The sequence below is a fragment of the Staurois parvus genome, unplaced genomic scaffold (genome assembly GCF_062004578.1).
Source record: "Staurois parvus isolate SC_StPar_1 unplaced genomic scaffold, SC_StPar_1.0 ptg000548l, whole genome shotgun sequence".
NCBI lineage: Eukaryota > Metazoa > Chordata > Amphibia > Anura > Ranidae > Staurois > Staurois parvus.
In genome coordinates this window covers 5753268-5889279 of record NW_028318344.1, presented here as the reverse complement: position 1 = coordinate 5889279, position 136012 = coordinate 5753268, and the positions used below count along the sequence as shown (strand labels likewise).

At 42.4% G+C, this 136012-nt stretch overlaps 1 protein-coding gene across 1 annotated transcript; it reads right to left on the bottom strand.

The window, feature by feature from the left end:
• Positions 1–45482: 45482 nt before the first annotated feature.
• On the bottom strand, positions 45483–122829 carry LOC149451141 (beta-2-glycoprotein 1-like). Its single transcript, XM_089690978.1, has 8 exons — positions 122712–122829; positions 88930–89070; positions 81077–81265; positions 75115–75217; positions 74408–74484; positions 58988–59167; positions 56983–57180; positions 45483–48941 (listed from the first exon to the last, which is right to left on the bottom strand). Exons 1-8 carry the CDS (start codon positions 122800–122802, stop codon positions 48868–48870), a joined length of 1053 nt encoding a protein of 350 aa, XP_089547104.1. The 5' UTR covers positions 122803–122829; the 3' UTR covers positions 45483–48867.
• Positions 122830–136012: the final 13183 nt, after the last annotated feature.

Here is a 136012-nt window from a genome sequence, read left to right as displayed (position 1 = left end):
AAAGAACTGTTTTACCTATCTGTTTCTGTCCATCCATTTCTGTGATTTACCCAGCTCTGTCATACAACACAGCCCTGTGTGGCAGAGCAGGAGACCTGATTTTTCTCTGCTGCAGTTAAGGGACACTTAACAGTGTTGTCCCTCCTTCAGCTTGTGACGGGACAGTAAAATGAACTGTTCTGTCACTCTGTTCTCTTCTACCAACACATTGCTTATTAGCACAAGAGCACAACTGGTTGGCTCATTCTGCTGTTTTCTTCCCTACCAGTCTGAGCTCTGCTATACAAAAGCTGCAAGAAGCTCATACCAAGTCAAATTCAGGTACGTGCAGGGCTTTCATTTAAAATACATTCAATGATGTATTAATATTGCATTAATGTGTGCCTTTTATAACTGCCTGGAGTGTTGCTATAAAGTACCTTTCACCTTACTAACATTTAATAATAATGTTGTTCATGTATTTTGTGCACCACCTAAATCAACCAGTAGATGGCGGTGTGTATGAGTTTGTAGCTGCATCTGTGTTTGTACTCTTTTTCTCTACAATAAAGTTCTTGTTTCCTGTTAGCAGTGAAGCCGCATATAAACACTCCTGTGAACTGTGCACTGTCTGTTCTGTAGGGCTATATTATTATTATACAGGATTTATATAGCGCCAACAGTTTGCTCAGCGCTTTACAATATATACAGAATCTCTAACAAATAACTACATTAAGTACATCATTGTGATAGGTAATATAGAGCTATGGGACGATAATGGACCCAAATTATATAACCAGGGCTTATGTGTAAGGGACAGGAAGGATGGGAATCCAGCTAAAAGTCAATAAAAAGGCATCAGAGATGGTTGTTACTCCTCAGATTTAGGTCTTGAGTAACTTAATACACATGCAAAAATTATACAGGAGAGGGCTCTACCATCTAATTCACATGTGTCAAACACACAGGCCGAATCTGGCCTGCCACGCCATTTCATGTGGCCCTCTCACCTGTCCTACAGTTGCACTCCCCCCCCCCCTATTCTCTTTGTCCCCACCTTTTCTCAGCAGTCAGCAGCAGAGAGGACAGAACTCCACCAGACCTGCATTTCACCATACATCCGCTGAGAGGCTCCTTCCAACCCCTCCCCCAGTCTCAGCAGTCAGTAGCAGAGAAAAGGATAGAACTCCTACCAGGGGCGGACTGACCATTCGAGCACTCGGGCACTGCCCGGGGGCCCGGGTCAGTAGGGGGCCCCATGAAATGCCCCTGGTACCTTTTTTATAGGCTTTTTTGAGTGTGGGCAAGGACACAGGGGCCTCATGTTCCCCTATTGCCCGGGGGCCCCATGAGTTGTCAGCCCGCCCCTGACTCCTACAGATCCTACACTTTCAGCTTCCCAGCTTCTTCTGGTTCTTCTGTCAGCAGCACTAGGTAACAGGGGGTGCACTGTGATGTAAGGGAGAGTGGGGACTCTTGACTTCTGATGGGGGGGTTGCTCTGGACATATAGTCTTACTGATACAACTAGCACTTTGAGGGCAACCATGATGCTGATGTAGCCCACAATGAAATTGGGTTTGACACCTCTGATCTAAGTGGAGACAATTTATTCAAATTGATTAAAAGCAATAATGCACTCAGTGCATAAAGGAAAGAGTCAGTATATCCCCAACTTTATAGTAGGACCCTCAATGGAGCAACCACTGTATGCGGAGATCAGCAGGGAGGCAGCTGGAACATGAAGAAGCTGCTGGTATGTGTCTGATGATGTATAGCTAGGCTGAAATGCAAGCACCCTCTGAACGCTTCCAGGAATGGCTTTGGCCAGCTTGGCTGGGCTCAGCTCCACTTGGTGATTAGCTGTGATGTCACTACGTCAATGACGGACGTGGCTATGTATTTTGGGGCTAGAAATGCCCCTTTCACAAGCCAGAAGGATGGGATGAGCAGCAGATAAGCCGTATTTAAGGGGAAGTGGGGTGGATACTTTTCGGAACGACTTGTAATGATATCGGCTTGTGTTTATTTTAATCATTGTGATAGAACATATAAAATGTATAGGGGCTGGAAGAAATGGGCAACCTCAGACACTCAACAAGGAACTGTTAGCACTTTGCCCAATCAGAGTGGTTCAGCATTTGGGTAGGGAAGGAGCACTGAAAGCTGCTGCTGATATGGGGTGTTTGATTGACATACCTGTTTGCAGTCTATTCTTCTTGTTAAAGTGTAACTCCACTTTCATTGGGAAAAAATAGGAAAAAAAAAATATAGCATATACAATTGCTACACTAGCCATATTGTAATTGAATGGTGGTAAAATTTACCTTTCCTTTTCAATCTGTAGCACTGTAATTTTCAGAAAGTCATTGCAATATGGCAACCTGGAGGTGTTCTGTACACCACTGGTGTAGGAAACTGTCCAGAAATGTCAGTTCCTGCTTGTGTGATTGGCTCACTGATTTTCCTAGAAGTCTGCACTAAGATGCAAGTCGGATTTTAGGCATCCTCTGCAACACAATGTTATTGTTGGTGAGACACTTCTAAAGGGTTATGCGTGTCTAAAAGGATGCAGACCCTGCAATTTTCCTCATTAGAACAATGCAAGCGCATCAGCTGAATAATGAAAAAGTGACTCACATTTGGATTCACCTTGCACATTGTCCTAGACAGACAGCTTTTTCTTCAGAACAGAAACAGGTAGGACTCTTCAACAAAGTTGGTTAAAATGCTCCCAGTGAGAATTTTTTATTTCAAGAAAAGTGGAGTTACTGTTTAAAGTGAGTCACTTTAAGTACAGCTCCACACCTAATGTACCAAAATTTACCTATGACTTGTTTTCAGTGAACTTCTTTAACCATTTGAGTAACAGCCTGTAATACTCCTTCATTGCCAGGCCAGTTTTCAGTCAGTTTGGATTGACAAACAATTACTCAGTCATGCAACACCGTACTTGAATTGACTTTTATCCAAGGCTTTTTTTTTCAAAGAATAGGTGCAGGTACTCTCCCCTTCCGAGTCACTCCCTGGTCGGCACTCCTTACCCACCATCCCTTGTTTCCACCCCCTCCCAGTACTGCCCATTTTAGAGAATACAGAAGCGGGTATAATTTTTTTGATGCTAAGTAACTTGTATGGAATTTGTTGATAACAAGAAAAGCAGTAAAATAGATCCCCCGCAGCCAGTAACAATAGACCCCTCCCCAACAACAATAGATCCACCAGCAATAATAGCCCCCCCCACAATAAAATATAAATTCCAGGAATAATAGAGCCCCTCACAACAAAATAACCATTGCTGTAACAATAGATCCACCCCAGCAACAACAGACCCCTCAAGCAATAATAGATCTCCTAGCAGCCAGTTGAACCCTTCCAGCAACAACTTACTCCCCACCCCCAGAAATAACATATCCCCCACAAGCAACAATAGACCACCCCAGCAACAATAAATCCCCCCTAGTGATGATGGATCCCTCAGCGACAAAAGACCCTTCCAGAACACTCCAGCCCTTGCTATTACTTACATCCAGTGTTGGAGGTGCTGGAGTTTCTCCGCGTTCCTGTTGAGCCCTGTTGTTATATAATTTTTAACGGACAAAAAGAAAAATAATTACACTAATGCAGGCTGTACATGGGTTGAATTCTGAACAAATTTTCTTTAGAAAATCATAAATTTTGTGCGTTTTGTAATCCGATGGTGCTGCCATTGATTTCACAATTCAACCAACCAAGCCTTCAATTTCACCCCGTGTTGCTACCGAAAAGAATTTTTATGGCCAGGAATTTTCTTTTCTTTCCAGGTCACAGCTCACGCTCATTTCTTTTTTGCTTATATTTTTGGCACGATTCTCCCATCATTGATTTGAAATTTGAATTTTAAAAAAAATTCCCACATGCCTGATCACTCAAATTCAGTGGCCACCCGAAAATTGGCCATTTCTGTGACCCACTAATGGTGTGAAATTCAAACGAAAATTCTTAGAAAAGATTTTCGAAAGAAAATTCTTTTGGAATTCAAGTCAAAACAGAAGTTTTAAGTATGTGAAATAGTCTAGTAAAAACGATTATATGTAAAGCTCACTCTAGTGTGACCTGTAAGTGGTAATAGTCAGCAAAGGCAGAGAGCACAAGAAGTTAGCTCACAACTGCTCTGGCATGTTGTTTTTGTTTTTTTTTTGTTTTTTTTTAATTTAGCAGATACCTTCCCACCTGGCAACAGTGTTTAGGCAGAAGGAAATGCTTGTTAAGCATTTAGTCGCATCAAACGCTTGGGCATTTAATTGTCAAGAATAATTATTTTGGTCTTTGAAATGAATTAACACTATTATTTCTATCACTCTGCTGGTTGTGGTGATACCCCACATGTGTGGTGCAATTTATGTCTACATACACATGTGCGCCCTATGCTACGCGTTTTACATTAGGGTTTGTATAGGGATGATTTTCATTTTTTTTTATTTTCATTTAGTTTTTTTTATATACTTTTTAATTTTTGTTTAACTTTATTACTATCACAAGGGGGCTAACAAATCAGGTGGCAGATCCATTTCATAAAGACCTAAAGACTCCCAGTGTCTCCTGTGTCATCCATAATACATGCTACACCTTTCCTCACTCCTGCTCTTTCCTTTTTCAGTGGATGTGTATCAAATGTTAGGCAGTGGGGTGGTTTTTTGCGGTTGTTCCTCTATCTCCCAAGCAACAGGGGTATTCCCAGTGATCTCTATTTTCCGTTGAACAGCTGGCAGTATAGCTGGTCAGGTTAAAGCCTCATGCACCACGGGCATTTCTACAGCTGCTGTTTTGGGCATCAGGCGTTTTTTTTTCTACAGCTAGTAAACGCCCCAGCATGTTATCCTATGTGTCCATGCACACAGAGAGTTTTATCAGCGTTTTTTGGCAGGGGCATTTTCAGGCTGGAAAAAATCCCAGAACTACTGCATTTGAAAAAGAGTTTTTCAGCCTGTCCAGCTATAGTTCACTTGCTGTCTGATTATCTATGCTGCTCTGTTTCCACCTACTCAGGCTGCTGAAGGCTCATCCTCTCCCCCGAAGGGAGGCAAAAAATTGGCTCCCACAGGTACTTTCACAGGTGCCTCTGTAACTTGAGAGGTTGGGTGGTTTAGCCCTCTTCCATAGACAGGATCTCTCTCTGTATATGCACTAAAGCATGCTTGTTATATTGACTGTGGAGCCTAAGGGGTTAATCCTCTGCATTCTGTAAAAAAGCTGTTTGATTCTGTCTTCCCTTTTTTACTGTCCTCAATCCATCTGCTGGTAGCACAGAGCTCTAGCAATCTCTCTGCACATGCTCATTTTGGTGTGTATTGTTAGAGAGATTTTTTTGGGAGGGTGCATGTGATCCTCACAGGACCAATCAGCACTGTGAGGGATCATGCAGCCCCATAGGACAGTCAGAGCAGAATGCAAACTTCTCCTACAAGCTTTAACCAGTGCTTAGCTGGACACTGATAAAAGTCAGAAAACTGCTATATACTGCTGATGAGAAAAAGTATTTAGTGTTTTATATTTATTAAAATAATTGCATTTCCATGTTCTGTGTACTGTGAGAGACAAGATAAAGTGAATGCGGAGTCCTGGGTTAGTAACACTTTAAAGCCATGAACACCTGGAAGTTTATAAAGGTACCTTGGTAGACAAGGGGGGAGAATTACTAAACCTGGAGCGTGCGAAATCTGGTTGCACAGAAACCAATCAGCTTCCAGGTTTTATTGCCAAAGCTTAATTGAACAAGCTGAAGTTAGAAGCTGAATGAATATCATGCACAGCTGCACCAGATTCTGAGTGCACCGGTTTCAGTTAATCCCCCCTAGGAGTTAATTTTTGCCTGTTCACATATGCTGAAAAAGTCAACAATTTCCTTGAGGTGTACTTATTTTTCACATAAATGTAAGTTCTCAGCAATCATTTGATGTGGAATATAATTTCTTAGGCAAAGAAAGAAAAATTCAATTAGAGAACTGACAGAGGAAACTGGTCAATATGATTAGATATTGCAGAAGCATGGTTTGTGACAGAGAGCAGAAGCATCTAATGTCCTAGCAGATGGACTTCTAATACTCCAACCGCCATAAATATATTGTGATGGCTGAACATTTATTCATAAGTAGACATGCAGTTCGTTTAGTTCCGAATCGAAATTCAGACGCCTTTTCCATTATTCGGAGATTCAGATGTATCCGACTTCTGGATTATAATACTAACGAATTTAAAGGATTCTGAAATAACGAAAAGAAATTTGGCTGAAATTAGAATTAAAAAATACATTCCAAAACAAAATCAAATTTGAAAACCAGGGGGCGTGGCTTGGCGCCGAGCGGAATGGCCGCATAATACAGGAGCTCCCGCCGGCCGGATCGGATTGCCAGACAGCGCGGTCGGGAGGGGTAAGATAATCCCCTCTCATCATGGGGGAACACGACCGGACGCTCTCCGGCACCCGATCGCGATCCCCAAGGGGCCACAAGCCAGCTGGGAGACACATTAAGGAGCTCTTTAGCTCCCAGGCTCAGAGAGCAGGGCCGCAGCCACCTCCCTCTCTCTCTCAATTCCCCTCTCCCCCTCCCTCTGCAGCCTCAGCCTCAGCCTCTGACACAGGCTGCTCTTCCTGCATGGCTATGCAGGCTGGAAGTGACACAGTGCCACAGCATGATCTCTCTCCTGCCACACAGTCCTTGTTCCTAAAAGATTTACATGCTGTGGCCACTGATATAAAGGCCTCTCTGGCTACTACCCTGACCACTGCCTTACATGATTTAAGGGAAGACATCCGCGCAATGGGCTCAAGACTGGCTCAGGTAGAAACGGTCTCCAGTAGCAACAAGAATGCTATACTCCACTTACAGAGACAGTCAGGGGTCCACACTGCGACTATCAGAGAGTTCTACAGGCAGATTGAAGACTTGGATAACCGTGGCCGTAGACATAACATTAGACTCCGCGGTGTACCAGAATCCGTGGAAAACCCTGATATACCTAAGGCGGTGACAACCATCTTTAACGACCTTCTGGGTCGCCCGCCGGCTACCCCTATTGAGATCGAGCGTGCACACAGAGCAAGTCGGCCCAGGGGGAGCGATGTGGATCCACCCAGAGATATCATTTGCTGCATTGTTAACTTCCCGCTCAAGGAAGATATACTTCGATGCGCTAGGATCAGAAGGCATCTGTCATACGAAGGAGCGGATATACAACTGTACCAGGATTTATCCAGCATGACCCTACAACAAAGGCGAGCGTTGAGGCCACTACTGGAGTCGCTCCGTTCCCATAATATTCTATACAGATGGAGATTTCCGTTTTGCCTTTCAGCTCGGGTTGGTGACCACACATATGACTTGCGAATTCCTGAAGATCTACCATCTTTTTGCTCGTCACTGAATATCCCATTGATCGACCTGCCTGATTGGCAGGGGTCTCTGAGAGGGCTTCCGACCCTGACCCCAGATTCAGCAGATGGTGCAATGGACTGGCAGGGCCACTCCCTTCGTAGAAGACGGACTGTCCCTTCGACTCCTCCAAGACCTCCCATTGGAGGCGCGGTGGCCGCTTCTAGCCCATCGGCCTCCCCCGCGCACAGAAAGCAACGGCACGAGCCTTAAACGGCTCCCGCTCCCCTTCCATCGGGCCACTTCTGTGTAATTCTTTTCAGCTGCCTGTGGTTCATTATATTTCTTCTGTTGTTCCCATGGCCTTCCCTAAGGAACTCCGAATGCCTCCTCTCTCACAACTTGTTTTGCGCTGGACTCCCTTCCCAGTTGACACGTCATTTGTTAGCTCTTTGGGGAATCTACGCCTCTGGACTCTGACCAGCACCCACTAAGGGAAAGACGCCCTGCGGGTGTCTCCACTGTACCCCTGCCTCATTGGTTCTAGAACCTGCTGCGAGTGATAATCGGTTGCTCCGGTGTGGATTTCTTGATCCTCGGCTCGCCCGCTACTGCTGAGATTTGGCTCCCCGGATCCCCCAGCTGAACTTCTGTCCCCTCCTCACCTGGAACCCGCCCAGTGAACTGTTCGCTCAAGTATCCGCCTTAGTGGTCAGCTTCCGGATTGTCCGCCCACCTTTTGCCGCATCCTCTTCGTACCCAAGGGTCCTCATCCTGCCTCAACGTCTGACGCTCTGTTATCTTTGAAGAAGCTCCCAGCTGAACTCAGCCTCTCCCTGGCGTTCTGTGATCGGCTATGCCCAGTTGATTTCTTCGGTGCTGGCGCAAGAGGGCTGAGTATTTTATGCACTGTATTTGGGTCTGTGGAGGTGGGCGGGTGGCGGGATGGGGGGTGGGTTTGTGGTTGGGTGTGGTGGGGGGAGTTTGTGGGGTGGTTCCTGGGGTTAATGCTTCTTCCCTGTGGTTGGATGACTGAGCATCCCCTTCCCTGCTTCCTATAGGGTTGTCCCGCCTGGCCTTGCCTTCTTCTCATTGGGTTATTCCTGTTTCCTGCTCTTGCTGTCAAGCGCCTTCTAGGGATAATAGCTTGGGCGGGGTCCCCTTGTGGTTCATTTCCCCTTTGCTCTAAGGATCTTAGTGGCCGTGCAGTTGTGGGGGAGGTGATGCTCGTCCCTTTTGTGATGATGGGGGCATTGATTATATTACTTATAAACATTTGCAGTATAGGGTCAGTGTTTTGTTTAGTATCGGCTTCACTGGTGCTGACCCTGGGATGTTTAGTCTGTATTTGCTAACCACTTGGGGTTCCATTGTGTTTCTCATTGTTAATGCCTGATTTTCGTTTGTTTTGCCTCTGCTAACTGTTGATAACTTTGTTTTTTGTTAAGGAGATGCTTGCAATACTCGTCTTGGCCCTCCACTCTTCTACATTTGTCTTCCCTCGTTTCGGGCCTTGAGACCGTCTCCACATTCTCCAACCCTTCCCTTATATATGGGTTCTGGAGTTAACCAGACACTCGGGTTTGGACAGCGTGGAGACGGTTTTTTGACCTGATTTATGCCTCTCCGAATTTATTCCTGTGCCAGCCTGCGCTTTAGTGCCCCACACATGACTTACACTTTGCCACTTCATGGAGTTGGTATGCGACCCTTCCTACGCGCGTTTTTTCTAGAACCTCCTAAACCTTCTGTCACTACCGACCTCCTCCCGCCTCTTCACATATTTTCTCACCTGATTCCATATTTTGGCGTGACCACCGGCCGGCGGTGGCGTTTCTTCTCGTTTCGGCGTCCTCCTCGTTCCCCACACAGTGGGCTCTGTGAGCTCCTACTGATCGTCTATACGGCGCGTTTCACTATATAGTTTGTTTCCATTTCTTGCTTCTCTTTCTTCTCTTTCTCTTCCCACCTCCTTCTTACTTTCTTTCCTAGTTATCTTCCCCCCCCCCTTTTTTTTTTGTCTTCTCATAGGGAACAGCGGGTCTCTTCCCCAAGCCATTTATTTTTTCCACTTTTTCTTCTTATTCTCCCCCCCCCCCCTTTTTTGGTTTTGTTTTGTTTTTTTTGTTTTTTTTTTCCCTTCCCTTTCCCCTCATCCCTAGTGCATTTTACTGACGGGTTACCATGTCGGCCTCCACCTCAGTCTCAGGATCATTGTCCTTGAAATGCCTTTCACTCAATGCCAAGGGCCTGAACGTGCCCGAGAAGCGTTCCATGTTGCTCTCCTACGTGCGTAAAAAAAAAGCGGATGTGGTCTTTCTCCAAGAGACGCACTTTCGCCAGGATTCTATACCCAAACTTTTCAATTTCCATTTCCCTACAGTTATCCATGCTGCTAACCCTCTAGCCAAATCAAAGGGTGTTGCCATCTTACTCGCTAGACATTGTCCTTTCTCGGTGTCGGACTCCCTTGTTGATCCAGAAGGCAGATACCTGTTTGTAAAGGGTTTTTGTGCTAAGCGACCTGTTACACTGGCCAATGTATATGCTCCTAACACCAAGCAGGTTTCTTTCATGCGCTCAATTACCACCGCCCTGGCTGGGTTCCAATCCGGAATGTTGATTTTAGGGGGCGACTTGAATGTCCCACTTAGCCCGCTGTTAGACTCCTCTTCAGGTAGCTCCTTTCTGCCGTTCAAGGCCCTTAAGCAAATACGCACACAACTACAACATCTACAATTGCATGACTCCTGGAGAACCCTTCACCCGTCGGTGAAAGACTACACATTTTACTCTGCTCCCCATAATAAATATTCCAGGATAGATTATTTCTTCCTGTCGCAATCGGATCTCCCACTCCTCCATGCTGCTTCGATAGAACCTATGGTTCTTTCAGACCATCACCCCATCACCATGATCTTGCGGTTCCCTGATGTGTTCATTCGCTCGAAATTTTGGCGCCTGGATGCTTCCCTTCTTGCAGATCCCGCTATTTTACAGGAGATACGCTCCAATCTGACGGAATATTTTTCCCTAAATTCCTCTCCTGATATCTCCCCCCTTACGCTGTGGGAAGCCCACAAGTGTGTTATCCGTGGCTTCCTCATTGCAGCGGCGACAAAGCGCAAAAGAGATAGACAAGAACATTTGAAATTCCTCACGGGCAGGATACACTCCTTGGAGAGGGCGCATAAACGGTCTCTGGCCGCGTCGACCTTATCTGAACTAACGAGTCTACGCTCACAACTTCTTACTGAACTGGGTAGGGTGGTTAAGAAACGATTCATTCTTTCACAAAAGCTGTATTATGAATTTGCTAATAAGAGTGGGAAGTTTCTCGCCAGAGCTCTCCGTGAACAAAGATCCAGCATGACGGTGCACAGAATTAGGGGTTCTGATGGCACTATGGCCACATCTAACCCTGACATTGCTACCCACTTCGAACAATTTTACACTTCCTTATATAATCTCCCTCCGGAACATCCCCCTCTGGCCACTGACAATTCCAGGGCCTCCCTGATTTCCGAGTTTCTCCGCCGTCACGGCCCGGCGGCCCTCTCGGAGGACTTGGCTGCATCGTTGGAAACAGACCTGACACTGAATGAGGTGCAGTGTGCTTTGCAACGGATGAAACCGGGTAAGAGTCCGGGCCCGGACGGCTTTTCGGCGGCCTATTACAAATCTTTCCTTGACATCCTGGGTACCCCTTTCCTATCGGCATTCAACACTTTCTCTCAAGACCCTCCACCTAAAAATTGCCTTCTGGAAGCCCATATCACAGTTATTCCTAAAGGTGACAAAGATGCCACACAGGTTTCTAATTATAGACCCATCTCCCTGCTGAATGTGGACATTAAAATCTTTGCGAAAATCCTTGCCAATCGACTTATTCCTCTGCTCCCCTCCTTGATCCATTTGGACCAAGTTGGATTTATCCCGGGTAGGGAGGCCAGGGATAATACCATTAAGGCCCTCAACCTCCAACATTGGCTCTGTAAATCTAACTTTCCCGGTTTCTTCCTTTCCCTGGATGCGGAGAAGGCCTTTGATAGGATCGCCTGGGACTATTTGCAGGAGTCTTTGGTGCAATTGGGTCTGGGTGAGAAGATGCTCAATTTTATAATGACCCTGTATTCAGGCCCTACTGCGCGTGTCCGGGTCAATGGCCATTTGTCAAACTCTTTTCCTTTGGGCAACGGTACGCGTCAGGGTTGCCCCATTTCTCCACTCTTGTTCGTCATTTCCTTGGAGCCCCTTCTACGGAAGTTGCGCTCTAACCCCGACATCAAAGGAATTGCAGTCTCGGATAAGGAATATAAGCTTGCGGCTTACGCGGACGATATTCTTCTCTTCCTTGCCGAACCGCATATTACTCTGCCAAATTTACTAAAGGACTTTGCATTTTTTCGTTATTTGTCGAACTTTAAGATTAACTTTTCCAAGTCTTTCGCTCTCAACATCACCTTGCCATCGGAAGTAGTTTCTGATTGTGAGTCGCGTTTCCCGTTTCATTGGGAAAGGGACTCACTTTCTTATTTAGGTGTGCAGCTTACCCGCAACCCTGATGATTTATATGCTAAGAACTTTTTACCCACTCTTCGTTCTCTCCAAGGGGATCTGAACAAATGGCACCGTCCTTGCTTTTCGTGGTTCGGAAGAGCTGCGATAATTAAAATGAACATCCTTCCTCGCCTTCTCTACCTCTTTCAAACTCTGCCCATCCACATACCGCTTGCCTTCTTCACATCCTGTAGGAGGCTCTGTTCTCTATTTCTATGGAACCATAAACGCCCGCGCATTGCTTATTCCCAGCTGATTCTCCCTAAACTTAGTGGTGGTATTAGCCTTCCTGACCTTCACCGTTACTATTTGGCGTGCCAGCTCTGCCGTGTAGTGGATTGGCATGTCCACTCTGCTTCTAAAGACTGGGTGCAACTAGAACACGCCTTCTCGTCCGCACCCCTGATTTCAATCCCTTGGTTGCCGCTGAAGCATACGCCTCAGGTCCTTCTTAGTCACCCTTTGGTAGGCCCTACCCTGAAAGCCTTCCGCTATACCTGCAAATCAGCATCTATTTCTGCGTCTCCGAATTGTCTCACTTCCATCCGACTCAACCCTGACTTCCCCCCTGGAATGCACAAGAACTTTCTATCTGAACATTGGCCGCATGATCAAATTTCGGCCAAACACTTTCTCCACGAAGGCAAGATGAAATCACTCCACGAACTGCGTGACAGCTTGGGTACCCGCGATTTTCCTCTCTGGGTTTATTTGCAAATACGGCATTATCTGCTCTCGCATAAACCTTTCCGTGATTGGACCCGCCCTCTTACCCCTTTTGAGGATATTTGCTCGAAAGGAGAACCGCGTAAGCATTTGATTTCAGAAATTTACCCTCTCTTAATTGAGAATAGGGCCTATAACTCCCTGCCCTCCTGTCAGGCCTGGAATAGAGATTTGGATGATAATTTGGCGGATTCCGACTGGGCACGTGTTTTCAAATATTCTCATAAATGCTCCCTTAATGTCTCGACGCAGGAAAACGGTTACAAATTGGTATCGAGGTGGTATCGCACCCCTTCACGAATTTCTCATTTCAATCCTTCTTATCCCAATACCTGTTGGAGGTGTGGGGCTGCGGACGGATCATTTTTACACATCTGGTGGTCCTGTTCGAGCATTCAACCGTTTTGGAAAGAGGTCCATAGGATTGTAGTATCGGTGACGACCGTGCCTCTGGATCTGTCTCCGGCCCAGTTTCTCCTCCATCATTCCTCCCTTCCGGAGAGACAATATCATAGATCTTTGGCCATGCACATGGTCAATGCGGCCAGACTCTGCCTTCCCGTCCTTTGGGGCTCTACTCGCCCTCCCTCTGTTCGTGATTGGCTTGTCCGTGTGGGTAAAATGGCAGACATGGAGGAACTAATTGCGTCGGCCCTTGACACTCCCACTAAATTTTCCCACATTTGGGCCTGCTGGATCTACTTCACAACTACTCCTACGTACAGGTCTCTTATGGACCATCAGGTCTGACTTGGTCCGGCTTTCCTGCTGATGTTACTTCTTTACAGTAGTTTTTGTGATAGGCACTGAGACTCTTTTCGACAATGTATCCCTTCCCACGCGACTCTGGCGTTAGCTTAACTCCTATCCCCATGCATGAGTAACCCCAGATATTGCTGTCATTACTCACCCCATATGTTTCCCCCCCCCCCCCACTATTAATTTATTTTGCAAATTTTTTTTTTTTTTTTTTTTTTTTTTTTTTTCTTCACCTTCCACCCCCATCCCCCTCTTTCTGTTTCTATCACTTTTCTCTCTATTTTCCTTTCTCTCTTTTCTCCTTTCTCTTTTCTTCTCGCCTCTCGCTTTGCTATGCTACATGGAACACTAGACATGCCATCCTATCACTCTCCCCACTTCCATCAACGGCTCCTACCGCAATATATGCCGATTTTGTAACTCTCCACCTTGCCATAAGTTTTTTGTCCAATTCCTACGTTCAGATGCCATGACCACTCTTCCTATCGCTACAGCCCTGCTTGGCGAAGCACGAGCGCAGGGGATATTATAAGATGCAATTACACCCCATACTATACTATATTGGCTCCGGTTTGTTGCAAGCATAACCTTATTGTAGTCGGGTTTTGTATTATTGCATTATCATTATCTGTATTCTCTTGTTTGAGTTACTGCTGTATCGTTGTAGGTTGTGCCTGCTGTTTCGCTTAGGCACCCTGTACATGTCTTTTGTACCATTATGTTCTTTCTTAATAAAGGCTTTCTTTTTGGAAAAAAAAAAAAATTTGAAAACCAAACACGATAACCAATTCAAATTTGAAAATAAGATAAGAATAAAATAGAACAGAACATAAAGACAGAAAAGATATAGAAATAGAATAAAAAATAAAAGAATGTAATAGAAATGAATAGAGGAAAAAAGAACAGAATAAAAGTTAAAGAATAGAACAGAATATAGTAGAAAAAAACTTGGTAAAATAGAATAGAAAATAAAGGAATAGAAAAGTATAGAATTCATTGGAATAGAATAGAAAATATTAAAATAGAACATCAAAGAATAGAATGCAAAATAATAGAGTAAAACAGAGCAAAATAGAACAGAAAATAAAGGAATAGAATAGAATCAATTAGAGTAGAACAGAATAGAGAATCAAAGAATAGAATAGTACAAAAAAATAGAATAAAAGAAAAAAGAATATAACTGCCTTCCGAAATTTAAATTTTGAATAGAATAAATTTGAATTCAAACAATACATTAGAATATAATAAAAATAATAGAAAAGAATAGAATAGATTTGGAAAGACTAAAATACTTTACAAAAAATTGTGAGCTGCGCTATGATGAAATGAGTAGTGATCAACAAAAGCCATGAAAAATTTTTGCTGAAATAGAAATTTCCAGTATGGTCACGCAACTCTTCATATAGCCCACATACCATCAAAAACACATATGGATTGTAACGTTAGAACTATTATTGAATCCGTTTTGTTAAATTTGTTTCTAAATCCATTAGAATTATTTTCGCATCTGTACGATATTTAGAATTCGGTCAAATTCAAATAAACAAAACTAATTCCGAAAAACGAATTAAACTAATTTAACTAATCAAACAAATAACGATTAGTTAAATAACGAATCGAAATGAAACAACAATTTTTTTCATTTTGCACATGTTAAGTAAACATTACCTGTGAAATGGTCTTTTCATGAGAATTTCAATTATCCAATTTACATAAGTAGCCTTCCGTTGTTTCCGCAAAGTAACAAGTGTTTTTTTTGGATGCACATGCAAGTTTTTATGGAAACATGCTGTAATAGGTGTATAAAATGGATCATGTCGTCAATTTCATGCTCCATTTTACAAGTATGCTATACTGTACAAGACATCATTAGGCAGAACAGACACGTTATTATCATCATGGTTATTCTGCCACCTTGTGGATATTTGGTGGTAGTTTAAAAAATAACTCATAAAAGCTGAAGTTTGATCTGTTTATAGTTTGCCTTCCCTGGTCTTTCCTTTCTTCCCTCATCAACATGCTAATACCCTTTTTAAATAAAATTTAGCTTGCTTGCATAATTTATTTTAAGTATCTATGCTTACTTCTGTAATACAGGCTGATCACCGCTGGTGGGAGGATGCTGTACCTAGCTTCTTGAACACATCACAGCACCCTGCCTTAGTATTCCTCTCAATTGCCTGCAGCCGTGATGCAAGCAGTGGGCTGGATCTTGAAAACAATTATGCAAATATTAATATGTAAAGTGGCACATTGAATTACATGGAATAAAAGAAAAAAAAAAGGAAGGACAAAAGAAAAGCAAACATTGCAATTCATCTTAACACATTTCAGCATGCATTCATATCACATTTTGTGGTGTCAATGAGCCCATAACTACCTCAATACCACCATATTAAAAATAGTGGAGTGGTGGTCATATATTTCCAGAGTGCTGTTTAAAATTACAAATTTGTATGCTATGTTTGCAACTACTGTTTGGTACAGGCACAATGCTTGTGATTGCCTTGTCACAGCCAATCAGAGTGGCTCTGTGCCGTGTGATTTTAATGATGGGCAATTTTAGCAATTACAAATGTAAACATAAAAGTATACCAACTCTCCCCTTCCTCTTTTACTCTGATCAGCAATGAAGTATACTATTGGCAAGTTAACCATAAAGGGGGCACAATGGCCACCACTGAGCAGTAAGGGGTGCACAGGGGGCATATTGTCCATAAGGGGCACAGTTACCACCAATGTTACAATGTTATTAGGGGAAACCGCCACTGACCACCAACAACTATAGGACATGCACCACTCATCACCAACATTTAAGATGGCACACATCAATAACCCCCAATATTTGAAAGGACACTCACCACCATAAGAGAGCACTACAAGTCCCTTTTATCATAGAAGAAGACTTGACCAATACACACTACCAAAATAAAGTTCCTTCAGGCTCAAACAAATGATCTAAAATTCATCTGGGTACGATGTCGCATGACTGAGTAATTGTCACCTGGCCCATAAAGCTGGTAGCAGTGGAATGTAAAGAAGTGGACGGGGATTTGAGTCTGGTATGGATTTTAGCGGTGGGGGGGGGGCTAAACAAAGTAAAAAAAATGTGGAGCCCACCAAAGTCTACACCAGACACTGAATGCATCCTGGCTGGGTTGGGAGAAGAGTGTGCTCTCTCCCTTCCCTGACCATAGCCCACCCCAAACAATGCCCTCAACATGGGGGGGAGGGGTACCTGGAGGGAACCCCCTGGCAAAGCACCTTGTCCTCACATTGATGAAGACAAGGGTTTCTTACGCCTCAACCCTGGTCTGGTGGTTATGGAGGTCTGCAGGTAGAGGCTTCCTGAATTACCTGAATGCTTTGCAGCTTCTCCTTTATTGTTTACATATCCCATGGTACCTTGCTACCTGTAAGCGGTGATTCCTGTTCTGACTCCATCTCCGGAAACTCTTCCTCTCAGCACCTCCATAGTTCAAAAGGCAGGTTCTGGAAAAATATGTGACACAACAGTGCCTTCCCACAGGGCATAGTGATTACATATCACAGAATTCAAGGAAGTAAGTGTGTGGGTATCTTCACAAAATAAATTTACAAATTTCAAGATCCTTCAAACTAAAAGGAGTAGGCTAGAAATAATAAAAATCCAACATGGAAATAAAAATATGATTTTACAGTTTAACCCAAGATAAGCTTTAAGTTTACAGAAATGATGAAGAGTGCAATGTGTTATATGGCTATTGTTATTATTCTTTGTTTGACTTTGCTCTCATTTTTGCAATAATTCTCCTGTTAGGTCCCAGTATGGTAACAATTTTCTTATTTAGGTCCTTGGATGAATAAGTTTAAGAATCCCTTTCCTAAAGTAAGTATCTTTGCAAAGTGACAACTCTCTACTCCCGTAGCAAAATAAACCCTTTTGAGTTGTCTTGAAAATAAAATTATACATTTTCTTTAACACTTAACCTAACCTCAGAAACAATCTCTTAGCTCTTAAATTCACACCAAATTAACCCCTTTTGTACCAAATACTCACTTTGTATTGTGTCAGGAGCGGTGTTGTCAAACCATCACTGTTCTGAGCTCAAACTCAAGCCAACTGAACTAGGTGCAGTGGAAGGAAAGCAATACCTGAAGTGCCCCACTGGCAGTGCTGCGACAAGGTCAACACTAGGGCAAAATTGTCAAACTTTACCCCCCCCCCCGCAGTTTATCACAAATTAATGAGTAAAATAAAAAAAAAATTCAAATATAAATGAACATAGGCTTCATTAATTCAAAGCGGAACTCATGCATTTGAACCCCAATGCATTGGTGCCAGTTCCCGCAATAATAGCCCCCTGTATTGGAGCCAGTTTCCACAATAACAATAACCTGCATCGTTGGTACCATTTTCTGCAATAATGACCCCCAGCGTTGGTGACATTTTCTACAATAATAACCTTCAGTATTGGTGCCAGTTTATACAATAATAACCCCCATCACTGATGCCATTTTCTGCAATAATAACCCCCAGCATTGGTGCCAGTTTATACAATTCTAACCTCCAGCACTGGTGCCAGTCTATGCAATAAAATCCACCAGCATTGGTGCATTTTTCTTAGATAATAAACCTCAACACTGGTGCAAGTTTCCTTAATAATACAATATTAATAATACTTAATAAAAATCTACCTGGATGTCCTCATCCCGCTATGACGTCACTTCATTGGCTGCTCCTGGTTAGTGGGAATCGCTGCTTATGACCAATAGTCTTATTAAAATGGATGGCTTTTTTACAGCTATGTGCTAGGACTGGCACTGGGAGGAGAGAGATGTACTGTAGATTCAGTACAAATGAGCTAGGTAATGCATTGTGTTTAATTCATACTTTACTGGGGTTAAAAACTTTTTGTAGTACCCTTTCTATCCCTTCTTTTTAACTATGCACAGTCCAGCATTTACGCAATTATAATTCCCTTATGGATTTTACAGGCTGAAATCACTTACCATCAAAAAATGACAGTAGGCTTGACAGCCCCCTTTGATCTGCATGGCTTATGTTCCCCCTAGTGATTTATCTTATTTATGACACTTCAATAAGTACATCAGACTTGAAATAGACTTGGTGAATTGATTCTCTTTTTCATGTGTGTGTATGACAGACGTTCAATATTTGTAACACTTTTTTAAAGCCATATTCATATTTTGTGTCTCTTCTGCAGCCCAGCTTGCACGGTGTGGGACCTGCCCTTTGTTGTATGTGGGGAATTTTATCCACCGATTACACAGGTCTGCAAAAAATTTTTTTTCAAGAGCTGTTTTGGTTATTTTACGTAATCTTTATGTTTTTTGGTGCACTGAATCCAAAAATGACCTCCATTTTGTTATAGGACACCACGTTTCCTGACAATTTAGGTAACTGTTAAATAAAGCAATACCTCAAAATAAATGGAAATAGACTTCTAAAATTAAAGTTTTATTACAATTTTTTCATGAAAATCCTTTTTTGAACTGAAATGAGCTCACCTACACACACTAAACTCGATTCTTCTTCCCTGTGAGGCTCCTCTTGGTGCATTTACGCTTGTGAGTAGCATCTGGAACGTCTCTCTGAAGCATACAACAGTAGTCTGCCATCATTGTAATGCTCCATTTACCCTGGTATCTCCTTTCCATCTCTTTAATGTCTTGGTGGAATCGTTCACCTTGTTCCTCACTCACAGCTCCCAAATTTTCAGGAAAGTAGTCAAGGTGGGACTGGAGAAAATGCACTTTCAAACTCATCGGCAACCTAAAACTTGAAATGCTTTCAGCATTCGTCCAACGATCTTTTTGTAGAGAGGATCTTTGTTATTGCCTAAAAATTTCTGTACAACTTCTTTAAATGCAATCCACCCTTCTTTTTGAGGATCCGTCATGGTATTGACAAACTCTTGATCAACTATTAGCCTTCTAATGTCTGGTCCGACGAACACACCTTCCTTCAATTTTGCCTCCGACAGGCCTGGAAACTTGGTGACCAAGTATTTGAAGCATTCTCCATCTCTTGGAAGTGATTTTATGAATTGCTTCATCAATCCCAATTCTATGTGGAGAGGTGGTAGAAGAACTTTATGGGAAGGTACCAAAGTTTCTCGGTGGACATTTATTTCACAGACTGTTAGCACCCTCGGCTGCCAACTCTTCTTGGTCCAGTGATTTTGTTGGTCTCGACTGTCCCATAGACACAGAAAACAAGGGTATTTGGTATCCCACCCACTGGATTCTTCAGTAAAGATTAACCCCTTCTACCATTAGAAGCACAGACTCAGGGCTGAGGCTTACACATACAGCATGCTGCTGAGTATCCCAGTAGTCAGACATGTCACTCAGAGTAGCACTTGTATTCACCCCCTTTTCAGGGGGGGGGAGGGGCAGAGTTTGTTTACCTGCAAACAACAACAAAGGGCCAGAAGAGAACTAGGGAAATGAGGAAATAGAATTTTTTTTCCTAAAACTTGCTTAGCTTATGTATATATTGCTGACCATCAAATTTACAGTGCTATATTTTTTTTACATAACTCGGACAACCCCTTTTAAGTTTTTTTTGGCATTTTATATCTTAAATGCACTTATGTGAATTAATAGTAATTTGGACTTTAAATTTGGTTAAAAACGCATAATATAAAAAAAATACCAAAAATTTAAAAAATTTGATAAATTTGAAGACAATTTAGCATTTTGTGGCAAATCGTGACATCTAGGAGTTTTTTCAATATTTTATTTGTTTTCAGCACACCAAAATACATAGAAATTAGATGAAAATAATCAAACAGCTTTTTAGTCGCAGACCTGTGTTATTATTTTTATCCATTTGTATGTTACTCTAGATCAGCGGTTCTCAACCTGGGGGTCGCCAACCCTTTGGGGGTCGAACGACACTTTCCCAGGGGTCGCCTAAGACCATCGGAAAACACATATTTCCGATGGCCTTAGGAACCGAGACACCGCTCCTCTATCCGACTCCAGGTGTGGGCGGGATGACATGCCGTCCCTGTCATCTGGACACACCCCCGGGATCAATCCTCGTCGGTGATTGGCCGCCGGAACTGTAGCTCAGGAGATGCACACAGGCGGCCAATCACCGGCGAGGAGGTGGAGCTTGGAATGGAGGAGCCGAGCGGAACCACGAAGATCGAGCGAGTGAAGAGGAGGAGAGCGGCCAGAGAAGGAAGACATCTGACCGGTAAGTGTCTGTACCATGGGAGAGGGAGGGAGCGAGCGAGCCCAGGCTGGAGCAGGGGTCAGCAAGGTAAGTATCATTGGTGTCAGTGGGAGGAATAGTGCCCAATCATTGGTGTCACTAATACCAATGATGGGGCACTATTCCTCCCCCCACTGACACTAACGATGGGGCACTATTCCTCCCCCCACTGACACCAACGATGGGGCACTATTCCTCCCCCCACTGACACCAACGATGGGGCACTATTCCTCCCCCCACTGACACCAACGATGGGGCACTATTCCTCCCCCCACTGACACCAACGATGGGGCACTATTCCTCCCCCCACTGACACCAACGATGGGGCACTATTCCTCCCCCCACTGACACCAACGATGGGGCACTATTCCTCCCCCCACTGACATCAACGATGGGGCACTATTCCTCCCACTGACACCAACGATGGGGCACTATTCCTCCCACTGACACTAACGATGGGGCACTATACTTCCCACTGACACCAACGATGGGTCACTATTCCTCCCACTGACACCAATGTTGGGGCACTATTGCTCCCCCTGATACCAATGATGGGGCACTATTCCTCCCACTGACACCAATGATGGGGCACTATTCCTCTCACTGACACCAGTGTTGGGGCACTATTCCTTCCACTGATACCAGTGATGGGACACTTTTCCTCCCACTGACACCAGTGATGGGGCACTATTCCTCCCACTGACCCCAATGATGGGGCACTATTCCCCCCACTGACACCAATGATGGGGCACTATTCCCCCCACTGATACCAATGATGGGGCACTATTCCCCCCACTGACACCAATGATGGGGCACTATTCCCCCCACTGACACCTATGATGGGGCACTATTCCTCCCACTGACACCAATGATGGGGCACTATTCCTCCCACTGACACCAATGATGGGGCACTATTCCTCCCACTGACACCAATGATGGGGCACTATTCCCCCCACTGACACCTATGATGGGGCACTATTCCCCCCCACTGACACCTATGATGGGGCACTATTCCTCCCACTGACACCAATGATGGGGCACTATTCCTACCACTGACACCAATGATGGGGCACTATTCCTCCCATTGACATCAGTGATGGGACACTATTCCTCCCACTGACACCAATGACGTGGCACTACTCCTCCCACTGCAAAATTACAGTTATGAAGTAGCAACGAAAATAATTTTATGGTTGGGGGTCACCACAACATGAGGAACTGTATTAAGGGGTCGCGGCATTAGAAAGGTTGAGAACCACTGCTCTAGATGCAGAAGACCGGTTGTGGTGTGAATTAAATGCAGCCTAGAAATTGAACATATGGGAGTATGTTTCAGTTTGTATGTTTGTACTTATTTGTATTTTATTTTATATAATTAGGCCCTTGGTACTGAAAACTTCCAGATGAAGCCAAACTAGGCAAAAGAAACATGTAGAAGCAAGTACGTTTCTGCTCAAGAACATGGAGTTTGAAGTGTTTTGTTTATAAAGTTTTCTATGGATCAGCAAATGTTGCTTTTTATAAAAGATGTTATTGCTATGCTATTTAATACAAATATTGTGATTATAAACAGTGTACAATGTTAATTTATCTTTGGCACCATGAAAATCCTGCTTCTACACCAAATATACAGTACGCTGCTTTATAATAACCCCCAGAATTGGTGCCAGTTTCCTCAATAATAACCTCTAGCATTGGTGCCAGTTTACACAATATTAATTCCTTGCATTGGTACCAGTTTCCTCAATAACAACCACCAGATATGGTGCCAGTTTACTGCATTGGTGCCAGTTTACCAATATTACCCTCCAGCATTGGTGCCAGTGTACGCAATAAAACCCCCCAGCATTGGTGCTTGGCGACGCAATAATATCCCTCAGCATTGATGCCAGTTTCCTCAATAATAACCATCAGCATTGATACCAGGTTATGCAATAATAACCTCCAGATATGGTGCCAGTTTACTGCATTGGTGCCAGTTTACACAATATTACCCTCCAGCATTGGTGCCAGTGTATGCAATAAAAACCCCCAGCATTGGTGCTTGGTGACTCAATAATATCTCTCAGCATTGATGCCAGTTTCCTCTATAATAACCATCAGCATTGATACCAGGTTATGCAATAATAACCTCCAGCATTGGTGCCAGTTTGCACAATAATAATCTCCAGTGTTTGGTGCTATTTGGGCAATAATGCATGTCAGTGCAGTTATCATTTAAATGGTGTGACAGAACGAGACCCTGTCACTGTGAAAATGGAGGAGAATATGACACAGGATTCACATTAAGTGTTAATGTGAGCAGGGGCGGACTGACAACTCATGGGGCCCCCGGGCAATAGGGGATCATGGGGCCCCTGTGTCCTTGCCCACACTCAAAAAAGCCTATAAAAAAGGTACCAGGGGCATTTCTTGGGGCCCCCTACTGACCCCGGGCCCTCGGGCAGTGCCTGAGTGCTCGAATGGTCAGTCTGCCCCTGAATGTGAGGTTCTGGACTACCGGTTCTGAGTGGAAAAATTGTGTTTTTGGTTTTCTCTGAAGTTTTTAGCTCTGGACTGGAGCCTTCAATCCTCTGTACTGATTTTAACAAGTGCTTGCAGGCTGTCTGAGTACACAGGTGTACAGTGTCATTATATACTCAAGCCTGAGGGCAGAAGGTCTCACCCAGGGGTCAGAGGAGCCCCAGCCAGGAGTCAAGAGACATATGGTCTCACCCAGGGGTCAAAGGTGCCCCAGCCAGCAACCAGGAGACAGGAGGTCTCATTCCAGGAGTTAGTTCAGTTCCTATCAGGGTGTCAGAAGAACCCCTATCCAGAGGCCAGGTTTGGGCCATGCAGCAGGAGGCGGTGACTAAAGGCTAAGAAAGCCAAGGGAACCAGTAGAGCTGGACACACAGTAAAAGAGGGATTGGTAAGAAAAGCAGTGGAGCTGCCAACAAGGGACCAGGTGGCTCTGTATTTTAATTTGACTATTCATATTGATGTAGAAGAACCCCTGCTTGGGCAACTGATGTCTATGTGAACTTTCCATTTTGTTTAATAAAAGTGGGCTGCCATGCCCTTAAATACAGTTTGGACTGTCACAACTTAATGGAAAAGCATCTGCCACATGAGTAATCTCCCCAATACCACAATGGCTAAATATGGGATTCTATCCAAGGCAATGCAATCAAACTCTTTGTACTAAAAAAAAACAAAATGGGTTTCTCCTGCCCAAATATTTTGCCTTTATAGAAAAAAAATATATAAAAATGCTTGAAAACACAATCATTGTGAACAAGCCAAGGTTTATTTTCCCGGGAGTGAGATGTGGTCTGTAGCCATTTTACATTCACGCTCTGCTCAGTATGCAGCTGGCAGATTTGTAGGTGTCTGATCATTTACTCTTCTTGTGAAATACATAGGTCAAAGCACAGAGCAGCTATTCAAATATTGATTGCCAGAATGTAGTAACAGATTCTAATGAAGAACACTGTGTTTACAGGAATTCAGTGAATATTAACAGACGGAACGGAGGTCTCTCTGTTTATGTGATTCATTATTTGGATTGAAAAGATTTCAGTGACAGGAAATGCGGTAAAAATTCCAATAAACTTTCTATTTTTCCACCTCTCCTTGTACTTTCATTTTACCGTTTTAATGTTATTTTAAATAGAAGTTTTTCACAGGACTGATGTTGTACCATTCTTTCATTGGCATGTATAGTGATTTTGCATATATTTTTTTTATTTTGTTTATAATTAAAATAGCAAGTTGACATATGTATCTAAACTGTTTTCCTGGAGTTCTGCTACCCACGTGGAAGAAAAATATATTTTAAATATATTTTAAAAATATTCTTCCCAAATATATTGACATACATTTGAAATACTACAATTTTGGCCGTATTTAATATATTTCAAAAATATATTTCAATATATATATACTGTATGTTGAAATGCATTTTTATATATTAAAAAATATATGAAAAATATTTTTAAAAATACATTTTCAAATATATGTCTTTGAAAATGCATGTAATCTACATTTATGGAATGCATTTGCAAATATATGTAAAAATATATGTTAAAATGAATGTTAAAAAAATCTTAAGAATATATTTAAAAAATATATATTTTTAAATATATGCCTTTAGAAAATATATTTAGATTTACATTTTGTAGAATACATGTTAAAATACATTAGCGTAGGTCAATATATTGTAAATATACGTCACATGTAAATTTTTTTCTCTAAATATATTGGAAATATATTTCTCTTCCATGCGGGTAGACATGGGCAAAAACCTTTCTGACTGCTCTTTTACTTATCTGAAGCCTGGTTCACTTGACAATCCTTTCTTCTCTTTACTTGCTGTGGTCCTTCTTTCAGTGTCCACATAACTACCTGCACAATGAGGACATCTCCTAAAGGTGAAAGCGACATTTTCAGCTTCCGGGTCCTCTTTTATAGTTTCCAAAGGAAGGAGAGCTCATGGAGGACTGAAGGAAACTGTAACTTTCATCCATTACCCTACAGAATGGCTAAGGAAGAGGTGTTTGCAAACAAGCCTAAAAGTAAGGTAATTTATGTTTATGTACAAGGCTCCAGTTAAATTTATTTTCTTCTGGAGATGGGATTTAACTGATCCTAGGGAGAACAAGTTTGCTTGTGCAGAGCAGTGCAGTTTCACTTTAAGCCCTGGTTCATTTGAATGGACTGCTGTGCAAGCATTTTCATGCAGGAAAAAATGTTCCTGCACCACTTTTAAAACACAGCCATGGGGAAATCGAATGGTGCTTCAACCAAAATGCGCTGTGCTTTCAGATGTGAGGGGGTCCCATTAAGAATGAATGGCAACCCCCTGAGTCTGCAAAGGTGCAGCGCAGTTTGGCTGCGGGTGGTTGTGGTGTTGGAACAGGTGCGATTTACATGCTGTCCAGCACACGCAACCTCGTAGCTACACACCACCTGCTTAAAATGCTGCTACTACAATATAAAATTGTACTTGCAAGTAAATATAATATTAACAAAGAAGTTGCTAAATGGAAATACGCTGCTGTCAATCACAGACAGTGAACCAATAAGGAGGGAGAGGGGGCAGGGCCAAGCCATGGCTCCATGTGTCAATGGACACCAAGCCTGTCTGGGTTCCCTGTAGCAAGCTGCTTGCTGTGGGGGCACTCAACAGGAGGAAGGGGCCAGGAAAGCTGGAGGGGGACCCGAGAAGAGGAGGATCTGAGCTGCTCTGTGCAAATCCACTGCACATAGCAGGTAAGTATAGACATGTTTATTATTTTAAAAGAAAGAAAAAAATGACTTTACAATCACTTTAATAATGTCTTCATCTTTTTGCTGCACTCCTAATAGTTTATTTGACAATTCTTTACAATTAAGCTGAACTTCACTCTCTCAATCAACATTGACTATTTTTAATTCTTAGTCTGCTAGCATTAGTAAATAGATAGGAAAGAGTATCCTATTTATTGGTTTAATTTTTTTTTTTTTATATTTCTTCAGTTACTTCCTGATTACCATGCCTAGGCAAATGATGTCATACATCCCAGGAGTCTTCAGGAAGGGAGGGAGGGTTCTCAGCTACATAAATCATCTGCCCTTACTCAATATGGCCACTGCCAGAAATGCTAGGGGGTGTTGTTCAAAATAATTTCTCAGCAAGATAAGCAAAATGGAGACATGTTTGGATGGATGAGTTTGCCTTGAATATTAACAATGAATTAAATAGCATTTTTGGTTTGTGGTGGTCAGATGCAGTGCAGTTTCACTTTAAGCCCTGGTTCACACTATAACTTATAACTGCACTGCATTCTTGTAAAATTCACCTGCAATTCAGTGTAGTGCGATTCGAGCCCATTCATTTTGAATGGGCTCAAATCACACCGCATCGCACCAAAAAAAGTGCATGCACCTTTTTTGGAGACGCACCTCAACAGCATCACATGGTCATTTGGTACCATGCAATTCAGGGCAGGCAAACCACACTGCATTTGCGGTCCTTTTGGGGTATTGTTAACTTTGTATTGACAGAAGAAAGCATTATCCAAGGTTTATTAAAAGTGTAAAAGGACAGAAAATATACTCACAAACATAGCATGTGTGTAAAGCCTATAAGGCCATAGAGATGGCCACAAGGATGGCAGAGTATCCATCTGATGGTTCGGTCGGCCTTCTACGCGTTTTGGGGACAAATCCCTTTCCTCAGAGCTCTAAGAGATATATAGTTCTGAGGAAAGGGATTCATCCCCGAAACGCATCAACAGGCCAACCGCACCATCAATTGGATACTCTGCCATCCTTGTGGCCTTATAGGCTTTACACACATGTTATGATTGTGAGTATATTTTGTGTCCTTTTCCACTAGGTGTTTGTGCCACCTGTATGCTTTCTTCCAGTTTGTTGATCTCCCCATTTGAGAGGGCTGCATCTCCAGAACATTATCCATTCTTCTGATCCCCTGGCCTTCCCCTGGCATTGGTTTCCTAGAGGCGCTGAAGAGTTTACACATCTGTCAACTTTGTATTGGCACCCTCCGCAGATAACAAATACAGTACGATTGCAATGCGGTGCAGGAAAAGTGTAGCGATCGCTGCGTTTCCTGCACTGCATATGTGTGAGCCTAGGCTAATTTTGTAGTCTTAGCATCAGAAAAATTCAGAATTTAAAAGGCTTTACCTGCAAGCAATACAAAATGTGGAGGTGTCATGATAAATGAGAAAAATTCCACTTTATATTTATGTTAACATTTGGTGATTTGAAAGTATCACAGGTCAAACTGTAACTGCTTTTTCTTCCTGTTGTTATATAGAATATCCTGCGACCGCAACAGTTTTTTTTGTAGTGAACATTAGGCTTGGAAGAACCCTTTTGTACCAGAGGCTGTATACTGTATGTTTTGCATGTTAATTATTTTTATATTCTTAGTTAAATTTCACAGCTGCCCATAAAATACATTTTGACCTCTGCATTTTTATTTATTTTGTATGGCATCAAAAGGGTTAGACCTTCTGTCAAGCTTTTACTGCTGTCTGTGTTCCCATTAGGGAGATTCGCCACTCTGTTTGTCCCAATGACTATTGTCACTGGCAAAGTGAGGGGAAATCCAAAAATGGAAAATATTCTCCAGAACAATAAGTAAGAGGAAAAAATTCCAGTGGGGACACTCAGGTGTGTATCTAGACTTTGTCCTGCCCTAGGCAACGAAAACACACTACGCACACTACGGCCCTATGCGATCCCCCCCGCAAGACAGAGACTCGCCATCACAGCGTCTCCCTTCCCAGAGTCTTCCCAGAGTCTCACGGCCGCTCCCAATGGTCCCCTCACTCCGCTCTGCCGTCCAGCCCCAGTGCTCGGGCGAACCAGCGTCCCTTCTTTCAGGGGGGCGGTGGCGCCCCCCTGAAAAATTCCACCCAAGGCAAACACACCCCTGGGGACACCTGTTCTAGGAAAAGCCATCTAAAGCTGGGTACACATGAACCAAAAATCAGCTGAAAACAGTCAGTTTGATGGCCGATTTTCCGCCCGTGTGTACAGCTTGTGAGACTGGCTTCTGTCGAACGGGCATGCTGGAAATCCAGCAACTGATTGGCTGCCAGCGCTGAAGTTAAAAATGGCGACATATTGAAAAAAAAAGTGTTAATTCGCTTTTCCCTGTAAGCTTCCCTTATTTTGTAAATAATGCAATGGGCCTCCCAGCAAAATACATACAACACCCTCATCCTCCCTGATGAGGATGCTATTCTACTTTGTGTATGTGGTGTAGATGGTGAACATTTGCCACTTCACAGGAAGGTTTAAGGTACCCCCCCATGCATATTTTTTTTTTGGAATAGTGCACATTTTTGCCAATTCCCTTGGTAGTTAGCTTCAAAAATGGAGAAAAATCATTTGATGGATTCAGCTTCCATTGACTTCAGTGTAGTTCAGATTTGGCATCCAAGCTTTTGATATGTTCAGCCAAACCTCCTCGAAGCAAACCCAGGATTTTTCAGCTCATCTCAAGTTGGGAAAGGAATTATTAGTAATAAAATATTAGTTCCAGTTACCCAGTAGCTTCTAGAGTTTGTGATATGCTCAACTTGATCACCATGTGTCTTTTTATAACCTAGTTCACTGTGTAAAAGCTTAGCTAAAAGCAAGATATATCTGCCATATCCATAGATGAAAAGATGACTTTCCTTGACCCTTTAGCTGTGATCTCCAATCTGATCAGCAGTAGAATAAAGAATTAGTTGTTTTTTTGCAATGCTAGCAGTTACATCATGAAAGAAAAACTTAACTTTAAATCTGTTTTCCATACTTCCTATCCTGCACCTTATAAAATGGCTTGTCTATTGGATTCTTTGCAAAGATTTTCTTGTCTCATGGTGTGCCACAGGCCATGCTGCCTTGATAGGAAGTTTCAAGTATAATATTGAAAAGAAACAGGCAATACCGTAATAGATTAGGCTTATGTAATGATGTGAATATTCAGCCTTAAATTATTATAACTTTGTACAATTACTTTTAAAAGATTTGTTTTCTCTAACTTTAAAAATGAGTCTGACTTTTTAGTTTAAAGCACATCTTCAGTTTTTATGTATACATACATCTTTCCAAGGATTTTCTCCTCAGTCTGTTCCTCTCTCTTCTTCTCTGGAAGCACCAGTGGGTGGTCCTTATGCCTGTACTGAACATCACTCATTTAAAGCATAAGGATGAGCTAAGATTTGGGCCAAACTTGGTTAGGTCTGAACCCACAGGAAAATGTCAAATGACAGCAGGGCATTGTCCCAATCAGCTGTGGCCAATGAATTCTTTGCCCTGCCCCATGTAACTAAGAGACAGGGATGCTGATGACATAATTGACCTAATATGACAACATGTCATTGCCTAAATATGGCCATGTGGTCAATTAGCTCATTCCTAGTAATGAGGTGTGAGCACCATTCAGTGCAGTAATAATGTGATCCAAGGTTGGCATGATGACACACGCACAGGGCATGTGCCCATGACAGCCTGGGCTCAGAGAACGTGGATTGAATGACACTCAAACTGGAAGACTGGTTGCATGTAGTGGTGGAAAAGACTGTGATGGACAGTCCGATACTGAAATATCAAGTATTGCTGGAAAAACAGCTTCTTATTTTTACTTTTGCTGGGTTGTGAAGTGAAACTGAAGTGGGAGAAGCTAGGTCACATGATTAACATAACACAAAGAGAAACTGTCATTAAAAAACAAGGACTTACATCTAAAAATGGTACTTTTATTGTGTGCAAAGCCTTAAAGGAACACATAAAATGGAATGTAGGCGTCTGTCTTTCTAAACTTTTATAGGTATAGACTCCAGGCTGTTATCCTGCTCCCAATTTTGCTACCTGATCCTACTTTCTGTATTTAGTGGATCACTGACTTAGAACAGGTATGGAGGGAAGACAGGACACACTACTGGCTGCAAGCTTGTTCCAGATCAGTGACTCACTAAACAAGATGAACTAACATCAGGTTTGAGAATCAGCCCAAAAGTTTTAATGTTTAATATACTGTATGTCAACAGTGATTGGTGCCATATTTCTGTTGTCATTGCTGTCCATTAAAGGACCATATACATAGACTTCATTCTAATTACACAACAACAGTTAATATTAACTCTAATATTTAATCTAATTAAATATTCACCCCCTTAGAAGTTTTCAACTTTTATTTTCCTAGTACCACAGTGCATATAATTGTTTTTCTTTTTTGTTACTCTGTTTTTTGAACAGAAATAGCTTCTTCGCATATGGATCTCAGACAAGTGATTCAAATTATATGCAATGAAAAACAACACAACATACCTGATTGCATATATATACAACCCCTTTAATATGCCACACGCAAATCACCATCACACATAGTATGAAGGGAGGTGTCATTAGATTGTACACCTGTATCTGGAAGGTTTAACTTCTGGTGTGTCCATATACCAGCATAACCTACCCCATCAAGATGAAAGAACATTACAAGCAGCTCCACGAGAAGGTGATAGAAAAGTGCAAGTCACTAAATATGCTTTGGGAACAATCAACCAGTTAATAAGATTTGGAAAAAGTATTGCAAAGCTGTAAATCTGCAAAGAACAGGCCTTCCACCAAGTTTGAATGATATTGCAAGTTGGAGTCTTGTGAGAAGGGCCCCCAAAAGACTTATGACCATACAAAGAAACATTCCAGGCGATAATACCTGAGACCAGGGGCGGACTGACCATTTGGAAACTTGGGCACTGCCCAAGGGCCCGGGGTTAGTAGGGGGCCCCATGAGACGCCCCTGGTAAATTTTTCATAGGCTTTTTTGAGTTTGGGTAAAGACACAGGGGCCCCATGATCCCCTATTGCCTGAGGGCCCCATGAGTTGTCAGTCCGCCCCTGCCTGAGACCATGCATTCAACTTCTGCCTGTGGGCTTCACTAGTCACAGCCACTGATACATACAAGTCACATGCCAGCTCACCTGAAGTTTGCCAAAAGGCACTTGGGTGGCTTTGAAGGTAGCTGAAAGATGATTCTATAGTCTGATGAGAAAAACAATTTGTTAGGCTTTGCCAAACATTACACATCATGGTAAACATGTATCCTCACCATGAAGAATGGTGGTTGCAACATTACATTGTGAGGATGTTTCTCTGCAGCAGACCCTGGAAGTTGTGCAAGGGTAGAATAAAAGCAGTAAAATACAGGAAAATCCTGATGGAAAATGTGAAGGCTTTTTTTTTTTCAAGAAATCTGAACCAAAGGAGTATATTTGTCTTCTAGTAAGACAATGACCCCAAACATAACACTAAAACTACACAAGAATATCTTTAAAAGAATTTTTAATGTCCTGGAATGGACAAGTCAGAGTCCAGAACTCAATCTAATAGAGAATTTGTGGCTGGGCTTGAAAAAGCCTGTCTACTCATGATCCTCATTAGAGCTGGCATAGCTGGACAAGGTTTGAATAAAGAAAATTGTTTGAAAATTGCTATGCCCAGACGTGCAAAGCTAATAAAATACTATGCACACCAACTCAAAGCTAGTATTGCTGCCAAAAGTACATCTACAAAATACTGACCTAAATGGTTATATACCTATGCAGTTAGTTGCTATCTTTTTTTTTTTATTCTGATTAGTTGAGATCATTACAGAAGTCTGTTCACACTTTTACATGAAAGTCTATTCTATCTGTAGCACTACCCCCTAAGGGTTGCTTAGTAATGATGCAGGTTCTCTGTCAATTGCATGCCCAACCTGATACCACCGTGCTCCCGTGACCAAAGTAAATTACAACTGTAAAATGGACTCACACACAAGTTAGTGTAAACCAATATATTGGAAACAAAAATAACTTGGTCAAAAAGAACAAAACAACATTGATGTATTCATCAAATATAACCACTCTTGGTAATTGTGAGCAAAAGTAACGACATTCACCATAAAGCAACAGTAACTGTTAGCAGGCCTGCTTTCAGAAATAATCCACTTCCTCCAATATGAGGAGACTGCTGAATCCCCAGTGAGCAGAAAACAACTAACAAGAAACAGGTAATCTCACTGTGGGTCCCCAGAACTAGATGACAAGGATTAGAGGATTAGTTGTGAAGGAAAGTGAATTCTCAGTTGAAATTTAGCACTGTTCCTTTAAGGACACTACAATGCCTTCTGTTTGTTGAGGCCCAGTTGATATGAAGTTGAGTTCAGGTGTGGGATATAGTTCCTTGGAATGGCAACACAAAGATTGTGAAGGAACAAGAGATTGGCAAATTAGGGTGGGTTTCCCTTTAAGACACTCAACATGGGGCAGATTTGAAGTAATGAATAACAGCAATTAGCATGAATGTCTATAGGCAAAGACAGATCCCTTTGAACATTAAAGGCAAAAGTTAACAGTAATGGGATTCTTGCTTTGTTGAAGAAGGGTAACTTGTTTCAGTGGCACTGCTGTATCCCAGCCTGCAACTGTATGTCCTGGGATCAGATCATCTTGCACAATAATTGTAATGTAGATGCAGCCCAACAATGGCGGCTGTGAGAACTAGGCTGAAAACTGAGGCAGGTATGTGTATTGTTCACAACTGTGTGTAAGTAGATGGCTAAGGTGGCAAACTGACAGTATTCACTAAGTCAGTGGGTGCATGGACCTCTTTCACCTGATCAGTAGTCCAGCAGATTATAGCGGTCGGTCTCTCTCTTTCCAAATGAGATCAGTCCATGGCTCTCCGGCTCATTGTCCCATCTGATCTCCTGCTGTCAGATTGGCCTGCTGGCCAGTGTGGCAGACCAGGTGGTCGGTAGGCTCTTTCAGCTCTTCCCCTCTCTCCAACTCCGGCTTTGCAGCCTAGTTCAGCACTTCAGCCATAGGCACACCTCCTTCTCTTTCAGTCTCTCCCCGCACTCTCCTGGTCAATCTCCTGGGCTTTGATATTTATTATTCCCCGCCCACATGCTACCTCTCTTGGGAAATGTAGTTCGTGACTGCCCTGCTCACCAGCTGAGTCCTGCTATACAGCATACAAGTTCCATAGGGCTGCTCTGTCTATGTGAGTGACCCTGAATGGCAGACCACCACCATCTATTGTCCATTTTAATGTACTGCAAGTAATAACATTTCAGTGGGCTATATATCATTTTGATCACTAAAAAAAAACCTAAATTAAGAAGGCACTCCAGTCCTGGTTTAAAAGTAAAAGGCAGCAGCTACAAATGCTGTACCTGCTGTATTTTATCAATAAGGTACTTACCAGCTTAGAAATCCAGTGGTGTCCACCATCTTGGATGTGGGTCCCGCTGTGATTTCCTGAAGCCTTACAGCTGTCTCCCCACTGCACATGCTTGGGATTGTGCTTTACTGTCAGATTGGTCCCACAGCCTCCTGGGGTGACTAGGGGACAGGGCTAAGCTGACATCGTTCTATCTTAGAATTGAAAATTGAGGGAGCGAGTGCCCATCAGAAAAAGGTATCGATCCCAGAAAAAAAAAATTGTTACAGAAAAGGGGAGGGAGGATGAGCAGAACTTTCACTTTTAAGTGGAAGTCCTGCTTAACGAAGACAATAATACAAGAAAATGTTCCAGGTGTTAAATACTTTTTATATGCACTGTATGTCACTTTTGTTTTATTAAATAATATCAATATATGCCGAAACTGTAGGGTGATCCTTTCATGAAGAGTTTTGACATAAAATAAAACCACTCTGACAAAGCTGCATACTTACTTAGCGATAGTCTGCATCTGCGAATGAGCACAAATATCCTTTTTGCATAAAAATACCTTTGTTGTTTTTAATTTTGTTCTTTTATTTGGACTCAAATCCAAATTAAAATATATGTATGGATGCTGTGGAGGATGGAAATCCCTGAAAACACTGCTGTTACCTTGTCATTGTTTCTCTGACTTGTACACACATCACATAAACATTTAAGTTTATTGTTGAGCAGGCTCTAGATGGGTTTTGTGATTTACAGCAGTAATCCCATCAGTTGCCTGTTCATTCCAACAGACAATGGTTTGCTGTAATGGCACGCAGTTAGGGTGCCCACAAACAGCTACTCTAATGCCGGTGACTTTCTCCAGAGGTCTTGCGTGCTTTATAATGAGATTGATCTTTGTTGACATTTCGTATTTCTCAAGTAAGACATGAATCTGGGTTGCCTGTCAAGCCTTTACTCCGTGTTTGTAGAGAAACCTACTAGGTCATCGGCACAAGCCTTGCTCATTTTCACTGAGAGGAGTTCTGCCAGGTAGAGAAAAGCAAGAAAACAGCAGTCCCCAGCAATACACCGTACATGAGGTATAGCAAAGGTGTGTGAAAACCTTTTTTCTTAAGAAATCTCAATGTTTTATGTACTGATTCAAGTGGACAGATTTTTGGTTCTTTTACTCCTTTTTCACTATAACCTTAACGCTCATACTTTGCTCATTGGGTCCTAAGCACTATTCCAAAGAAAGCTACAGTTTCCATACACTGCACTGATGATGGCTGGAAATCCTGAAACCACTCTATACAGTTTGGACTAAATAGTCCTATTTATTGTATTTATTACAGGTACTTTTATAGCTCCACCAATTTACACAGCACTATATATATATATATATATATATATATATATATATATATATATATATATATTGTACACTTACATCAGTCCCTAACCCTCAAGGAGCTTACAATCTAAGATTCCTAACTCACATTCATACATACACATATTAAGACCAAATTAAAGAGGATCCAATTAACCTACCAGCATGTCTTTGGCGTGTGGGAGAATACTGTATGGGAGTACCGGGAGGAAACCCATGCAGGCACACAGAGAATATGCATACTCCAGGTAGGTGGTGGTGTGGCTGGGATTCTAACCAATGACCGTAGTGCTGCCAGGCGGAAGTGCTATTATACTAAACTATATTTGCATTATACATCAGTGGTTCTAGATGTGCCTTTGACCATTGGGGTGTAAACACATGATTTTCATGATCTGTCCACTGTCCCAAAATTCTTTTTTTTATAGACATGTGATGGAATGACATGTATTCATCTTTTGTGTGTAGCCTGTGGTTCCACAGCGCTGCTCTGTCTGGTAGCAGACTGGGCTATTATCACCGCTGCTGCCCTGTACTTCCTCTCCTTCTCTCAGGCTGTTAAGAACTTTATACAGCCACAGAGAAAAACAGAGCACTGACCTTCTGCAGGACTGAGAATGGACCACCTACCATGTGGGATCATAGAGAGGAAGTGGAAACTGAGCTGCTGTGATTGCGGGAAGGACAGAGACCGCTGGGTGCAACTATGACTTATCAGAGATTCAGTCTCCAGACAGATTGAGCCTGTATTGCAGATTGGCAATGGTACTACACATACCAGCATGACTGGGGCTCTGTGGAGAGGAGAAGAAAGGTCTGTTCCCAGGCTCAAGGCAGCTTTGCTGAGTACATTGTAGGAGATGGACTGTGCTGCAAGATGTTAGCAGAACTTTTCACCATCGTATCAGCGACACAACGAGGCAGAGTAGACATATCCTGGTACATGAGAAGGCCACAGTTGCTGATCAATACTGCCGCCTGATCATTGGGGAGAATGCCACTATCACTGACAGGTGCTGTCACCTCATTGTTGGGGAGAACAGCACTGTCATTGACCGATGCTGTCGCCTGATTGTTGGGTACAGCGCTTCTGCCACTGACTTCACTGAGCTGATGAAGGAGAAAAGAGAGAGACCAGATGTCACCCCAGGAGCTAGTGAGAGGCTGCTGGCCAAAGCCTGCTGCACCCCACTAAAGAGGAACAGCATGGCTTGCTTGGGACATAGTGCAATTACCTATACCTGGATTAGGAGGAACTTATCTTTTTTTTTTGTTTACAAACGATTTTATTTTGCAGAAGTAGACTGTAAAACAACAGTACAGTTTCAAGTGATATTTACAGCAAAAACAAGGCACTTTTTAAAAGTACAATACACAAAAGCATATTAATATAGGAAAGAGAAGAAATAGAAGAAGGTAGATTGCAAGTACATGAAATATGTATGTAGACGATAAAGTAGGCTGAATGATACATTTGTCAACAGTATATACCAGTCAACCTTCAGTTGGAATGTTGTTAATCATGCAATAAATGTCTATAATCCCTCCATGACTCCCATTTTTTGTCAAATAAGTGCATCTTATCCAGTAAAGTATACTGAATACGTTCCATGAGCATTACAGCATCAACTCTGTGTAAAACAGAGGCCAAGGGAATGGTATCGGACTTCCAATGTAAGGCAGCAGCCCACAAAGTGGCAATACAAATAGTATGTATTAATCTCATAGTGGCATCAGAGATCCCCGGGATATGAGCCCCCAATAAACAGGTCTGTATAGACAATCGTACTGGAGTACCCGCCAGTGTGGTAGTGACCTCAGACATCTTGCGCCAAATAAAAGATATGGTCGGGCAATCCCAGAATATATGAAGCAAAGTACCTGTGAGGCCACAGCCCCGGAAACATAAAGGGGACGTCTGTGGGAACAATACATGTAGTCTTGATGGGGTATAATACCATCTGGTTAAAACCTTAAGGGAAGTCTCACGAACAGAAAGAGACCTAGAGCACTTACATATGTTATCCACCATGGAATCCCAATCCTCATCTGAAAAAATGATGCCACTATCCTCCTCCCATCTCCGTCTATATGAAGGGGGAGTAGGAGAAAGACAAATCAAAAATTGATGATAAAGATCAGAAAGAGGAACATCAAAAAGCACGCACAGCATATCAAAAGTAATATAAGATCCTCCTCTTTGAAAATCAGATAATTTAATAAAAGATTGATCATACCACCAACGAAATGTTTGAGGGGAAGAAAAAGCTGCAACAAAAATGGGATCACAGAAAAATGAAACACCTGGAGGGACAGAAAGGAGGAACTTATCTTGAGCCTTCCAATGCCGGATCTTGGCCCTACATGCTGGCCAGCAGGGAGAGCATTTAACACAGGCTGAGAGACTGGTATTGTAATATTATCTCTTAGGCAGGACTCTACCTAGTATAGAGTTTAGGGGCCATTATCTGGACAACTGGCTTACTAACTAACTGTATACCCTAATTACAACTGTTTATATATGCTATTGTATTATTTATTAGTATGAGGGGTTGTTGCCATTTCCATTTCTCTGGTTGCTGCATATTTACAATAAACATTCCCTTTTCCGTGATAAAGTGAGGCAGTGCATGACGGGATATGGAGTTTCCTGGATGACCACATGACGCTACAGGAAGTCAGGGCTCAGAATGCCTCTTTTGAAATTTTGAAAAAAGAAGGTGTAAATTCAAGGCTGCCATGGACTTGGTAAGTGAGAGATAAACACTTTGGGATGGCTAGGGCAGAAAAGACTTTAGAAAATGGTTCTATTTATTATGAAAAGTGAAATTCTACTTGAAAAGGTGAACTTAGCCTTTAAGGGCCCAGGACGCTGAGGATTCTGATCCAGGAGTAAGAACGAGTCAAGCTTTCCAATGTTTGGTTCGAGGCAGGTTCGCAAACACTGCTGAAGTTTGGGAGCTGAATCTGAACCCAGGTGAGCTCAATTGGTAACTGAATGTTGAAAATAAGTAATGGCCGTTTACAAATGGCATGGGTGCTGGCCACTGCCCTGACAAACAAAGTTTAGATTTAATTTAGCAGGGAGCAACACTTTTAATAACACTTAAAGGGCAACATTAAAATACAAATTCCATTAAATAAAATGCCGGGGATGCCCTGACCCTATCTGTGAAGTGGTGCATCTATACGATGTATAAGACTCACTACAGTAAAACAGACATTTACAAATAAAAAAATGCAGTTTAAATTGCTGGTAAATTATAGCTTCCAGCTGCTTATTTCAGTTTGTAAACACATTGACTGGACTACCTTTCACCCCTAGCTTAAAGGAGGGTCTGATATAAAAGTGTATATAGACCGCACTGCCACAAAATGTGAATCTAAATCATATTTTGTTTCAGTGCGGTCTATATACAGTTTTATAGGACTCACTAATGTGGAAGTTAGACACATTTTGAAGACTGCAGCAGCCATAATCACATTCATCCGTGTTTCCTTATTTTTGGTTTCTTTTGGTTTTGCCTGTGGTGCAGAGTTTTCATTGTTATTTGAGGGACTGATATACATTGCTTTAAAAAAGTATTCATACCCCTTGAAATGTTCCACATTTTGTCATGTTACAAGCAAAAACGTAAATTTATTTTATTGTGATTTTATGTGATAGACCAACACAAAGTGGCACATAATTATGAAGTAGAAGGAAAATGATAAATAGTTTTCAAATTTTTTTACAAATAAATATCTGAAAAGTGTGGCATGCATTTGTATTTTACTCTGATACTGAAATCTAGTGGAACCAATTGGCTTCAGAAGTCACCTAATTAGTAAATAGAGTTCACCTGTGTGTAATTTAATCTAAGTATGAATACAGCTGTTCAGTGAAGCCCTCAGAGAAGATGGTAAACAAACAGCATCATGAAAGCCAAGGAACACACCAGACAGGTCAGGGATAAAGTTGTGGAGAAGTTTAAAAAAGGGTTAGGTTATAAAAAAAAAATTCCAAGTTTTGAACATCTCATGGAGCACTGTTCAATCCATCATGCGAAAATGGAAAGAGTATGGTACAACTGTGTACCTACCAAGACATGACTGCCCACCTAAACTGACAGGCCAAACAAGGAGAGCATTAATCAGAGAAGCAGCCAAGAGGCCCATGGTAACCCTGAGGAGCTGAAGAGATACACAGCTCAGGTGGGAGAATCTGTCCACAGGACAACTATTAGTCGTGCACTCCACAAATCTGGCCTTTATGGAAGAGTGGCAAGAAGAAAAGCAATTGTTGAAAGAAAGCCATAAGAAGTCCCATTTGCAGTTTGTGAGAAGCCATGTGGGGGACACAGCAAACGTGTAAGAATGTGGTCTGGTCAGATGAGACCAAAATTTTACTTTTTGGTTTAAAAGCAAAAGGCTATGTGTGGCAGAAAACTAACACTGCACATCACCTTGAACACACCATCCTCATAGTGGAACATGGTGGTGGCAGCATCATGTTGTAGGGATGCTTTTCTTCAGCAGGGACAGGAAAGCTGGTCAGAGTTGATTGAAAGATGGATGGAGCTAATACAGGGCAATCTTAGAAGAAAATCTGTTAGTGTCTGCAAAAGACTTGAGACTGGGGCAGAGGTTCACCTTCCAGCAGGACAACAATCCTAAACATACAGACAGAGCTACAATGGAATAGTTTAGATCAAAGCATAGTCATGTGTTAGAATGGCCCAGTCAAAGTCCAGACCTAAACCCAATTGAGAATCTGTGGCAAGACTTGAAAATTGCTGTTCACAGACACTCTCCATCCAATCTGGCAGAGCTTGAGCTATTTTGCAAAGAAGAATGGGCCAAAATTTCATTCTCTAGATAGCAAAACTGGTAGAGACATACCCAAAAAGACTTGTAACTGTAATTGCAGTGAGAGATGGTTTTACAAAGTATTGACTCGGGGGGCTGAATACAAATACACGCTGCACTTATCAGATATTTATTTGTAAAAAATTTTGAAAACCATTTATCATTTTCCTTCCACTTCACAATTACGTGCTACTTTGTTTTGGTCTGTCACACAAAATCCCAATAAAATAAAATTACGTTTTTGGTTGTAACATGACAAAATGTGGAAAATTTCAAGGGGTATGAATACTTTTTCAAGGCACTGTAGATGTTAAGGGTAACCTCCACACAAAAATAGAAAAAATAGGTGTGGGGTTCTCCCTAAAGGTACATACTACCTTTATCCTTGATGAGTATTTGGTATGGATGTCAAGGGGGTCCTCAAGCGAAAGACAAAACAAAACAATAAAAGAGCGTGGTATTCCCCAGAATTCCATACCAGACCCTCAGGGTCTGGTATAAATCGTAAGGAGTAATCCCATGCAAAAAAAAAACACAACAAAAAAAAAGAATGGGGTCCTCCCAAAAATCCATACCATGCCCTTATCCGAGCATGTAGCCTGGCACAGTACCCCAAAAAAATTTTAAAGTGTGTAGCGCTACCCCCTAAGGAGCAACATGCATTTTCCCAATTTATTTGCAGAGGCAATGACCAGTCCTTGGGCTTTGTTGTTTTATTAAGGGTAAACAACTTTGATAGGGATTGGGGAAATGGGATACCCAACTTGACTTAGTAAAACAACTTGAGGACAAAAAGAAAATAGTTCCTGAACATCACTCCAGCTGGAGTGGAATCCATGCCTTTGAGGATCAGTAGCAATGTTACTTTAAGGAGCACGAAGTCCCCTTGGATGAAATCTCAAACCCCAAGTAAGCAACCACCAGTCCACCTGGTTGCCTTGAAGAGTGTCCCAGAGCAAGGGATTTAGGTAACTTGCGACACTGTCCTAATGAGAGCTTGCTGGATATTGCATCTGGCAGCCCTCTCTCTTGTAGGCCCTGGGGATGTAGAGGAACTCACACTGTCCCTTGTATCCTGCTGCAATGGATGTCACTGCTTCCAGACCTTTTCCTGCATTAGTCTTCCCAGGCTAGGCAGGCTGTCCCTTTGTGTAGACTGCATGGGAGTGGAGATCTCTCTTTAGAACTTCTTTTTCTTCCTCCCTCAGCTCAAGCCTAGAGGCAGAGCCCCCCTTCCACGGGGTCCCCTTCTAGGCCTCATGAACCTCAGCACTCCATCTTCCACTCGATCACCAGACTCTCCTGTTGGCTAGGCTCTTTTATAGTTAAAGGCTCATCTCACCTCCTGCCTCAGATTGGTCAAACTCCCAAAAATATGCAGATCACCACCTCCTTGTCTCCACCCACTAGCTTCTAGAATCTTCTGGTAGCTTCTAGAAACAGTGGGAGGTACCAGAGGCCTGACCTATAGAGCCCTCCAGCCTGACCTGAAGTAAACACAAAATAATTCCCCAGACTCACCACACTATCTGAGCCATTACATTTTCCTAACTCTAACTGCACACCAGAGGGTAATACAAGTGTAAATAAAGACACACCTTTTATTATTATTAGCTAATAAACCCTGCCCAAAGACTCCCTCAGTGTAAATCCTTCTTCAGTCACATCTTCAAGCAATGCAAATCCACATCAATCTTTATGAACAATGCCTGCTGACTTACTGAAAGCAGACTGATGGACATGTCCAATCCGTTTGCTACACTCACTATGAATTACAGCTTTGGTCCCCATCACTAAATGTGAAGGAGGGGCGGGTATACCCAGTGATATCATTAATCAAAAATGACCATGGCCATATTTGGTCATTGTCATTGCCCAGATGTGGCCATATTTGGTCAGTGAGGTCAGCTCTATTGCTGCTTCTTTGTTTAGATGGTCAGCATTAATGGGGCCAGATGTCATAAACTGGTTCTTAAGGTTGCAGCAGGTGCCAGCACCCACTGATTCCTTAGCAACCATTGACAGGGGAAGCTAATATGTATAGTAAAGCTGCCTATAAAATACTACTGAGGATTCTGCTGCTGAGAGCCATATGGCTCTTGTGCTACATCTGGGAGTGAATGTGCTAAAGTAACCTAAGGCCACGTATTGCTGTTCCTGTGCTACTGCTGTAGAACATGTAATTGGCTGCTGCATATACCTGTAAGGAAGGGCAGATTCACGCCATTATAAGGAAACTAGTGCAGGCTTATGTACATACACTATATTGCCAAAAGTATTGGGACACCCCTCCAAATCATTGGATTCAGGTGTTCCAATCACCTTCATGGCCACAGGTGTCTAAAATCAAGCACCTAGGCATGCAGACTGCTTCTACAAACATTTGTGAAAGAATGCGTCGGCCTCAGGTGCTCAGTGAATTCAAATGTGGTACTGTGATAGGTTGCCACCTGGTTGTCCATCCATGAAAATTCCTTGCTACTAAATATTCCACGATCAACTGTTAGTGGTATTATAACAAAGTGGAAGGAACTGGGTACAACAGTGGTAGGCCACGTAAAATGACAGCGCATGCTGAAGTGCACAGTGCACAGAAGTCGCCAACTGTCTGCAGAGTCAATAGCTAAAGACCTCCAAACTTCATGTGGCCTTTAGATTAGCTCAACAGTGTGTAGAGAGCTTCATGGAATGGGTTTCCATGGCTGAGCAGCTGCATTCAAGCCTTTCATCACCAAGTGCAATGCAAAGCGTTGGATGCAGTGGTGTAAAGCACGCTGCCACTAGACTCTAGAGCAGTGGAGACGTGTTCTCTGGAGTAACGAATCACACTTTTCTGTCTGGCAATCTGATGGACATGTCTGGGCTTGGAGGTTGCCAGAAGAACGGTACTTGCCTGACTGCATTGTGCCAAGTGTAAAGTTTGGTGGAAGGGGTATTATGGTGTGGGGTTAATCCACAGGAATTGGGCTTGGCCCCTTAGTTCCATTGAAGGGAACTCTTAAGGATTAATTAGAGCGGAGACTACAAGCCAGGCCTTCTCGTCCATGCCTGACCTCACAAATGTGCTTCTGGAAGAATGCTGATCACATGTACCCTCCCAAGAAAAACAAGAAAGCTCTTTAGCAATACACACTAAACCGAGCATGTGCAGCTTGCACCCAAGGCTCTGTTCTATCAGTAGATGGATTGGGGACAGAAGAAGGTGAGGATCAGAGAAGACAGGATCAAACATCCTTTTTTACATACTGCGGAGGATTAACCCCTTAGGTTCAACAGTGAGTATAGCAAGCATGCTTTACTGCATATACAGACTGATTTTACTGTTGTGGTAACACTTTAAATATGCTGGCTGCATCTGTTTTCTTTCTTAAGCTTTTACTCCTTTTTTCACCTGGTGATCCAGGCAGTAATACACTTGCTGTCTTAGGGTGTCTCCACTCTGGATGGAGGTGGAATGAAGACTCCTTTGGACAGCAGCATTGTCAGTCTGGGAAGAGGATAGTGTTAGATGCACTAACAAGATTTAAATACTGTAGGCTTCACTAACAAATTAAAGCTGAACTCCAGATAACACTTTTTCTTTTTGGAATAAAGGTTTTACATAAATGAATAAAAGCTGACCATTGTAAGCACCCCTTTCAGTGTTAAACGGTTTGTCTCAACCTTCTAACTGCCACTTTTGCTGGACAGCTTGGTCTGTTAAAGGAAGTTGAAAAATAACTGGCTTACTAGTTGAATCACCAGGTGAAAATAAAAAAAGTATAAAAATGGAACCTAATGCAACCACAACATCCAAGAATTAAAAAGCTGCAATATAATACATTTTTGCTTTTAGGTTGAGATACATTAGATATAATATAATTAATATACACTGCTCAAACAAATTAGAGGAACACTTTGAAAACACATCAGATCTCAGTGGGGAAAAATATCATGCTGGATATCTATACTGATATGGACTGAGTAATGTGTTAGGAACGCAAGGATACCCTGTCGTTTGATGGCAATGAAAATTATCAACCTACAGAGGACTGAATTCAAAGACACCCTGACAATCAAAGTGAAAAAATTATGCAGCAGGCTAGTCCATTTCGCTGAAATTTCATTGCAGCAGCTCAAAATGGTACTCATTAGTTTGTATGGCCCCCACGTGCTTGTATGCATGCCTAACAACATAGGGGCATGCTCCTAATGAGATGACACATGGGGGTTTATTTACTAAAGCTGGAGAGTCCAAAATCAGACTCCCTTCTGCATAGAAATCAATCAGCTTCCAGGTTTCATTGCCAAAGCTTCATTGAACAAGCTGAGGTTAGAAGCTGATTGGTTTCTATGCAGAAGGGAGTCTGATTTTGGACTCTCCAGCTTTAGTAAATAAACCCCACGGTGTCCTGGGGTATTTAATCCAAGATCTGGACCAGGGCATCACTGAGCTCCTGGACAGTCTAAGGTGCAACCTGGTGGCTTTGGATGGACCAAAACATGATATCCCAGAGGTGTTCTATTGGATTTAGGTCAAGCGAGCGTGGGGGCCATTCAGTGGTATCAATTCCTTCATCCTCCAGGAACTGCCTGCATACTCTCGCCAGATGAGGCTGGGCATTGTCGTGCACCAGGAGGAACTCAGGACCCACTCCAGTGTAGGGTCTGACAATGGGTCCAAGGATTTCATCCCGATACCTAATGGCAGTCAGGGTGTGATTGTCTAGCCTGTAGAGATCTGTGTGTCCCTCCATGGATATGCCTCCCCAGACTATCACTGACCCACCACCAAAACAGTCAAACTGAACGATGTTACAGGCAGCATAACGTTCTCCACAGCTTCTCCAAACCCTTTCACGTCTGTCACATGTGCTCAGGGTGAACCTGCTCTCATCTATGAAAAGCAGAGGGCGCCAGTGGCGGACCTGCCAATTCTGGTGTTCAATGGCAAATGCCAATCGAGCTTTATGGTGCCGGGCAGTGATTACAGGGTCCACTAGAGGACATCGGGCTCACAGGCCTCCCTTATGAAGTCTGTTTCTGATTGTTTGGTCAGAGACATTCACACCAGTGGCCTGCTGGAGGTCATTTTGTAGGGTTCTGGCAGTGCTTATCCTGTTTCTCCTTGTACAAAGGAGCAGATACCGGGCCTGCTGATGGGTTAAGAACCTTCTACAGCCCTGTCCAGCTCTCCTAGAGTAACTGCCTATCTCCTGGAATCTCCTCCATGCTCTTGAGACACAGCAAACCTTCTGGCAATGGCACATATTGATGTGCCATCCTGGAGGAGTTGGACTGCCTGTGCAACCTCTGTAGGGTCCAGGCATCACCTCATGCTACCAGTAGTGACACTGACCCTAGCCAAATACAAAACTAGTGAAAAACAGTCAGAAAAGATGAGTAGGGAAAAAATGTCAGTGGCCTACACCTGTAAAACCATTCCTGTTTTGGGGTTCATCTCATTGTTGCCCATCTAGTGCACCTGTTGTTAATTTCTTTAACACCAAAGCAGCTGAAACTGATTAACAACCCCCTCTGCTACTTAACTGACCAGATCAATATCTTAGGAGTTTAATTGACTTGATGCTATACTCTGATTAAAAAGTGTTCCTTTAATTTTTTGAGCAGTGTACATTAAATTATATCTATAGCTAAATTTTTTTTAGTTTTGGATTGGGTGGGAAGGATTAAAACCCCTGATTGGTTAGTGATATCAGAGGCTTAGTTTGAGAGATTCCTACACTTTTTGACTGGTAAAAAGGTTGTCCCCTGAACAAGAAGTGAAAGGAAATCTCTCTAGTGGATAGCAGTAAAATTTGACAGGGGTTCTAATCTGCACCCATTCTATCCAAACTTATGAAAAAAAAATATTGGGGGATAGATACACTTTAAATATTATATTAAATACATAATGTGCAACCATTAAAAAACCCTCTGTGTCACAATTATGCCAATACAATTACAAAATCATGACAACTCATATTTAAACATAGTTTAATTTGTAAAAATTGTATTCATTACAAATAAATATAACATTATACAAATACTGGTCATATCCAAACAGAGAAAAACAATACCATAGAGCAGTCCTACAGTCTGTAAAAAGACAACCTCCATGTGCACAGTGGTAACGTACGGTGTAAATATGGAAGATTCATTAGCTAGAAAATATTTGTAGATGAACTCCTGGCAAACAGCAAAATAAACAAATGAAATATACAAAAAGAAACTGTTTTACCTTTACAAATATGGCTGCCACCTGGCCACTATGTTTATAAGTCTGGTTGGTAAAAATGAGACTTGTGGCTAATGTTATTAGTAGGAAAGAGTAGGAGCACTCAGAATCTGGTACATGGTAGCCAATTGGTTTCTAACTTCAGCTTGTTCAGTTAAGATTTGGCAATAAAATGTGGAAGCTGACTGGTTTCTATGTAGAGCTGCACCACATTTTGCGCTCTCCAGTTTTAGTAAATCAACCCCCATGTGTTTTCCCAGAAAAGGTGGCAAATCTACAGCCAAAAGATTTATATTTGTGTTGATCCAGTCCTAATAATTATACAGCTCTGTGCCACAGTAAAACCTTGTCTGACAAAGGAGGCCTGAATTTTCTTTCACTTAAATTTTATTGAAAAAAATAAAAACATAACATGTTGACAGATTAGAACTCACGGTCACTTAGACATAATAGCACATAACAACAGAGAGATTCATGTGGAAAGAGACACATTATATGAATCAGATCTTAACAGATGGCTTGTGAGACATTTGTGTTACAGTTGCAGGCCTTGCCGCTTACAGAGCTTATGGTCAGAATCATGGGCAATGTCACAGGAGGCCTTGTAGTGCCAAGGCAAATAGTGTTTAATGGTCTAAACTGGCAGTACCTTCTCAAACGTAAGAGAAAGCCGACGGTTCAATAATTTTAGGAGCAGAATGGATGTAGGGAGGTCAGAATTCCATTCCATTTGGCATAGTGAATTAGCTAAGAAGTTTACAGAGCAAGCAAAAGGAAAGGAAAAGGAAAGAAAAAAGGGTTCGCAGATAAGACCATAAAGGAGGAGAGAGTGGGAGGAAGAATGGTAAGGTGTAGAACAAAATTTAGGAAGAGGGGAGAGAGGGAGACATGGGGCATATAGAAGCAGAAAGGGGATCAAGAAGAGGGGTAGGTAGGGAGGGGGTAGAGTTTACATCGAGGAGCACATCTATCAATGTCTAAGAAGGTGTGGCTTGTCCCCGAATGCAGGTGAACTAGGGGGGCAATCTGAGCAGGTTTATACAAGTAGGAAATGTTAGGGATGCCAAGCTACCCTCTGAGTTTTGGTTTTGTACAGTTTTCTGGATTTTCTTTGCTAGTTTCACTTTTGCTTACTTACTTTTTCCCATCCCCACTCTGTAAAAAGAGAGTCAAAGGGCAAGCAGAAGAGTGATTAATCAGCTCTCAACTCCATCACTGGTGTGGCTGCATTTGTTTTCTTTTTTAAAGCTTCATTTTCATTATTTCTACCTGGTGGTCCTGCAAAGAACATATTTCTGTCCCTGAGGGGCTACATCACTCCTCCACTGTATCTTTGGACAGAACCATAGCTGTCACCCTAGGCTGATCTCCTGATATGGACTACTAACATGTCCTTATCTTTTCATCTCCATTACATGGGGGAAGGGATCAGGGTCAGGACACAAGGGGGGTGGCCATGGTGTTGAGGGTTCACTGGCAATTTGGCTGCTGGTGACACTCCTTTGACAGGAGTGATCAAGGAAGTAGCTACGGCTAGCTTCTGTAGGAGAGAGGATCCATCTTTCTCCTCCCTCCTGCAGGTGGCAGAAGAGAGCTACACTCAGATTCAGCACTGGAGAGGAAGGAGGTGGCTTCATTACAGGTGGCTGTGAGCACAAAAGGGAAGGGGTGGAGGCACAGGTCTGATGTATGGGGACATCTGATGTTTGGGGATACTGATGTATGGGAACACTGTAATTTTGGGGAAATCTGATGTATGGGGACACTGTGATGGGGAACATCTGATGTTTGGGGACACTGTGATGAGGACACCTTTTATATGAGGACAACTGATGTATGGGAACACGGTGATGGGGACATCTGATGCATGGGTACACCTGATGTATGAGGACATTGTGATGGGGGACACCTGATGTATGGGGTCACTGTGATGAAGACCCCTGTAGTATGGGAACACCTGATGTATGGGGACACTGTGATGGGGACACCTGATGAATTGTGATGGGGACACCTGATACATGTGGACAGTGTGATGGAAGACAAATGATGTATGGGGACACCTGATGTATGGGGACAATGTGATGGAACATCTGATGCATGGGGACATCTGATATATGCGGACACTGATGTATGGGGACAATGTGATGGAAGACATCTGATGTATGGGGACACCTAATGTATGGGGACACTGTGATGTGGGACACTTGATGTATGGGGACAATGTGATGGGGCATGTGATATAAGGGGACAATGTGATGGAAGACATCTGATGTATAGTGACATCTGATGTATAGGGACACCTGATGTATGGGAGCAATGTGATGAGGGCATCTGATGTATGGGGACACTGTGATGGGGGACACATGATGTATAGGGACACTGTGATGAGGGACACCTGATATATGGGGACACTGTGGTGGGGGACACTGTGTTATGGGCATCTGATGTATGGGAACACCTGATGTATGGGGACACTGTTATGGGTGACATCTGATATATGGGGACACCTGATGTATGGGTACACTGTGATGGGGGACATCTGATGTACAGTGTATGTGCAGTGTGATGGGGGAAGCTAATGTATATGGGCACTGTGATAGGAGAACCTGATGCAGACTGGTAGGGTCACCACTGCATTACTTTGAACAGGGACCCAGGATGCTAATAAGATGGCACTGGTGCTGAGTGGCTGTTCTGCATTGTGAACACAGAAAGTCATCCACTCGGTACTGCTCCACTGAGATAATGTGTTGCATTTTCTGAATGAATTCAAAGCATTCCTTGATTGGAGGAGGCAGAGAGGCAGGGTGGTGATGTAATGCTCATCTCCTCTCCTCTACTCAGTGATTTCCAGCTTCCAGAGGAATCGGCCAGATATAATATACTGTATGCATAGTTGCATTGGTCAAAGCTGGACCAATATAACCATGTATGATATAGCCATGCCTTGAATTATTCTTTAAAGATCATACAATTAATGCCTCTCCTGTTAATAGCACCGCTTACAGTTCAGTAGCCAGAAGTGATCCTTATAATTCTGTGTACAGAGTGTCAGGATGCTGTCTTCCTCATCTGATGAAAAAAGCTGAGGCACTTCCAGAAATCTCTTCTTCAATCCTTAGAGAAGTTATGGGGCTTGGCATGCGGCAATTTCTGATACGAGATTCCAAGGGAAAAAATTGTACTGTATCCAGGCTGGCTCTGAAAAAAAGTGAAAAATATATCTGAAAAAATCAAGTCACCATTAGGATGTGCATCTCTCAGCTGACCTAAAGCTAATAATCATTCCGTAGTTACAAGGCTCCTTGTGGCTCTGTCAAGTACATAGACACCTACAGGTCTAAATTAGCCTCCTATGGCTTAGGGGTGCCTCGTAGCTCAGGAGTTTCATAATTAAAAGAACACTTGTCTTTCAAGTTAAGGGGAATGAATGAGGTAAAATGTATGCGTTGTTACTAAACATAGTTTTTGTTTTTCACAGTATGCAGCATAATTTTAACCCTTTTCTGATATTGTTCTAATTTTTTTACTAAACCTGTTAAACTAAGCTCCCTGTGGTTAAGAGTATAATAAGAATAATAAGGACAATATCAAATAGTATCAACTGTAATTAACTAGTTCTCAGCACTGGGAAATTGTGTTTGGAGAGCATTCAGTACAGAGAACAATGCCCCACCCTAAAGTCCCCTTACACCAACCCTTGTGGTAAGGCAGGCCATAGAAGGAGAAAATTTCTTTCCTGCAACCATGGTCAGTGTTGATGGGGGAATCCCTCCTGTGGAGCTATTGTGTTCTACGTGCGGAGGGGGCAGGAGAAGCCGTCACCGTTGGGCTATCACAGTGATCATTGTTAGTGACTATAACAACCGGCAACCTGATTGATCATCACTTGGGTAAATTCAGCCTGTCCATACATGGTTCGAAAGTTTTGAACTGTCTATAGACTACTTAACTGTAAGGCCGCTTTTACATGGATGGTCTGATCAGATCCATCTGTCAGTTTTTCAGGCAGACCTCATTAGAGATACCATGACAGTCTATGGGCAAGCATATGTACATAGATATGCATCTATTGACATCTAAAGTGGGTCTGGAAAGCTCTTGCAGCGAAAACGTAACAGACATGGATGTCACAAGAATGGCATTCCTGATGTTTTGCTTCAATTCAGCTTGGGATCTCTTCATGGACCCCTATTGATTAGACTGGACTGGACATGGACCGTGTGAAAGGAGCCTAACACTCTCACTATTCTTCCCTACAACCATAAAGTATATGTGAACCCAACCTTTTTCTTGTAAGGTTTTGGATAAGGGCTCATGCACATGGACTAAAAAAACAAAACAAACCACAGCATATTTATTATTACAGTTTTTTTTAAAGATCTATATGCAGGTCTGTTGTTTTCTATGGGCCCATGCACGCGATGTGTAAAGATTAATAACCTTGTGTTTTGTTCAGATCTATAATATCAAAATAGAAACATCTGCATACAAGGTCTGCAATTTACACATGTATGCTAATAAACGTATGTAAACGCATTTACATGCGTAAACCTGAAAATGTAATATAATGGAAGTAGATATGTATGTATCTACATGCTGTATGGACATTCACATGTCTACACTCTTGTGAACACAAGCATCTTATGGGCCATTACTTGCATTTTTTATGCAGTATCTTTCTGCCAGCAAGATTTCATGTAGCTCATCAGTAATTCATTATGGCTGTGTACATGTACCCAAATGGAAAAGGATTAGAACCCCTGACAAGTTTTTGTTTATATCAGTGTCCCTAAAGAGATTCAATAGTGTCTTTTGGCAGCAGGACAGAAAGTGATGGGAAATCCATAGGTAAACTGTTTTTACAGAAACAAGAGGTGATGGGAACCTTCCAATCGGGACACATTTTTTAGTAACAAGAGATGATTTCTACAAATTTTGGACAGATTTCCACCCACTTCTTGTTGTGTGCTTTCATTATATGCCCTATTTTGGACCTAGTGATCTTGTAACTGGGTCTCTGTGCTTTTCTATCCAATGAAGATAGATCAAGACTGGTGGAGGAGCTAGCGGGGTGCTGTTTGCAGCTTCCTGAAAACATCTGTAGCCCTGAGTCCACGGCCCTCACTGCCACACATACCAGGCTGTCATTCTAATAATGCAGCCATCACTCACTGAGGGGTGGAAAAAAAACAGTCACAGTGAGCTGGAGGAGAAGAGAGGATAAAGGATGCTTTGACCAAGCTGCATTTGCAGTCATAACTGCTGGAGGAGCACCCACCCAACGTTCAGGATGCAGAGGACATTGTGATTGGCTGTAGTGCAGCCTGAGGAGGAATGGCTACACCCCCTTCTTGCCTGAGGACTTCTGGGAGGACCAAAGACTTATGGGGGAGGTAGTCCCCAGAGAGACTGGACTCAGTGTTGTAGATCTGTGTGGGACTACAAGAACTACACCCAGAAACCTAGTGCTAGAGGAAGAAGGAAAATGAAGAAGTTGGAGGCTTGGTGCAGTCTGATGTGTGAACTGAGCAGTGGGGAGGGCTGAGTTGGACAGATGGTTGTCAGGAGTGTTCGCCATTGTGTCATACAGAGCGACTGGGCTGCCTGTATGGAGGGCACAGCTGTTGGAAAAAGGTCCGGTAGACGGGTGTCACTGGTTCCATGAGAGATTGTCACTAGAAGGGTAGTGAGATGGCGCCAACATTATCAGTTCCTGACACCAGAGAGAAGGAGAAGGCTTAATTACAGACTGCAATGTGGTGAGAGGTTGCAGGCCACAGCTTCGCTTCACATTTCCCAGACTGCATAGGGGTGAGAAGTTGCTGGCCATAACCTCCTTACCCACTTCTTAAAGGGAGAGTGTCACTTTGGTTTGAGATACAGTCTGGGTATTTATGCCCTGCACTGTGGGATCCATTTAAATCTGAGCTCTCCAACACAGAAACATTGGGCCTAATGGTTAAAGTATACTGACCAGTGGGAGGGTTTTGAGAGTCTTAAGGACCTTTTAGCTGCCAGTTCCGCCCCTTTAGTTAGGACCTCCTTAGAATCAGGGTTCAGGTACAAAGACACTTTAAGAGAGAAGGGCCAATGTCATCCAGATTCAGGGGGCCCATACATCAGCTACTCCTCTGGGGGTAAAAGCCACACATCACAGCAGCTTGCTTCAGTACTCATCTCAAGAGTCATCAGCCCTGATGAAAACAATGCGCCAGCTCCTGGGAGGAGTTATCCATATATTAAAATGATTTAATGAGTGGGTGTCAGTCTGGAGGAATGGACAGTCCTAAGCAGAGTGCATTTGTTTGCAATACCCACATGTGAGGCTGAGCCTCCACAATTTAAAGAACTGAAATCCAGTGAGTGAAAGGGGTGGACCAGGGACAGTCAGACTGGGGAGGAAAGCGCTAGATGATGCTGATGGTCCTATTGCCAGGCCAGCATTCTGGGTCTGACTCTCTACTGGCTGAGGAGGAGGCCCAATGGATGGAACAATGATACACATAGGCAGGCACAACTCCCTTCCCCAACCTCCATTATGACTCGGTTCACCTCTATGGCCCCAACATTTAAGAGGCACTTGACAAAGTGTTAAACTGCCTGCTGAACATCTGCTTCTGTCACTCATACAAATGTAGTCTCATTAAAATGTGACAGAGTAGATCAGTTTATACATTTGTAAAAAGTTGATAACAAATACAAAAAAAACCTCAAAACACTTTAGCTATAAGAATCTTTTTTATTGACAAGTACAGAACATCCCTTCAGGCTATGTGATTTAGCCTCTGAGTGAAACTTGTGGATGTGACCTGCTACTGCACCCTGGACTGACCCCTGGTCCTCATTGCTCATTCTGAGACCAGTTTATTAAACAGGTATAATGCAACCTGTGTCAACTGGCAGAAAGGAAGAATCCGTACAATTCCAGCAGTGATCTGCAATGAGCAGCAAAGAACTGCAAAAAAGACAGGTTGCCATGGAAACTCCAGCAAAGAGAACCTCTTTCTAACCTGGAATGTTTTCCTTCCAACTTTTGATATTTGAACATTAAAATTAATGCTTAAGTGTATTAGGGCTGAACTCCACAGGAGATTTTAGTTACATGGCAATCAAGATTTCATCAGCAATAACTTTGTATGTAAATAGCTGTACGTGAATGTTGGATAGATGCTTTGAGAGGAAAGTCTAACAGGATGGGTAATCAGAATAATTAGACACGGACTAACTGTAACTTGCAGTATACTGAACAGGTGCAAGCTTAGAATTCCATAATGCAAAACAGGTTCAGGATGCCAAAAACATGCATAAACTGCAGGATAATGCAAAATAAATTCTGAAAGCTACATAGAAATGGGCTATTCACCGCAATGTCTTTGTGGCACAATCAGGGTAACGTGTATCATGCAAAGCATGGTCTCCCTCACACTATAACAACAGAGCATCTATAACCAAAACACATGGAGCGCCGCTAAAGCACCAGTCTAGACCCATCCAGTTACTCTTACTGCTAACAAGTTCTGGTATCCAAGAAGCTCATCCTGGCTTGCTGTGGAGCATACAATAGTAAAGGATGGGACACCGCACACCGAACACAGCAAATCTATGAAACAGATCAGAACCCAAACATCTGTCTGTGCTTCTCCTCATAAATGGCATCCTTCTCTGTGTAGCCATGTGCTTAGCTACAATGATAGAGAGAGTGCAAAATTAGGACACTGTGCTGCAGTTGCTTTCTGTGTACTCTGCTCAGACTTTCATGCTGAACAAGTTGGCACCACCTCACCTCCACCCACCAGGGAGAGCTGACAAGTCAAAAGAGCTCAAGAGGCATGTATGCTGGCCTTGGACTTTAGGAGTTCAATTTCAGAAGGGGAGTCATGCTGTTTCATCCTATTGTCCATTGGGCTACAGTTCCCAGAGAGGAACAGTGATAAGGAGGAGAAAGGAGCTGCAGACCTATATACTACAACTTCCTCCTGCATTGATGGGACTGGAGTGTGCATGCCATTTAGCTATTAGCCAGGGGCGTGAACCAGAGATTGGGGTCCTGTGGGCTGTGGAGAGAGGGAGCGGACCTGTGTGCGAACATTCTGGGTTTTAAGGTACTATCAGGACACAGTGTCTTGCTGCAGGGAGACAGGAGCACTGTTGGTCTGTGGGCTGATGACCAGGGCCACTCCATGAAGATCCAGAGGACATCTGAACTGTTACGGCTGTATTGATGGGACTAGTGAGAAGGCATTGCTGCCATTGGCCTGCTGTTGCTAGTAAAGAGTGAGGAAATAGAGACTAAAAATTTGACAAGTAGCTCTTACCACTGCATGCAGGCTTTACTTAAGTGTACTACCATAAAGACCGGGCCCCAACACTAGCCGGCTGAAGAACTAGAGCAAATGATTGTCTCTTTGCATAGTTGCTCTACAAGGACTTCACGTTTTGCTGATAGATAGGGGTACCTCCACAGTAAGGTCTGGGTTTTAGCATAGTTATCTACAAAGAGTGCACTCTAGCAGTGCAGTACACTGGATGCATGGAAGTTATAACAGTACAGATCTGTATTGCCATTACTGTTACCTGTTTTATTGCTTAATGCTGGTTTTCAGATTACCATTTATATATATATATATAATCTTATTCTAAATTGCTACAGTATAGTAATTCCTTTGTCTAGAATTGTGTTTGACTTACACTCTAACTGTTCCTGTATGTACAGTACATACTGCTAGCTACTTTGATTCATTACAGTACAATGCATTTCTCCATTCCTAACCAGTCTGCAGTTTTCTTCCTGGTTCTGAACGGCAGTGTGTACAGAACATTTATAATTGTGCTAGTCATAGTAGTGTGATATCCTCTTTACTTTCTTCTTACTCTCTTCACCCAGCAAGCTGCAGGACGATTCACAAAGTGTAGTGCGGCTCAAGCATGTGCAGTAGGAAGCTGGCTGTGAAGCTGCAAGCTGTCACAGCTGGCGTCGCACAATAAAGATACAGGCGCAAAAACTAGTGAAGAACTAGCCCGGGTGAGGACAGCGCTGAATTCCTGAAAAGCTATGTAAGTGTTCTTTTATTAAAAGTCAGCAGCTACACTATTTGTAGCTGTTGACATTTAATTTTTTTTTACCAGAGTGAAGAACCAATTTAGGGTATCATTTACACGGGTGCTGGCATCCATGCTATGTGATTGATGCATTTGTTTTTACCCCTGTATCCATGCTGAGCTGCATGCAGGTAGCCTCAAATGTCTCATGTGAATGAGGTCTAAATGTTTTGCAGGAAAAAGCCTGCTGTTTACAGAGCTTTATTATAGAAGCTTAGATTACACCCACAGCTGAATGAGTTGGCGGAATTTCTCCCTAATATGCACGTTTCCATACAGACTTATGACTAGAGAGAAACAGTCTACAAAAATCTACTGCTTCTCTATGTCTCTATACATCCATTCTGGTTTGAAAAACTTGTCATAGGTACTATTATTAAATTAAATTTTAAAATAAATTATATGGAATTGTTAAAAAAATATCTAAACCATCTGTTTGAACACTCATTGCCAGTGGTGTAACTATAATCTTCAGGACCCCAGTGCAAGAAACCATGAAGGGCCCCCCTGACCCCCAATCGGGGCCCTTCACTTTGAGCCCGGTGGTGGAACACTAGTGTCCAGTCGCAAGTGCCACCTTTATGACCCCGGTAGCTCCACCACTGGTGTCAGTGTTTTTTTTTTTTTTTACTTTTTTTAATTTATTTTTTACAATATTACTTTTTCAACTATTTTTTACAATCTTATTTAGGAGCCCTGTTGGGGGGTTTGATGAGACATCAGGGGTCTAAGCAGACCTTTGAGACACAGAAAGGAGATTGAGGACATAGCCCTCAATCTTCTTATCTGTGGCCTCAGCAGGACAGAATGAATGGACAGGAATAGCTGTGTACAGAGCTTCCCGATCATTCATACAGTAAACTGAAGCACGGTAAACACCAGTTTACTGTGTTTCAGTTATGAATGGACAGAGTCAGTGATCAGTACATATCAATGACTTTCCATTCAGAAAAAGAAGGGGCTAGTAAGTGAAACATTCACTGGCCCTTTCCCCGCTCTCCATCCTGACAGATCCCCAGTAGCAACCGGAGGGAGAAGGGAGGGGGGAATGATAATGGGAGGCAGAGAGCACAGGGGGGCCCGGAGATCATGGTGGGCTGAATAGCACGGGGGGGCTGGAGAGCATGAGGGGTGGAGAGCACGGGGGGGGAAAGCTGGATAAGAGGAGCGATGGGGCGGCTGCATATAGAGGAATCAATCTCTCCATTTTCCTTCTGCAGCCATGGAATGGCCTCTTCTCTTCCTCTCCCTCTTGCAGGTATTGAGCAGCTTCAGGAGGAAAATGGCGAGATTTATTCCTCTATATGGAGCTGCCCACACTGCTCCTAATTCCAGGTGGGCTCACAGGCCCCCTGCAACATGGGGCTGGGTCGCAGTTGCAACCTCTGTAGGTACGCCCCTGCTCATTGCCTTGAAATTGTACATAAAACCAACCCCAAGCCATTATAGCACCCCCTAAAAACTGCCATTCCAGGTTAATCTGCAGCCACTTTTGATTCTGTAAAACTGGGAAAACATCAAATGTCGCATCCTTCCAACCACGGCAATACTGGTCTGTACAAAGTGTAGAGAACATCCCCAGATATGTCATCCCCTGCCCATGTGATTGGCTCAATGCTTTTCCTGGGAGTCTGCACAGCATTTGTAGTAACATCTAAGGCATTCCCAGCACTTAGTGTTGATACAGTGAACCTTCCGTCCTTGGAGATATACTAGCCAAAGTCATTGCAAGTCTACAGAAGACACAGAGATGCAGCTGTTATACTCTTCCTACTGGACCTGATCTTGTGGTTTTAACAGGCAGACCCTTCTGTTTAGCAGTCTGTTTGAAGCAGTTGCTGCCATAGCCTATTGCAGTATCTACTGAGCATTGGCAGTTAAATATCTGCAATGAAATCTGCTAAAATCATAGTAACTGGCCAATATTTTATTCCTGACAATCTGGAGCTGCTTTATAATATACAAGAAATCCCCCTTCACTACTCTGATTGCTCTTACTTCATGAAGGGTGAAAGGTGAACTCAAACTAGTGGATATGGGATTTTGTACATATTGCTGGAGTTTGATTCACTGCTGATAGCAATAATTTATTAAATAAGTTTGTATGCTAGCAATGAAATGAAGTTCACACATAGCTTACCCTCATAGCAGTCAGGAGGGGAAAGAACACTATCATAACACTTGGAAGAGGCTGTGTAGCTGCAGGCTTGGGTAGTATTTCGGCAGAAAAATGTAACAGTCTCGGCGTGATGCACTAGACCTTCTTCAATCTCTGTGACCCACACCTTTCTCCCTTTGTAGATGACCCGGCTTCGTTGCACTGGCACTTTACACCTAGCTGTACGAAAAGCAATGATCAAACATCACAGTACACATAAGAATGCAGACAATATTCTGGATAGTTAGGCATTACTGGAAGCTAAGGTAGCATTTATAATATAGGATAGATTACATAATTTCTTTTAACCAAAATGGAACCCTAGATGATGAAAACAGGCAAACAGCTATGCAAACTATTGAAATACATACATGGGACCTGTTTTAACCATCAAATGATTTATAGCTGGGACCCTGATGAGCATCAATGTAGATCAACAACTAAGCCTTCAGAGATGGCAGCTTTCCCAGCTGGTGAATCTCCTAGGCCAAATGTGTAGAGCTGTATATCCAGCACATGCTAGGCCTCTAACAGGCTTTTGGTCCTAGCAGCATAGACACCCCAGCAGCAACTCCTCAGGCCTTAGCCTGAGGCAAGATAGCTAGCACATGGCCTCCCCAAATATCTATATTCTCTCCACATGCCCCAGTGTCTTGAACCTCCTACTGGGATGGCTGGGGGAAATATGAATAATCATAACTGGCTATAGCCAGTAAGTGGACTAGATCAGAGGTCATCAATTTGGGTTCTATATTTACTTTCAAGTATATTAAGTGTAGCACTACCTCCTTAGGAACTGCACAAGATTTGGGTCCCCCTATAGTCCTGCACAGCCAGGCAACACGGATTTTCCATTCAGACTTGCATCCAGGAGACAGTGACCAGTCCTTGAACTTGTTTTGATGTTTTATTAGGGGATGATAAAACTTTGATGGGGTAAGGGGTGTATGTGATGCGCAATGGAACTGGAATTGAGGACAAACTTACTGAAACTATTTACAAGTCTGTAGAGAAATAGATCCTCTTCTGGAGAGCTAGCCAGCCTCTCCTGATTTACCAGCCCAGACTCCCCTCTATCTGGCTGCCTGGAGGAATCCCTGAGCAGGGAATTCAGTGCCTGTCATTTTAAGACGAGAAGAGAGTCCCAGGTCATGGCTAATCTGGTTTCCCACCAGAGTGTTCCTTCCCCTATCTGGCTCGGGGGGTGCAGGTCTACTCACTCAGATCTTCTCCTTTGCCACTGGTGGGTCAGTGGCTGCTACCAAGCCTTCTAGCTGGGCTGCTCCTTCACTGCTTCACAGGTGGTCCTCTCTCAGCGGGCCGGTGAAGTCCTGAACTTTCCTCCTTCCAAGATCCTCTGCCTGCAGATGAGCCCCTCTCCATCTGGGCCCCGTCACAGGCTCCTGCATACAGCCTCACATCCTTCTCTCTCTTCCACCCGAACTCTCCTGCAGCTGAACAGGCAGAGTTACTCTTAAAGGTTGTCCTGGACCCTTGCCAAGCCTCCTGTTGGGGATTGGCTAGAATCCTCTAAGAGTAAAGACCAGCAACTCCTCAAATCCACCACTGCTTCTAGACCTTTCTCCAAAGTTGTAGAACAGGGGGAAATTCCAGAGGGCTGGTCTGCACAGCCTCTCAGCTCTGACCACAATTTGACCCTGCTAGCTATTGCACCCAGGCTGCTACTCAGCCCTCCTGCCCAATAACAGAGCTAGAGCGTCCTCTAGCTAACTAAGAGGGTGCTACATAAGCAACAGGTATTACAAATTGAAACTCTATCTTATACTGTAAAATTTACAGTTTAATGGAAATATATTAGTCTTCAATGGTTTTCATGATCATTAGTATCATATAACACAACAAGTGTTTAAATCCACTTACATTTTAAGGCCTGACTATGGATTTCTGCACTAGATAGTCAACCTGCATTGCATACGGCAGTACACTTTAGTAGATTAATTGCAGTCCACAAAATTGTATACCTTACCTCTACAGGCTGGGCCTTCAGACCACTGCCCATTGGCCAAGCAGCTTACACTGTGTGATCCATCTATAATAAAGTTTTTCTTGCACATATAATATATTACTTCAGAGATTTCATATTCTTTTTTCTTCACTGCCACAAGGATACCTTCATTGATTTCTGGAGGAGGAGGGCAATATATTTCTGAAAAAAAAACCAGTTAGGGCAGTTAAGGCAGATCATACTGGCAGACAAATGGTGCAAACATACCTGTCCAAAGTATTTAATTTTTAGTAGAAATTTACAGATTTTTGGTAGTAGAAAATGTGCATTGTTAATGGTACAAGCGCCAAAATTAAAATTCTGGACAGAAACAGAAAAATTCAGGATGCACTTGGCTGAAAACTGAAATGGACAGTTATTTTAAATATATTTTTATACATAAATTGTATCATATTTAACTTTTTAATTAATATCATGAATTTAAATAAATATGAATTTAAAAATATGATCCAGTAGAGTAAAATAACTTTTATTGAAAGTAACAAACTAAAATAAGACAGAAAATAAAGTCAAATATATATAAAAAGTTAAAATTAATTAGAGCTGTTTTTGCATTGAAGTCAATAGGGGACATTTTTGCATTGAAGTCAAAGGGACCTGATTTTGCATTAAAGTTAATGGGACACTTAAAGGCTGGGAGGGGGTGTTAAAGGGTAAATTTATTATTTTTTAATGCAAGCAGTCTGAGTATGCCTTTTACTTTATATCAGTCTCTTGCAATCCCCTGTAAAGCAGGACACATACAGGCAGAAAGCGAAGCACCGCAATGAGCCAGTTAATTGGGCTGTGATGTTAATGAGCTAACAAGAAGAAAGCTGATAGGAGTAGAGAGCAGAGTGACATAGAGGTGAGCTCATCAGTCTGCTGCTTCTCTTTTCACCGTCCAGTCACTGGCTAAGAAAGGGTCAAGACCTGTAAGTGTTACGTAACAGCAACAGAAAAAAGTCTTCTGCCCTGCATAGCATAGTTGTGTAAATCTCAGAACTATATGTACAGTAATAAAAATGATTTTCCTGCTAAAACAACTCATACATACTGCATCTGCATGGATTGTGAATGGTGTATATGTGTCACTTAGGTTTCTCACATACACATAGAGATAATCTACAGGGTTTTTGGTTGATGTGGGGAAAACAAACCTTTTGTTTACTCAGAATCTTAAAGCAGAGGTCCAGTTGGAATTAAAAGAAATAAAGTCAGCAACTACAAAAACTGTAGCTGATGACTTTTAAAAAATGGACACTCGCCTGTCCCTCGATCCCACGGTGTCCTCACACCGGCCAGGTTGACCAACCATCCTGTCTCTCTGCGCCGGCATCTTCAGTGTGGGCACCCGGCTGTGACAGCTTCGCAGCCAGGTGCCCACTGCGCATGTGCAAGTGAATGATCCCGTAGTCTTATGGGACCTAGGGGGGGAGGACAACTTCTGCTTTCAATCGCCTAGGTCAGGGGTGGGCAAACTGTGGCTCTCCAGCTGTTGCAGGACTACAAGTTCCATCATGCCTCTGCAAGTCATAGCTGTAACAGTCAGTTTTGTAATGTTGCAATGCCTCATGGGAAATGTAGTTCCACAACAGCTGGAGAGCCGCAGTTTGCCCACCCCTGGCCTAGGTGATCGCAAAGGAAGTGGGTACTTGTCAAATTCGGGGTACCCCCTTCCCTGCTCCCCAAAGGTGCCAATCCTTAACGGGGTGCGGGGGACAAAGCCTTAAAGCAGAACTTCCCCTTTTGGGTGAAGCTCTGCTTTATGTTCTATTTTGGGTCCTGAAGTCCAGAGGCCTCTAACAGCTTGGGTTGCAATAAAGCCTCCATTGCTTGATCTACATCGTAGCTAGTAGCCAAACCAAAGGCCTTTATATTTTCAAGTTGACTGATACTCAGGTCTGTCTTTCGCTTTCTCTGCTGTGTAAGACAGCTTCTGGGTGAATAGGCTGACTGCTTACAGAAGGTATAAGTGCTGCCTGTTTGCTTTGGGGAACCATTAGGGGGCACTCTATTAGTCAGGAACAGACCTGCGTTTAGTTAGTAGTTTGGATGAGCAGGTATTTTTTCATGCTATTTAGCCTGGCCATACATTATACAATTATCTGGAGATTTTTGGTTTAGATTTACCAAAAACCATGTAATAGGAGGAAAAACCTAAACAACACTTTCAGTTGTATCCAATTAGGCAGGCCCTTGCACTACACAGTTGAAGGTAAATCTAAAGGAAACTGGGCAGAAAATTGGAAGATAATTGTATAATGTGTGGCCAGCCTTACTTGCTGTACAAAGCCATCTTAATTTGAAATTGTGTTTGCTGCCTTGCTGAATACAATTGCAGGACAGGCCTACTTGGATTGTTTCTAGGTGTTCCTGTCTTGTGCATAGCCAGAGCTGCTGATACCAGTTGGGCCTGTCCCTCCCAAGTAAAACTGTTTTTTTTTTCAACTAGTGAGGAACTACTTGTACTCACGCATTTGATTTTGTGGATTCATGTTTTATCCCTTTAAAAACCCTTCAATACAAACTCTTATGCCTCCTTGTGGGTTGACAGCACACAGCATTTTTGTGGTCTGAGTGGCATCAAACCTGCCTAATGTCCTTGGCTAATCTACTCAACAATATCACTTTCAGATCTCTACAACATAAAGGCTAATAATTCTGTAGTCCATTATAAAAATTAGAAGGGTTAAATACACTCTCTAGGATAGCATAGGAAGTTTGCAAAGAACAAAAAACTATTTAGAATTTTTGTCAAGATCAACAGGTTTTTTTGACAGACAGATATATATGAATGCATATAAATCAGTGGTTCTCAACCTTTCTAACGCCGCGACCCCTTAATACAGTTCCTCATGTTGTGGTGACCCCCAACCATAAAATTATTTTCGTTGCTACTTCAGAACTGTAATTTTGCAGTGGGAGAAATAGTGCCCCATCATTGGTATCAGTGGGAGGAATAGTGTCCCATCGTTGGTATCAGTGGGAGGAATAGTGTCCCATCATTGGTATCAGTGGGAGGAATATTGCCCCATCATTGGTGTCAGTGGGAGGAATAGTGCCCCATCATTGGTGTCAGTGGGAGGAATAGTGCCCCATCACTGATGTCAGTGGGAGGAATAGTGTCCCATCGTTGGTATCAGTGGGAGGAATAGTGTCCCGCCATTGGTGTCAGTGGGAGGAATAGTGCCCCATCATTGGTATCAGTGGGAGGACTAGCGCCCCATCATTGGTATCAGTGGGAGGAATAGTGTCCCATCGTTGGTATCAGTGGGAGGAATAGTGTCCCATCATTGGTATCAGTGGGAGGAATATTGCCCCATCATTGGTGTCAGTGGGAGGAATAGTGCCCCATCATTGGTGTCAGTGGGAGGAATAGTGTCCCATCACTGATGTCAGTGGGAGGAATAGTGTCCCATCGTTGGTATCAGTGGGAGGAATAGTGTCCCGCCATTGGTGTCAGTGGGAGGAATAGTGCCCCATCATTGGTATCAGTGGGAGGAATAGTGCCCCATCATTGGTATCAGTGGGAGGACTAGCGCCCCATCACTGATGTCAGTGGGAGGAATAGTGTCCCATCGTTGGTATCAGTGGGAGGAATAGTGCCCCATCGTTGGTGTCAGTGGGAGGAATAGTGCCCCATCGTTGGTATCAGTGGGAGGAATAGTGCCCCATCATTGGTGTCAGTGGGAGGAATAGTGCCCCATCATTGGTGTCAGTGGGGGGAATAGTGCTCCATCATTGGTGTCAGTGGGAGGAATAGTGTCCCATCATTGGTGTCAGTGGGAGGAATAGTGCCCCATCATTGGTATCAGTGGGAGGAATAGTGTCCCATCATTGGTGTCAGTGGGAGGAATAGTGTCCCATCATTGGTGTCAGTGGGAGGAATAGTGCCCCATCATTGGTGTCAGTGGGAGGAATAGTGCCCCATCATTGGTGTCAGTGGGAGGAATAGTGCCCCATCATTGGTGTCAGTGGGAGGAATAGTGCCCCATCATTGGTATCAGTGGGAGGAATAGTGCTTCATCATTGGTATCAGTGGGAGGAATAGTGCCCCATCATTGATGTCAGTGGAAGGAATAGTGCCTATCATTGGTGTCAGTGGGGGGAGGAATAGTGCCCCATCGTTGGTATCAGTGGGAGGAATAGTGTCCCATCATTGGTATCAGTGGGAGGAATATTGCCCCATCATTGGTGTCAGTGGGAGGAATAGTGCCCCATCATTGGTGTCAGTGGGAGGAATAGTGTCCCATCACTGATGTCAGTGGGAGGAATAGTGTCCCATCGTTGGTATCAGTGGGAGGAATAGTGTCCCGCCATTGGTGTCAGTGGGAGGAATAGTGCCCCATCATTGGTATCAGTGGGAGGAATAGTGCCCCATCATTGGTATCAGTGGGAGGACTAGCGCCCCATCACTGATGTCAGTGGGAGGAATAGTGTCCCATCGTTGGTATCAGTGGGAGGAATAGTGCCCCATCGTTGGTGTCAGTGGGAGGAATAGTGCCCCATCGTTGGTATCAGTGGGAGGAATAGTGCCCCATCATTGGTGTCAGTGGGAGGAATAGTGCCCCATCATTGGTGTCAGTGGGGGGAATAGTGCTCCATCATTGGTGTCAGTGGGAGGAATAGTGTCCCATCATTGGTGTCAGTGGGAGGAATAGTGCCCCATCATTGGTATCAGTGGGAGGAATAGTGTCCCATCATTGGTGTCAGTGGGAGGAATAGTGTCCCATCATTGGTGTCAGTGGGAGGAATAGTGCCCCATCATTGGTGTCAGTGGGAGGAATAGTGCCCCATCATTGGTGTCAGTGGGAGGAATAGTGCCCCATCATTGGTGTCAGTGGGAGGAATAGTGCCCCATCATTGGTATCAGTGGGAGGAATAGTGCTTCATCATTGGTATCAGTGGGAGGAATAGTGCCCCATCATTGATGTCAGTGGAAGGAATAGTGCCTATCATTGGTGTCAGTGGGGGGAGGAATAGTGCCCCATCGTTGGTGTCAGTGGGGGGAGGAATAGTGCCCCATCGTTGGTGTCAGTGGGGGGAGGAATAGTGCCTATCATTGGTGTCAGTGGGAGGAATAGTGCCTATCATTGGTGTCAGTGGGGGGAGGAATAGTGCCCCATCGTTTGTGTCAGTGGGGGGAGGAATAGTGCCTATCATTGGTATCAGTGGGAGGAATAGTGTCCCATCATTGGTGTCAGTGGGAGGAATAGTGTCCCATCATTGGTGTCAGTGGGAGGAATAGTGCCCCATCATTGGTGTCAGTGGGAGGAATAGTGCCCCATCATTGGTGTCAGTGGGAGGAATAGTGCCCCATCATTGGTGTCAGTGGGAGGAATAGTGCCCCATCATTGGTATCAGTGGGAGGAATAGTGCTTCATCATTGGTATCAGTGGGAGGAATAGTGCCCCATCATTGATGTCAGTGGAAGGAATAGTGCCTATCATTGGTGTCAGTGGGGGGAGGAATAGTGCCCCATCGTTGGTGTCAGTGGGGGGAGGAATAGTGCCCCATCGTTGGTGTCAGTGGGGGGAGGAATAGTGCCTATCATTGGTGTCAGTGGGAGGAATAGTGCCTATCATTGGTGTCAGTGGGGGGAGGAATAGTGCCCCATCGTTTGTGTCAGTGGGGGGAGGAATAGTGCCTATCATTGGTGTCAGTGGGAGGAATAGTGCCTATCATTGGTGTCAGTGGGGGGAGGAATAGTGCCCCATCGTTGGTGTCAGTGGGGGGAGGAATAGTGCCTATCATTGGTGTCAGTGGGGGGAGGAATAGTGCCCCATCGTTGGTGTCAGTGGGGGGAGGAATAGTGCCCCATCGTTGGTGTCAGTGGGGGGAGGAATAGTGCCCCATCGTTGGTGTCAGTGGGGGGAGGAATAGTGCCCCATCGTTGGTGTCAGTGGGGGGAGGAATAGTGCCCCATCGTTGATGTCAGTGGGGGGAGGAATAGTGCCCCATCGTTGGTGTCAGTGGGGGGAGGAATAGTGCCCCATCGTTGGTGTCAGTGGGGGGAGGAATAGTGCCCCATCGTTGGTGTCAGTGGGGGGAGGAATAGTGCCCCATCGTTGGTGTCAGTGGGGGGAGGAATAGTGCCCCATCGTTGGTGTCAGTGGGAGGAATAGTGCCCCATCGTTGGTGTCAGTGGGGGGAGGAATAGTGCCTATCATTGGTGTCAGTGGGGGGAGGAATAGTGCCCCATCGTTGGTGTCAGTGGGGGGAGGAATAGTGCCCCATCGTTGGTATTAGTGACACAAATGATGGGGCAGTATTCCTCCCACTGACACCAATGATACTTACCTTGCTGACCCCTGCTCCAGCCTGGGCTCGCTCTCTCCCTCTCCCATCTACAGCCTGCAGAAGCAAAATTTGCACTTACCTGTCAGCTGTCTTCCTTCTCTGGCCGCTCTCCTCTTCACTCGGTCCTGCAGCTCCCTCGATCTTCTTCGATCTGCGCGCTCTGCCGCTCGGCTCCTCCTCTCCAAGCTCCACCTCCTCGCCGGTGATTGGCCGCCTGTGTGCCTCTCCTGAGCTACAGTTCCGGTGGCCAATCAGCGGCGAGGAGGCGGAGCTGTTGAGTGATCCCGGAGGTGTGGCCAGGTTACAGGAGCAGCATATCATCCCGCCCACAGATCGCGAGACAGAGCAGCGGTGTCTCGGTTCCTAAGACCATCGGAAATATGTTTTCCGATGGTCTTAGGCGACCCCTGGGAAATGGTCGTTCGACCCCCAAAGGGGTCGCGACCCCCAGGTTGAGAACCGCTGATATAAATGCTTCTGTATGTACTGTATATTTATTAGATGAAAAGGCAGTAAATATGAGATTTTTATTGCTATGCTTTAGTTACACTTTAAAAACAGTATTTTAGAAATAAGAAGACAGAATACAGATTAAAGTTGCCCAATTCACCCAAGTATGGCTCCCATGGGACACCTCACACTATAACTCAACCTTAAGCCCTGGTTCACATTGAATGGAACTTTGAAATCGTGCAACTTCAAACCCGCTGGCCAGTGTGATTTCATGTGTGACTTGCCTGACATCTGTGCAACTTCATGACCGGGTGTGCAAGTTGCACACGAAATCGGCAAAAATAGTGCAGGAACCTTTTTTTCAAAATCAGTGTGGCATTGCAAAGTCAGAATCGCACCGATTTGAACGGTTCCATAGGCACTAATAGGGTGTGACTTGTCATGCGATTTGGAACTGTCAGATCACATGACAAGTCACACCACTGTGAACCAGGGCTTGATCTTCCTTGATGCCCAAAACCGGTGCAGGCCAATCACGACTCTCAGCTTACTAACAGGAACAATCAACAATCAAACAATACTTGTATTGGATTTGTTGTCCAAATTTATTGTCAGGCACTCGTCCATTGTTAACTTATGTTCATTACAACTTCTATATTGTGATGCTTTATTTGATGCAAACTGCAAACATTTGGACAACAATGCTAAATTAATTCAGGTAGTTATCACCAGGTTAACCTATTATTATTACACTACAGGATTTATATAGCGGCAAAAGTTTGTGCAGTGCTACAACCCATAATATTTAAATTTTATTGTGACTACCAAGAGAACATGTGGTCCATATATATATATATATATATATATATATATATATATATATATATATATATACACAGTGAAGGAAATAAGTATTTGATCCCCTGCTGATTTTGAATGTTTGCCCACTCACAAAGAAATGATCAATCTAAAAATCGAATGGTAGGTGTATTGTAACAGGCAGAATAGCAACAAAAAATTCAAAAGAAATGCATGTCTAACAAATTATGCACTAATTTGCATGTTCATGAGGGAAATAAGTATTTGATCCCCTTCACAAAACGTGACTTAGTACTTGGTGGCAAATCCCTTATTGGCAATCACAGAGGTCAGACATTTCCTGTAGTTGGCCACCAGGTTTGCACACATCTCAGGAGGGATTTTGGCCCACTCCTCTTAGTAGATCTTCTCCAAGTCATTAAGGTTTGGTGGCTGACGTTTGGCAACTCGAACTTTCAGCTCCCTCCACAGATTTTCAATCGGATTAAGGTCTGGAGACTGGCTAGGCCACTCCAGGACCTTAATGTGCTTTTTCTTGAGCCACTCCTTTGTTTCCTTGGCCGTGTGTTTTGGGTCATTGTCTTGCTGGAACACCCATCCATGACCCATTTTCGATGCCCTGGCTGAGGAAAGAGGGTTCTCACCCATGATTTGATGGCACATTGCCCCGTCCATCGTCCCTTTGATGTGATGCAGTTGTCCTGTCCCCTTAGCAGAAAATCACCCCCAAAGCAGAATGTTTCCACCACCATGTTTGACAGTTGGGATGGTGTTCTTGGGGTCATAGGCAGCATTCCTCCTCCTACAAACACGGTGAGTTGAGTTGATGCCAAAGAGCTCGATTTTTGTCTCATCTGACCACAACACTTTCAACCAGTCATCCTCAGCATCATTCAGATGTTCAGTGGCAAACTTCAGACGGGCCTAGACATGTGCTTTCTTGAGCAGAGGGACCTTGCAGGCACTGCAGGATTTCAATCCTTGTCGGCATAGTGTGTTACCAATTGTTTTCTTGGTGACTGTGGTCCCAGCTGCCTGGAGATCATTGACAAGATCCTCACGTGTACTCGTGGGATGATTCCTCACTGTTCTCATGATCATTGACACTCCATGAGGTGAGATCTTGCATGGTGCACCAGACCTAGGGAGACTGACAGTTGTTTTGTATTTCTTCCATTTGCGAATGATTGCACCAACTGTTGTCACCTTCTCACTAAGCTGCTTGGCGATAGTTTGTTAGCCCAGTCCAGCCTTGTGTATGTCTACAATCTTGGCCCTGACATCCTTGGACAGCTTTTTGGTCTTTGCCATGGTGGAGAGTTTGGAATCTGATTGTATGATTGCTCCTGTGGACAGGTGTCTTTTATATAGGTAACAAAATGAGATTAGCAGCACTCCCTTGAAGAGACTGATTCTAATCTCAGCTTGTTACCTGTATGAAAGACACCTGGTAGCCAGAAATCCTGAATGATAGGGGATCAAAAAATACTTATTTCCCTCATGAACATGCAAATCAGGGCATAATTTGTTAGACATGCATTTCTTTTGAATTTTTTGTTGCTATTCTGTCTCTCAGTGTTACAATACACCTACCATTCGATTTTTAGACTGATCATTTCTTTGTGAGTGGGCAAACATTCAAAATCAGCAAGGGATCAAATACTTATTTCCTCCACTGTATATATATATATATATATATATATACATACATACATACACACCCTACATACAAATGTCTATTTACCACTTGTACTTTCATTGTTGTATACTATCTGTACATTTTCTGGACTTGCAATATTTTTTAATACAAAATGTAATGTCCCCAAAGTCATTTATTAATATTCCATATTTTATCTGCCATTTTCTGGAATATATTTAATATGTATGCTGTCCTACGAACGGTTAGTCAACAGCTAGCTAACAAAACTGACAGAAGCAGCATTGTGTTTCATTCCAAAACTGAATTTACTCCTGTGAATAGTTATTTAAAACTGACATACAACCACATAAACTGAAGTTACAATACAATGTGTTATTTGCAAATTCATACAATGAACACATTTCTTGCAAACAGCTACCTACAAATCACATTAAACACATTGAAATGCAATCTAGATATACCATAACTTTAACAAATGATAAATAGACTTACAAGCATATGTGTATCAAAGGGAGAATATAAGGGACCTTCACTGGTGTTCTTCAGGACACTAAAATGGCTCTGCAGTGGTTTATGAAAAATCTTTATTAACAAAACTACAAGACCCTCCCTATTCTTGTTGAAAGGAATAATAAAAAGAAGTGAAATTGCAGTGAATTCCCAATAGATGGCTCCCTACTCAACACAAAAAATACTGTATTCTGCTACATATACAATAATACTATTTCTTAAAAGAATAGTGTTCATAATATTTTTTCTGTTACCTATGTACACAGGGTGCAGATGTAGGGAGTCCATAATGCACAAAGTGCAGAGGTCCGGGGTAAGCAACTCACAGAGAGTAGAGATCAGGAGTAAGTGATGCACAGTGTACATGGGTCAGGAATAAGTGACACAAAGAGTGCAGAGGTTAGGAGTAAGTGCTACAGAGGGCAGAAATAATGAGTAAGTGATGCACAGAGTGCAGAAATTATGGGGAAGTAATGCAAAGTGAGCAAAGGTTGGGAGAAAGTAACACATAGAGTGCAGGGGTCAGCAATAAGTGATGCACAGTGTTCAAAAGTAAGTTGATATACAGAGTGCAGGTCCTAGAAGTAAGTGAGGAATGCAGTGCAGGGGTGATGTACAGAGTGCAGAGGTCAGGAGTAAATATCACATGGAGAACAGAGGTCAGGAGTAAGTAAGTCAGATGAATCCCAGTGGAGTGTGAGTCCCCCATATTTCTCCTTGTCCTCAGTATGTCCCAGGCTGCCAGGCAGTGCAGTGTAAACACTACACTGTGCAGATGCCTCAGCCACTACAAAATAACAATGTACAAATACTAGTGTGTATGTGCATGTGGGTGGATGCAGTGTGGTGCAGCAGCAGCAAAGGACACTCAACTGGGAACAATCGCAGTTCTGAATAGTAATGCAGAGCACAGCAGGTCCTGTTGTGCCGACAGCATCTGTTTCTGAGAGTGGAATGTGGCCTGGCTGGTCTGTACCCAATTTGGAGGATTTCTGGAAAGGATAGCAGCGCCCCTATCCTGTCCCTACTTGTCTGCAACCAGGGGTGTACTGACCATTTGGAAACTCGGGCACTGCCCGAGGGCCTGGGGTCAGTAGGGGGCCCCATGAGATGCCACTGGTACCTTTTTCATAGGCTTTTTTGAGTTTGGGCAAGGACACAGGGGCCCCATGATCCCCTATTGTCCGGGGGCCCCATGAGTTGTCAGTCTGCCCCTGTCTGGAACCTTTCACTTTCCCTGACAGACAGGTAACCTGTCCCTTAAATAGACTCTGCTTGACCCAAGATGGCAACCAGTCACATGGGGTGGCACCATCCAACCGGATTGCTTCCTCCATAACCCAGGAAACCATGGAGGAACAGGTTCCTCCTGATTTCCTGTCCTCTTGCAATGCTTGCTGTAGTTGAGTGAAAGCTGCAGTGGAGAAAGAAGACTGCACCTGCCTACGTGCAACTAACTACATAGTTCAGCAGCACCATGCTGGGGTAGATGAGGCACCTGCACGGTATAATGTTTATACTTGCCTTGCAGCCGGGATGTGCCAAAGACATTTGTTTCCCAGGGAGAGACCCCTGAAAATAGGGACTTTCTTGGGAAATGCGAACAAATGGCAACCTTATGCCAGGGGTCCTTGAACTGCAGCAGCAACTGTTTTTATTAAGAGGATTTAAATCATGGGATTAATTAAATGTTCCCTAATTATACATTGTGTCAATAAAAAGAAATATAATGTGAAATATAGAAAGTTAGTACTTTCAATGGTATCATTACAGGTATTTACCACATGCAACTATCAGCACCAATGTTGGTCCTACTACACATAGATATAATACCAAATATTCTCAGTTCATAAAGGTTTTGAACAGCGATACTGATCTTCTATTTTAGACTTGTGACTCTACATTTCAATTTTTATTGAAACTATCTAAAAAAAAAAAAAGGTTTGCGATAACCAAAAAAATTGTAAACCTTTTGTTGTGTGTTATCTTTGTAAATTGAGTCTAATTTGTCATCATGAGTAGGGATGAGCTAATGATCCATCCAAACTGGGTCTGGGGATGTTAGTGGCATCATTGAGCAAACACAGCAAGATGGCCATATTTAGACAATGTAAGTGATCAAATATGGTCATGTGGCCAGCCATATTAGGTCAATAATGTCATCAGCTTCCCTTCCCCTTTGTTACGTACAGTTGTGTTCAAAATAATAGCAGTCAGACATCACTAACCTGATCAATCACTGTTTTTGGTAGAAAAGATATTTCTACGTGGCAAATAATTTACTAGCAGGTGTAGAAGAGTAATAGAAATCCAACAGACCCAACAGTCATGACATGCATGCTGCTGATTCTGTGTAATTGAATCACTAATTGAAAGGGGCATGTTCAAAATAATAGCAGTGTGGAGTTCTATTAGTGAGTTCATTCATTCAAACAGCTGACAATTATTGCCTTTTTTTAAGGAAGGAAGGCAGCAAATGTTGTACATGATGGTTACAGTGCATTTCTCTCTGAAATTCTGAGGAAAATGGGTAGTTCCAGACATTGTTCAGAAGAACAGTGTACCTTGATTAAAAAGTTGATTGGAGAGGGGAAAACATACAAAGAAGTGCAGAAAATGATAAGCTGATCACAAATGCTTTAAAATGGCAACCAAAACCTGAAAGACGTGGAAGAAAGCGAAAAACTACCATTCGAATGGGTAGAAGAATAGCCAAAATGGCAAGGACTCAGCCAACAATCAGCTCCAGGAAGATCAAAGAAGGTCTAAAGTTACGTGTGAGTACTGTTGCAATTAGAAGACGCCTATGTGAAGCCAAGCTATCTCCAAGAAGCCCCCGCAAAGTCCCACTGTTGAAAAAAAGACGTGCTGAAGAGGTTACAATTTGCCAAAGAGCACATTGACTGGCCTAAAGAGAAATGGCGCAACATTTTGTGGACTGATGAAAGTAAGATTGTTCTTTTTGGGTCTAGTGGCCAGAGGCAGTTTGTCAGACGACCCCCAAACAAGCCACAGTACACTGTGAAGACAGTGAAGCATGGTTGCGCAAGCATCATGATATGGGGATGTTTCTCATACTACGGTGTTGGGCCTATTTATCGCATACCAGGGATCATGGATCAGTTTGAATACATCAGAATACTTGAAGAGATCATGCTGCCTTATGCTGAAGAGGAAATGCCCTTGAAATGGGTGTTCCAACAAGACAACGACCCCAAACACACCAGTAAATGTGCAACATTTTGGTTCCAGACCAACAAGATTGACATTATGGAGTGGCCAGCCCAATTCCCAGATCTTAATCCAATAGAAAACTTGTGGGGTGACATAAAAAATGCAGTTTCTGAGGCAAAATCAAGAAATAGAGAAGAACTGTGGAATGTAGTCCAATCATCCTGGGCTGGAATACATGTTCACAGGTGCCAGAAGTTGGTTGTCTCCATGCAACACAGATGTACAGCAGTTCTCAGAAACAGTGCTTATACAACTAAATATTAATTAGGTGATTCAAAGGAAAGCAAAATCTTCAAACATTTTTCAGTTTATATAGTGAATGTTTGAGTTTGTAAAGAAGAATACAAACACTGCTATTTTTTTGAACAGTCTAATATTCACTTTTCTTCAATTTTTTTAGAGGAACAACACAAGTTTGATATATTTTTCTTCATGTTTTGATTTGGAATAGAATGTGTAGTGTTCCCAATGCATTTGTGTGTATGGAAATAAAAGCTATTAGAAAGATTTTGAGCTTTATTCACTTTTTTCAACACACTGCTATTATTTTGAACACAACTGTACGTCAGCAGAATGGGGAGCCCCACAGCTGCATCTGATTGGAACTGTGGCATGCTGTCATGTGGCAGTTTCTAGGAGGTTTGGGCAGAACCTCAGTTCATCCATAATCATGAGCTTAGTCGCGACTTCAAAAGCTCCTAGGCTACAGTCCAATCTTGATGTGTTTTTATAACAGACTCCTAGTGAGGCTTATGGCTGCAGTCCTCAGGTATCAAAAGTGTGTTTTACATGGCTAAATAACTTAACAGAAAAACAGAATCAAATTGCCACTGAAAAAAATTATAACTGGCAATAGTTTGAATCTGGTTGGATAGGAAAGACAGGTCTTGACAAAGATACTTTAGAAAATAAGGTTTTGCATTCCTACTAGAAGGTATTAAATTACAATAGAAAGGACTGCACTTGCAATACCTTTGATATCCATTTCTAGACCAGGCCTTTTATGGCAATTTTATGTTTACATGTAACAATCAATATTTTTAAAGCAGAGGCCCTAGAGAATAAATTGATGGGTTTTGCAATTTTTTTTATGTCACGCGGTATTTGCACAGCTTTTTCAAATGCAATTTTTTTGGAGAAAAACACACTTTTCAAATTTTAAGGCAAAAAAAAATACATAAAATTTTTTGTAAAATTTAAAAGATGACATTATGCCGAGCAAATGGAAACCAAACATGTCACGCTTTAAAATTGCACCCACCTGTGCAACGGCGACCAAGAACTCGGGTCAATAAGACCCCAAATCCCTTCTCTGCCCTAAAAGCATTCATTCACACCAAGCATTCAATCACACCCCTTATAGTGATGAACATGTGCTAAATGCATGTGCCTTTACATTTACACCCTGAAAAGGAGAAGTCTGTGAGAGGGTTGCTACCTCCCCCTATTTTTCTTTTCTTCTAATCAAATACTGACACTTTTATCCACCACCATAAATCCCTGTCCATAAACCAACCACCTAATCAGGCCATCTGCAAACAGTTAAATTGACTCTGTTGAGTTTCTACTTGAACTCTAATATTCTTAGATCGATAATCCTCCTCCTTCGCCCAGCTACACTGTTCAGTTACACTGAACTTGCCACTCATTTGTAACTGATTTCAATTCTGGGATAAGCACCCAGTAGTTTGTTCTGTTTAACAGTCTACTGACTTTGATCAGGAGAGTACCAGTAAGCTCTGTCAGAAGTGCATCATTAAGGGCCCCAACCAAGCCAGCAATTTACAAGGACTATCCTCTGTTAAAGTGTTTCTTTGCTTGTTTTGTTTGAGGACATTACTAGATATCAGTATCCATTGGCCCAGTCCCACGGGTCTAATTACCCAAGCTTTATCCTCCCACAGGAGAAAAGTAAACGCATTATTTAGTGTATTGCAAAGACCTGCAGGCAGACTTGAACTTAATTGGGTCACCTCCGGGGGACTTTGTGGCGGCATAGTCAACCACAGGAGTCTTGTTTCTATAATTTGGTTGCCATCGCATACTCTTAGTGTTCCTGCTACAGTTTAAGCTGATTTACTTACTGGTGGTAAAAATCCGGGCCTAGATATGTTTGGTCTACTGTCACTGTTAGCATAGTAGGTCTCTGTATAGAGTTAGGGAGATTATATTTCGCTGATTGTTGCTGGATTGTTATCCTGGCTTAAGCTACTTTTCTCAATATAGTCTCAGCTCAACTTAAACTGGTGTTGTTTAGTTCCTTAACGGGTGTGTCAGAGTGGTTAACGTAGGAATATTGGGTGTTTTACCCCCTAGGTCAGATTCGGAGGGTACATTTATTCTGTGTTTCCTACGGGGGTGCGCTACACATGTAATTATATATTTCATTAATTTGGGGAAACAACAAAACATGCAGAACATACTTTTGCAAACAGAAGCAGGATTTGTCCATGTGTTGTTTTCAAGGCATTCTGTCACCTCCTGACCTTCAAGCCTGAAGCTGTGCAGGGAGAAAATGTGATTATTTATTTGTATCGGAAAGGTTTTCTTTCATATTATATACAGTATATTCTATATTAGAGTTGTGGGGTTTATCGTTGTGGTTTTTGACACCAATGATGGGAGTTATTGTGAGCAATGACATCAATGTTGGAGTTATCATTGTGGACACTGACCCCAATGATGCGGGTTACTGTTGAAACCATTGACATCATTCCTGAAGGCTATTATTATCGCCACTGACACCAATCATGGTGGCTATTATTATTGCCACTGATGCCAATGATGTTTTTTCTTTAATCTCGCTTTCTTTTCAGTGTCCATTACAGTACATTACAAAAAATGTAGCAAGACCAACATCTTTTGGTGTTCAGGTGCATTACAGCCCATTAATTTTGAATGGGTTGTCCAATTTGATGTAATGCACCTCAATACGCAAAAAATTGCTATTGTTAAGTGCCAGGAGCAGCACTTGAGACCCTATATAATTTTCAAGTTGACTTCCACTGATCTAGGTTACTATATAACATGTTTAGTGTAATGAAAAAGCTGCATGCACAATAATGTAAACAGGGTCTAACAAGAGTATGTACTGATTCTGGTAATCAAATCAACTAGAAATCCAACTTACCCTGGACTGCATATATACTTGGCCCTAATCCCCATCACAGGATTTCCATACTTCACAAAAGAGCCATCCTCTATTCCAGGAGGGTCACCACAAGGAGATATTGCTACATAAAAAAAACACTATTTTTTTTTAAATGTATGTCTAATAAAAAAAAAAAACCTCTATATGACAGAATGTGATGTAGCAATATATAGCATAGTGAAACATAGATATAGATGAGAAATAAAGCATTTCATATTTTTGAGCATAAACAAAGGGCAACAACTCAATGGCATTACCAATCACAAATATAAGGTGGAGATAGGGTTTCCACCTTTTCTTCAAGCCAAACCCGAACACTTTAGCAGTGCGCAGCAAAATGTTTTTTGTTGTATACATAACAAATGAAAAACAAAAATGTAGTACAAATAGATGTTAAGGCTCTATTCACACTTGTACTACTCCAAAGTTGTATGACATTGGAGTGCAACTTTAAAGCAACTTTAACGCAGCTTTGATGCAACATTGGATGGGTGCAACTTGGATATGACTTTGGCTTTCATTAATGATAATGGACAACTGTTTCACAACTGTTGTATAACATTCAGGTGCAAGTTTCCAAGTTTCATACAACTTTTGAGGGTTTTCATTGCAGTCTATGACAATCAAGTTGCATGAAAGTCGTACCAAAGTAGAGCATGAACTACTTTGAAGTCTCACAGATATGAATGGTACCCATTGGGAAACACGGGGGGGGGGGTGATTTTCCATGCGACTTTGGACCACAAAGTCGCATGACAAGTTACAGAAGTGTGAATGGGCTCTTAAACTGGTATAACCTTTTTTTTTTTTTTTTAAATTATGGTGCACCAAAATGCATGATGCTTTGTTACCATACGTCTTGCTGCAGGTGAATGAGCACAAAATGTCTACCAAGGGCAGGGGTAATGAATTCAAATTCAAGGAGGTCTGGACACTAAAAGTTTCATCCTGCTATGGTCCAAATAGCTCTCTGATAAAACATAAAAGTAGGCCAATTACATCCATATTTCAAGTATTAGAGAAAAAAAATCACATTACATATTGTAACGGGTTCCATCAGAGTACCCCCTTAGATCAGTTGCCCTCATCAGAATACCCCCTTACCCCTGATGTCCCCATCAGAGTGCCTCCTTACACCAGGTGCCCCCATCAGAGTGCCTCCTTACATCTGGTTTCCCCATCAGAGTGCCTCCTTACATCTGGTTTCCCCATCAGAGTGCTTCCTTACATCTGGTGCCCCCATCAGAGTGCCACCTTACATCTGGTTTCCCCATCAGAGTGCCTCCTTATATCATTTTTTGAAGCTTAAAAGTGAAAGTCCACACGAAAATATTTTGAAAAACACCAAACAAGCTGCAAGTTCCCCTATTCAGCTCTCCTTCCTTTCCAAACCACCTCTACACTCCTTATGACAGTTTTGTCCTCTCTCCTTAAACTCTCCTTCCTTCATCCCTCTTCTCCACCCCACATTCTGTAAATATCACCCTTACGTCTGTCCTCTCCCTATTACTGCACTCACCAACTCCTACTAATTCTAAACCCACATGCTAATAAAACCTCCAGGATGTTGGGGCATGTACCTTCATATAAATTGCACCCCCATATTACCTCCCTCACCCCTCTGCTGCTTCTAACCTCTGGAAATAAATCCCCAAACTCTGGGCCTCCATTATTTAACTCTGCCCAATACTCCCATTACCCCACACCCCCTGGCAGCAGCTGCAATCCAAACAATTTAGTTTACATTCTTCTAATTCCAGCCTCCCCTTCTTCTGCGCCCTCTAGAATGCCCGATCTGTAACAGACTTACCTCTCTCCACAACCTCTTTATCGCCAACACCTTCAATCTACTTGCCATCACGGAAACCTGGCTCCATGATTCCGACACTACTATACCTGCTTCCCTTTCCCATTGTGGCCCTCTCTGGGCTCACTCCACCAGACCCAGGGGACAGAAGGGAGGAGGAGTGGGAATCCTTTTGTACCCAAATAGCACCTTTCAGGTACTTCACCCTCCTCACTCTCTGTCGCTCTCCTCATTTGAGGCACATTGCATTTTCTATTTTCTCCAATTTCTTTAAGAATTCCTGTGATCTACTGCCCCCCTGGACTGGTATGAACCTTCCTTGATGACTTCTCTGCCTGGCTACCCTAATTTCTCTCTTCTGAAATCCCAACAAAAAGACTTCAACATCCCAGTTAATGCTAACACTCCTGCTACTTCTACATTTCTCAGTATAACCTCCTCTTTTGACCTGAAGCAATGGATACATGCTTCTACCCACACTGATGGCAACACCCTTGACTTTGTATTCACCTACCTATGCACTCCACGCAACCTCACCAACAATCCTTTCCTACTCTCTGATCACTACCTTATTAGCTTCTCTCTCCCTGTCTTCTACCTCCTCTCCCTCCAACTGCCTAACAGTTACTCATAGAAACCTCTGCCACCTTAACCCTTCACATCTCTGCTACTAACTAACTCTATGACAAAATCTCACCCCTGTCCTGCCCCCGCCTAGTCACTTCTGTCTATAATATTTCTCTGTCATCCGTCCTAGACACAGTTGCTCTCCTCACTACACACAGAATCAGGTCCTGACCCCTACAATCTTTGCAAACAGATAACACCAGATGTCTGAAAAAACATAGCTGTGCTCTTGAGCGCCTGTGGTGCAAGACTAGGTCTCAGAAAGATTTCAACCAATATAACCTTTCAAAAATACTATTACTGCCTCCACGCTGCCAAGTAGACCTATTTTATCACTCTTAATAACACCTTCTTATCCAGTCCCCGCCAACTCTTCTCTACCTTTAACTCTCTACTTTGTCCTTCAATGCCTCCACCCACTACCTCCATCACTGCCCAAGAGATCGCCAATCACTTAAAAAATAAGATTGATACAATTTGTGATTAGATCTTCACTGTACAGACATCTCCCCCCACTTATCACTACATGTCTACAGGTATGATCGTTACCTTCTCTCATTCAACACCTCTACTATAGAGGAGGTTTCTAAAAATTTTTAAGATGCCTACTTAACCACTTGTCCCCTGGACCCTGTTCCCTCACAAATACCCTCACTGCACCTTCAGCATCAATTACAATCTCACTTCCTCCTCTCCTCTTCTTTTCTCCATTGGGGACCCCCAAGGTTCTGTTCTTGGACCTCCCTTATTTTCCATCTACACCTCCACCTTGGGTCAGTTGATAACCTCTTATGGCTTCCAATACCATTTCTATGCTGATGACACCCAAATCTACCACTCTACCCCACAGCTCACTCCATCAGTCTCCACACACATCACTTATCTACTAACAGATATATCAGCCTGGATGCCGCACCACTTCCTCAAACTTAATCTATCCAAAACCGACCTCATAAAATTTTCTCCCCCACATGGCCCTTCCCCTGACTTCTCTGTCAAGATTGAAAGCACAGCTATCAACCAATCCCAACATGCCAAGAACAGTGGAAAGAAACTGTGTATTACATAGTTGTTACTTAGGTTGAAAAAAGAAATAAGTCCGCTTGTTCAACCAATAAAAAAAAATAAAAAAATAGAAAGCCTCCATATACATAATCTTATGTTGTTAGGATTTACGTGGTCCAAGATGTCATAAACTTTCACTTCAACGTTCTCAAAAGATTCCTAATAAGGCCCAGTTGTAAACGGCCCTGTTCTAAACAGTCTAGTGAGGTCTGACATATTTGTTAGTCTGGTCTTTGACAAAAAATTGAACTTTCATACCGCTCAAGCTTTCAATTCTAATTAATTTTATATAACTCCCATGGTAATAGGGTGTTTTTTTCTCTCCTTAAGTGTAAATAATGAACATTAGGGGACAAGATTTATATATGTGTTTTTTTTAAATATATATATTGGATGTCATATACTGTAACATATTTTCTTGTTGTGTTTTGTGAATCAGTTGTACAAGATGTTTAAACCTATTCTCCAGTGCACATCCTGAGGAAGCGACTGTAGATTGTGAAACGTCAATATTTTAAAAGCAGTATAATGCTATAATATCTGGGACTAATTTGATGTATGAGGTCTAAATAAGTATTTGTTTTAGAGAACTGTTTGTGTTTTTTACATGTATTTAGAATAATAATAAAAATCATTTTTATAGATTGCATGTCTGTTAGAGATTAGTCTTACACTCTTGGATCCTCGATTGGGTATTTTTTGGATACATAAAACCATATTGGGATGGGACCTCAGGAGGTTTTCTAGTAGGTTGTGTATATTACAGTTAAATTCACCATAACTGGTTTCTAGAAGGATGAGAGTATAAAGTGGTTACACTAATGTATAAGAAAATATTTATCTGTTAGACACCGACACCTAATTTACATTGCCCTGAAAGCTAATAAGATACTGTAATTTAGCCATCGTAAGAAGAACATACCTCAGAAATATATATTTGGTGTTCAATTAATTGTAATTATAAGGCCTCATCTTGAATATGCAGTTCAATTTTGGGCACCAATTTACAAAAAGAACATTGGAGAACTGGAGAAAGTGCAGAGAAGGGCAACCAGACTGATAAGAGGCATGGAGGAGCTCAGCTATGAGGAAAGATTAGAGTAACTGAAATTATTCTCTCTTGAGAAGAGGAGATTAAGGGGGGATATGAACAACATGTATAATACATCAGTGGTTCATATAGTGAACTTGGTGTAGAGTTATTTACCCTGAGGTCATCACAGAGGACAAGCGGGTGCTCTTTACGTCTGGAGGAAATTTAATTTACAAACGCAGAAAAGTTTCTTCACAGTGAGAGCTGTGAAAATGTGGAATAGACTCCCTCAAGAGCTGGTTCTGGCCAACTCAGGGGATTGCTTTAAAAAAGGCCTGGATTCTTTCTTGGATACACAGAATATAACTGGATAATAACATTTATAGGAAAAGTTGATCCAGCGAATATCCGATTGCCTCTCGGGGGATCAGGAAGGAATTTTGTTTCCCTGCAGGAGCAAATTGGATCATGCTTTGCTGGGTTTTTTTTGCCTTCCTCTGGATCAACTGTGGGTTTATATTTTAATGGTTGAACTTGATGGACTTTTGTCTTTTTTCAACCAGACTAACTACTGTATGTAACTTCATTCTGTTATATAATATGCTGCTTGTCACATTGTGAAACTTTGTCAAACAGAAACGTAGATATATTCACGATAGTTGGAATTAAGGGTATGTCTGCTGAACATAATAGAATGCTCTCCAGCACACCCCTCACACTCTTGGATTGTGTACAGTTAACTCACACCACTAGACCCCACTAGAGGGTCAATAAAAAGTTCCTGCATTGGGCAGCTGGAACTCTTTTCTAACATGCTAAGGATACTGAAAGTCACATTAAGAGGGCAAGTGACTCTTGCTCATCAGATTGAATATACTCTGCAAATGATCCAAATTCTGCAGTAAAACGAAGACCAGGCAGAACTGCATTGCAGAATTGCAGGTAACAAGCAACAAACACACCCCAAAATATATCTCATATGAGGAGGCTGTTTTGTAAGAGAACAAAGAATGAAGAAACAGCAGAATACAGTAGGTGGGTTTACAGCCCTGGCTTCTGACATTTCTTTAACCGAACAGAGTCGCTTTAAAAAAAGTATGTTATACAAATATGTTTTTATAGAAAACAGTCATGGTATTTGATGTAACATTTTATGTAAAATATAATAATTATTGGTCAGAGCATTCATAGTTAGAATTGTGGAATAGTGATGACTTGGAATAGATGGCAATAGATAAGCACTCTTTCTGGCAGAAGCAGGAAAACAGCTGTTCCCAGGTCTATCCTCTGGCATTCCCACTGATAATGTGTTTAAAAATGCAAAGGGAAAAAATTGCAGACTCCACATGAGCGGCATTTTCATGAATTGCAGCACTAAAATAAAATGAATCATGTCATGTTGCTGTTACCTTCACAGGGTGCTGTCACACTCCACTTCTTATCTCCTTGACAACGACTGTTTGCCATCTCCTGTCCATTGGCCATTTTGAATCCCGGATAACAGTGAACTGTCATATGATCATCAAAGTTTTTGGTATTCTGATTCAGAGTTGTATTAGCATTCTCGATGGTCACAGGCCAAGGGCAGCTGTTGCGGGCTTTAACAGAAACATTAACAGTTATACTGCCTTATTGTTTTTAAAGAACTATACTCCTTATAAAACTCCCCTGCCCAACTTAATTAAATTGTAAAGTATAGCAGATACTCCCCTGCCCAACTTAATTAAATTGCAAAGTATAGCAGATACTCTCCTGCCCAATTAACGTGAATTGTAAAGTGTAGCAGATACTCCCCTGCCTAACCAACGTGAATTGTAAAGTGTAGCAGATACTCCCCTGCCTAACCAACGTGAATTGTAAAGTGTAGCAGATACTCCCCTGCCCAGCCAACGTGAATTGTAAAGTGTAGCAGATACTCCCCTGCCCAACCAATGTAAATTGTAAAGTATAGCAGATACTCCCTTGCCCAACCAATGTAAATTGTAAAGTGTAGCAGATACTCCCCTGCCCAACCAATGTAAATTGTAAAGTATAGCAGATACTCGCATAAAAGTGGCCACCCGCCCAAGTCTATAACTGGCTTATGAAGCAAGGACACATAAACAGGCATCACATAATGAAAAAAAGGGGCTTACGTATGTATTTGCAAATGTGTGCTAACTAAACCCCTGTTATAAACGCATACTGTTAGACAGGTTAATTTGGTTGTTAGCAAGCTGGCTGGCAAGTTGTCCAAGAACATTGTTCTCTCCCCCTTTTTTTCACTATGTGATGCCTGTTTATGTGTCCTTGCTTCATAAGCCAGTTATAGACTTGGGCGGGTGGCCACTTTTATGCATGTTTGAGTTTTTGGTACGTGGGTGCACTAGGGCCCTGGTTGCCATTGTGCTACATGCTGGGGTCCAGTGCACTCCTTTGCCTTTAAGAGGGGTGGCTCCCTCAGGTCCACCTGCCCTTGATCTATCCATTAAATGCATGTGCCTCTACTATGGGGACTCATAAATTTTAGAGTTAGGACCACAGATGATCAGGGTGCCGTGTCGTGGCTCTGTGGCTTACGTATGTATTTGCAAATGTGTGCTAACTAAACCCCTGTTATAAACGCATACTGTTAGACAGGTTAATTTGGTTGTTAGCAAGCTGGCTGGCAAGTTGTCCAAGAACATTGTTCTCTCCCCCTTTTTTTCACTATAGCAGATACTCCCCTGCCCAACCAATGTAAATTGTAAAGTATAGCAGATACTCCCCTGCCCAACCAATGTAAATTGTAAAGTATAGCAGATACTCCCCTGCCCAACCAATGTAAATTGTAAAGTGTAGCAGATACTCCCCTGCCCAACCAACGTGAATTGTAAAGTGTAGCAGATACTCCCCTGCCCAACTTACTTAAATTGTAAGGTATAGCAGATACTCCCCTGCCCAACTTACTTAAATTGTAAAGTATAGCAGATACTCCCCTGCCCAACCAACATGAATTGTAAAGTGTAGCAGATACTCCCCTGCCCAACCAATGTAAATTGTAAAGTATAGCAGATACTCCCCTGCCCAACTTACTTAAATTGTAAAGTATAGCAGATACTCCCCTGACCAACCACCGTAAATTGTAAAGTGTAGCAGATACTCCCCTGCCCAACCAATGTAAATTGTAAAGTATAGCAGATACTCCCCTGACCAACCACCGTAAATTGTAAAGTGTAGCAGATACTCCCCTGCCCAACCAATGTAAATTGTAAAGTATAGCAGATACTCCCTTGCCCAACCAACGTAAATTGTAAAGTGTAGCAGATGCTCCCCTGCCCAACCAACGTAAATTGTAAAGTATAGCAGATGCTCCCCTGCCCAACCAACGTAAATTGTAAAGTATAGCAGATGCTCCCCTGCCCAACCAGCGTAAATTGTAAAGTATAGCAGAAGGCATTAAATATTCTTATAACATATGCAAAGTGCAGTAATCAGAAGCAACCAATTAAGAATTAACCTCTTAAACAGAATGCAATTAAATTCATTTTGATTGGTTGCTATGGGGTTCAACAACTTTCAATCAATCAATCTCAACACCTTTTGACTATCTATAAATGATGTTAAATGACCTAAAGCGTTCGTGGTGGGTCAATCTATTCAGTTGTTTTTGCAAATAAAAGATGGGTAAAAGTGTCTAATATTGCCTGAAATCAGTGGCGTCACTAGGGTTGGTGTCATCTGGTGCAGTAAAACATGCTGTCACGCCCCCCCAATATTTTTTTCCCCATACAACACTGCATATAATGGCAATAATATGAATGGGCTGCCAAATTGCACTGCAGTGGGACCCATAATGCATTCCTGTGCAATTCTGGTTGGTCCTTAAGTTATTTCCGTTCTCCAACAAACATTTCTTTCTCAGACTTGGAGTACTTTTGTACTCTGGTCGTGGAACGTCACTGTTTCCTATATGGGGGGATTTGAATGGTGTTCTGCACTTTATTATATATAACAAAGAGTGTTGCTTTTTACAGTTGCTGTCTGGACATCCCCAGTGCACATTAATTTGTTGGCATACTAAACATTATATTGGAACTAAAGTTCCACTGTAAGAAACAGCAAGTAGACATGTTTTTACTGAAAAAGAAACATGCACTGTCTGGGGGACAGTAAATACAGGCAGCTGAGCTGTGGTTTTACCACCCCCATGGCTGCCAACCTAAACTGTAATAGCTGGACAGAGCTGTGCACGTGCTGCAGCTGGGACACTTCACTTTGCAGCTGTGGCATTTTTAACTCAGTGTGCAGAGTTTGTGGTACCACCTGTCAAACTCATTGAGCTTTCTTGGGCCACACCACAACCATGAGCTGAAGCTCGGCTCACAGTTCCTAAACAGGAAAATTGCCATTTGGCAATTAAAAAAACAGAACAAAAACCACAAGAGGTGTTCAGGAAGCAGCAGTACCACCTCCTGAACATCTGTCAGTCACTGCTATACAACCCTTTGAAAAGTGATCCACCAAGATTCAACTTTCAGAGGGATTAAGCAGTACAGCAGATCTGGAAGAGCACTAAAAGAAAAAAAAAATCTCAATTACATTGACATTCCTTACTGCTGCCTATGCCATGTGTGTCCCCATCGGTTGAGAGAGCCTTAAGTTCCCTCTGACCTCACAGAAGTGGAGCAGTTTCCCTTGTTAAAACTTGCACCTTCCCAATGGCACCGGTGACATCACGGGCGACATGGAACCAGTAGGTTCTGCTCACCTTCACCAGCGGGTCCTGAAGACCTCTAACAGTGTGCCCCACCCACCTCCAGTGTGCCCCACCCACCTCCAGTGTGTCCCGCTTACCTTCACCAGTGGGTCCCGGCTATCTGCAGATCTTCATTTTCCCCTCTCTGGGAAGCAGATATTTGTGGTGCCATCCTGCCCAATCACTTCCACCCACATCAGACAGCTGCTGGAGGAAAGAATCCGCTCCTCCAGAAGCTGTTTCGGTCACTGCTATGTGATTCTCTAGCTCAATGATAGGGGCAGGGGCAGACTGACCATTTGGAAACTTGGGCACTGCCCGAGGGCCTGGGGTCAGTAGGGGGCCCCATGAGATGCCCCTGGTACCTTTTTCATAGGCTTTTTTGAGTTTAGGCAAGGACACAGGGGCCCCTTGATCCCCTATTGCCTGGGCGTTATTCCTGTCATTCAGACACTGACAAGCTGAAGCTCCCAGTGCCCCCTATCCACAGGATGCAACAGTGTCCTGGCCCTGGTGGCACCCCTCTGGCAGGTGTTCCCCAAGTGTGGTCCGCTCTCCCCACAAGCCCATAGTGATGCCACTGCCTGAAATGTGGCATGTGTGTGGCCTTTACTACCCTGTACTCTGTACTGTATGCTAATATATATTAGAGTGTTAGCCATCGATTAAAGCAGAAAGTTTGAGTTCAATTGATACCCTTTATTGGCCAGCTTTAGGTGGATTGAACTGTTTCCCAAGGTAGTTGAAACATACAAGACCTGCAGCGCCACTCCAGACCTTCCCCGCATCCTGGCTCACTATTGGAAGTAATAGATGAATGAGAGCCACAGTCCAGTCCTCCAGTTTTCCAAAATCATGGTGCCTCTCTATCCAAAGCTACAGTACCCAAGTTTATCACATATAACCATAGGCTTTCAGTTGCATTCTTCATCCAGCACTTGACGAAGGCTGCACAATTCAGCTGAAAGCTTGTAGATATATGCAACAAAGCTGCTTCTAAACACCCCAGACACATCAAGCCCAACTTTGAAATTGTGCGTCTTACAGTGAAGTTGCACAATTTCGAAGTTGGGGGACATGCCAATTTCAAGTGCAATTTGTAAGACATTTGGGGGTTTATTTACTAAAGCTGGAGAGTCCAAAATCAGACTCCCTTCTGCATAGAAACCAATCAGCTTCCAGGTTTCATTGCCAAAGCTTCATTGAACAAGCTGAGGTTAGAAGCTGATTGGTTTCTATGCAGAAGGGAGTCTGATTTTGGGCTCTCCAGCTTTAGTAAATAAACCCCTTGATGTCTAAGCAAATCGCACGGAAAGTAGTGCATGTACTACTTTAGAAATCAACCAGGTCAGAATCGCACCGAATTGACAGCTGTAATTGCGGACAATGGGGTGCGACTTGGCATATGATTTGCAAGTCGCATGGCATGCAAATTGCATGCTAAGTCGCACCCAGTGCGGCCAGGGTTTTAATGTGCTTTGCCCTGTCTTATTAAATAGCTGTACCAGAAGGATGGAGGTAAAATGCAAATACATTGAATGTTATCTGTGAATTCTGTGCTGTGCACCTTTAATAAGTCGGATGTGAATGATGATATGAGAGGAGGCAGCACCATCTGGTCACCTTCCCTTTGGTGATAAAAGTCATCTAACAGACAGAGCATCTGGATTACCACAATGCCCTTCTCTGTAACATGTGTGCCACGGAGCCAAACCAATGTTTCTCTCTGATAAACATACCACTGCACTGTAATTTTACAGCGCATTTCCCATGGCGCATTAAATACTTTTTTTCAGTCACTTGATATTTTATTCATGCATTTCTAGATGATGTGATGTGATATTTCATATTCTGCAGCTTGGCTGTATTAGTATAATTATGATGTATGGACATTAGACAGTAGGGTGAGCAGTTCTCAGTAATGAACTGGCTTAAGTGACCCAGCCATTGCCTGATCTGAGGAAAGATTATAACAATGTAAATGGAAGTAATATGGAATGTTATTTTGCCATGCTGAAATAATGTAGAATGAAGTCAAGGGTCAGTACGTTTGTTATTGTGATGTGATCTGCAGATATTATCCAAAGGATTTTTCTTGAAAAAAAAAATTCTCTTTAGCTATCAAAAGGGAATATATAGTCAATGTAAGGGTTATTAGACATAATGCTTAGGTTAAAGTTCATATTAGTAAATACTCTTAAAAACATGGGTTAATATTTTGAAAATCTCATTTGTACTTGTTTTAACATTTATAAGGGAATGACTATATTTTCTAATTGTAGCACCCTCTACAAGAAAATTTATTGGCTCACTCAGTAGCTGACGTAGGCATGTCTGAGTAAGGGTCAAGTCCAGGTTAGGCTCAGCAAGTTGAATCTCTATCTCCTCCCCTTGGTTCTGGAGGTCCATGAAGGCTTTCAGAAGCTAGTGGGCAGAGACCTGGATTTGCATATTCATGGGAGGCTGACCAATCCCAGGTAGGAGATCCTGGAAGTGTGGGAAGACCAGCCCACAAATATGGAAAAGACAGCAGGGGAGTCAGGTGGAAGCCGGACTACTGAAGGTACTGCTGTGTAGCCTGGGAGGGGACCCCAGAGAAGGGGGAGTTCTGCCTCCAGGCTGGAGGCTGGAGGAAGGAAAGAAAGGAAGCTGACTGAGGGAGCTCTACTGCTTTACAGTCCATCAGGGAAGGGCAGCCTGCAAGTGGGGAAAGAAACTGGCTCAGTCAGAGGCCTTAATACAGTTTACCCAAGGCTACAGGATACAAGAATAGCATAAGTACCTCTACACCCTTGGGGCCTACAGGAGTGAGGGCTGCTAGGTGCAACACTTCTCCCTGGGGCAGTGCTGCATGCCTGTCTTGGAATCTCTTGCTCCTTACTCTTCAAGGGCAGCCAGGTAGATGGGCATTTTCTAGCTGGGGTATGGAGAGATTTCACTTAGGGGGTTCAGATGCTCCTCACCAAGTTTGTGCTATTGATTTATCAAGAGACTGTGCAACTCCAGCTGGAGTAAAAAGTCCAGGTTCTTACTTTTTTTGTACAGAATTAAAAAGTTTGTCCTCAGAGTTATTACTGCAAGTCAAGTTGCGCATCCCATTTACCCCTAAACCCTATCCTGTTTCTCTCCAAATAAAATAACAAAAACAAGCTCATGGACTGGTTAATGACTCTGAGTGGAAGTTGGAAAATGCGTGTTGCTTGGCTGGGCAGGGTGAAGGGGAAACAATACTCAGAAGCTCCTTTGGGGGTGAGCGGTACATAATCATCATGGGTAAAATGCTTTGTATGAGCTTGAAATAGATCTGTTCTCGGTCCATTCCTTTGCAGATTTGCATTTATGTTTGCCAATACTGTGCAAACAGTTTGTGCCATTGTGACCTTTGACAGTGCCCTCTTTACAGAATAAATGACTGTGATGAACCCACCAATGCCACAACTGGCTACTGCAGGTTACCTATTTATATAACAGAACCTTGCAAATGCACCCACCGTCTGATTACATGCAAGAACTCCAGTGGGGGTTTCTGTGCATATTGTAGCTGCGAGAGGCAATCCCATTGAAAGCAATAGGAGGCTGATGATTCCTGCAGCTAATTGTGCCCATTTGCATGTAATGTTTCATGCAATGATCACATGAGGTTAATCGGTCCTGGATGCAGACTACCTGTATTCAGGGCTGATCACTCACATGTGATAGCTGTATGAGAAACTACATGTGAGAATGCGAGATTAGCTACAGGAGCCAGCATCTTCCTACTGGTTTCAATGGAGCTGCCTCTTATTGTGGGAACCCTCATTCTTGCAGGTAATCGGACTGAGGGTGCTTTTGCAAGTGTGAATGCACCCTTAAAGCTGGCCATACAAGTTCCAATTTTCTGTCATTTTCAACCATTTTGATCAAGCTGAAATCAAAATCCGGATGAAAATTTGTGGAGATGGGATCAAAATTGCCTAACACAACCCATGGCAAAAATTTAATAACCTTTAAGCAATTTGTTGTTTTCTTTCAGCTGTCAATTTGTAGCTCAGCTTGATAGATCAAATGAAGGTGGTCAATCAACATCAGATCGAATTAAGGTGATCAATCAAAATCATGAGTAGTAGCTTGCTTGGTTTCATGCCAACAATTTTGATCATAAGTTTAGTTCTTGGTCTTTCAGAAAAGTTTGCTGCAGATGTCTCCAAACTCCTGACACTAGTTTAGCTGAAGCACTTAGCCTAGGCCAGACACAAGACCAGCTGAAGAGTTTGGGTCAAATGTTTCAGCTAATCTTGTATCAGGAGAATTGAGAAATCTACCCCAGGAGACCTGGACAGTAGTGCATTCCTAGGAGGTGTTAAGATTCTATCCAAATTCAATAAAATAGAATATTTAAATTAGAGTGGAGATAACTATGACTGTATCATTGAAATTAATATCATTCCCAGCATACATAGGTAATTGTTCAGCTTCATCTTCTTTATTCTGATAACAAAGTTTTAATACTAAAAATTAAACTAATAATTTGTAAGAGATTCCAAAAACCATTTAGCACGGACTTACGTTTGATACAGCTCATTCCGCATCCTCCATCACACAAACATTTTGGTCTATTCTTAGTGCACTCTTGATCTTGTATACAAGATTTCTGGCATGTCTGGCCAATAGGATTTTGCTTTCTTTTGGGGCAGACATTTGAAACTCCTGAAAATGATTTAAAGACAAAGGTGTCATATATTGCTTTGCAAGTACAACAAATAAAAAAAATCCTTGCATTTATTTAAATGCCTTGTATGCAGTTCACTCAGGTCTAATTGACTGGTCAGCCCAGAGAGTCGAAGAAGCATTGAGTAGTGCAGTAACAACTGATAACAACCAGCAGAGATTATCTGTTAAAGGATATGTAAACCATCAGCTTGTACAACTACCCATTCAGTTGAATAAAGAAATGAAAGGCAAAACTTTTGTGTATAGATATATAAAAACATTATATACAGCTTTTTCCCTCCTCCTTTTTTTTTTTTTTTTTTCATAAGCGACCAAATACCCTCTGTTCTCACCTGCATAAGGAGCAGGGGAGGGGGAACCGCAGAATACTGATCTTCCCAGTGAATGTCTGTGCGGGGGGGGGTGTCAGGACAAGTCTGATCATTGGAGGAGAGCACACTGAGTTCCCAGAACATCTAGAGAACTGACCATGCTGTGCTCTCATGCCTCATGTGGTCAGTTTTTAATAGGAAAGCAGGAGGGACTGGCAGGAACACCAGAGATTTCACACAAAGGAAGCAATATAAAGGGAACTTGATACTTTTTCATACAAGTACATGGTACAGCAGATCAGGAATATGAAATGTTGGGTTTACATACTCTTTAATAGACTGCATTAGAGTAAAGTTATATCTGGCCTGGGCATCTTTGGATCCTGGAGGAGATGACATCATTAAAGGGGCTATATTTTGTGTACATTATTTTCTGTATTTTTTAGATATGCTCAGGATACAAACCAAAGTTATCAGTTAGATAATTATGAAATATTAAATATTATTTCATATGTACAGCTGCAGCCAGCAGGTGGAGCACTCAAAGCATACTTTCCAACTTCCGCTAAGTCATGTACTACTATGCTGTGGATAGCCTCTGTAATTAGATTGTCTGCTATTTACTTCTATCTGAAACACACAAACAGCTGTCTGCTAGCCCATATGCAGCTGTTTGTCACAGTTAGTTGGAAAGTTAAATGGTAGTGCTGAGTTTTCCCATTCCAAACCCAAGCAAGCATGTATCTTGGAAGGGCCTGTATTTAATGTTTTTTTTCTAAAATAAGTAAGTGGTCATACACCATTGAGGCAGTACACTTTCTACAGATGGAGAGCTGTGCCTATTGCTCTGAACAAGCTTCCATCTGAAAAGATTTGATGATACAGGCACTTATAGCAAGTACCATTGTGAGCATAAGATAAAGATTTTAATTTAAAAAAAATAGAATTTTTCATGATGCCAGTGGACTGTGTTTTTTTAGTATTTCACTTTTACACACCATGTACAACAATCCTCTTTTAGATTCAGACAGACACATATGTTTGGTGCAAAGTACAGTCAGATTTATGGCTACTGATGTCAGATTATTGAAACAGTTGTAATTAATTGAATTTAAGACAACTTGCTGAAGTGCAAACAGAGCATCAGAATGGGAGAGAAAGAGGATTTAAGTGACTTTCAATGAAGCATGGCTGTTGGTGCCAGACAGGCTGGTATTTCAAAAACTGCTGATCTACTAAGATTTTCAAATATATCTAGGGGGTACAGAGAATGGTCCAAAAAAGAGAAAATATCCAATGAGCGGAAGTTGTATGGACAAAAATGCCTTGTTGGTGTCAGAGGACAATGGGCAGACTGGTTCGAGATGATAGGCAACAGTAACTCATGTGAATATAGAGCAAAATCTCTGAGGAATGTTTCCAACACCTTGTTGAATCTATGTCACAAACAATTACGGCAGTTCTGAAGGCAAAAGGGGGTCCAACTAGGTACTAGTAAGGTGTACCTAATAAAGTGGCTGGTGAGTGTATATATACACGATATATATATACAGTATATATATATATACACACAGTTGTGTTTAAAATAATAGCAGTGTGTTGAAAAAAGTGAATAAAGCTCAAAATCCTTCTAATAGCTTTTATTTCCATACACACAAATGCATTGGGAACACTACACATTCTATTCCAAATCAAAACATGAAGAAATATATATCAAATTTGTGTTGTTCCTCTAAAAAAAATTGAAGAAAAGTGAATATTAGACTGTTCAAAAAAATAGCAGTGTTTGTATTCTTCTTTACAAACTCAAACATTCACTATATAAACTGAAAAATGTTTTGGAGATTTTGCTTTCCTTTGAATCACCTAATGAATATTTAGTTGTATAAGCACTGTTTCTGAGAACTGCTGTACATCTGTGTTGCATGGAGACAACCAACTTCTGGCACCTGTGAACAGGTATTCCAGCCCAGGATGATTGGACTGCATTCCACAGTTCTTCTCTATTTCTTGGTTTTGCCTCAGAAACTGCATTTTGATGTCACCCCACAAGTTTTCTATTGGATTAAGATCCAGGGATTGGGCTGGCCACTTCATAACGTCAATCTTGTTGGTCTGGAACCAAGATGTTGCACGTTTACTGGTGTGTTTGGGGTCTTTGTTTTGTTGGAACACCCATTTCAAGGGCATTTCCTCTTCAGCATAAGGCAGCATGACCTCTTCAAGTATTCTGATGTATTCAAACTGATCCATGATCCCTGGTATGCGATAAATAGGCCCAACACCGTAGTATGAGAAACATCCCCATATCATGATGCTTGCGCAACCATGCTTTACTGTCTTCACAGTGTACTGTGGCTTGAATTCAGTGTTTGGGGGTCGTCTGATAAACTGTCTCCGCCCACTAGACCCAAAAAGAACAATCTTACTTTCATCAGTCCACAAAATGTTGCACCATTTCTCTTTAGGCCAGTCAATGTGCTCTTTGGCAAATTGTAACCTCTTCAGCACGTCTTTTTTTCAACAGTGGGACTTTGCGGGGATTTCTTGCAGATAGCTTGGCTTTAGACCTTCTTTGATCTTCCTGGAGCTGATTGTTGGTCCTTGCCATTTTGGCTATTCTTCTGTCCATTCGAATGGTAGTTTTTCACTTTCTTCCACGTCTTTCAGGTTTTGGTTGCCATTTTAAAGCATTTGCGATCATTTTAGCTGAGCAGCCTATCATTTTCTGCACTTCTTTATATGTTTTCCCCTCTCCAATCAACTTTTTAATCAAGGTACCCTGTTCTTCTGAACAATGTCTGCAACGAGCCATTTTCCTCAGAATTTCAGAGAGAAATGCACTGTAACCAGCATGTACAACATTTGCTGAATTCTTTCCTTAACCATTAGCCGCCCGGCCAATGGCCGTTTGGCGGCTTCAAATGTGTCTCTGCACTCCGGGTGCACGCCATTTGGCGTGCTCCCGCACATGCGCAGTTTGCGCTAATGCAGAGCGGCGCAGCAGTGCGATCTGTCACCGGCCGTGCACCTCGGACACGGCCGATGACAGATCCGAGTACCGGCTCCTGTTGCTGGTACCATGTGACCTGCTGTGACCAATCACAGCAGGTCACATGACAGTTGTATACAATGGATGGCTTCATTAATGATGCCATCCATTGTATACTAGTGCCGAGCTGTGAATGGTCACAGCTAATCACATGCACATGTCATGTGATTAGCTGTGACCAAATCACAGCTAAGCACAAAAAAAAAGAAAAAAAAAGCTGAATGAATCGATTTCATTCAGGTAAATGCTTGCTTATAGCAAAGTAATTCTTTGCTATAGGCAAATTGTGTAAAAAAAAAAAAAAAAAATACTGATCACTTCCCCAAAGTAGTACAATGTTACTATGGTAACATTGTACTACTTTGGTCATAGTAAAATATGAAAAAAAATCTTAAAAAAAATTAAAAAAAATGTAATAAAAAAATTAAATATAATAAAAAAAAATATATATATATATATGTATTTTTTTCATACTGTCACCAGTCAGTGTCCCTGTTCACCGCCATGCCAGTTATATGATGACGCTGTACTGCACTGGTGACAGTATGTAAAAAAAAAATAGTGAAAATAATTTTTTTAATTTTTTCATTTTCCGAAAAATTATGACAAAACAAATACAACTTCAAAAAACTCGCCATGCCTCTTATGAAGTAGGTTGGACTGTCTACTCTGCAAAAAGGGGTCATTTGGGGGATATCTGTACTGTTCTGACATTCTTAGACCTCAAGAAATTAGATTGGCTGTCAGTACTTCAGGACTGATCAATATTTAGATATATCCCATAGTTTGTGAACTCTAAAACTTTCCTACAAACTAAAAAATACATCCTAATTTGGGTTATTTTCACCAAAGACATGTAGTAGAATACATCTCAGCCTAAATTTATGAAGAACAATTATTTATTTGTAAACTTTTATAACAGAAACAAAGAAAAATGTGGTTTTTTTTTCAAAATTTTTGGTCTTTTTTTGTTAATTTAGCAAAAAATAAAAACCCCAGCGGTGATTAAATACCACCAAAAGAAAGCTCTAGTTGTGTGAAGAAAATGATAAAATTTTAGTTTGGGTACAGTGTTGTATGACTGCGCAATTGTCATTCAAAGTGTGAAACCTGAAAAATGGCCTGGGCAGGAAGGTGTAAAATTGCACGGTATTGAAACGGTTAAATAAGGGCAATAATTGCCACCTGTTTTTCAAAGAATGAATGACCTCACTAATAGAACTCCACACTGCTATTATTTTGAACATGCCCCTTTCAATTAGTGATTCAATTACACAGAATCAGCAGCATGCATGTCATGACTGTTGGGTCTGTTGGATTTCTATTACTCTACTACACCTGCTAGTAAATTATTTGCCATGTAGAAATATCATTTCTACCAAAAACAGTGATTGATCCGGTTAGTGATGTCTGACTGCTATTATTTTGAACACAACTGTATATATATATTTGATATGAAATGTGTTTACTCTTTGATCTATGTTATTAGATAAAAGCTTGCACCTGAGCCAAACCTATTCCCAGACTAGCAGAGGGAGATACGGAAATACACTGGGTTCTAAGAAAAGCTGAGGGCTGAATGCATATTCTTAACTAGAATGCTTTCCAGTCATTATTTCCTGCTTTTATTATTCATGTAATACTAATTATTTTCACTAGATGTCAATGGAAACTTGAAAAGAAGCTGCTGGTTATTATGTCGTACAGTCTATCAAACAGGGACTACATTAATGTTCATAGTTAAGGACACAAGTACAATCATTAACAAACCCACGGGTAACCAGAAAGACCGGAAGTATCCTGGAAAACTCTCACCCCCACTGGGACGGTACGCACAGCCTCATTACCCTAGCAGCAGCACAGATAATGTTTCAAAGCAATGTTCTCATTCTAATCCGATAACCGTTAAAGCAGTTTTCCATGCTACATTAAAATGTCTTTACTGATTCTGACCTCTCCATGTTACAACACAGAAATGCCCCAAACATTGGTAAATATGAGTGGGATCATGTCAAAGAATAAGTTTCTACTGACCAATGAACTACATTTTGGGCTTTATGGTACATAACCATATCTAAATAAATAAATATGCAGCGCTAAAAGGTATATATCATGATGTGAAACCAGTAAAAACATTAAAATTGATGTAGCAATATTACCTCTATAAGTGACGTGACTAGAGTCCCATAATGGTATTAAAAAGTCCAAAAGATAGTGGTGTCCATAAAAACTGGTAATGAGTGCTTCGTGACTTATATTATAAGTGCCAAGGTCTGGTAAGGTGATTCACTTACCAGAAATACATATAATATGAGCATTATATGTATAATCCTTACGGTGGAGACATCAGGATCTGGTCCTGGGCTGCGGTGTCATCAGGCTCAACAATGGACATGCAAGATGATATCTCACACTCGGGGGTCTCACCCTGCTCACAGACTCAGCACACAGCTTTGGATATAAACTCCACACTCCCAAATGGCTCCACCTTGTGAGGCTCGCAATCAGGGGCGGACTGACCATTTGGAAACTCGGGCACTGCCCGAGGGCCCGGGGTCAGTAGGGGGCCCCATGAGATGCCCCTGGTACCTTTTTCATAGGCTTTTTTGAGTTTGAGCAAGGACACAGGGGCCCCTTGATCCCCTATTGCCCGGGGGCCCCATGAGTTGTCAGACCGCCCCTGCTCGCAATGAACAAGCCAGGGCAGAAAATGGTGCTAATAGTGTAGTACCGTTGTTATTAAGATATGAAACAAATCCAGAATAAGATAAACAACTCACAAGTGATCAAAGAATGGCCTTCCTGATGGCCATGTACAGCTAGGCGTCAAAACTGGAGGGCTCCTCTGACGTGTTTCGTGCAACAAGCACTTTGTCAACGGGGGACCAGATTTTGATGACTCCACCATAAGGATTATACATATAATGGTCATATTATATGTATTTCTGGTAAGTACATCACCTTACCAGACCTTGGCACTTATAATATAAGTCACAAAGCACTCATTACCAGTTTTTATGGACACCACTATCTTTTGGACTTTTTAATACCATTATGGGACTCTAGTCACGTCACTTATAGACGTAATATTGCTACATCAATTTTAATGTTTATACTGATTTCACATTATGATATATACCTTTTAGCGCTGCATATTTATTTATTTATATTCCCTTGAGGTGTTGAGGTTTGTCTTTTATGCTAGCAGCTTCTATACGATCAATATTTGACTGCGCTCACATTTACTTTTTATACCTACATAACCATATCTGATCAGGCTGGGCTATTATATTTCACCTGCAAGTACATTAAGGCCCCTTTCACATGGGGCAGATGACAAATCCGCTCAGTTTATGCAGAACACACATGGACAGAGAATGCTCTGCTCTATGGGCGGCCGGGAGTAAATGGTCAGGTGTCCATTTACACCCAACTACCCTCTGATCTGATCTGCCTAAACGGAAGAGGACAGATCCCCTTCTTTCCTTTTTGGGGGACTGGATCAGATTGGACGTAGGTGAGTGTAAATGGGCATAAGTCCGTTTTTATAGCAGCTAGTCCATAGGAATGCATGTACTGTACCTTCCAGTCAGGTCCATCTAAAAAACAGGTGGGCTTGATTGGATTGCCCATGTAACATTAGACTTAATCATGTCAAGCAGCATCTCCCAATAAAACGGCAGCCTTACTCAACCAATGATGGGAAAAGTGAGATACATTGATCATATTGGAATTTAGCTAGAAAGACCTATTTAAAAGACTAACTTTAGACATTTCTTCATTTTTAGTTTTGCATAGGTTGGGAGAGCCTAAACTTTTGTCAGGTTATTATTATTTCTAAACAGTATATAAAAAGATGAGCGTACCAGAGGTTTGTATCAAGTCCAACAAAAATGTATTTATCTTGACAACAGGTCCAAACACATTGGGGGGGGGGGGGGGGCCTCACCACTCCCTCTTCATTGGGGTGTTATTTGTGCATACTGGACAGCAAAAGCATAAAAAGAAAGATTCAACTGACAACCTGTGTTCTCTGTTCTTTCAAATTTTCATGTTAGGTGTTTTAAGCTTTGTTTTATGCCTTTTTCTGGACTTGATGCAAACCTGTGGCACTCTCATTGTTTTATATATTATTCTGATTGCTCCAGAGGCCCTTAGGGCTACCATAGCTCACAGAGAGCTGCGCTGCCTGTAAGAACTTAATACCTAGCCAACTTCAGCACTATTAGTGGGTCCAGTGCTCCAACAATAGGATTTTTGAAGGTTTTAATTCCTGTCTGTAACCCCACTGGGGAGATTTTTTTGTCTTTTTGACAGCAGGATCAGAAATGAAGAGAGGGGAGGCAACTGTTAATAGGAAAGAAAATCAGGCAGCAATAAAACATGGTTATACAGTAGTATCTACTATATGGAGGGCCACTTCAAACTCCACTGGTCCTCCCTGATCTAGAGTAAGTAAGGTTCCAGCTATTGGACCCCATCCCAATATCCTTACAAAGAAGACCACACAATGATGACATGAATCCTTTGAAATTAGTTTATTCACAACATTTTCGCTGAAAGTCCCTGTATGTAGCCACACCCTCTGACATGTTTCTTTCTGATCTGGCTTAGCCATAAAGATGGGAGTGGCCCAGACAGGGGATTATTTATATACAACATATAATTAAAAAGGCATCTATGAATACTTAAAGGAGCATTGTACATGTTAATCAAAGCTCTATTCACACATATCACAGAGCATGCTTCTTGTAAACTGTATCATATTAAATACATTTCCAAAGGTGTAAGAAACAAAAACTCAGCCTACATGTCCTGAATAAACTGATTACAAAGGATTGATGTCATCCGTGTGCAGCCTTCTTTATATGGATATAAAAATAAAACTTTGTTCTACCCCTTCTATACTAACAAACGGACCCTATTTTAGTCTGTGGTCGCATTGGAGAAAATTTCCCTCAGTTCCTCCTTAACAGGAAGCAGAGAGAAACCTCCTAAGCGGGGACAGCAACACCTAACAGAAGTTCTAACCCTTCTCCACTTTATCCAATGTCCAAATCTCTACATTTAAGAAAACAAAATGTGGATGAGCAAGCTTGTAAAAGAAATAAAAACAAAGATTAGGTGGGGGATCTTGTCAACTTTTATACATTGGCACAATCCCCTACTATAATCATTAATCAAAAAAGAACTACCCACATATCCCTCCACAGAGGAGACTGACGGAAATTGGGATTTTGAAGTTCCACAATACAAAACACAAAAGAAAAGGAGTTTGAAAAAAAAAAAAAAAACTCTTTAATTTCCATATTAAAAAATATATCATATAAAAACATTAGGTACTAGCTACAAGTATGACATAAAAGTTCATATAATTAGAGGAGCATGAAAACAAAGAGCAAATAGATCGACATGTTTCGCTCAAGAAGAGTTTCCTCAGGATCCACTTTGTTTTTCAATCTTTGTAATATCATAGCTAATAAAAAAGCTGAAAAACAATACAATTAATAAATTGTTACATGATCAGTTTAAAATTGTTATATACAATGTTTATAACATACAGATCTCATCATGATTAGGTAAACATCTATGAGTTTTCCAAAAGGAAGAAAGTAAAGAAGAGAGGGCAAGAAAAAAAATAAAAAAATAAATAATAATTAAAAAATATATATATGATGGAAAAGATGTACATAACATCAAACGCTTCTTTAAAGACAAATTTTGCACATGCTATATAGCTTTTTGTGCAATAATATTCCCTAGAAATTAGCTTAAAAGAGTTTCAACATCTTAATGTAATACCAAAGTTTGTTAATCCAAAAACTGGATTTTGAGGTACTCAAGAAATTATATCCACATTTACCTGTAGGTAATAATAGTAAATTTGTCTCCTGTTTGTTCAACAAATTGTTCAGCCTGTGACAGATTCATATAACTGTCAATAAGGTGTTTTTGAAGCTATCGCAGAATTGCCTCCGACAGAATTTTGTATGCCATGCGACTATATAGCAGTATTACCTGAATTTGTTGCAAATGTTGGAAATAGCAAAAACATTGTCGCACAGCTTTCATGAAATTGGTGCAAGACTTTCTAATACAGACATAACGCCAGAAAAGTGGCCCACATGCTTTATTGAATCACCTCGATTTCTTTCTAAATGTTTCTTCAGTGCCTTGAAATTCCAATTTTTTGCAGAATGGACTTTGTTTTGCTCTGAAAAGAGGCACTGTCACTTTGCCCATTGATGCCACAGTGACACTGTCTGCTGATGGCCTCCCCAAGCAAAGTATACTTACCTTTGTATGCACCTTTTAGGCCTCCCTATTATTTCTCCCTACTCCGCTTCCTTTCCACCGCACGACTATAGAATCCCACCCTGGGTAAGTTCTGGTGTAAGATGGTGTAACACCCCTCCCATATGACAGTGTTCTGGTACAGGCCTAAGCCCTGTCACAAGTAGGTAGTCACATGTTCCCTCATACCTGGAAGTCCTGTTCCATTGTGGCAACAGAGTGGGGAGACTGTCTGGGGAGTGTGGATATGTGAGTATACCTTTCTGGAGTTACTTTGACCCGAGCTGATGTAGTTACTCTGTCTCTTTAACCACCTGTCTACTGGGCACATATACCCCCTACCGGCCCAGGCCAATTTTCAGCTTTCAGCACTGTTGCACTTTGAATGATAATTGCGCAGTCATGCAGCATTGTACCCATATGAAATTTGTATAATTTTTTTACATAAATAGAGCTTTCTTTTGGTTGTATGTACTCGCCGCTAGGTGTTTTATTTTTTGCGTTATGAACAAAAAAGAAGCAAAAAGTTTGAAAAAAAAAAAAAGGTTTTCTTTGTATCTATTATAAAATTTTGCAAACAGGTAACTTTTCTCCTTCACTGATGTGTGTTGATGAGGCTGCACTGATAGGCAGCACTGATGGGCACTGATAGACAGCACTGATGGGCATGGATAGGCAGCACTGATGGGCACTGATAGGCGGCACTGATGAGGTGGTACTGATGATGCTGCACTGATAGACGGTACTGATGGGCGGCACTGATGGGTGATACTGCTGGGCATAGGTGGATGGCACTGCTGAGTGGCACAGGTGGGTGGCACTGCTGAGCGGCACAGGTAGGTAGCGCTGCTGGGCACAGGTGGGGGGCACTGATAGGCACAGGTGGGTGGCACTGATGGATACAGGTGGGCAGCAGTGCTGGGCACAGGTGGGTGGCACAGGTGGGCAGCACTGCTGGGGACTGATCATCAGTGCCCTGATGATCAGTGCTGATCCCTTTGCTGGCAATTGCCGGTTCTCGGCAGTACTTCCCTCACTCTGTGACAGCGTGAGGAAAGTGCAACCGATAACCGGCAACTGTATTTACACGGTGATCGCTGTGTCATTGGACACAGCTGATCATGTGATAAAAGGCTGCCGTGATAGGCAGATTACCGTTTCCAGTGATCAGCTGTGTCCGTAGGACACAGCGATCACCGTCAGGGCCAGGTGCGCGCCACTGGGGGTGTGCAGGGGGGCATGACCTGGAATGTCGTCCATGGATGTCATCCCAGGAATACACAACCACGCTGTAGCCTTCCTTTGGCTATAGCGCGGTTGGGAACCGGTTAAAATGAATACTACTAAAATAACACAATAAGCACTTACTCAACATACACTATAATTTAACTTTAAACAAAACACCTGTATGTGTGAAATTATAATGAATTGTTTCCATACATTTTGCATTGCCATAAAATATCCATAGCAATGTAAAGCTATGGGCAGTTGTAAATGGCGGGCCTAACTACAAAGTAGTCTTGAGGGACTTTGGATATTGGCTGTAACAGGTCCGTTCCTTGAGCTGTTATCAGCAAAATACACAGGGCTCCCAGGGTGATAGTGTTTAGTGTAATTAGATTGTTTTTATGTCTGAGAAACTCTCTGGAGGTTGATTTTGTAGACAGATTACCACGTTCTATTTTGTTATCTTTGAAATATGTCATTTCAAGAGCATCAGAGAAAAATTCTGCCATCTAAACAGAGGTGTTTACTAAAGACTACATGTCTGTGGACGCAGCAGTCAGTAATTGTGCCGAACATTTGGGGAGAGAGAGAAAAAAAAAGGAAAAGTCTACAAACTACAAAACAAGAAAAACATTTTTTTAAGGAAATGATTCACTTGGTTACCAGAAGTCTAAAGTAAGATCAGAATTCTAGTAAATGGTCACTGGAGTTAAAAAGAAGAAGAAAACAAATCATATCACCTAGACTTGTAAGCAAGTGTTTTCAAAGGGTTGACAGTTTTTCTTTTGCTGTCTCATGGTCTGGGGTTATTCAGGTCAGCTGTGTTTGTGTGCACAATCTACTGTAAATGTTACAATGTATCTTTCTGCAACCTTTGTCCTTGGCTGACATGTCTGGCTGGTGCATCTAAGAAGGAAGGGTTAATGTTGCTGGCCAGGTTTCCTGCTCTTTATCAGAAGGTTACCAACCCCTAGAGGTTATAATATATAAATCGGGCTCACAAAGTGCCCTTGAGAGTTCCTGGGGAAATACTGCAAAGATGTATTGTAGCGGTTACTCTGCTGGTTTGTCCCCTTGGTGAGGCATGTCAAGGTGTTGTGGGGCATATTTTAACCGGGCTTTTTTGTGGCATCGGTGCAGTAAAGGCTTCTTTCTGGCAAAACGTAGGAAAGAAGTAAAGGCTTCTTTCTGGCAACTCAACCATGCATCTCATTTTTGTTTAACCACTTGCCGATTGCAGATAGCTGTATGACGTCATCCCAGAACGTTCCCTCCCACGCTCCCCCAGGGGGTGCGCACCTGCCGATCTCCGTGTCCTGAGGACACAGCTGATCACCTGATGTGGTAAAAGACCAATCACAGCAGCCTTTTACCACATGATCAGTCATGACCAATGACACAGCAGATCACCGGTAAATGCAGTTGCCGGTTATCGGCTGCACTTTCCTTACGCTGTCACAGCGTGAGAAAAGTACTGCCGATAACCGACAATTGTCAGAGGACAGATTGGCACTGATCATTAGGACACTGATGATCAGTGCCCAGCAGTGCCACCCACCAGTGCTGCCCACTTGTGCTCAGCAGTGCCACCCACAAGTGCCCAGCAGTGCCGCCCGTGTCCAACAGTGCCACCCACCTGTGTCCAACAGTGCCTAGTAGTGCCACCCACCTGTACCCAGCAGTGCCACCCATCAGTGTTGCCCATCAGTGCCATCCATCAGCGCCCAGCAGTACTGCCAGTCAGTGCCCATCATTGTTGCATATCAGTGCTGCCTATCAGTGGCCCCTATCAGTGCTGCCTATCAGTGCCCATCATTGTTGCATATCAGTGCCAGCTCATCAGTGCCGCCTATCAGTGGTCCCTATCAGTGCCACCTCATCAATGCACATCAGTGAAGGAAAAAAATTACCTGTTTGCAAAATTTTATGATAGAAACTGAGATAAACTTTTTTTTTTCAAAATGTTTGCTCTTTTTTTGTTTATAGCGCAAAAAATAAAACCCCCAGTGGTGATTAAATACCACCAAAAGAAATCTGTATTTGTGTGAAAAAAATTATAATAATTTCATATGGGTACAATGTTGCATGACTGCGCAATTTTCATTCAAAGTGCTACAGCGCATAAAGCTAAACATTGGCCTGCAATAGGAAGAAAGGTCAGCCGCACACTGGAGGATAGATGAATATAGTGTGTATTTATTAATCCATAGGACACACAAAACACCAGGACATGAATACAGGACCTGTTAACGCGTTTCACACGATCTCATGCCTAATCATAAAGTCAGAGGGCCCTGCTCAATAGAGCTTACAATCTAAAAGGGGAGGGTCAAGTGACACAAAAGGTAATAACTGTGGGGGATGAGCTGATGGAGAAAATACATGTACAGTTTTTTAGGTAAGGGCAGGATAGGCTTCTCTGAACAGAAAAGTTTTCAGGGATCACCTAAAAAGTGTACAGAGTAGGAAAGAGTCAGACAGATTGGGGCAGGGAATTCCATAAGACGGGAGAAGTCCTGCGGGTGGGCATGGGAGGAGGTGACAAGGGAACTAGAGAGCAGGAGGTCAGGGGAAAAACAAAGAGTGCAATTTGGTTGGTATTTTGAGACTAGGTTAGTGATGTAGCTGGGGACCGAGTTGTGGATGGCTTTGTAAGTTGTTGTTGGTATTTTGAATTTAATTTGTTGGGTGAGTGGCAGCCAATGGAGGGAATGGCAGAGAGGGGTAGCAGACACTAAATGGTTGGTAATATTCAAGACTTAGGATATTCTTTTATATCCATCTTTATAAAGCTCCCAGGGAGCGCACTCAGGCAGTGAAAGATAGGGCCGTTTATAAACGGTGATCCGCTTCAGAACTGCTCCAGTCTAGCCGTTTATGTTCATGGACCAGACGGGAGCAGTTCTGAAGCGGGTTGCCGTTTATAAATGGCCCCCGTATTCACTGCCTGTGCGTGCTCCCTGGGACCGCACGGCATCTCGATCGCTGTATGGGACCTCTGTGTGAGATCCTGATTTATATGATCGCTGATTGGCCAATCAGGGATCACATGAATAGTAGTAAACAAGATGTCACTTCCTGAGATCATTGCTTACTACTTGTGAAATCTGTGAATGATCACAGAGGTCACATGGTACAAGGCTATTCACAACAGCCTTGTACAATGTGACAAGCTGTGACCAATCACAGCTCTCACAGTATTTCTCAATAGATGCAAGAATGCAGCCAGAGAGAAGGAGAAATTATTGCTTTTACAGCCTTTATGGATGTAAAAGCAGTCAATATAAAAAAAGAAAAAAAAAATCTTCATCACCCCCCACAAGTAGTACAGTGTCACTATGGCAGTGTTTCTCAACTCCAGTCCTCATGGACCCCCAACAGGTCATGTTTTCAGGATTTCCCTCAGATGAAACAGCTGTGGTAATTACTAAGGCAGTGAAACTGATCAAATCACCTGTGCAAAATAATGGAAATCCTGAAAACATGACCTGTTGGGGGTCCATGAGGACTGGAGTTGAGAAACACTGCACTATGGTGACACTGTACTGCTAGGGTGACAGTGTGTTAAAAAAAACCCATAAATAATAATATAAACAATTAAAATGAAAAAAAAATTATAATTTTTGGTTAGAAACTAATTTGGGTTTTTTTTTTTTTTACTAAAAAGATAGCTGAATACATTTTGGCCAAGATTTATGAAGAAAGATTATTTATTTGCAAATTACTTTTTCATTTAAATAGCACAAAAAGAAAAATCCCAGTGGTAAATAAATACCACCAAAATAAAGTTTTCTCTGTCTCAAAAAAATGCAAAAACATTCTTGTGGGTACAGTGTTGCATGACTGCGCAATTGTCATTCAAAGTGTGACAGCAGTGAAAGCTGAAAATTGGCCTGGGCAGGAAGGGAGTGAAAGTGTCCGTACTTGAAGTGGTGTTCTAGCCTATGCTGGTTATTGAACCCGGAGCTATAACTAACTATAGAACCCCGGACCACAAGGACAGGGTTAACAAAAATAAAAGGAACTGCATATAAACTTTTTTTCAAAAAACAGGTCCACCTAATATACTGGAAGGTGACCATTGCATACATACAGAAGCACAGATCTATCTGGCACTGTGCATGTGAGATAACAACAATAGGACACAGATATGTCTGTCACAATGATTCAGATACACACTCAGGAAGCTATGGGTAGCTGCAGTTAAATTATTACACACAGGGCTGCTATTAGATATCATGGGGCCTCGTACAGTCTACCTGACAGCCCCTCCCCACCGCCAGAGAAAATATCAAAATTATATTTATGGTAAAAATACACTAAAAACACTATTAATGGACACAATCCCCACAAAATTCCTGTTAAATCTAAATGATAAAACTGTACTTAGTTCATAAATAAAGCTGGGTGTGCAATTGAGGTCTTGGGGCTCCTTCACATAGGTGCTGTGGCCTGTAGAGTATGAATCAGTGGTTTGTTTACGTGGCTGGACCAGGTTTGCAGGCAACCTATGTTACACTATGGAAATGCTGCAGGTCCTAATCTGACAGGCATATAGGTGCAGGTGTACAGCCCTGAACACAGACAGTGAGCATTCAGGGCCACTTCCCCACGCCTGCACATCTGTCAGATTAAAACCTGTGTTCATACAGCTGCTGTGTCCCCATAGTGTAACAGGTGGCTCCAGCCACATGAACAACCCACTCATTCATGCTGTATAGGCCAGGGGACCTGTGTGAAGGGGCATTTTTGCCAATTTTTTTTTATCAGCCCATTAATTTCAATAGGCTGCCTAACATGTGGGAACATGCAAAAATACTGCAGGCATATTATTTTAAAAGTGTGTTGCACCTAACAGTAGTGTGGTGCCATGCGTTTTGGTGGCTGTGACTGTGTCTGTGTTTACTAGATGTGTGGAGGTGCAATTAGGTATTCATCATGGTACCAGCGCACATCTGCACATCTGCGTTTTTTTGCTGTGCTGGAAAATGCGTGCTCTTGCATGCGTTTCTGCACCACAAATAGTGTGAAGAAGTCCTAAGAGCCAGTTCACACTATAGAAATGCAGTCTAGATGTGTTCCGGATGTGTTTTTGCATGCGTGTTTTTAGAGTGTTCCGGTGCATTTTCGTCGCGTTCCAGTGCATTTTTTATGTGTTCCAGTTAATTTTTTCCCCTCTCTCGCTCCCTGTTCAATTTAATTAGGGATATGTGCATTCCAGTGCATTCTTGGTGCTTTTTGGTGTGTTCCGGTGTGTTTTTGATGTGTTGTACCGCGTTACAGTAGAGTTCTGTGCAGAAAAAATGCAGCATATTCTACTTTTTTTTCTGCAGCTGGAACACACTGGACTGCAATCGCTGATGTGAACGATGCTATTGACAACCATCTCACTTACTTTATGTGAGTTTTGAATGCAGAAAAAAGCAACTGAAACACATGTAGTGTGAAGTGGCCCTAAAGGTTATTATAGGTAAGGGAACGGAACTGACCAGGAATTGTGAATTCAATCAGACTAGTGGTGAGATACAATCAGGAATCATATAATAATGCGAGATATGAGCTGTAGGTGATAGGAAATGGGACTCATTACCTTGATCAGTAAATAAATAGTTAAATAAAAAAGGTTGAGCAGTGATACATAGATTTGCAGATGGAACAGGGGATGACAGTGGGGGGCCAAGTTGTGTAAGGAGAGAGGTTTGTACTAGTGCAGTGGTCGGCAAGCCGCGGCTCGCGAGCCACATGCGGCTCTTTACAAACTTAAATGCGGCTCTTCTGTGTGCCGTGCGCCCGCTCCCCTCCCTCCTCTCGGGCGGCCGCCCCAAAAGTCAGGACTCTGCAGCTGTCAGGATGTAGGCGGGGCAGCCAGGATGTAGGCGGGGCAGTGTGACGAACTCCTCTCCTCTCACAGTCCGCCCTGAAGACCAGAACGGCGTGGGAACACGGCGAGAAGAACGCGCGGAACAAAGGTAAGTGAATTGACACAATATGGGGAATGAATTACTATAGGGGGGATGAATTACTATAGGGGGGATGAATAACTATAGGGTGGATGAATTACTATATGGGGGATGAATTACTATGGGGGATGAATTACTATATGGGGGATGAATTACTACGGGGGATGAATTACTATAGGGGGGATGAATTACTATAGGGGGGATGAATTACTATGGGGGATGAATTACTATATGGGGGATGAATTACTATATGGGGGATGAATTACTATGGGGGATGAATTACTTTGGGGGATAAATTACTATATGGGGGATGAATTACTATGGGGGATGAATTACTATATGGGGGATGAATTACTATATGGGGGATTAATTACTATGGGGGATGAATTACTATATGGGGGATGAATTACTATGGGGGATGAATTACTATGGGGGATGAATTACTATATGGGGGATGAATTACTATGGGGGATGAATTACTATATGGGGGATGAATTACTATGGGGGATGAATTACTATGGGGGATGTATTTTCAGTTTTAAAATTGTGGCTCTCAAAATAAATTTCAATCGTGGTTTTGGCGAGATTTGGCTCAGTTGAAAAAAAAGGTTGCCCACCACTGTATTAGGGAACAGGAATGGATCAGCAGTCTGGGGGAGAGGAGAGAAACAAAGTTGCAATCAAATGTAAACAGAAGAAACCTGAAAGTATCAAACTTAAGAAGCAGAGCAGGAGCGCCTCTAACATCACAACTCTGAGCAGCTGTGTGATAGAATGACAGGAGGCTAACAATGGAATTTAGCAGCTGCAGATGGGCTTGTCAGCTGCACGGGCCCCCCTCTGCAGCTGATGGGGCCGGGCCCCCAACAGGAGGGCCAGGGGTACCCCCTTATCAGCGTCCCTGATTACAACATAGGAATACTTGCCTAAAAATCTATGCTTCTGGTCTGAGTGAAATACAACAACAATAGCAGCATGTATAATGTTATGTGACTCAGTTCTGTGTGTCCATGTTCTAGAAACTCCCCTTTATATAACTTCACAGTTCTCCAATCAAGTTTTCTGACCTAGTTAGCATCTGAATTCAAATTTTGGACAAAATTTGTTACGGTATTTCAGATTCGTTTAAATTTGTTACTATTGTAATTTGGAAATTCGGATACATTGGATTCTCTGAATAACAAAAAAAATTGTCTGAATTTTGATTCGGAATGAAATGAACTACACATGTTTACTGGTGAGCAGTTGCAGCAAGAGAATTTCTCATATGACAGAAGTCTAATGTTAGCCATGCAGTTTTCAGCTGTTTTTGAACCACTTTAAGCTTGGTTCACACTGGATATGATTAAAAATTGTGCGTTTTGTTTGTGATTTCAGCACGTTTTCTGAAGATTTCCCAAGGATTTCTTGTGTTTTCCATTACGTTTTGCAGTGTGACTTCTATTGTAGTCTATATGTGAAATCACAACAAACTGCAGAAAAACTAATACAAGAACTACTTTTGTGAGTAGAAATATAGGGGTCTGATAATGAATGTTCTAATATACACATATACAAGTATATATATTTCCATATATGTATAAGCGTTTTTATTGCAGTTTCTTTTTTTCTTCTCAGGAAATGTGATTTGAAGTATGTCTGAGACGCAAACCTAGATGGCTGGAAAAATGTTAACTTTTTCTTTCAAGGATGAGAAAAGCATCTTATGGTCAAACCAGCTTGAACCAGCAACCATCTATTTTGGACTGACCATGTGCTATGAACCTGCACTTAACTCTGAGTTTGCTGTTAAACATATGAAGATTTGATTGGATTAAAACCATATGACCACGCCTGAACTTCTGTATGATCACGCCTAGAATTTATGTCTATATATGTAATAATCTAAAGATTAAGAGACAGATATATATTTTGTATTACCTTAATTCATCTCACATGAGGTGAACTTTTGTATGCTATATTATCTACACTGCAGTGTAATAAATGCACCTTTCTTTATCAATTTGGACTCGGCATCTCATCTAGAAAGTCTCGCTTGGAGACACTTTAACCTGAAGTTACATTTGAAATCGCGCTGCAGCAAATCGCGTATGTTAACCCTGTGACGCCGAGCACACGCAAATATGCAGCCTCTCGGCGGTTGGGGCTTGATGCCGAGTGGCCGCATATTTGCGTGCAATTAGAAAATACATATGTGCTGAGAACGCACACCCTGCGCCCTCTCAGCACATATGCTCGTGACTCACAGAAAGATCCCAATCTCCCCTTGCGATCGGGACATTTTCCGATTATGCGACCACCGTGACGGCGAATCAAGGCGGTCACATGACCCGAAAACCCCACCCACCTCCCGGCTTCTGAAACTCTTAAAAGGGCCAGGAGGCGTCGGCGCTAAGTGGTTAAGACACTCACATTCACTAGGTACGATTTCAATTCCCAAATTGCACCTGAGATCGCGGCGGTGTGAACCAGACCTTAACCTGGCTTTAACGTGCAAAAAGTCAGATTGGGTCATGAAAAGTGGACACCAACACATTCTATGAAAACTATTAAAAAAAATGTAATTGATACAAAATTTGCCAGCATTAGAGTTAGTGTAACTGGCACCTTTCTTATACATATCTTATATGACACACGAAGCCTACTAGCACAAGGCTATAACTTTGAACTAAACTCTATGAGATGCAAGCCCACTGTGCACATGGCTACTCTCAGACTAAAGGAAGTGCAAGTGGACAGGACAAGTGCTAACCACTTGTATCATGTTCTTTTGGAGTAGCCATGTCTGTGGTGCGTGAGCCTCTCGAAGACTCTGTGGGGAGCAATGTCAGCCAAATCCATTCTGCCTACAAAAAAGAGATTTCAATGGAAGTAGCTATGTAAGAAAAGTAGCAAACTTGTTATTTCATGTGTCATTCTGTGAATATGATTGGAAAACCTGCATTGGCTCCTGCTGCCTTCCTCCTGGGTAAATGCACCTCTCTCCTACCTCCACTCTTAACTCAAAAACGCATTGACTCCTGCTATATTCAGAACAAATGGTGTATTTATATTTGTGTATATGTTGACCAGTGCTCACCTTTAGCTGCACCCGTTTTACGATTGTTGTCTGTTTCCTGAGAAACATCCCCCCCTATTCATGTGATCCTTATCAGCTTCTAATTGGGGCGGAGTTGAATGCTCATTTGAGCATCTCCCTATAAATTTAGATCAGCTCATGGGGGAGATCTCTGATGGGGGGCACAGTCTCTGATGGGGGTGCTGCTTCAGATTGAATGCGGCTTAGAACGAGTGCGAAGCAGTTAAACGCAGCAGTTGAACTAAAGCAGGAGAACTTAAGCAGCAGGAAGACACATCAACAGCAAGAAGCTCTACTGCACACTGGACAGACTGCAAGCAAACACCCTGGGAAACATCTCTTACATGCCTGAGACCCACTCCGTGTACCTTTATATAATACACCCCTCTTCTCCTTATCACATTACTATCCTCTATTCCCAAATCTCATTTCTTTACCCCTCTGCTCCACCCCAAAACTTGTACATCTCCCCCTCATTGCTATCATCTCCCTACTATTGCTCTCATCACCTCCCCAAAATGCCTCTTCCACTCCTCCTTCTCATTTTCCTCTCCTCCGTTCCCAAAATCCATTCACTATATCCCTCTGCTCCTCCCAAACAATTGTATATTGTCTCCTCACTGCTTCCTTCGCCCCTCTACGGCACCCACCACCTCCTCCTATTACTCCACTCTCCCACTGACCCCAACACCTCCACTAGTAGTTTTTCACGCTCCTGCACATCCCGCTCCCATGCCACCTTTCTCACCCTTCTCCTCCTCATAACCGCGGGGGACATCTCCCCGAATCCTGGCCCTCCACCACCTCCCTCACCCCCACAACACCCTCCCGCCTCCACGTCCCGCCGCAACCCCCGCAACTTAGTATCTGTCCCCCTGCTCCCTAAAATCTCCCCCCCGTTTTCATGTGCACTCCTGAACGCCCGATCGGTGTGCAACAAGCTTACCGCCATCCACGACCTCTTTGTTTCCCGTTCCCTCAACCTCCTAGCGATCACGGAAACCTGGATCCAGCCCACTGACTCTACCTCCCCTGCTGCACTCTCCTATGGAGGTCTCACCTGGACCCACTCACCCAGGCATAACAGTCGTAAAGGTGGTGGGGTTGGTCTGCTCCTGTCACCGCAGAGCACCTTCAGAGACCTCCCAAACCCCCCCCCTATATCCTTCTCCTCCTTCGAGGCCCACTGCGTCCGACTATTCTCCCCAACCCCCCTGAAGATTGCTGTGATATACCGGCCTCCTGGATCCATACCCCGCTTCCTGGATGACTTCTCCTCCTGGCTACCCTTCTTCCTCTCCTCTGAGCTACCCTCCATCATCCTTGGGGATTTCAACATCCCTGTAAACCTCGACAACCCAGACACAGCCCGTCTCCTCCACTTAACCTCCTCCTTTACACTTGCACAGTGCATACAATCCACCACCCACTCCAACGGTAATATCCTTGATCTTGTCTTCTCCAACCGCTGCGCTCCCCACAACCTCACTAACACCCCCTTCCCTCTCTCTGACCACAACCTGATTACCTTCTCTATCTCCTCGTCCTCCAACGCCTACCCCTCCAAATGTCACACTACTACCAGCCGTAATCTCCGCAACCTTAACCCTGCCCCCCTCCACTCTGCAGCTGATCATCTCTATGACAGCATCCTCCCCCTGTCCTGCCCCGACTTGGCTATGACCGCCTACAACAACACGCTCTCAACAGCCCTTGACTCACTAGCGCCTTTAACCACACGCAACATCAGACCCCGGCCTTGGCAGACTGATCACACCAAAACCCTCAAACGACACAGTCGTGCCCTGGAGCGACTATGGCGCAAAACCAAATCCCAACAAGCCTTCACCCGCTACAAATCTGCCTTCCACACCTACACCTCCTCCCTCCATGCTGCCAAACAGGCCTACTTCTTGACCCTCATCAAAGCCCTCTCCTCCAATCCTCGCCGACTCTTCTCCGCCTTCAACACTCTACTCTCTCCACCCCCACCTCCACCCAGCACCTCACTGACTGCCCTTGAGATTGCCAATCACTTCAAAAACAAGATTGACACAATTCGCAAGGACATTGCCACAACTCACATGCCCTCTCAACCCGTCCCCTCTCACACAGCTACCCCCTTATCCCCCCTTCCCCTCGACATAACCTGCAGGGACTTCGTCGCTGCTCAAACTCTCTCCAACCCCCTTCACCCTCACTCAGCTACCCCCTCATCACCCCTCTCCCACGGCCCCACCACTGCTCTGACCTCCTCTTCCACCCCACCCTACATTCCTCATACTGAAGCTCCCCCAACACTCCGCACCTTTGACCTTACTACCATCGAGGAAGTCTCCAAGATCCTCTCTGATGCCTGCCTCACCACCTGCCCCCTTGACCCTATCCCCTCACAACTCCTACGACCTCATTCCCCCTCCATCCTACGCTCCCTCACCCACATCTTCAATCTCTCCCTCTCCTCCGGCACCTTCCCCTCCCCTCTGAAACATGCATACATCACCCCCATACTTAAAAAGTCCTCCCTGGACCCTAATGACCCGAACAACCTCAGACCCATCTCCCTGCTCCCATTTACATCTAAACTCCTCGAGCGCCTAGTCTACACCCGCCTATGCTCTCACCTCAACGACAACAACCTCCTCGATCCCCTACAGTCCGGCTTCCGTCCCCTACACTCCACCGAAACTGCCTTACTCAAACTCTCCAACGACCTGCTAACCGCCAAAGCTAATGGCCACTATTCAGTGCTCCTACTCCTTGACCTCTCTGCGGCCTTCGACACAGTCGACCACCCCCTCCTCCTCAAAAAACTACACTCCCTCGGCCTCAGAGATTCTGCTCTCTCCTGGCTCTCATCCTACCTGTCACAACGCTCCTTCAGCGTTACCTATAATGCTACCACCTCCCCCTTACTCCCCCTCTCTGTTGGGGTCCCTCAAGGCTCTGTCCTTGGGCCCCTTCTCTTCTCCATCTATACCTCCTCCCTTGGCCAACTCATACACTCTCACGGCTTCAACTACCACCTCTATGCCGACGACACACAAATCTATCTCTCAACCCCCCACCTCACCCCCTTGGTCTCAGCCCGAATCACACACCTACTGAGCGACATATCAGACTGGATGTCACTCCACTTCCTCAAATTGAACCTCTCCAAAACCGAGTTTCTTGTCTTCCCCCCAGCCCGGACACCACCCCCCATTGACTTCTCCGTCACATCCAACAACGCTACCATCAAACCCGCCCTGCAGGCCCGAGTACTTGATGTCATTCTGGACTCCAACCTATCCTTTCAACCCCAAGTCCAATCTTTAACAAAGTTGTGCAGACTCCACCTCCGCAACATCGCCAAAATCCGCACGTTCCTAACCCCAGAAACCACTAAACAGCTCATCCACTCCCTCATCATATCACGACTCGACTACTGCAACTCCCTCCTCACTGGCCTGCCTCGCCGCTGGCTATCCCCGCTTCAGTCGATCCTGAATACGGCTGCCAGACTCATTCACCTTTCCAACCGCTCTGTATCCGCCACCCACCTCTGCCAATCCCTCCACTGGCTTCCGATTGCGCAACGGATCAAATTCAAAATCCTAACGCTAACGTACAAAGCTGTCCACCATACTGCCCCGAACTACATCACTGACCTAATATCCAAGTACCGCCCAGCACGCACACTCCGCTCCTCACAAGACCTCCTTCTCTCTAGTTCCCTGGTCTCCTCCTCCCATGCCCGCCTCCAGGACTTCTCCAGGGTGTCACCCATCCTCTGGAACTCCCTGCCCCAACCCATCAGATTATCACCTACTCTCCTCTCCTTTAGGCGCACCCTGAAAACCCATCTCTTCAGGGAAGCCTACCCCACCCCCTGCTAACTTGCCGACCCCCTCCACTCTTTCTACCACTCCATCCCCCACAGCTATCTCCTCCTGTGCCACCATCCCCTCCCTCCTAGATTGTAAGCTCGAAAGAGCAGGGCCCTTGATCCCCTCATGTTTTGCATTGTATTGGTATTGTTCTGTCACATGTTCTGTCCCCCTTTGTAATGTACAGCGCTGAGCGAACTATTGGCGCTTTATAAATACTGTATAATAATAATAATAATTGGGGAGCTTTACAAAAATCTCACAGCATGATTTCATGTCATTTCCTAGATGTTTTGGGCTTTTAGCGTTTGCAACCTAATTGCAATTTGAATTGTGTATGTTTACTTTGAGAATCCCATGAGCTTGATCAGTTTTTTGTGAGTTTTTTCAGGTTTTATAAAAAGAGGATTGTGAAGAATAAAAAACACATATTATGTGCCATAGGAAAGATAATTTAACTGTGCATGCCACATTGTAAATGATGCAAAGAAATTTAGAAAACATAGTATGCATGCTGTGCACAAAGCACTGCTGGTTTGGAGGAATCAAGGATGTGCGGCAAAAGCTATTCACAGGTTGAATTTGGAAAAACAACCTCCTCTGTGAGCCTCTACCACCGTGAACCTTGTTGAGGTAAGAGTGGGGCAAATTTATTAAATGAGGAGCGACTGTTCACTTTTCTTGTAGAAAGTTGGCAAACTATACCCCATTTTAATAAGCCTCCATATAGGAGTACTGAAAGTTGTTGTGTGAAATATAAAGGTCAACTGCGACCTTAAAACAGATGTGAAGTATATGCCTCAAACCACATTAGCTTTTGCATGCTTAAAGCCTGGTACACATGATTGGACGAATGATCGTCCGTTTTTTTTGGGGTTTTTTTGCAAGCTAGTCTCATATTGAAAATTAAGAGGTTACTAAAGGTACAACATTTCTTGTAAGACAGAAAACAACTTTGGAAATGATGTAATGTATTGTATTCTTTCGTTTCTGAGCATGCATGGTCTTGGTCTTCTGAATTTTTTTAGGATGAATTCTTTACTGATTAAATGAAAATCGTCCGTTCTGGTATCATACAAGAAAAATGTTCATGTTTGTCCCTTTTGGATAGTTTCTCATGAACTGTCTTAACCACTTGCCCTCTAGAGGATTTACACCCCTTCCTGACCAAGCTATTTTTTGCGATACGGCGCTGCGTTGCTTTAGCTGACAACTACGTGGTCATACAATGCTGTACATAAATGAAATTTGTCATTTTTTTCCCAAAAATAGAGCTTTCTTTCAGGGTATTTGATCACCTCTGCAATTTTTATTTTTTGTGCTATAAACGAAAAAAGACAGACAGTTTTGAAAAAAAAACAAACAATTTTGACTTCATATCCAGTAAAAAAAACGTAAAAAATTACATTTCTTCATAAATTTAGGCCAAAATGTATTCTGCTACATGTCTTTGCAAAAAAATCCCAATAATTGTATATTAATTGGTTTACTTGCAAGATACAGGTGTCCGTTTATGACACAGAGAATAGCTGCGATTCAGAGGATCACAGCTATTCTCTGGTTATTCACAGTTTATGACACTCAGGAGATGAGCGGAGAACATGTTCAGCCCTTCACTGGCGATCTGTGTTCTCCCTCCAGATTCTCCAGCCCAGAGCTGGAGAATCGGAGGAACCGCAAACTAAGCAGAGATAATTTACCTCTGCTTAGTAAACTGATCTTTTACTGTAATCTTGCAAGATTATAGTAAAAGCAGCCGTTTTCCAGCATTTGTAGATCGTTCTCCCTTCGTTTGGAGAACTGATCTACACCTCTTCATAAAAGGCATTCACAGGAGAACTGTGTTCTCTGAGAATTCCGGAGAACTGAGCAGCGATCAATTACCGCTGGTTCATAAACGCACACCATAATGTCTATAAATGTCTATGAATGTTCCTAGATTGTAAGCTCGAAAGAGCAGGGCCCTCAATCCCCTCATGTTTTGCATTGTATTGTTCTGTCACATGTTCTGTCCCCCTTTGTAATGTACAGCGCTGAGCGAACTATTGGCACTTTATAAATACTGTATAATAATAATAATGAATGGTGGTGTGTATATATACTGGAATTTTTCTTTTTCTTTTATTATACTAGTAATGGCGGCGATTAGCAACTTATAGTGGGACTGTGCGAATATGGTGGGCATTCTGACACTGGGTGGGAACTGACTAACTGCCACTAACATCCCCAGTGACACTAATACAGTCAACAGTGCTAATAAAAAGCACTGACACTGTAATAATGACACTGGGCAAGAAGGGGTTAACATCTGGGGCGATCAAAGGGTTAACTGTGTGCTGCACGTGTTCTACATTGTGTGCGGTTTTACTTGGGAGACATGCTGCTTTGTACCTCTCTGCTGTGCAGAGATACAAAGCGGCATTTCCATGCTGACAGGAGGGAGACCTGTGTTGTTTACACACAGGTCTCTCCCCTGTCAGCTTCATCAATGATCACCGAGTGGTGGCTGGGAATCGCCAGCCGCCAATAGCGCATGCCCTCTACCCGGAAATGCAATTCATGTATATATACATGCTTTTGCACAGCCATACCGCCCTGTAGCAGTACTTCTGCTATAGGGCGGATGGCAAGAGGTTGGCTCTCGAAAGCTGTGTACTAACAATCAGAGTATCGTACGATCGTTTCGAAAGCTGATTTTCTGCTTGTGTGTACTAGGCATTACGTTACATTTAGCACTTACTGCCATGAATTAGTGGATATGGGGGCACAGGTAGAAATGTACATACTCTGTTTCTTTGCAGAGACAGCTTTTTTGGCTACTTTTCTTGTAGACAGATTCACTTTAACCAATATTCTGTTTGCTTGTTGTTAACAAGAAGAAAGGATAACTGGAAGCAGGGTTATACTAGCCATCTGCCAATTCTGACATTTGTCAGAAGCACTGTTAACATTTATGGAGTAGTATCAGCTCAGCAAGAACAATCCTTTGGTTGTAGAGTCTCCCTGTATGGGGCTCAATCCTTCACTCATCTAGGAGGGAGAATGAAGAATGACAGTACTGTTTGTGTCACGCTTTCCCCATAAGTTGAGTATCAAAGCAAGTTTAGTGTCCTGGTAACATACTGTATATCTTCCTGCCCAATATTCTTCGGGGGCATCCTCCATTCTGTAGCCTGCTTATCACACGTATGCATTCTACACTTGGCCCCCAGAACAGTTTTGATTGGATTGTGTTGCCTATAACTGCAAACCGATAGAGTGATAAATATAGATCTGGCATTTATTTGTGAAATTAGGATTTATATGCCAAAGCTGATCTTTACAGTATGTGAGAGGACAATTAAAGATGCTGCAGTTTTCATTTCCTCAAACTACTGTGTTTAGATAGTCCACATGAGCAATCAGCTCAGCTGTACAGCTTTTTATAACACAAGATATAAGGCGAGCGCAGATAAGGTAGCTGCTAGCACAAAAAGGCAAAGTAACAAACCCACAGTAGTCAATTTCAATGTAAGTGCACAGTTAAAGCATAAGTGACAAGTAGAATCATAAAGTGCTTATGATTCTACAAATGATTCATAAAAGCATACCAAAATGACTGCCGCTCCGAGCTCCGGCAGCGGCGGCGTGACGTCATTTGACACTTCTGTGACCTGTAGTGCCACGGACTATTTATATTTACTATTTAAGTTCAGATTTTTAGAACTTTTATGATCCTATAATTTTATATGATTTGAGATGTTTATTAGATATATGCCACTTGAATATTGTATGATACACTTCTATTCACATAAGCACTTCATGATTTTACTTGTCACTTATGCTTTAGAGCTGCACTTACATTGAAATTGTGTACAGCTTTTTACTTTACTGAATGTGAATGCAATGTACAAATCTGGGTGTGCATGAAAATCACACCCGCCACAACAATCCTGTAATATGCGGCTGACATGCAGCGGATGAAAGGTGCACTGAGGTTCTGTGTGAATACATGATTTTTCATGGCACCTCAATATTTGCTGTTTGAGCTTCAATCTACATGCTTCTCTTAGACTAGTTATACTGTATATATAAAACAGTGCTTGCCAGATGTGTGGTTGTTTTTTCTTCCATACAGAGCTTTGCATAATAAATCTTTTTACAAGCACTGACATTTCCCTAGCAAGAAAATCATACATTTGCAAACCAGAAGCAATGGTGCCAGATAATACTGCACAGCACTTGCCATATTAGCCATCATAACTAGTCCTGGCAATGTGCTCAGTGGTGTAAGCAGAGGACCCAGCAAGTCACTTTCCCATTGTTCCCTGTGTTTTGACTGTTTTGACAGTTGTTCCCCAGGGATCCTGCTTACTTCCCAATTAGCAAGGAAACCTGATAGGAGAGTAAAATGTAATTAGGTATAATTTGAATTCATTTTTTTAAAGCATCCTTTGGGTTGTTCCATTGAGTTAAGTTAGTTCATGTGCTAGATGGCAGGCACGGGCAGACGCCTACACACATAAGCAGTATTTCTGCAGAAAAGCCTGACATTCTGGAGTGCCCTAAAAATTCAATTGCAGAGACCATGTAGACCAAACCCTTTACTGCGTCCTGAGCAGAGGTGTATTTACCACAAGGCAAACAAGGCATTTGCCTAGGGTGGCATATTTCAGGGGGGCAGTGGCATCTTTCATAGGGGAAGCAGCATTTTTCAAGGGGCAGCGCCGCCCCCCAAAAGAAGGGATGGAAGAAGGGACACATGCAGCATGGGACCAGGTGAGATCAGAGAGAGGCTGCAGGCTGCTTTATGGTGTATGCAGAGTCTGACTCTTGTTCCCGGGGATGTCCAAAGCTGTGAAGATGAGTGTCTTCTGTCTCGCAGGGGTGGGGGTTTGCCAGTGTATGGGGGAGTGGTGGTAGTGGAAGGCTCTCTCGGGTGGGTTGGGGGTCTGAGGTGTTGTTGGTCAACGTCAGGCTCTCTTTGTTGGAGAGGGGGGTGTTGGTCAGTGTCATGGTCTCTCCGTGGAGCGGGAGCCTAATTTTGTGTTGCCTAGGGCGGCACAAACCTAAATACAACACTGGTCCTGAGCCACCCACATTTGCTGAACAACAAGAAGGTATCAGCATTGCGAAGTGGGCAGGACTATACAGTGACCATACAAACTCTACTTGCAATTTCCTTTATTGAATATCCCAAGTAGCTGACAGTTGAGTGCACACCAGTAGGTACCTGTTATCCAGGGTAGGTGCCAGATCAACACCTATGAGCCACCCTACAGCTGCAAGTAAACATTTTTTCATATTAGAGGCCACTTCTGTAATATGGAAGAACCTTCACTGAACTTTGTAATGTTTTCTGCTTGTTTATTGTGAGATTCAGTTCATGTGCCCATAGTTTATTTGCCAGTGACTCTTTTCCTGCGCCATAGTCCTGGTTATGTTGTGTCGCCACCCAGTGGGCAAATGTAAGAATTTTCGCTAGTATTCCTGTTACTCTGTTTGGATACCCCCTTCTATATCTCTCCATTTATTACGGTTATATGCTCACCGGCCACTTTATTTGGCACACCTGTTCAATTGCTTGTTAACACAAACTAATCACATGGCAGCAACTGAAAGCATTTAGGCATGTAGAAGTGGTGAAGACGACTTGCTGAAGTTCAAACTGAGCATCAGAATGGGGACGAAAGAGGATTTAAGTGACTTTGAACGTGACATGGTTGTTGGCACCAGATGGGCTGGTCTGAATATTTCAAAAACTGCTGATCTACTGGGATTTTCACACACAACCATCTCTAGGGAAAGCGAGACTCATCAGACCAGGAAATGTTTTTCCAATCTTCTATTGTCCAATTTTGGTGAGCTTGTGAGATTGTAGCCTCCGTTTCCTGTTCTTAGCTGACAGGAGTGGCACCCGGTGTGGTCTTCTGCTGCTGTAGTCCATCTGCTTCAAGGTTTGATGTGCTGTGCATTCAGAGATGGTATTCTGCATACCTTGATTGTAACGAGTGGTTATTTGAATTACTGTTGCCTTTCTATCATTTCAAACCAGTCTGCCCATTCTCCTCTGCCAAGAAAATATTCCCCACACCAATACCACCACCAGCCTGAACCATTGATACAAGGCAGGATGGATCCATGCTTTTATGTTGCTTATGCCAAATTCTGACTCTACCATCTGCATACAGCAGCGGAACCAGTCTACCCATTCTCCTCTGACATCAACAAGGCTTTTTCATCCACATAACTGAAGCTCACTGGATATTTTCTCTTTTTCGGACAATTCTCTGTAAATCCTAGAGATATCTGCGCATGAAAATCTCAGTAGATCAGCAGTTTTTGAAATACATAGTCCAGCCCGTCTGACACCAACAACCATGATACGTTCAAAGTTGCTTAAATCCCCTTTATTCCCCATTCTGATGCTTGATTTGGACTCCAGCAAGTTGCCTTCACCACATCTAGATGCCAAAATACACTGAGTTGCTGCCATGTGATCGGCTGATTAGCAATTTGTGTTACCAAGCAATTGAACAGGTGTACCTAATAAAGTGATCAGTAAATGTATATCTTTGTACCTTTCTATCTTGCATACAGTCAGTAAAAGTCAAGTGAACAACACTTTGTCTGGTTCTTGGCTGAAAACACTACACAACATCACTATATGAGCAACCATATTTGCAGCACAGAAGATCAACCACTGACGAGGGTCCCAAGAGATTACATGACTGCTCACATGAAACCTAGGAAGAATGGTATGTATAGAAAAAATATTTGTGGAAGAACATGTGCTAGAGTGATCAAAAGGGAGAAAACTACCCCAACTGCGTGTTATATTTATTTTGTGTTATTTTCTTGACATAGTGAATGAACTATAACTCACTGATCTCTCTAGCTGGTAGTATTTTGGAACAATTCCTCCTCAAAGTTTACATCAGAAGCAATGACGTTGTTATCTTATTGCATGCTCAACTTCCCCTGCTCTTCCTTCCAGAAGGAAGGTCAGAAGGCTGGAAGGCTGCCAAGGCACTGCTAGGGGATAGAATAGAGTGAGATGAGTAGGCCTGCACTGTGAGATTTGGGAGTAGCATCTTCACAGGCTAATCCATGTTTCTTCTTGTGTACATAGAAGTTGGGGACATGCACTCGTGCATATGCACACACAATGGTGCTTACACCCATGCCAATCTATGTGTGCATTGGTGTGCTCATGTGCACTCGTGACAGATGTTGGCAGCAAATGGGCTATTTAAACTGTGCCAGTGCTCAAGACCAGTGCTGCTTTGTCTGCAGCCTCCTGTGTATCCTAAGAACCTGTGATCCTGTATTCTGACTCCAGTTGTTGACCCAGCTTGTCCTGACTACTCTCTGAATTCTTCCTGCACCAACCTCAGCTTCACCTCTGACCACTGCTTCTGCCTGCTCTATTTGCTTCTGCTTCACTATTCGGTTCAAGACCTGGCATGTACCCTGACCATGCTCCTGCCTGTGCCCCAGTACCTGATCAGTCCTGCCAATGTATGACCTGGCCTGCCTGACTCTGCTACTCTTCTAGGGGGTCACCAGTATCTGCCTACCACCCTGCTGTGCCTGTTGATCTACAGTCTGCTACCAGCACATGCCTTGTCTGCTTGCTTGTGCCAATACCTGTCTGCTGGCTACCGGCTGCCTCCCAGCTTGCCTGCTTCACTGAAGGTCACTGATGACTTCACCTGCCCGGCATGGACCCCTGTCCTGCTGATAGTAAAGCTTACAGGCGCTCATGCCACTCTGCACTCCTGAGCCTTCTGTTCACACTATCAGGGGCCCCGAGTCAGAGGTTCCTCATCATATCAGGTTCTGCTACCAGGCACTGTTGTGGTTACATGGGATTAACAAAAATGCATTCCAATATAAAATAAAAGAGTAAATAAACATTATGTGAACCACTACTTAAAATATGAACCATAAACTGTAATCAAATTTAAAGTAATATTTTCTTGCTGACTGTCTCATACTCGCCTGCCCTGCAAGCCTATAGAAGTGTGTCATGTGGGGAAACTAGCAGGGGAGAAAATCTGCCATCATACATCCACAGCTGATCACGTGGGACAGAGACAAGGGGACTGGGATGTCATTTTCCCTACTGGTGCCACCCCTCAAGCTGGGTCACGTGGGGAGGCTTTCAGAGGCCAAGTGAGGACGTGAAAGGATTCCAAACAGGGATTATTCGGAGCATGTGCACTGAGATTGGCAATCCAACAGCCAGAGGATTGACTGTTATACAGTTCCCACTCACGGTAGCGAAGTAGCAGGAAATGGCATGACCAAACGGGTATTTGACACTAAAACAGTTGAAGGATGGAAAGCTTCACAGGAAGAGATCATAAATATAAAAAAATACAGATTTAAAAAATTGGGATTTAATGGCAATTTAAGAATTTGAAAAAACATGAATATCCAGACTTGCCAAAAGTGGTAACTTTTATGGAAGCTTACTGGCAATGAACTCAGTGCTATATGTATCTCCAATATAGGTCCTCCCATTGATCAAAATATAGGCTGCACTAAACAGAGGCACAATACTCTTGACATACAGTATGTAGAGGTAGACTTTCATTTTTTTTTTTGACTGTACCATGGTTATGGACTGGGGAGCCTTTGCAACTGATGTAACAGACATGCCCACTAGGGTGATACAGACTTGAATGAAGGTATCATTCCATGTTCAACATTTGTTGTAACTAGTCTTAATGAGAGCTGGCCTGCCAAGCACTGTCCACTGGATGTGCACATGGATTATAGGGTAACATATTTAAGGGGTCTTATGATTACAGCATTGTTGTACCCTTACACTTAGCAAAGCTGTAATGTGACCAGTGGATTTCTTGTAATTTAAACTGTCTGAGTATACATCAATAAATACAGGAAACAGAAAAGATATTGTTCAAAACAGCTATATCAGAAAACGATACAAAAAATGTGTGCCGATTGGCAACCAAAATCTGAAAACTTATACTACATTTTAATATTCAGTGTCCCCCCATATGGAAAAAAAATATATTTGAAATATATTTTACAAATATTCTTCCCAAATATATTGACATATATTTGAAATGCTACAATTTTGACCATATTCAATATATATATATATATATATGTATATATATATATATATATTTATACACACACACACTGTATGTTGAAATGTGTTTTTATTACAAAATACATGACAAATTTTTAAAAATAAATTTCAAATATACTGTGTGTGTTTAAAAATACAAATCTACATTTTTGGGATGTATTTACAAATATATGTACAAATATGTTAAAAAAAATCTTAAGCATATATTTAAAAAAAATATATATTTTTAAAAATATATTTTTTTAAATATATTCTTCAGATTTTTTTTAACATATAAAAAAGTCATTTTAACATATATTTTTGCATATATTTGTAAATGCATTCCAAAAATGTAGATTTGTATTTTTAAAGTATATTTGAACTGTATTTTTAAAAATATTTTTCATATATTTTGTAATAAAAACGCATTTCAATATGCAGTATATATATATTTATTGAAATATATTTTGAAATATATTGAATATGGCCAAAATTGTAACATTTCAAATATATGACAATATATTTGGGAAAAATATTTTTAAAATATATTTCAAATATATTTTTCTTCCATGTGGGCCATAGCATGTTGTTTTATCCAAAAAAGTGTCAGTCTGGGTGAAATATAACGGCTAGAGTCACCTGTCCGCCACATTAACAAGCATAATTTTTCTTTTGTGAGCCCTCTATCTTATACCCACACTTCTGCACACCCTTAGTTACATTTCTGGACCATACTATACCTTGATCACTGAAGACAGCAGGCACATTAAGGATCAGCAAGATTGCCACTGTAGAATATAATTTCCAAACCATTTTTGGAACTGAGAACATCCAAATGTCAAGCTGCACTAGATCATATCTCACAAATCTGTTCCCTCTATATAAATTAGAAATGTTACTGATTAACCAGTAACTAGAATGAAAGAGAACATAAACTATGCCAAAGGCTGTGTTGACTGTGGACACTTATCTTCTTGTTGATCTTTGACTTCCCCCACAGAGTTTTTTTAACGAATAAAGATAAAAAAGAACAGTACAATGTCAGAAAGTCTACATAAAAAATATATGAAGGGAAGTTAATCTGAGGATTTATATTTTCCAGACTGTGTGGTCTTTGTGGTATGGACCAGTGGACCCCATCACCGATCACTTTAACACCTACAATCTGAAGTCAGAAGCACCATTTGCAAGACATATATTCATTTTACATACAAAACTGACTCCATGCAGACTTGTAGGCCTAGGTGAAGTAACAGTTCTGCATTCATGGTAGTTACAGTCACGGGCGGACTGACCATTAAAGCACTGAGGGCCCGGGGTCAGTAGGGGGCCCCATGAAATGCCCCTGGTACCTTTTGTATAGGCCTTTTTGAGTGTGGGCAAGGACACAGTGGCCCCATGATCCCCTATTGCCCAGGGGCCCCATGAGTTGTCAGTCTGCCCCTGGTTACAGTAGTTACACCATTCATTAGCAAAACTCCCAACTTTCCCTGATTTCGAGGGACTATCCTTCATTCGGAACAAAGTCCCTCTGTCCCTTTCTCCGCCTCATTTTGGACTAATCTACATAGCTGTATATGCAAGGCACTACTTATCTAACAAAAAGTGCTTTACAGTGCTAAACCTTTATCCAATTTCTAAATTGCTGCATTTGTAAATTCCAAAAGCCAATATAAAGGAATAGTAGTGGTAGAAAAAGCACTTGTGGATTTAACCAATCTTTTTTTTTTTTAATTTTCCTTTAAGGTGGCATGGAAGGGGTGAGTCTTATGCCTACATACATTTGCTGATAGATGTCCCTCATTCCCATCTCAGAAAGAGGTATGCATTAGAGGCTCAATTAACCAAGCTGTATAGGTCACGGTTTGCTATAAGAACTGATGTTTTCAATACGGAGAAACAATGAGAGCTCAGAATAACAATTGTTATGACTAATAACACTTGCATATAATAAAATATCTCACAGCATTTTGAAATGATAAAGAAGGATACCTTTTAGCACACAGTATATAGACAAAGGACATGTCCTTGCCATAGCCCCGGTTACAAAGACCACAAAGATCTAATATGCAGAAAATAGTTGGATAAGCCACACAAGTGCTATTTTGACTTCTAATTTTACTTTATATTGGCTTCCTAAAAAAACAAATGCTGTAATATAGAGGTTGGATAAAAAGTTTATTGTAGCTTAATATGTATGGTAGTGAAATACTACATTTGTATAGCAATGTACACATCAGACTAAAAAGTGGGACAACTGAGGCTGCACAAGGGATAGAGGGATTTGGTCTCAAAATTGGGACAGTCCCTCCAAAGGAGGGACAGTTGGGACCTATGCAACAACTGTAGCTGGCCAGCTAAGACCAGTCCTAGGTTGTTAATATGGTTCACATATATGTGTATACCAAACCTGCCAATAACCTCAGTACAGTATATATGTGTATATGTTAAAGCCAAAAGCAGAATCATTGCTGTAATTTATGTCTTTGATTGTTATATGACATTTATATATTCATTGTGTTAGCAGAAGCAGAAAAGGAAAATATGCCTTTAAGAGTTAGTTAAAGGTGAGCCAATCACAGACAGCCTCATACTGTACAGAGCCTTAACCAATCCCAGCCAGTTTCACATTTGTGCCTGTGTAAAACTCCCTGCTAGGATTTTCTAGAGACACATGCTCACCAGACAGAGGAGGAAACAGACAAAGTTCCAATCAGAGAAGCTCCATGGAAGTAGAGAAGGCCAAATAGGTATTTAATGCACTTGTGTGTTCCTCTATTGTTTAACAGTGCAGGTAGATCTGTGTCTAAAAACTGTTGAATGTGTTTACTTGTAGTTCCACCGAACTTACGAATCAAGTCACTGTAGAGTAATCATAATCGATACAATCTACCGAATTTAACAAATTTATATATCCAAGTGAATTTATCAATCTATCGAAATATACAGAACGAATTTATCAAATCTATTGAACCTATCGAGATAAGCTATCGAATCAACCCAATGTAATACGAATTAAACCACTGTAATATGAAAGAAATAAGCCATTGTAAGCAGTTATATGAAGAAGATTGAAGTTATTAAAGAAGTTAACTAAAGTATTCGGTGTGCTCTTTAAACCTACTGCATCCATAGAGCGGCATTGGAGGAATTACAGAGTAAAGTCAGTCTAATCAAACAAAGAAACAGCAATTGCATAATTTTTCTAATGCCACAGCGCACTAGTCACCAAAGGGTGCTGCGCCTGCCACAGTGGAACTATTACCCTCAGAGGTCAAGCAACAGCACTCCTCAACTTGCACAGTAAAGAGTACACTAGAGAAACAGAGCGCCAGCATATACTGCCACGCGGAGACACCTCAGCGGAACAACAGTACAGGCCATAGCACGTGCGCATTAGTCAGACTGCAGACGAATCTTAAGGTGGCATAACGGCAAAGGCAAGACAGTCAGAGAAAGAGCGCCAAACCTCCTGCACCCCTAGAGAGAGAAAGAGATGCATGGGGGGAGGGCCAGAGTCCAGAGCTAGCGTGCCCGCACCACTATCCATCAAGAGACCACGTGTTGCATTCAGAGAGTTCACGCAGAGCATCGCAAGTCACTGCAGAGCATCATATAGTCACCGCAGAGCATCGCAAAGTCACAGCAGAGCATCGCAAGTCACCGCAGAGCATCGCAACAAGTCACCGCATCAAGAAAAGTCTCCTTTAAGACTGACATTTGTTTCTGCAACCTTCAGATCACGGTATCCTGTTTTCCAATTAAGGTCAGAGCTTTCCTTTATTACTCACTTATGCACATAGGTTTCTGCAAGAGACATTTTTGTGCTCAAGAGAATACAGACTTTTAATAAAAGAGAGACAGTTCTAGTATATGACTCTGAAGTATTTAAAGTGAAAGTCATTTATTGCCTGCATTTTGGTGCTATTACATGTAAAGTGAAAGTCATTTATTCTTGCATTTGTTAGTATTGCATTTAAAGTGACAGGTCCTTATTATTCATATTAATTGTTATAGCATTCAGAAATGGCTGAGCCTAGCATTGCCACCCCACTGTTAGCGGATGCAATGATAGATATGGTAATATAACATAAATAGTGTAGCGCTAGATGATATATGACTGCACCAGTATTTATAAGGTGGTGCAAAATCCCTTGAATTAATATCAAATAGTGTAGGCCACATATATTGTATGTGACCTTCCCAAAAAGTGAAAAAATGAAGTAATGACGTGTACCCCACACGGCTTCACTTCACAATAGAAACGCACAATATGAATATACAGTAAAAAGATAGTCCAATAATAGTCTAGTAATCAAAAAAAAAAAATCACAGATAGGTGTATTTTGATAAGATCCCTGTGACGCATATAGTCCGGCGTTGTGCAGAAAAATTGAATAAATTGCGCACTCACCGGAAGCACAATTTAATTGTGCGTTTATATCTCATACACCAAGGATCACTCCAGCTGTAGATGGAAGGAAGCTCTGAACAGGTGATTCCGTGATGGGGGGTACCACATCTGGGGGTCCCTTATGGTAGACCTGGATCCAAACAGGATAAGCTGAATGCTACTCTGGGCCCTGGGGTAGTCACCTGGTGGTCCAGCTGGTATAGGAGAGTGGCCGCCGGACCTCCTTGATCCGGCGGCTTGACGTCACGGCTAGCAGGGGCTCCTCCTTGACGCGCGTTTCGTATCACACGTACATCATCAGAAGGGATTGGCTCTTATCCCTTCTGATGATGTACGTGTGATACGAAACGCGCGTCAAGGAGGAGCCCCTGCTAGCCGTGACATCAAGCCGCCGGATCAAGGAGGTCCGGCGGCCACTCTGCTATACCAGCTGGACCACCAGGTGACTACCCCAGGGCCCAGAGTAGCATTCAGCTGATCCTGTTTGGAGCCAGGTCTACCATAAGGGACCCCCAGATGTGGTACCCCCCATCACGGAATCACCTGTTCAGAGCTTCCTTCCATCTACAGCTGGAGTGATCCTTGGTGTATGAGATATAAACGCACAATTAAATTGTGCTTCTGGTGAGTGCGCAATTTATTCACTTTTTCTGCACAACGCCGGACTATATGCGTCACAGGGATCTTATCAAAATACACCTATCTGTGATTTTTTTTTTTTTGATTACTAGACTATTATTGGACTATCTTTTTACTGTGCATTCATATTGTGCGTTTCTATTGTGAAGTGAAGCCGTGTGGGGTACACGTCATTACTTCATTTTTTCACTTTTTGGGAAGGTCACATACAATATATGTGGCCTACACTATTTGATATTAATTCAAGGGATTTTGCACCACCTTATAAATACTGGTGCAGTCATATATCATCTAGCGCTGCACTATTTATGTTATATTGTCAATTTGAAGGTTTATGGTTTTTCCTTTTTAGTGTATCAGCTGCTGTATTAGTTAGCGCTCACTGAACCCCTCATTACGATAGATATGGTAGAAGGTGAAGAACAAGAGAACCTGTCTGAATCTGAAAGGTGCAATGTAACGGTAGTCTCGCCCCAAACAAATATAGCTCAAACAGGTGAGTTAAGACGTTCATCACGGGACAGAAAACTGACCCAAAAGGTGCTAGAAAATTTGGAGCAAGAGGCAGCACTGAAAGAAAAAAGGTTCGCCCGAATTTATGAGAGATGGAAAGTATACATCATAGACATTCGCAGAAAGCTAAAACAAGAAAACATAAAGGAGAATTTGAGTTAAATAATAGAGACAGTAGAAGATTCTGAGTCAGAGCTTATGACAGCATATGTCAACTTGCGGTCGTCCTTGACACCCTCCCAGGATATTGTAAGGAACATGGATACATGTACCGCAGTCACTAGGGATTTAGTGAAGCTTATGAGAGAACTATCATCTGCAGCAAATTATGATGAAGTCAAGGCACGAAAGGGAATGAATGAGCTCTTCATGAAAGACTATACTAGGTCCTTAGGAGGAACCACAATCTCAAGTCTGACTTCCATCACTAGCAGAAGCGCCAGCCACATAACAGAGTTCTCAAGTACGTCAGCCAAAATAAAGGAATTAGCTGAACAACTCGCTGCCAAAAGAGCAGAAGTTGAGATGGAATCTGCCATTGAGGCTCAGTGCCAGGAAATGGAAGCCCAGCGTCATAAATTGGAAGCTCAGCACCATAAAATGGAAGCTGAAATGAAAAGTCTGGAAAGGCAGAAGGAAGTTAAGATTATAGAAGCCAGACTCAGAGTGCACGAAGAGGATACGAATCAGGGTAGTCATAGATCCAAATCAGTACTAAGTGGAGAAGCTGACTGCTACGATCTTCCTTACGCCCAGGAAAATGAAAGGAAATCTCCAGCATGTAGTGAAGAAATAAGTCACAGTCCTTCCATCCCTGCTCAGAGAGAAAAGAAGAGAGACTCGCCTGATTCAGAACCAAGAGGAAAAAGAGAACCAGATAATTCAACTCCCATATGTCATGGCAGTGGTCACGAGGATGTGACAACTGTTGACCCGGCGAAACCTCAGAGATTTCTCACTAGACTTCCTGTTCCGGAACCTACTGTATTCTCCGGAAACGTGCTGAAGTTTATAGAGTGGAAGGCAAGTTTTGAAATGATCATTGAACATCATTGCTCCCATCCAGTGGACAAGTTATTCTACCTCCAGCGGTATACTGGCGGAGAAGCAAAAAGGGTTCTTGAAGGTAACTTCTATAGGAAAGATGAAGAAGTCTACAAGCAAGCTTGGGAAAAATTAAATGCAAGATATGGTCATCCTTTCTTAGTGCAAAGAGCTTTCAGAGAGAAGTTGATAAACTGGCCCAAAATAGGTCCTAAAGAACACTTCAAGCTCCAAGAGTATGGCGACTTCCTGCAAGCATGCAGCAATGCTATCCCACATGTTCAAGGACTAGAAGTATTGAACGACTATCTAGAAAACCACAGGATGCTAGCCAAGCTACCAGAACAAGTGGCTTCTGGATGGAATCGCTATGTGACTGAACAGTTAGATCACGGCAAAAACTTCCCAAGTTTCAAAGAGTTCTCTGAATTTGTCAATAAGGAAGCACGAATAGCGTGTAATCCAGTAACAGCATCTTATGTCTTAAAACCCATAGAAGAAAGGCCTACAAGAGAAATAAGACGCGCAAGAGCAACTAGCTTTGCAACCAACACAGCTACTAAAGGTCCAGATGCCCATGAGAGCAAGTTCAACGTCATTACTGGGATCAGTAAAGAGTTTGTACCGACAAGTCTTCAGACTACCTTCAAGTGTATGTTCTGTGAAGAGAATCACTCCATACACAAGTGCCAACAACTGAAGGAAAGGTCTCCAGATGAAAAGAAGAAGTTTGTGTTTGATAATCAGCTGTGTTTTGGATGTTTAAGAAAAGGCCATATTACTAAAGAATGCAAGAAAAAGGCCACTTGCAGTGTTTGTAAAGGACATCATCCTACACCACTACATGAAGAACGTCCAAAGAAAGAGAAACCCTTAATGCCCAAGGACACTGAGGAAGAAAATAAAGCAACAGTATTCTCTTGCAGAGTGAGAGAAAGAGAAATCAATGGCACGCCAATGGTTGTACCAGTGTGTATTTCAAATCCTAAAAGGAAGAACAAGAAGGTATACGCCTATGCGCTACTGGATGCCCAGAGTGACGTCACCTTCATTGATCAAGAAATCTGCAAGAAATTACAAGTGGCCACAGAACCAGTGAAACTCAAACTCACCACAATGACAGGAAGAGGCACATTGGTGAACAGTCAAAGAGTCAAAGGACTGAGAGTTAGAGGACTCCACTCAAACTGCATATTAGATCTACCTCCAGCTTATACAAAAGATGACATACCTCTGGATCGAGATCGCATACATACCTGTGAAACAGCCAACAAATGGGAACACCTATCTGTCATATCTCATGAAATGTCCCCGCTGAAGGAATTTGGTGTTGGACTGTTGATAGGCTACGACTGTCCCGAGGCCTTGGTGCCCCGAAAGATAATCGCAGGAGGAAAGGGTGAACCCTACGCAGTCCAGACTGATCTAGGATGGGGTGTTGTTGGAGGAAAACGACAGATTGCAGATTCAGGACAGGTGACAGGATTGTGTCATAGAATATCTGTCCAAGAGTTACCAACTGTAAGTCCAGCGAAAGTACTCAAAATCCTAGAATCCGACTTTGCAGACGTAAGTTGTAATGAAAAGAGTGTATCCCAAGAGGACATAAAGTTTGTACAAGTTCTAGAAGATAATATTCAGCAAAATCAACAAGGTCATCTTGAAATGCCCCTACCTTTTAGAGAACGACCTCATCTGCCAAATAGCAGAGATCTTGCCCTGGCAAGATTGAAAAGCTTAAAGAAAAGGATGGGAAGAGATCCCAAACTCAAAGACGATTATTTGAAATTCATGAAAAAAATCCTCAAAGAAGGGCATGCAGAGAAAGTTGATGGTCAGACTAAAAATGGAGAAGTGTGGTACATCCCACATCAAGGTGTCTATCACCCAAAGAAACCAGATAAGATCAGAGTAGTTTTTGATTGCTCAGCAAGGTACAATGATGTTGCATTGAACGATCATCTACTAAAGGGACCAGATCTTACAAACACTGTACCTGGAGTACTCTGTAGATTCAGAAAGTATCCCATAGCAGTCGTGCGACATTGAAAAGATGTTCCACCAATTTCATGTGAAGGAAGAAGATAGAGACTTCCTGAGGTTCCTATGGTGGGAAGACGGGGATACAGATACAGAGCCAGCGGAATACAGGATGAAAGTACACTTGTTTGGAGCAGCATCATCCCCAGGTTGTGCCAATTATGGTATGAAGTATCTGGCCAATCAGAATGAAAAGGATTGTCCATCAGCAGCAAATTTTTTGAAGAAAAACTTTTATGTAGATGATGGTCTTATAAGCCTAGAATCCTCAGAATCGGCAATTCAGTTGGTGAGAGAGAGCCAAGAGTTATGCGCAAAGGCAAACCTGCGTCTTCACAAATTCATCTCAAACGACAGAGAGGTACTAGAATCCATCAGTGACTCCGAACGTGCATCAACAATAAAGAATGTGGATCTTAACTATGATCCTCTTCCAGTTCAGAATGTACTCGGATTGGGATGGAATGTAGAAAATGACAATTCTTTCTTTGAAATATCCATGGAAGAGAAAGTTCCAACTAGACGTACCATTCTTTCCACAGTAGCCTCAATATATGATCCGTTGGGATTCCTATCACCAGTAATCCTCAGAGCAAAAGAAATACTGCAAGAATTATGCAGACAGAAGTTGGGATGGGACCAACCCATACCTGCAGGCTTGAGGCCAAGGTGGGAGAGTTGGATAAGAGACTTGCAAAATTTGAAAGAAATTCGGATACCCAGATGTTTTGTACCTCCTGATTTCGGAAAGTACAAGAAAATAGAACTTCATCACTTTTCAGATGCCAGTAGTCATGGTTATGGTCAGTGCTCCTACATCAGAGTAATAGGAGAAGAAAAGATACACTGTGCCCTAGTTATGGGAAAGGCCAGAGTCGCACCTAACAATATTCAGACAATACCAAGACTCGAACTAACAGCAGCCGTCGTTTCAGCATCAGTAAGTCAGTTTCTGAGAGAAGAATTGGAACTGAAAATAGATGAAGAGCATTTTTGGACAGACTCACAAGTTGTCCTAGGTTACATAAACAATGAAGCTCGAAGATTCCACACCTTTGTCGCTAACAGAGTTAAAAAAATTTGAAAAGCAATGAATCCAGAACATTGGCACTATGTTGACACAAAGCAAAACATGCTTCAAGAGGCCTAAATGTTACAGAATTGAAGAATTCAAACTGGTTCACCGGTCCAGAGTTCCTTTGGGAAAGGGAAATCAAACCCAGTGAAGGTTATACAGAACTGTCTATGGGTGATCCAGAAGTAAAGGTAGTTCAAACTTTGAGCACTGCTGCCAAGTGTCAAGATGACATACTTGAACAACTAGCCAGATGTTCAAAGTGGAATACAGTCATAAACATAGTAGCTCGAATTCAACGCTTAGCAAAAGGAATCAGAAAGAAAGAATCGTTGAATGTAGAGGAAAGAGTGAAAGCTGAAGAAACGGTTATAAGACTCATTCATCAAAGATTCTATAGTGAAGAATTGAAGAGACTTAGTCAAGAACCTGAGAGACTTCCAAACAACCACCCATTGTACAAGCTTAATCTTATTCTGCAGGATGGTATACTGAAGGTGGGAGGGAGGCTGGAAAATGCATCGCTACCTAACAGAGTTAAGCATCCAGCAATTCTACCCAAAAATTCTACCTTCACAAGATTGATTATCAATCACTACCACAGCAAATCCTTGCATCAAGGAAGAAGCTTTACTCAAAGCTGTTTGAGAGAAGGTGGTTACTGGATAGTGAAAGGAAGCAAAGTTATAGCGAAGTACATAAGTAAATGTGTAATCTGTAGAAAGACACGTAGACCTACAGAAGAACAAAGAATGGCTGATCTACCAGCTGATCGTGTAAACCCATCACCACCATTTCTTTATAGCGGAATGGATTGCTTCGGCCCATTTATCACCAAACAAAACCGCAAGGAGTACAAGAGATATGGACTGATATTTACACGTCTAAGCTCCAGAGCTATTCACCTGGAAATGTTGGAAGATATGTCAACCGACGCCTTTATCAACGCCTTAAGATGTTTCATAGTCATTAGAGGTACTGTCAGAGAACTTAGATCTGACCAAGGATCTAATTTTGTTGGAGCAAAGAATGAATTGAACAAGGCTCTAAAAGTGATTGATAAAGAAAAAGTAACTGAGTACTTGTTAGAGAAACAGTGTGATTTTCACATGAATGCTCCACATGCAAGCCATACAGGCGGAGTCTGGGAGAGGCAAATCAGAACTGTAAGAAACGTATAAGTTCAGTTTTGAAAAAGAACGCCGGAAGATTAGATGATGCTTCACTTAGGACACTATTCTATGAAGTAATGTCTATTGTTAACAGTCGTCCACTTACAGTCAACAACATCAACAACCCAACAAGCTTGGAACCTCTAACTCCCAACCATCTACTTCACCTTAAGTCTGATTACATACAGCCACCGCCTGGCAACTTCACCAAAGAGGATTTATACGCAAGGAAAAGATGGCGAAGAGTTCAATATCTATCAGAGCAGTTTTGGAATAGATGGAGCAAGGAGTACTTAGCTCATCTCATACTAAGAAGTAAATGGCAAACGCCTAGAAGAAATGTTCATGTTGATGACATAGTGTTAGTAAAGGAAGACGACTTACCTAGAAGTCAATGGAAATTGGCCAAAGTCCTAGAAGCTCGAAAGGATGAAGAAGGACTAGTAAGAAGAGTTTTGTTACAAATGGGAGACTCAAAACTGGACAAAAAGGGAAAACATCTCACAACTCCACTCAAGTTGGAACGTCCAATACAAAAGTTAGTTGTTCTGCTTGAGAGTTGAGAAACTGATGGAAAATTCCACAAATTCATGTTCGAATCCTATTACTGAGAACATAGAAGTATAGGTAATTTTGGTGGGAGTGTAGCTGGCCAGCTAAGACCAGTCCTAGGTTGTTAATATGGTTCACATATATGTGTATACCAAACCTGCCAATAACCTCAGTACAGTATATATGTGTATATGTTAAAGCCAAAAGCAGAATCATTGCTGTAATTTATGTCTTTGATTGTTATATGACATTTATATATTCATTGTGTTAGCAGAAGCAGAAAAGGAAAATATGCCTTTAAGAGTTAGTTAAAGGTGAGCCAATCACAGACAGCCTCATACTGTACAGAGCCTTAACCAATCCCAGTCAGTTTCACATTTGTGCCTGTGTAAAACTCCCTGCTAGGATTTTCTAGAGACACATGCTCACCAGACAGAGGAGGAAACAGACAAAGTTCCAATCAGAGAAGCTCCATGGAAGTAGAGAAGGCCAAATAGGTATTTAATGCACTTGTGTGTTCCTCTATTGTTTAACAGTGCAGGTAGATCTGTGTCTAAAAACTGTTGTATGTGTTTACTTGTAGTTCCACCGAACTTACGAATCAAGTCACTGTAGAGTAATCATAACACTGTTCAACAAATTTTTATTTTTTGCCAGTTTTGGAAACAAAAGGATCCATTTCTTAATGAATTTCACATTCTGAGTTCAAATATAACAATGAAATTTGTCAATTGGCTCTAGTTTTTCTGTAAACGGAAAGTTTTCTACTATAGGCGTAATGACTACATAATGCACAATAATTATATAGATAGATGTCTTTCCACAAATATAAAGCAAGTAATATTGACTACATAACAAAGCCTAAATGGCATAATATATTGCATAGGATTACCAAGAAAAATTATAGCCATAAGCTAAGTTGAATCATTTTAATACTTAGGATTCTCACTAGTTTTGTCTTCAGTTTGTGTCGGTTTTGCTTCTCTTGGCTTTTCTCTTGTATTCGTGGAAAGGGCTATCTCTTACAACTGCACGTGACTACACACTTCAGGTTCTTCCTCACTTGACTCAACCACGAAGGATTCTGGTGCTTTAGGAATTGGTAGCCCCTCTCCATGAGGAACTGGACGTATTGCCGATAGAATATTTGGATAGTGCACAGATAACATTTTCTTCTTATTTAGCCCTTTTACAATTGGAGGCACCATACAAAAGTAACAATTACTAACATGATCTGTTGGCTCTCTCCAAATCATTGGCACAGCGAAAGGCATAGATGCCTTTTTTCCATTCAACCATTGCTCCAGTGCCGTCCCATAAGAATTGCAGCATATATGTGGTGCCTAGCTCTTGTCCTGGTCTTCTATCTTGCAGCCAAAATACAAGTTGTAGGCTTTCTTAATCATTCCTGTTATCCTCCTTTTTTGTGAGATAAAAGTTATTTCACCGCAGATATAGCAGAAATTATCTGCTTTATTCACACAAGTTCGAGGCATTACTGAGTAGCCTATATAAGCATAAAACGAAATGTAAAGACGCTGTCGAACTACAATCAGCTACAGATACTGCAGCTTTTATGCAGTGAAGTGATGCAATTAAAGGCTAATATTGCATCATCTCAGTATACATGCAATTTTCTATTGGTCACCAGTATCAATTGCGCAATATGCAGCTGAAGTTGCATCATAATTTTGAATGGCTTACGTCATTAGATGGGTGAATATATCATGGAAACTAGAGCCAATCAACATTTTTTAGGGTCATTTTCGTTTTCAGCACCCCAAAATTATGTAAGATTAGCTAATTTTATGCCCAAAACTTTTTACCTGTTGAACAGTGTAATCGATACAATCTACCAAATTGAACAAATTTATATATCCAAGTGAATTTATCAATCTATCGAAATATACAGAACGAATTTATCAAATCTATTGAACCTATCGAGATAAGCTATCGAATCAACCCAATGTAATACGAATTAAACCACTGTAATATGAAAGAAATAAGCCATTGTAAGCAGTTATATGAAGAAGATTGAAGTTATTAAAGAAGTTAACTAAAGTATTCGGTGTGCTCTTTAAACCTACTGCATCCATAGAGCGGCATTGGAGGAATTACAGAGTAAAGTCAGTCTAATCAAACAAAGAAACAGCAATTGCATAATTTTTCTAATGCCACAGCGCACTAGCCACCAAAGGGTGCTGCGCCTGCCACAACAACATATTTTAAAGCTGGAGAGAGCAAAATCTGGTGCAGCTCTGCATGCAAACAAATAATCTTCCAGGTTTTATAGTCAATGCTTAATTGAACAAGCTGAAGTTGGAAACTGATTGCTTACCCATGCACAGCTGCACCAAATTCTGAGTGCTCCAGTTTTAGTAAATCGCTCCCTTGTATTTGAGATTCAGACATCAGCATTCTCCAGTCTCACAGTACATCTCCCAGTAACTTTATCTGCATAAACATTAAGTTATGTATTTTTTAAGGCACATTCTTCAGTATTGAAATTAAAATGAGAGAAACTTGCGCTCTATGTTTTAAAAGTGAAAAACCAGCTGCAGCACCTAACCATGTCTGATTACTGGACCATAA

Excerpts from the sequence above, each read along its gene's own strand:
- LOC149451141 (XM_089690978.1), bottom strand. The coding sequence starts at position 122,802 with ATGTTCTCAGTTCCAAAAATGGTTTGGAAATTATATTCTACAGTGGCA. Across the intron at positions 57,181-58,987 it reads TGAAGGCCCAGCCTGTAGAG|CTAGGTGTAAAGTGCCAGTG; the intron begins GTAAGGTATACA and ends CTTTTCGTACAG. Across the intron at positions 48,942-56,982 it reads CCCTCCTGACTGCTATGAGG|AGCCAGCCTGGATACAGTAC; the intron begins GTAAGCTATGTG and ends ACTTTTTTTCAG.